Genomic DNA, 142,921 nt, shown 5'->3' on the forward strand with positions numbered 1-142,921 from the left:
ATTTTGAGCTTGTGTAAGTAATATACTTATTTAAATATTTATTTGAAATAATAGTGTAAAGATAAGATGGTTGAGGCAATTAGTACAAACGATCCTGCTTTGTGGGCTGAAAATATGTCTAAAGTAGAACGTGATGCAGTTGTTCTTCAGGGGCCTCCTAAAAATCCTTCATCTTTTCCGAGAGACTCGAACAAGATTAAGGTTCCTGAATCAGTTTTCCACGAAATAACTCGCAATGGGGAAAAAATAAACAGAGATTGGCTTGTTTGGAGTGCAACTTCTAAAATATTTCTTTGCTTTCCGTGCTCACTTTTCGGAAGCAAGCAAGCTTGCGGGGCTGGTAATCAATCGCATCTTCTACGTTGGAATGGTGGCATCAATGGAAACTGGAGAAAGCTATCTGACAAAGTAAAAAGCCACCAAAACAATCCTCGCCATTGAGACTATTACATTAAGTGGAAAACAGCGCTGGAAAGCATGGAAAATCAGTGTGGGGTTGATTCAAGTCTAGATAAATTGGTAAGAAATGAGGCAGCTAGGTGGCGTGAAATTCTGCGGTGCATCTTAGATGTAATTCTCTTCTTAGCATCACGCAACCTTAGCTTTAGAGGTATATTTATGAACGGTAATTGTTATATTTATATTTACATTTTAATTTATCTGCACTCTAATTAAACAGAAAGTCGTGATTTATATGTGTAATTATAATTCTTGTTTTAGGCTCATCAAAAATGATTGGTGATGACGATAATGGCAACTTTCTTGCAACTATAGAGCTACTCGCAAAGCACAACAAGACTCTTCAGTTACACCTTGAAGAAGTTTCTCGCAGCCAACAAGAATCTAAACAAATTGTTGCTCATTATTTGGGTTGGAGTTCTCAAAATGAATTTATCAAAGAGTGTGGAAGAATTGTCCGCGGTGCCAATATTAAAGAGGCTCATATGGCAATTTACTATTCCATTCTTGTCGATGGAACGCCTGACGTCTCTCATACTGAGCAAATTGCCCTTGTTCTCCGCTTTATCTACTATGGTATTGATAAAAGATGGGTAGTTAAGGAGCGTTTTCTTAGGGTCGAAAATCTCGAAAAAAAGAAAGGTGCAGATATTGCCAAGCTAATTATGGACGTCTTGGAGCAAAACGACATCGATCTGAAGAACTGCCGAGGTCAAGGATACGACAATTGTGCCAACATGTCTGGTGTGTACAAAGGAGTACAAGCGATCATTCTTCAAAGAAATTCTCAAGCTTTCTACATGCCATGCAGCGCTCATAAACTTAACCTAGCTGGTGTTCACTCTCTTGAATCTTCTGTAAAAATGAAGAACTATTTTGGCCAGATTCAGTTACTCTACAATCTTTTTAGCCCTAAAAAGATGGAAAATCTTGACCGAGACGAATGGTTTGTCTGTTCATCAAACCTCGCAAACCCGATGGAGTGCACGCATTGAAGCTGTAAAGCCGTTGGTTAAGCGACCCCGAGAAATTCTTCTTTCTTTGCAGAAACTTCGGGATCTTGATTTAACTGGAGATATTTTGAAATACGTAAAATCTTTGGAGAAATGGATTCAGTCATTTGAGTTTATTATCATGACAACCTTCTGGTTCAAAGCACTTCAAGCAATAAACTATGTCAGCGTGTCATTTCAATCAGAAAATATTACTCTAGATGATGAGATGAAACTTATGAGGACTCTTATCGAGGATCTTACTAGATTTGGATCTTCTTGGCCCGAATTAGTTAATGAAGCACATTTGGTTGCCTCCGGTCTAGCAAGCTATGGATTTCAGTCAAAATTAGTTCAAAAAAGGACAAGGAAGAGGAAATCGTTTTACGAAGAAGCAAGTAACGAAGTTCATTTCTACGAAAACGATGAAAAGCAGTTTGACGTGAACGTATTCAACACCGCTCTCAATACTTTAATTCAACAAATGAGAGACAGATTTCAAGCTGCAGAAAAGATGACGAACATTTTCTCGTTCCTATGGCTCTCAGAATCAAATAGTAGGTCGAGTGAAGAAAAAGAAATTAAACAACCTAACGTGGAGGAGAAATGTAAAACTTTGGCGCAAATTTATGTGAGTGATGTAGATGAAGACAAACTTATTTTAGAGGTCCGTCATCTGGATACTCTGAAGCGCGCCAATCTTTTCGGTCCAAAAGAAAATCTCATTTCAATGAAGCTATTAAATGGAATCTATCAGAAAGGTCTAGAGCCTCTCTTCGAATCAATATGCATTTTGTTACGTATTTTTAACACGATTCCCGTTTCCATCGCCGAAGGAGAGCGGTCTTTCAGTAAGCTTGGTCTAGTAAAAACAACATTAAGATCTACAATGAGTCAAGACCGGCTAACTAATCTCCTAGTTATATCTATTGAACACGATCTTGCAAAAAGTCTGTGCTACGACGAGGACTACTATAAAAAGCGGGTTCTGGCTCATTTCCATTTTCTATAGAAAAAATGCCATATCAGGTTCTGGCTCATTGACATTTTTGCGCAGACTCATTGACATTTTTGCGCAGACTCATTGTCATTTTTGTGCATTTTCATAATGAGATGTAATTATGAAAAAAAGGTTGTGAATGACTTAATTTATTCTTTGTAGTAGTTCTTCAAACTATTGTCTACGTCCATTAAGTATTACTGTTGGTCCTCTTTCAATTATTTCATATCATTTTTGTTTTTTAAGAGTTAATTTTTCTTCTAATGTAATTTCAAGTACAGAGGGTCTTCTTATAATAAGTTTAACTTTAATTTTTCCACCAGGTTCAGTGGGTTCTGTTATAATTATTTCAGACGGAGGTCTTTCAATTCTTCGACGTCTTTCAATAATATCATGTTCTTGGTTTCTTTCTCTCTCATCGCGTATTCTGTTTGCTCTCGTTTCATAATTTTCTCGTTGGTTTAAAAGCTCATATTGCCGTTCTATCATTTCATCGTAATAAAAAAAATAACGTAAATCTTCAGGATCGCTTTCTACAATTTCAACATCTTCAGTTACACGGGTTCTTGTAATTATTGTTTCTCGTCGAGAATTCATTATTTTATAACAAGAAAAAATTTATTTAAGTCATTTCAAAAATTTTTTTCATCTGTACATTAGATCCTTTGGATCAATGGAAATTCTTCGATTTTTTAAGCGTAATAATAGACTTGTCCTAGAAGAAGGTAAAAGCTTCCGGATTGGCCGACTTGAGCATCACCAGAGTTGAGCGTGACAACGAGTCTTCTACCAGCTGCGACAGTAGGCATAGAATCTGCTTCTCCGAAATTTCTGTAAAAAGAAATGGTGGTGGTGGAACCGATGGAGGATGTGGATTGATACAACAGCCCAGTCGATTTGTTGTTGAATGAAGTCACATTTGTTCCGTTCCATGATGACAAATAAAAATCTTCCAATCCTGAGGAGGAGAAGAAGCATGTGCTGTCACCGTCATATCCTGGAAAATACGTGTAATTGTTGGTGTTGTATGGAGTCCAAGGAGTGAGAACGGTTCCATTACCTGGAGGTAAATTCCCATCGTACATTCGGACTCTAGATTCCCACCAGTTTCCAGAGGCGCCAATGATGTGCATCCTGATGTATTTCAACGACACACCATTTCCTTTTCCGTTGGTGTTCATCAAAACGTATTCGCTGCCGTAAGTGGTACTCAAATATCGAAACGTTCTGCAGTACAGCTTGTAAAGAGGGATGGTTGCAGGAATGGAAGCAAGAGTGGAAATGAACGGTTGAATCCAATACGTGATGGCAGTAGCATTTCTGTTGACGAGTTGAATGGAGACGTCGTTTCTGAAAGGCATGTCTAATGTGAAATATCCTCCCAAGGAAGTGGTGTTAAACATGTTACATCCCTGCAAAGAATTAGCGTAAAAAGCTCCTCCCAATGGTGAAAAAAGCAAATCAGTGGCAAGTCCTGTTTGATCCACTCCAATTGCTTCCGTTGTTTCTGCATAATTCCCTACATTGATTTCTCCGTCAGTAAAGATTCGAATAAAAACGTTTCCAGGAATATTCGTACCAGAGGAGCTGTATAAAGCCAACCACAATCTTCTCAGCACTCCGGATTTTCCAGAAAACGCAAACACAGGAGAAGTGGTTAGTGCCGCAACCGTCTGAGACTTAAACCCTAAACTGGTAAAACTGGATCCTGGAACGACACTGGTCAAACTCGATTTTTGCAACAACAAGTCTACATAATTCTTTGTTGATCCATCCTGTGAGTTGGTTGGATCAGTCACGTTGATCAATTTGTGTGAATTCAAATCCAAATCTGCTACACCTACAGTTGTTCCACCTGAAGCATGTGTGTCCACATAATTTTTGGTAGCTGAATCCGAAGCTGATGTAGGTTCAGCTAAATTAGTCAATTTGTGCGACGTCATGTTAATGTCGGTGTATGAAATAGTGTTGTAAGAGACTTTGGTGTCTACATACCCTTTTGTCGCTGCGTCTTTTAAAGCGGTGGGGTCGGAAACGTTGATCAACTTGTGTGAGTTCATGTCGATGATCCCTGTGATCGTGCTGGATCCATCTGTTTTAACACATAGACTCGAACTCACATCGACATAATTTTTAGTGGCGGCGTCATGAAGATTAGTTGGTTCGTTCAAATTGATGGCTTTGTGAAAATTTAAATCCAAATCTGCAGTTCCCACTACAGTTCCAGTACCACCTGTCACGTGATTGTCTACGTAATTTTTCGTAGCGGCATCGTGTGCGTTGGTGGGTTCACCCAGGTTGATGATTTTATGAGAGTTGTAATCCAAATCTGCAGTGATGGTGCTCGATCCGTCCGTTTTAATATAAACGTTGCTGGCTGAGTCTGATGCAACACTATCAAAATAAACACTGATTTCGCTTCTGTTGAATTTGTCAATCATTTTTTAATGGGGTAAAAATTTTTTTAGATCTTTTAGATCTGTTGAAAATTCTTCGAATTTTTTAAATGAGTAAAACTTTTAAAAAATCACCAAAGGGTGTTGACAACGTCTTGAAAGCTGTCTCCCTCTTCGCATTTTTTCAAGACGTAAAGACACAAGTGTCCACAATAAGACGTGTTTCCAAATTGTACCCTTTCACTGTTGTAAAAGACAGGACTTTTCAAATAGTCAACGAGCTCGACGAGAGGTGGTTGAGCGTAAGAGTCAAAGCTGAATTTTTTATCACCGTCTTTGAACCAACACACCCAATGAAACCCATCTGTGCTCGAATCCCCTGTGTTAACAATTCCACATTCTTTTTTTCTTGGCTTTTTTGGCAACGCGTCTCTGACAAAAACTCCTCTAAAGTTTTTTATTTTTAGTTTTTTTGCTGCTTCCATCAACTGAATAGTGGATAAAGCCTCGTTTGGTAAAACAATTCCCTCCACATTTATTTTTTTGTTTCTCATTTTTTTATTTTGTTATTTTTTTAAATCTTTCATTTTTGTTACTCGTCTTTATCACTTACCTTTTTGTATCCGCGATTATTCCTCTGCACTCTTCGATCAACCTTTTTGACTTACCTGAAATTTCTTTGTTTTCCTCGATTATCCCTCTGCACTCTGCGATCAACCTTTTTGCCTCTGTCTTTGGTTCTGGTTCTTCCTCTACACCGTGTTCTTCCTCTGTCTCTGTCGATTTTTTTAATTTGTAGTGACCATAAGCCAACGTGTGTATTCCATCTTCCAAAATGACTCTTTTGTCGTCGTTAGAGCTGAGTGCGACTTTGTTGATTTCTTCGGTGTAGACATCGTGATGATGAGATCGTAAGACGTTCATTTTTCTGAGCTGTTCTTCTTTAGTCATTAAGCATTCTTTATAATCTTGATGAGTGATGTGCTTTTCAACAACACATTTCTGAATTCCTTTGCATTTTTTGTGTTCTTCTTTTTCATTAAAGACCTCATAAGAGTAGAGCTTAGGACGAAGCCCAACAAACTCTTTAATTTGCTTACCACCTGTTTCATCCTTAAACTTACCGATGACCTTTTTATTTTTAAACCCAACGTCAAATCCAAAGTTTTGAACGGCAGGATGATCTTTAGGAAAGTCGCTCGTGTCAAACTTGCTTTCAACGTCATCAGCAATGTCTTTGTAAAAGTCTTCCGTTTCTATTTCATAAAAGAGCGAATCAGTATCAGTCATGAGTAATTTCAGCTTATCCCCGTATTTAGGTTTCATGTAGTCGTAGTGATGTTCATACATGAGAGTTTTGCTGATGTCTAGGATGCTCATTCCCAAGAAAACAGGTTTGTCGTAAAAAACAAATGCCTTTTCCATGTGAACCGCGATTAAGTTTTCATCAAAAATGGTGTTTCGTTTATATTTAATTTTTTTAGATAATTTTATAGCTTCTTTTCTCGTGGTAATGAGTCTAACATCAACGCGTTTTAGAATATTCTCCATGGTTTTCCCAAAGACAGAGTTGTTCATGAGTTTGAAAAATTCTTTATCAGATTCGTTTGTAGCTTCTTTTCTCTTATCGGTGTTGAGATCAATGTACTTTTTCATGAAAGGTTCTTCTTCAAAGGTGATACCTCGATGAATTTTTGTAGTGATCAACCCCATTCGTTCATAGAGTTTTAGGTTTTCATGGTGAATGACATATTTTTCTTTGTTGTTTAAATTGGGAACTAACTTTTCCACTTTTCCAACAAGCATTCTTTCAGGAGCTAAAGGGTAATCATTGTGTAAATCGTGAAGACTTTCAGGATAATCTAAATCAACTTCGAGAATGCAAGGCATGGATTTCCAATTTAAAAGTTCATCCTCAGTCATCCATCTAAATCCTCTAACTGGAAGAGGTTTGCTCATAGCATATCCATAAAGATTATTGGCGTCTAAATATTGAAGGAATTTCGAAGGTTCTGAAGGTTTATAATCATCACTCATGTATTTGTTGTTAGCAGTTCCATGTCGATTGGAGATCATGCAGATTCCACCGCGTATTCCTTTTCGAATCATGTTGAGCATATCAATATCGGTTATAAGCTCTATTACAACTTCAGTTTTCTTTAGCATAGCATCCCAAGCCAAACCAGGGGAGGTGTAATACCAAGCAGGATCAAGACTGAAATGTTTCATACAAGTGTCTCTAAAAGTTTCAAAGACATCTGCCAGTATCAACACATCCGACACGTTGTACAAATCGTGATAATCTCTGAACGTTTTGCATTGAAACGTATTCCAAACCTTTTGCGCATGCGCGTATTCTTCGTCGCTTATCCCCTCGTGTCTAAGTTTTGAGAAAAACGCTTCTTTTGGTGGTAATTGCGTTTCTTGAAATTTATCGAATCCGTCCACCCAATCGTAAGGGTACACGCCTTTTTTACAAAGCAAATTAAATTTTTCACCTTCAAAATGTAATGCAAGGCTTTTAAACTGCTCTGGCTTTAAATTTTTAGACAAAGTATCCAAACTGGAGGAAAGGAATTTAAAGCTGTCGATGAACCTCAATTCAATTTTTTTGTTTTTTGGTTTTCCATCTTTTCCAATGTACTCTCCAACTTTGATTTTTTTCGAGAAGCTGATATATTTTTCTTCATTGTTGGGTATACAAGTGATCTTTCCACCTAATTTTTTGATAAACAAATGAGTGTCGTAACTAGACAAATTTTGAAAAACGACCGGGATGAATTTTGGAACTTGAAATTTTTTATTGCAATCATCGTGAGCCGCTCCTCGATATTTTCCAGTAAAATGACAGTGATCGCGTACTTTGTCGTCTTTGAGATTTTTATTGCAAATGTGGCAAACTGTTGCGGATTTGAAATTATTTTCGTCCTCTTTTGTCAAAACCATCTTTTTTTTCTCGATTTTTCCGAAAATTTCTTTTATTTCTTTTTCCAAACTTTCGACAAAAAATTGAGCCACGTCTTGGTTCTCGTTTGACGATTCGGAAATGGATGGTTCAGCATCATAAACGGTTTCATCAAAACATTTGATGTAATAGGAAAAGGAACTTGGAATGTGTCTTTGAAACTTTTTTGTGTAAGACTGGTTTGAGTTGGGAGCGCACGAGCCTATCGGCTTGATAAAGCTTTCAAAGTCAGCATATACGATAAATGGAACCCTCATTGACTTTCCGATGCCTTTAAACTGAAGAGTTGCACCCTTTTTAGGAAGTTCAATTCTCATTGGCGCGTTTTTATAACAATCTTCTCGATGTTTTTGAAGCTTTTCTTCTTGATCATAACATTGAAGACACCTTCTGCAAAAATGTTGTTTTCTTTTACCTTTTGATGCTGAGGAGCCGGCAAATCGACTGAAACTATTAATGAGACAGTAATGTTCTGTGTCTTCGTTTTTAATATACAGCAAATCAACATTATGCTTTCGATCGAGAAAGTCAGATACTTTCAAAGGGTTGGGTTTTTTATTTTCATACTCAAAAACGTTGATGCTAATAGTTGGATTATTTTTTTCAAACTTGACAATATTATGGTAATTCACAGGAAACTCCATTCCTTCCCAATTCAACTCTTTTGACTTTTCAATCAAGTCTTCATCAATTCTTTCGTTGTTTTTATTTTTCAGATTCAACGCTCTGGTAACTGACCATTTAAAGCATTGATTGTCGTTGTTTTTCATGTTGATGATTGCCTTTTTATCTTTTAGATCGTCAGTCAGCTCAATGTAGGATCCACCGCTGAGAGGTGTGTAATCGATAAAGTTTATATCCATTCTTAAAATCTTAGATAGGATGCTATTAGAACCTAAAGCATTGTATTTGACACTACTTTCCAAGACTTTTTCTTCCATCTCACCCATGAGTTCTCTTACATCTGTAGCTGCTCGAATAATTTCCGAGCTGGATGAAAAGCTTGCTTCCCGAGTCACTTCTTCACCAGTCATGATGCTTACAGATTTCATTTCGCACGTTAAAATAATTCTTACTTTTGTATTCCTTTCTCCTTCCATGGTTTGAATGGCAGACTCTCTTACCAAATTAAAAAAGGATGCAATGTCTTGATATTGAGAAGAAGGCTCGTAAGAATATAACCTAACAGTACTACCCAACGCGTGTTCAGTCAACTTGAATTTTATTTTATAAGGCTTTGGCAAGGGTTGTTTATACACTGTTTTTAATACAAGTGATTTGATAGACTGTATCTTTTTATCGATTTGTTCTGCTGATTCGTTTACCTTCTCCTTGACTACTTCAGGAACGTAGGGTTCTATCCAATCTTTAACATCATCAAACTTAGTTTTAACATACGACGCCACACTTTTTGCAGCTGCCTTCAGACTTGAAAAAAATGAAGGTCTCGGTGGAATGACTGGTTTTGGTGTTATGGCAGGTGTTAAATCTAAAACCGGTTCATCAAGGATGTGTTTTTGCAAATGAATTGGTTTTGGAGCAATAGGAGGTTTTACCACAGGTCTTGGTGGAATGATTGCTGGTTTCGGAGCAATAGGAGGTTTTATCACTGCAGAAGGAACAATCCTTACTTTTGTTGGCTTTATTGAAACTTTTGCCGGTTTTATTGAAACTTTTACAGCTGGTCTAACAAACCTCACCACGGTAGCATTAACAGGCAAAGGTCTTGCCTCAGTCGTTCGTCTACGAAGAGAAGCAGGAGCAGAGACAACTCTAGGAGGTTGCAAAGCCATTATAAGTTCCCCCTTTCTCATTTTAGAATACCCTCTTATTTTTTGCCTTTTAGCAATTTCTTTTAATTCTTTCAACGTTTTATTTTCCATTTTTATTATAGCAAGAAATTTATTTAACCCAAAATCATTTTTCTAATATTTTTATTTCTTTTCAATTCTCTGAAAAAAGAATTGAAAAAATTTTTTACATTTCTCACGGACTTTTTCTTTCAAGCTTTTCCGAATTTAAAATTTCAATCTTTATTCCATCTTCCACTTTTCCATTTCGACGTTCTAAATATCTCCATCCATGTCCTGTCTTTTTCATTGCTTTGTAAAGGGATTTGTATTCAACCACTTCCCCGGTTTCCATATTGGTTGTTTTCACAGACACAGGTTTATTTCGAATTGAAGCAAGCCTCTCATATTTTGGATCGATCGGTTTTTTTTCCGTTTTCTCATTTTTCATTTTTATTTCTTTTTTTGGTCGACCCACTGACCTGTGTTCTTTTACACCTTTCAAAAGCGAATCTTTACTTATTAGATTATTATCAATCGCAATCATCATCAAAGGCAACAATTTGTTTGAGGTTAATGTGATTCCATTTTCCATAAGCAAATTTTTCAGATAATTTTTTGTATATCTCATGTTTTATTTTTAAAAAGAAAAAAATTTATTTAAATCATTTTTGTTAAGAATCTCATGACGAACTTTCAAACCTAATAAACAACGTTCATGTTGGTTCCGTCGGAATCGAATTTGATCAATCTGTCTGAAATGATCACTGCAAAAATAACGGTGTTTTCTGGTACTGCTGTTCGAAATTTGAGGTTGACCACCAATTCTGCCGTTTCAGAAACAACTCTTTCTTTTTGCTTGCTAATGTCTACAAAAAACAACGGAAACAAATTTTTATATTCAAGCAGAGACAAACCAGATTGACAAACAAGTTCGTTTGTACCATAATATTTATCGTCAAAAGAGAACGCATCAGAATGAGCCATGGTAATTTTCTTTTCTCCAAAATTCAAATCGTAATTGTAATTTGGATATTTTATTCCATTGACGGTTACGAAAAAATTGCTGACATCACAATGGTTGAAAATGGCTGGATTTATAATTTGACTGGAATTCTTGTTTGTCTGAAGTCCAAGCACGATATATCTCGGAACGCTTTTGTCTGTGATTCTTCCTAGGGTCCAAGTGAATTCTGTTAGACCAGCAGGAATGACCTGTCTTTCGACTCTGTTTGACTTATAAGCTACTCGGACGGAAATTTTACTCGCCATTAATTTCAAGAATTCGGATTTCTTCGAAACATCCAACTCAATTCTAGGCATAAAAAGTCTGAATTTTTTAAGGTCGATCATTCCTGCAGCAACAGTCTCGGCTCTGTAAATGGCGTCGTCGTATTCTTTTTTTGAAAAGGTAATTTTGTGTCTGAATCCATAGACAACTTTGTCGTAAGTTTCGCAAAAACCAAAAATGTGTTTTAATGGTATCTTGAACGAAAATGCACCAATGGATGTCGTGTCTGCAAACAAGTGGTCTCGCCTTACAACAAACCCTGAATTTCCGGTGGCGTTTGAAGTGTCTTTATACCACATTTGCTTCAAACCATCTGCAAGCTGAAAACCAAAAGGGTATTTCAACAATCCAACCATGGTTGTTCCTTGGCCTGGATACATAACCCTTTCCACTTGTTGTCCTCCTAAATCATAGGTGACATCGCTGAACAAATACATGATGGCGTTGTTTATCAGAGCAATGTTGTCTGCTGCTGTGTATGCAGTCCCATCCGCTTTTTTGAGAACCCCTTCAACGAGGATGTAAGCCTCAGACGGAACTGTTTGCACAGATTGACAATCAATTTCAAAAATGATCTCTGCTGAAGAATTTAAATCGAGGTTTGTTGGGTGGTACTCGAAAAAATCAACTTTTTCAATTCCAGTGTCATACTCTGGCATTTCATCAACTCTTAATCTATCGGTGTTTATCATTTTTAAAATGAGAAAAAAAAAATTTATGTCATTTTTGATTTGTTAAAATAATCAAGCAATCAAAAGCCCGCTCCCCATTTTAACGAGATCTTGGATTCTAGCCGCATTCTTTTTCGTCATTTTCTTTTTCACTTGAATGGAAGAACCAAACATTTTTTTATGCAGCTCTTCCATTGGATTAATATACGGATCAGTCTTTGCCGCTTCGTTTACAATCGTGGTGAGTATTTGGTTTGGATTCACTGTTCCTGTCTTGGCGTAAACTTTTTCAAGCGCTTTTTTTCCTTTGTCGATGGCAACGTCTTTAGCAGTGGATATAGCTGAAGAGGCTAATTCTTTTCCAGCTGATTTGGCGGCTGTGATTGCTTCTCTTCCAATTTCGCTTGCTGCTGCTTTTCTCAATAAATGAAGAGACGATCGTGAAGCGTTTGAAGCTGCCATTCTCCTCAAAAAATTTTTAATCGCGTCCATGATTCCTCCACCTCCAACGACGTTCTTTTTAAAATATCTTCTGTTGTTCACAATGAGCATTTTTTTAAAATGAGAAAATATTTTTTTAGATCCGTTTGCGGATCAATGGAATTTCACTTGTGAAATTTTTAAATCCTTTGGATTCATGGAAATTCTTCGAATTTTTAGATCTGTTTTCACGACTCGATGTATTTTTGAATCGCTCTGTATTCTTCTTTATTAATTATATTCTGTCTCAACAGCTCATCGCAAATGGAAACAGCCACATTTCTCGACTCTTTATTTCCAGCATGTCCTGCAGCAATACTCAATTGAAGTTTTTCCACCAACGCATTAGGATCGCTCGGAAGGATAATCAAACCATGACCTTTTTTTTCTTTAAGTTTGTTTTCAATAGGTATGATGAATTTATTGTATTTCTCAACCTCTGTTGCTTTAGGCTTGTTGCGTCTCGCATCCGACTTTACGGCCTCACTCTCTACTAAAATTTTCGAGTAATTAAATTCATCTTCTGCTGTCACGTTTTTTGAAACGTTTGGATTGGTCATCAACTCCCAAAGACCTTTGGTTCCTTCATACCTTTCGCCTCCAACAATCATATCGTTTCCTTCAAACATCACCCCCATTTTTCCAATCGTATATTGACCATCGCTTTTGCTCAATTCAAACTTGTTCTTAAAGCTTCTTTTAAATTCAGCTCTTGCGTCCAGATCAAACAAACTTTTTATGAACTGATCATCCTCAGGAAAAATAGACGACTCTAAAGGCGCTTCTTGCTTGATGCTCTCCTCCTCGTTTTTAACCTCGTTTTTAACCTCGGATTTTATCTTTTTGAACGTCTTCTCATTGCTCTCAATCAGAGGCTTAAAAAACTTGCTCAAATCAGTCTGATAATTTGCATCTGAAATGTTGGTGTTGAGACTCTCATTGTAAAGCTTTTCTCTATTAGCTCTATATTCTCTCAAAATCTCATCTCGCTTTTCAGGATCTTGTATTCTAAAAAAAGACATTTTTAGAATACGGAGAAAAAAACTTAAAACAAAAACTCGATTGCGTTTACGATTTCTTTTTGGATTCTTTAATTTTTTCTTAGATCCTTTGGATTCATGGAAAATCATGATGATTTTTTAAACAGGTTGTTGAATGCTTTTATAGCGTCTTCTCTTCCTTTTTGGATCAACGACTCTTTAGTCAATTCGTCAATGACGCTTTTTGTCTTGGTTCGGATTTCTTCAGTCATAGTTTTGAATTTTTGAAGCTCGCTGAGAATGAGTTCGTACTCGGAATCACTCACAAATCCATCCATGAGAGATTTTGAAATGTGGTCGCTAATCGTATTCAATTTTGACTCGGAAAGAACTTTCAATTTTTCGTGCTTTTCAGCCTTTAGCATCATTTTTTTGTTCTGACGATTTCCGAAAATGGATAAAGCTCCCAATCCAACAGCAACCCCTTCACACGCAATCGAAACTGGGGTGGCAACGACGGTTGACAAAAGTGCAATCCCTGCAACCCCTAAACCAATGCATACCGTTTGCAATCCGTCGTCGGTGAAACGAATTATTTTTGCCGCTCGATGGTATTTTTTACTCAAAGCCATTCGTTTCACTTTTTCATCCTCTATTTCTTTTTGGATCTCACTTATTTTTTGAAGTCGATATAAATGCCCTCCATCTGATGGTGCCGTTGGAAGAACTGGATAAATTTTTTCAGTGTTTTTGTTTATCTCCATCTTTTTAACAAAGACACATTTTTTTTAATTCGAATCGATGTAGTTTATTTTACAAAGCTTTTCACCTTTTTTAACGGTGACTTCCTGGTTGTTATAATTGTGTATGGTTATAAATATTTCATCCACAGACTCGGAAAAAATAGCATCGTTTTTGAAATAATTCAATTGGTTGCTTATTTTATCCATCAAAGTGACGACAGCAATTCCTTTGTCTAATTGTAAACCTACAGACAACGATATCTGCTTGTGAGATACAGGAGGAAATTTAATGTCTTGTTGAGCAAAAATCTCGTACTGTCTGTTGGTGTTGAAATAGGTGGGATAATCCAACTTTTTCTTTGTTACAATAATGTTTTTCATATTTTTTTGTTCCAACTCTTTGATTCTATCCTCTAAATGACTCAGATGGAAATTAAAATGGTGAATCTCTACTGAGGCGCTGTTTTTAAACAACTTGTGTGGGGCATGCATTTTTTAATATGAAAATAAAATGTTTTAAGTCGTTTTATTTTCAGTTTTTTGTGCTTTTTACATTTCCTCGTCAGAATCCATTTCTCCCAAATCCAAGTTTTCACACATCATGATGCTATGAGGTAAAGATGCATTTTTTACGATGATGGCTTCGGACAGTTTAACTTGAATAGACACAATCGAAGGACCGATATACACCCCATCAATTCTAAGTCCTCCAATAGCATAACATCTTTGGTTGATAAAATCATGTCCAGAAGATAAGACCAAATTTTTATTATTACGTTCTCCTTTGACTCCATTTTTTATATCAAGAGCTGTTTTCTTTCTATGAAATGTAGAAGTAATGAATATTTCGTCTTCATTTTTAGATCCTTTAGTTATATACATTTTAGCATAAAACACTGGCGCTGCATCAGCATGGTTAGCTTTATATTTTAAAATACTCAATTCGTCTGAATTAATTTGCTTTCTTCTTCCTCCCTTTTTAAGTTTGGATGACAATTTATCTACTTCACCTCTAATAAACAAAGTAATCTTTTCCATTGTGCTAATAAACTTTTCTTCTTCTTCAGTTTTACCCTTTTTAGCATCAAAGCAAACAAAGGACATGGAATATCCAGTCAATTTTTGTGTTACCGGATCTTTATTTTCACACACACCATACGAAAATAATGTAGGTGTTCGTAATACAAGAGGACCATCTCCAGTTGGATAAGAATATTTTACTGGCACTTTTTGATAGACTACTGGTTTTGTTGCTGCGTAAATTTCTCCAACTGATAATTTGCTCTCATCAAAATTTTCCATTGTAATAAAATTCATTTCTTTTCTATATACAAGATTTTTATTTAACTCAAAAATTTTTTTTCTTGCCATACAAAACGACGCGTCTATTTTTGCAAACTTAACAATTCATTATTATCTACCCATGAGTTGAACGAGTCTGGATATCCCAACCATTTGACTAAAGATCTGTTCTTTTGCTTTCGAATGACTTTTTCAATTCTAAATATGTCTTGATTGGTCTTTTGCATTTCTTGTTCATAAAATGTACCTTTAATTTCTTCACCGTTAGCATCAGCGATTTTATACGTGGGTGGATTCGTATGCTGAACATTTAACACGGTAAAAACCTCTTCAGTCCATCTCGGTGTATACCCCTTTTCAAAATGAGACTTCTTTTTTACGATCCTCACTTGATCACCCATCAAGAATTTTGGTCCTGCTCTTTCTGTTTGCGTATTTCCATTTAGGTTCATCCAAACCCTATATTTATTCTTTTTATCGCTAGCTTCCACTGGAGTCATTTTGATAGAAGAGTGTTTGGTGTGGTTGTAATTTTTCACCATTTCATCTAATACGTCAATGTATTTATGAGTGTTGTTGGCTGAAAAATATTTAAACATTCTCTCTTTCATCGTTCTGTTCCATCGTTCAACAACAGAACTTTTTTCCTCGTTTTCAGTGGAATACAATTGCACTCCCAACGCTTGTACATGCTTGTTATAAAACTCTTTACCTTTGTCCACCCACATCTTTGTACACCTTCTCTCCTCAAATATTTTGCTTAGAGCGTTAGCTACATCAACTCCAGTTTTACTCTTTAACGGAACAATCCATCCATACTTTGAAAACACGTCGATCACCATGAGCAAATATTTTACCCTGTTGTTGAATTTTGAAAACGATTGCATGTCAACCAAATCTGCAGCCCATATTTCATCCATGTCGTTCACAAACACTTTTCTTCTTTTAAAATGATGAATGACTGGTTTATGAAGCTCGTTTGCAAGTTGATCCGTCCATTTCAGGTTCTCCGGTGGTTTTTTTTTGCAGATACACCTAATCCGAATTTAGCTTTGGCTTTGATGATGGGAGTGATCAGTTTTCTTTCGTTTATTTCTCTCTGAGTGGGATTTTGTATAGAGTTCATTTCTTCAAGCATCATTTGATCTGCTAAATTTCTGCTTTGAACGTCGTTTAAATATTTATAAGCTAAATCATGATGGTATGCTGCATTGTCCACTCGATCTACCGGTTTGCTCCACTCTTGATACATGTCTGTGGATGTAAGTCTTTTGTCCAAGTTTGTGCCAGGTCCTGCAAAATTCATTCCTGGAATGTGCATTTCTCCTGGAAATTTTGCCCATGGAAGCTTTATTTTTTTTGAAAAATTGTTAATCGTTTCCACCAAGTCTCCTCCTTTTGCCGTATGCGAAGATGATCCTTTGAGCGTATGCGAAGAAACAAACTTACATTTGGTTGTTCCGCAAACGTTGCAAGACCCTTTAACCATATGCCGGTTGTTTTTTGTGATTTCGTTTCTCAAATGATTCGTTTCTGTTTTCCTTTTACATTTAACACAGTACATTTTATTTAAAAAAAAATATTTTTAAACTAAAAATGGAAGTGTCTGATTTGTCATGGAATATTGGAAAAATCAAAAGAAACAACAACAAGCTTTTACCGAGAAGCATTCGAGGAATCATCGTTGGAAAATCCGGATGTGGAAAAACAACGTTGCTTCTCAATTTATTGCTCAGACCTGGATGGTTGGATTATAACCATTTGCAAGTTTTTGGAAAATCTCTTTTCCAACCCGAGTACAAAATACTAAAAAGTTCGTTCGAAAAAAAATTACCAAAAAAAATAATTCTCGACTTGTTCAAGGTACAAACCGAAATTGAAAAATTGAAACTAGATCCTGAATGTGTTATCAACGATCTTTCAAAAAATTTTTCCGAAACCGAGGGCATGGAGTGTGAATTTTTTGAAACGGCTGACGATGTGCCTAATCCTGAAGATCTTGATTCATCCAAAAACAATTTAATGATCTTTGACGATTTGCAACTTACCAAACAAAACAAATGTGAAAAATATTACATCCGAGGAAGGCACTCTAACGTCGACTGCTTTTACCTCGCTCAAAATTATTTCATGCTCCCAAGACAAACGATCAGAGAAAACACCAATTTTATCTGTCTCTTTCCTCAAGACTTAAAAAACATTAACCACATTTATCAAGACCACGTTTCGAGTGATATGGAAAAAAAAGAGTTTGAAAAGTTTTGCAGACATTGTTGGTCTGAACCTCACGGATTTGCGGTGATTGATTTGTCGTCAAAAAAGGACAATGGAAAATATCGAAGCGGATTTGACACTTTTTATTTTCCAAAAGAAACCATTTAAATATGTCTGAATCCGAAGAATCTAAAATTTCACTTGTGAAATTCCATGAATCCGAAGGATTTAAAAAAAAATGTTACATAATAAAAAAATGTCAGGCATAACCATCGACGTGGACGGAAGTTCCAACGTAATCATAACAGAATTTTTAGACAAAATCGTTTTTGACAAAGGAAAAACTTATGAAATGGCTTTTCTAGGGCTTGAGACGTACAACAGCTTTCCAAACATCATCAGCAAAAACAATTCTTTCCGGTATAGCATGAACAACGGAAGGAATTGGGAAAATGTCACCATTCCAGACGGGAGCTACGACATTAAAGACATCAACAATTATTTACAAAAGGTCGTCTCAAACACAATAAAAAATTATGCGTCTCAAAGCGCTAGCTACGTCACAGCAAATAAAATCAGCTACTCTCCCGATAACATAAAAATCGGACCCAATTTAAACACTTTAAAATCAACCATCACACTTGGAATGAATTATTTGATGGATTTGAATGTGGAAAACAGCATCGCCTCAGTTTTAGGATTTACAAAAAGACAATTGGATCCTAATTCCGAATATGAGTCTGACGATATTGTTAGAATTTCAAGCATCAACACGATCAGAATCCTCAACAACGTCATCGGGTCTGCTTACGTCAACGGATCCCAACTCAATTGCATCTACTCTTTTTATCCAGCTGTTGGTCCTGGTTTTAAAATCATCGAAAGACCAACTCATTTGACTTACCTCCCTATCAAAGTCCCAGAAATTTCCACAATGATCACTCGCGTTGTCGATCAAAATGGAAATTTGGTTGATTTTCGTGGAGAGGAGATTACGATCCGTTATCACATTCGAGAAGTGAAATAAATATTTTTTCTCACATTTAAAAATGAGCAAATATGTTAGTGTTAAATTAAATGTGTCTCAGGGACAGATTGAAAAAATAAAAAAATCAATGATAGCAGGTAAACCTGTGAGCATCCGTATTTCAAAAGATGATTTTAACGGAAACGACGTTTTACTTGTAACACAAAATCAACATCGAAAACTTTTGGACGCTCTCCATCGAGGAGTTGGAGTCACCATTAAAATGAGCAAAACCCAATTGGAACATAACGCAAATGTGAAAGGAGGATTTATTGGAGCTCTTCTACCTTTATTGGGTATGTTGGGTAGTACACTTGCAACAAGAGTAGTTCCAGCTCTTGCCACCGGATTGTTGGCAGGTGTAGGATCTTCTGCAGGTTCTGCTATGGTTGATAAAATTGCAGGAAGAGGTATCGTTTATTTGAAAAAGAATGGAAATGGAATGAAAATGGGAACGCACAGAGGAAACGGATTATTTTTAACACCCTGGCCTAAAGGAGGATCATTCAAAGACGGAGTTTACGTTAAAAGCGGAAGAGGATATGAATCTATCGGAGCTGGTTTGCTTCTCGGACCAAACTCTCCATTCTCAAGCATCCCTTTTTTAAATTTAATTTTGTAAATTATACAGTGAAAAAAACTTTTTTAAAATGACTTAAATAAATTTTTTCTTGTTATAAAAATGAGTATTACAGAACAAGAAGAATTTGAGGAATTCCTTTACAGCGAACTACAGGAAATAAACACTTTTGACCCAGAATTACACAGAATAGCCATACAATTCCACGATGATAATCACAAAAAAAGAATTGATGAAAATTATATTAATAAAATTAAAAAATTAAATACCTTACCCATTCATACCAATACTAAACTCTTACTAAAACATGGATTTGAAGAACAACGGCAAAAACAACATGCACAAAGAATTAGAGAAACGCGAAGAGAAAAATATAAACATCTTTTTCCATACTTGAACTACTACAAAGAATAAATTAAGTCATTCACAACCTTTTTTTCATAATTACATCTCATTATGAAAATGCACAAAAATGACAATGAGTCTGCGCAAAAATGTCAATGAGTCTGCGCAAAAATGTCAATGAGCCAGAACCTGATATGGCATTTTTTCTATAGAAAATGGAAATGAGCCAGAACCCGCTTTTTATAGTAGTACGAGGTCATTACGAATTTTGCTATGAATAAAGCCCGGAGAGTAAACTTCTCTTGAAGCATTAAATATCTATTACATTTAAAACTTACAGTTACTTGCAATATAAATTAAGCCCTCAGAATTCAGTAAAAAAAGATTAGCATTTGGACAGTACTCAAACTTTTTTTTGGATTCGGTTGATATGATAGGGCGCAAGTGAAATTTTGACCCCGGGCGTCATTAAGGATCGCGGCGGGCCTGTATATATGTATTTAAATTAGTAAAAAATATTTATCTGACTTTTTTTATTAATTCATTACTGCACTGTTTTTAAGTTTATTTGTATATGTAAATTCAACAAGTAGGGTTGCCAGATTTCTTCTCTAAAAAAACCGGACACTTTCTCATACATCAGACCCCCCCCCCCCCCCAACATTCTTCGTGAAAATCCATTTTGTTTCATTTGGAGAGCTAAAGATGGAATAATATATATATATATACTAATACTACAATACATTTTATGAGGATATACAAGGAATAATGAGCGGAGGGACCCCCTACTTTTTTCTAAATTTTAATAATAAAATATGAAAAGATATATAGAAACTTTTGTGACGTCACTTCAGCTCGAATTTGATAAAAGTTATCAAAGTTAAAAGTACTTTTACCATTACTTTTATACTGCAATACGATACTAATTTTCAATTTTAGTTTGAAAATCGTAACTTTTTAAAAACAAGCCTTGAAGTAAATTAGTACAGAAAAGTACATTTACTTTTACTTTTACACTACAATACTAATTTTTAATTTCTTTTTTAGTTTTTAATAGTGCTATTATACATCCTAACTGCTTCTAATATATTTTATTTTTTACTTTCATAGTTAAATTTAATGTTAGTCTCGACTGCTTTTAGTAGTTTCTTTTTTTTTTTTAAATTCCAAAAAACTAAAAATTTAACAGTTTTTAATAAATTTTTGTTTGTGTTTATTTTATCATTTACATAAACTTTCAATACTCCAATAAAAATTCTAAAATTTGAACGTTTGAAAATTTAATTCCTTTGCGTTTAATATAATTAAACATAACTAAAAACTTTCACTTATAATAAACAGAATTTATTATTTTTAAAAAATAAAAAATTCTTTATTATTTTTAAAAAATGATAAATTCTGGCTATTTTTTTTTGAAAATAATGCGTAAACAATCAAATGAAGAAAAACAGATTTTCCATAAGTTTGAAAAAACCAGACATTTACAAGTCCGGTATTTATTTTTGTTTTTTACTGGGCAGATTATTGAAATAATGGACTGTCCGGAGGGATAAACATGAATATTCAAAAATGGATTGATATCACAATCTATAACTTTTTCAACAGCTTTTTAGCATTATTCTTTAGATGTCTTACATTAATAATTGGAGAGCCCAGAATCAAGAAATCAATTATTTAATTAATGATGCTCTGCGAAATGATTCTGATGACAATGTACAATTTGTTAAGAATGAAGTTGAATCTCTTCGTTCTGAGTCAGCTAACAGTAGTAATTGATCATTATTTATTATTATTAATAAATATCATTATTATTTTGTTAGGGTGTGACCCTAATATAATAATGATGATAAAATAATAACCGGTTGGTACAGTTAAGGGATCTAAGTTTGTGAATGACTTTGTAAATAAGAGGGTAGACTTTAGAATACATATTAAAATATAAGACTTTTGTTATGTGTTATTAATGTTGTTTTGTTAAGTTATTTGTCATCCTAATAAAAAAATAATTCAATACATCCCTCAAATCATATCAAATCAACAACCATAAAAACTGGGGTTTAAAAATTAGGGTGAATAGTCATAAAAATTCTTTCTTGTTAGTATAATTTAAAATTATTAACAAATTGTATAACAAAAATATCTGTTTTTATACTATTTACAGTAAAACAAGCAACAAGATAAAAAGTAAAACGTAATATCAATAGTATCTTAATGCTTTTCTTTTTGGTTGCTTGTCTTTCAAGAGATGGTGGGATTAAATTAAAAGAAAATATTAACAACATGTTAGAAAGGTAATATTATGATGCTTTTGTGGGGATTGATAGCACTGAGTAAACATTAAATGTGCAACATATAACAAACACAAAAATTTGTCAAAGCTTATTAATGGTAGAATAACTTTAAGTTTATAAAGTTTTATTTGTCTATGCTATTGTAGTTCATGGTGTTAATTTTTTTAACAATTTCTTTTATGCAGGCTAAAAAAATGGCTATTTATGAGTTATTTCAAAGTATATTTTGAGTTTTTGAAAAAATATTTTTTTACCTTGCATCAGCAGAAACATTTTAAAAAAGTCAGTTCTCACTGGTTATCAATTATTTGGAGACCTGAGTGTGCTACTGACATGCATATTTGATAATTAAGAATATTTATTTATCAATATATTTTGATGATGATATGGATACAACCAATAAAATGACTGCAATATCCCCCGTACATCGATGGCCGGCTGAACATATCATATTGGGAAATAGGCTCCCTCCACAACAAAGAACTCAAATATATATACTCTTAAAATTATTTTTTCATCATTTTTAAATTTTTTCTTTCTTTTTATAGTCTGATGTCGCACAAAGTTATGGCTTGTTTTAATATGAAAGAGACTAAACGCAAAAAAAAAAAAAAAAAAGATGTTCAGGATGAACAAAGTTTTGAAAAGTTAAAAGTTTATAAGCTTATCATTGGGCGTCTCCAGAAAGATCCTGATGCAAAAGAGAAAGTTGTTTTTTGCAATGAATGCTTTTACGCCAGAAAATGTGCTATATTTTAATTGTATTTATTATGTTGGTTTAACATTGCTCTACCACATAATGACATCGTCTTTACATCAGTAATCTGACGTCGTTCCGATGTTGGTTTAACATCGCTCAACGTTGAATGACATCGGAATGCTGACGCCACCCGGTGTCTTTTTTTCGACGTCGCTCAACCTTTCCATTTCCAACGTAAATCCGACACCGATCCGACGTCAGCTCCGATATCGATCCGACGTTATTCCGACGTCGCTTTGCCCACTGGGAAAGTAAGCATCGGTATTTTGATTTTCCTTTATTAAGAAATAATAAAATGAAAATGCGAATAAATGACAAACTTCTATAGCAGTCATTTAAAATAAATCGAGTTTAAAACAAATTTTATATTTTGAAAAATTGGTAAGAATCAAGAAAAAAAATTGGGACGCCTCACACATTTTATTTTGTCTTGTTTTGTTTCATTTTGTCTGTTGTTTTATTTTTTCTCAACCATTTTTGACATGAAATTTTTCTGTTTTCAACGCAAAAAGTGTTTTCAATTAACAAACTGCAAAATATTCAGTTTTGTTAGTTATTTAAAACAATTGAATGCAACTGCTTTAAATAACTATTTAATGAGTTTTGGCATGCCGTGAATGAGTTTTGGGCAGGTTTCCCTAAAAACAGAGTCCCGTACCCATCATTTATCAGTGCTTCGATTAGCGTGACTGTGTTGGTTGGCTTATACTCATTTGGTGAATTTCCAAGTCATGAATGAAAAGAAATTGTCTTTATGAAGGGTGTGACAGATTTGACGGTGTGACAGGGACTCCTTCCTTCTAAATATTTCACCACCGTTCGGTAAAGTGTTTTAACATGTGTTGAAGCAACGTTTTACCCAAAATTTTTATTTACTTGTGCTGATTCATTTTGCCATAACCAATATAAAGACGTTTAATGCTATTTACTGACACCACAGAATGAAACTGGTAACCTAACTTGAGCTGATATTACTGTGAGAACTCTTCTTCCTGAAGGCAACGAACATAATATTATTTGTCAAACACAATCTCAAAAACAGATTCCTATTGAAACAAACCTAGAAATATTAATTATCAATAAATAAGAGCGAAGTGTAAAAAATATAATCATAGATGTTCAATATACTGTGGAGTGTCTATGCTGATGAATTGACGGTAAGTAGTAACTGGCAACAAGAAAATTCGTTCAATAGCCTTTATAACTTAGCATTTTAAAGATAGTATGAGCCATGTCAAATATAAGTATCAAAAAAGAGTAACAATAAAATAAAGAGTATGAAGCAGATTTATGTCATTCGACTAAACTTGTTCCAATTAGTAGCAGTTCAATAATGATGGTCCTTCGGCGCATTGGAGACGATTGACACTTTGCTTTATTGACACCAGTAGCTTCTTCATCGGGAAAAAAAAAAACAGAAACCAACAAACCCTTACTTGATGAGATGACGCATGATACAAGAGGTAGAAACCCTGGTTTACCTAAATCACGAAGAATTTAAAATTGCTGTTAAATCACTAAAATCAAATAAAACTCCAACCACCGACGAAAATCCTTTCAGTGAACAATGTTTTTTCTGAAATAAGTAAACCAACTTTTCAATTATTTAATTAATCAATTTAAACTGCTGTAGCACCAAATAAATTAATAATAGAAAAAAGTTCAAATCAATCTTCAAAATTTATGTTCTTTAATTTGGTTTATACTTACTATAGTAAAAAATCATAAAGCTTTTATTTGGCTTTTTCTGATGCAAAATTTTTATAATAAATAAGTTGGTTAAAATTCACTTTTTTTCAACCCTTCCAAAAGTTGTGTAAATACAGTCGAGATGAAAAAAGTAATATTTAGACTGAAAAAGTAAGTCATTAAGAAGATATTGTACTTGAAAACCATACTTTAAAACAACATTTTTAGTCACGTGAAATGAAACTTGTTTATGTGCAGTCTATTCTTTAAGAAGAAGTTTTCTTCATGCGCAAGAGGCAATTGCCTTATTAGGTATTTTGAAAATAAATATGTAAGCAGCAACAATTGTAGGCCTGAATGTTTTTAGTTATGTAAGGTAACTGTTTTTTCCCAGAGAATTGAAGTTTGTATTATTTGTTCTGCTCAAAAAAGTCGTTTTCCAGAAAATAGAAAATATTTTTAAAATTGGAATGAAAAACGTTTTTATGTGCTGTAAAAATTTTTAAAAACTGTCATTTCCAGTAAATTTAAATTTGAATTTCTCTTGTAAATTAAATAGTTGGATTTTTTATATTTTGAGTCTGGGGTGCATAGAACTTTCATCTTTGTATAAGTCATTTTCTCAGCACAGCTCCAAGTAGTATCTCGCAATTTTGTACAAATATGTAACCTTTATGAAAACGCTAAAAATTTACCAAAGCGTTTTTGCTAAAATATGAAATACGATATTATATTTTATTTATTTATGTTTATAATAAATCTAATCTTCCTTGTATTCAATCCCGTGTGGTCTAGTGGCTAGGATCCGGCGCTCTCACCGCCGTGGCCGGGGTTCGATTCCCCGCACGGGAGTACCTATACCATTTTAAAAATTTTGTATCATAAGGCTTTTTAGTTAAAAACGACGATGTATACCAAAGTGACACGTATGACTGTTTTTCGTGGGACTGTTCTTAAATTTATTGTTATCAAAAGCCGATAGAAGGGTTCATGCAGCAACAACCGATAAAAGATTTAAGTGTAAATATTATAATATGTATATTATTACATTTATTGTTAAGTATGTATTGTTAAAGATGAACTTTAATCTCTAATAAAAGTATCTGACTCGTTTACCTCTATTTCCTTGTTTAAACAGTTTGTAAAACCCACGCGGTTTGTTGTCTATTTCAATGTTTAGTCAAAATAAGTGAATAAGTAAAAAAGTATACACTGTAGAATATGAATAAGTGAAGAATTATACACTGTAGAGACCTCTATGTAGTAATTACCTCAAAGCCCTCGGAAACAATGACGTTCGTTCTAATTTCATTTTCGATGTTCGTCAATTTTTAAAGTTTCTTTCACCGATTTGTTATCACAAAATACTTTTAAAAATTTTAATGCTGTCATAATTAGGGAATGTTAATCGTATCTTTTTAAAAGCTGAATTCAGATGTCTTTGAGACATCTCATATCAATCATATGTGAAACATCTGCATATTAGATGTCTTCGAGGCAACTCAAATTAGCAATCTTAAAGACGGCTACCAAATTAACTGTAATAGAATATCGTATCCGCCTAGAATATCGTATCCGCCTAGAATATCGTATCCGCCATTAGAAAATGGAAAACACAGATCCGATTTAGAATTATAGTGTTTAGAAGTGCACGATATTCTATTACATAATACCTTGTAAACGTCTGAATTCAAATGTATTTGAGGCATCTCAAACTAGTCATCTGTGAGACTACTACCTATCAGATGTCTTCGAGATAACTCATACCAGTAGTTTTCAAGATTGCTAATTGGCTGTAAAAAGGTTATCGAACTGTTTCCAACTCTGCCCTCATTGTTGCGTATCCAAAAAAAGAACCTTTCGTTGAAAGGAAAAAGTGAACGTTGGAAATTTGGAAACCAAGAAAGTGTATTTTAAACATAGATCAGATGTTAGATAATCATCTAACGATCGTTATTGCGTGAAACTTTAACAAATGTTATAAACCAAACTAAAAATTTAGTATAATAATAATATTAATATATTCACTCTACTTATAATGCTGTATTGAGCACTCTTACTGAAAATGTTAAGATAATTTCTACAATACTATATATATATATATATATATATATATATATATATATATATATATATATATATATATATATATATATATATTTTAATATATGAACATCAATAAACACGAATTCTCTCAATACTAATTTTTTATTTTATCTAAGAAATTTTCGCTAGATTATTGATACTAGCATCTTCAGCTTTAATTACAAATAATTAATTTAATTAAATTACAAACAAACGGTAACTTCACTTTTTAATGGCTTCTTTAAAGTTCGCTTTAATTGGGCTTCTTTAATATTACATAGGTATAAAAAATATGGCGTCCAGAATTGCGTTTTTACATATTGACCGTCATCTAAATTCATACCTCGATTTTTTGGTCCGCATTTGTTGAATTAAATTTCGATTGCCTCTCGAACTTTTCTTTCAAATTTTTTGGGTTCTACTTTTAACGTCTTTACTTGATCCCATTTTATATTACATGAACATTTAAATTTATGATGCCCAATTGCAGATTGTTCTAATTTTTCTTCAAAAACATTTTTTTGGTGTTGTTTTGTTCTTGTTGCTATTTTCATTTTTGTTTCGCCGATGAATTTTTGTTTACACTCGCATTCTATTAGGTATACTCCGGGATGGCTATTTGATGGTAGTTTTGTTTTGTTGCGTGAAGTTAGCAAAGATTTAAGATTTGCACTGGATTTAAAGACTGCCCTGTAACCTACTTTCCTAAAGATTTTTTGAAGTTTTGGTGATAATATTGGGATCCACGGTAGTGATAGAGCTGGCATAGTTGCTTCGTTGTTAGATAAAACGATTTCATTATTTGAGTGTCGTTTTTTTATAACAATATTTGCAAGGTCTTGTCATTTCTTCTTTACGTATCCATTTTCAGCAAACACATTTATTTGGAAATCGATTTCTTTATTTAAATATTTTTTAGAGCAAATTGATAAAGCTCTATGAATAAATCCTTTAAATATTCCTTCTAAGATTTTTGGCTCGTGGATTGAATTGGGCTTAACCTGAATATTTGTTATTGCTTTTTTTCGGTGTATGTTAAAATCATAATTACCTTTTTGATTATTTGTTATTTGGATGTCTAAAAAATTGTCAATTTATATCCATCAATTCCTCTGGGAGAGGCTACAAAAGTTCTCCTTGATATGTTAGAGCACTTCCCAAATTTAAATAAACTAACAAAACTAAGCGTTTCAGAAATAAAATCACTAATAGACTGTGTTTATATAAATGTTATTTTTTATGGAATGAAGAAATTCACGAACTTGTAGATTCATGTCCAATAGGACTTTCACTCATGGTAGTACTTGCGGAAGGTTTCCTGCAATTTTTTGAAAATAAAGCAATCAACATTGCGCTTCATTCTAATCAACCGTTAGAAATAAAATCGTTTTTCAGGTACGTAGATGAAAGCCTCGCAAGATTTACAAATAAAGATAATGCGATCCGTTTTCAACAAATATTAAACAGTCAACATCATGCCATCAAATACACAATTGAATTGGAAGATGAAAACAAAAGATTAAATTTTTTAGACATTTAAATAACAAATAATCAAAAAGGTAATTATGATTTAAACATACATTGAAAAAAAGCAATAACAAATATTCAGGCTTAGCCCAATTCAAACCACGACAGTAGTAGGGAAATGCCGATTCTTGGCCATTTATCATTTTTGGTATATTTTTTGCGTGCATTGCGGTTCTGGTTCATTTCAGCTATAATGTAACCATGAATATTTTCTTACTACTTTTTTGCTATTATATTATTTTAAAACTTTTTTGTGGGCGTGATACTTACCTTTTTTTTCAGAAGAATTTCCAACAATTAATCAAGTTAAATCTGTTTCCGTAATGTCCGTGTGCGAATTGAGATAAATGAATTTTTTCTTTTTAAAAAAAATGTTTATTGCTAAAAAAAAACATGCCGTCAAATTGAAAGCTCTTTTTGAACTTTTGTTCAATAACATCAAAACGGTGAGTTTCACCATTGACAAGGAGGGAATTCATCTCAAAACATAAAACCACCATAAATCTCATGGTTGAGATTGATCTTTTTGCTCATCAGTTTGATGAATACGTGTTTGATTTTGAAGAGACGTTGCATATCGGCATTCAGAGTTATATTAGCAAGACGTTTAAAACGACGAAAAACAAAAACACGGTCACGTTTTCCATCGTCAATCCTGGCACTTTGATGATCAACGTAAAAACGTCAGACAAATTTGATTCTGGAAGTGGCCACCGAAAGCGTTCAAAAAATATCTTTGTGTAATCAGCACTTTTTCCTTCCGTCTCAAACGTCCATTCCAGTTTCAAGATTCAGCGACATGTGCAAGATGATTAATCCCATTTCTAAATTTAGCGTGACTCGGGAGAAAGGAATGTTGACATTTTCAAGCACAACTCAAGGAACTTTTGCAGAAAGCTTTAAGTTTGGTGAGGAAGATTTGTCAGACAAAATGCGGGTCCATCGCGTGCAGCGGTCGGAGCAGCTGTTTCGAATTTCAAAAATTGTTTCCTTTTCAAGCGTGATTGACGTGTTTGTTGAAAAGGACAAATCGCTGATGATTTCATCAACCGGGGAAATTGGAATGGTGAAAGTGTATATTCTTTGCAAACGTTTGATTGTTTTCAAAAAATTTATCAATGTTCCTGGAAAAAAATTCTAAAGAATTAAATTTAAAAAGGGGATGCTGGAAAAGAGTGAATTGGGAATTGGAAAATTGAAGAAACATCTGTCATACGTGTAACCAACGACATTATCGGCTCGTCTTATTTAGACGGAAAAAACATAAACGACATTTACTCTTTTTATCCACAGGTTGAACCTGGTTACAAAATTGTTGAAAAACCTTTTCACTTGATATACCTCCCAGTCGTTGTAAGCAAAATTTCAAGAATGGAAACGCAAATTGTGGATCAAAATGGAAACTTGATCGATTTTCATGGATCCAAAGGATCTAAACTTCTTTTTAAATTTTTTATTTGACAAGAATAAAAAATTCAAAGAAAATACACTTTTACCGTCCCCATTTCTCCTGTGGACGAAATCATCAACGGTTTGCCCTTTTCTACAAACACATCCAACACGTTTGAAAAAGAAACTATTTTTGAAACTCGATACAGCTGCTCAGATCGATGCACCAAATGGACCTTCACTTCATCCTCAGTTTCTTCTCCAAACTCCATTGAAAATATCAACACCCCTTTCTCTAAAACCACTCTAAATTCCGATGTCGGCTTTATCATCTTACACATATCGCTAAACCTCGAAGCCGAAATTCTTCTCTTTGACCGAAAAGAATAGCGCTCACTCAAATTCACGTTTTGAACGCTTTCCATCGCCACCTTAATATTATACGCAAACTGGTCTAAAGATCTTACAGCGATTTCCAAACTTCCCGCATTCAAAATCGACAAAGTCAAATCGCTACCACTTTTCACCGTTTTAAACACCTTGCTCATATAACTCTGAATGCCCACATGCAACAGCTCCTCAAAATCAAACACGTACTCGTCAAACTGATTTGCAAAAAGTTCCACTTCAAACATTAAATTTATCGTTGTTTTTGTTTTCACGCAAATTCCTTCTTTGCCAATTCTCAAACACACCATCCTCATACTATTGAACAAAAGATCAAACAACGCTTTCATTTCACCTGCATGCTTTGTTCTCGCTAAAAACATTTTTTTAAAGAAGAAAATAAATTTAAACCATTGCGGTAAGAAATTTTTATGACGCGGGAAGAAATATTTTATAACTCCAACACAAAAAGAAAAATTTTATAATTTCAACACGGAAAGAAAACAAATATTATTTCAGCGCACTTTTTTTTTTGAAAAAAGGTAAGTCAACAAAAAAAACGCATCAAAATTATCAACCTTAAGTATGCAAAAAATGCTCATGGCTCAGAACCCGCATTTCTCTACTACTCCCTAACAAAATTAAAACATATGTTATCTTTGTTAAATGTTAGGAATTTAAAAAAAAATCAACAATTGACCAATTTTACCCCGGCGACCAAAGTTACCCCGGTTGACGGTGCCATTTTGAATACTTTTTTAACAGGCAAACTTTTTTAAAGCCTTACGGCGCACAGTGGAAAATTGTAGAGCAACAGCATATCGTAAATGTTTTTTACTAATGTCGCTACTGTCATTATATTTCAATTTTATTTAATAGTTTAATTGTCAATCATTACTATAATGCAGGAATTTCACATAATTTTATGTAAAAATAAAAGATTTGAAGCCATATTGTTTATTACTTTTGCGGATGTTCATTTCAAACCTGTTCGCTTCATCACTTTAAAAGTTAATTTTCTATAAAACGTTCTAGGAATAAGTATAAAGTATTATACATTTTTGAAAAGCTCATGTTATGGAGATTTTAAGAAAATAAAACATTTTTACTTATATGGTTCAGTTTATGAGTAATTATTTGAAGAATAAATAAATGAAAAAAAATAATATTCTTCAAGTTCACTGAGACTTTTGGTAGTTAACCAAGCTTCCCCACGCTTTACATTTAATGTAGTATTGTAGCCTAGGTGTTTATTTAAAACATGTAAAAGAATGAGTTGCAGAAAGGTGCGGTTTCCAAAATTATCGAGAAAAGAGTGATAAAAGTAAAAAAACAGAAAACCGCTTTTTATCGTGGTTTCAAATTTTGTTCATTTATAACAATAGCTTGGTATATGTTTTTTAATTTATTATCAATTTTTTATTGATACCATGGCATTCTTGTATTTTTGCACTCATTTTGTGGTGAATGTACACTGCCAATATATAAAGAGTTGAAACATTTATATCAGTATAACAAGTTCACAGTGGAAATTAAACCGACTCGTTTGACTATTGAATATTACTTAAGTTACTTTTGTGACTTGTTAAAATGACAGCTTTTAAGTGTTTGAAATGTAAATTATTGCTTTCCTATATTGATGGAGGAAAAGCAGTTGAGGCACTGTCAACAATTTTAAAAGAAAATTATCAAGTTTCTGAGGACAACTTGTGTTTCATCATTAGTGATATTTAAAGGCACATTATTCCGTCTTTTAATAAACGATGGATACTGGCGTCACGGAAAAAGGAAGCTTTTTTATCTAAGAACAGTGATTGGTTGGATATTGTGTATCTTTACCTAACTCAGAAGAGGCAATTACCGACTCCACGCCATCTACTTCTATTAAAAAGCGCGGAAGACCGTGCGTGTCTTATGGAGATTCGTCAGAATCCAGCAAAAAAACAAAAAATTCCATGTTACTTAAGGAATATGGATTCGAGCATATCTTTAATACATATCTTCAGGCGTTGCATTCAATAGGAGAAGAAGCAAAAGCAAAACTTGTGGAATTATTAAGGATTGTTGATAAAGACAAAAAAAATTAATATCGAGTTTTATGGAAAACGCAAGCCAGAAAAATATGCTAACTGATGAAGAAGCACTCAGCGTGTTTATTTAGATTTAACAAAAGCACAATTTTGTACATGAGGAAGGTGACAAATGAACGAAACTTTTCCATATTCCCACCATATTGTAAAAATTCAAGAAATTAAACAGACCTGCTATTGCATCTTCTGCAATAGAAATTACGAACACACATGCGAAAATTCTGGAACTGCAAGATTTATTGGATCACACTGTAGCTAGAATTTTGACCATAGATTCCGTGTACAGTATTGAATTCAAGCATTTACTTTCATATAGTAAATGGGGCTGTGATGGTTCCTCTGGCCAAAGCCAATACAAGTAGAAACTTACCCAGTCGGCAAACAGCGTTGAAATAACGTTGAATTAACGTTGAAACCTAACGTTGAATTTACGTTTATGCAACGTTTAGAATGACAGTTTTTTTCAACGTTGATTTATTAACGTTAAATCAACGTTAGATCCAAACGTTAAATCAATCTTCAATTGACTCAATTAATTGTGTCTATTTGACTATTAATCTAACTAAACTTAACTAAAAATAGTCTAACTGTAACTCATAGTCTACAGTTAGACTATTTTTAGTTAAGTTTATTTAGATATATATTAGTAAAGAAAGAGATAACATTTGTTTATGATATATATATTTAAATATTACATATATTTTCATATATTTGAATAAAATCTACACAAATTTCTTTTCGTTACCGCCACCTTTTCGAAATGGAACGTATTTTAGGAAGTCAGACAATATTCCATTAATCAAAGTTTCTGTAGCTCCAACGTATTTAATAGTAGAAGCTGTAAAAAAAAGAAAATATAAAGTAAAAATCAAAAAAGGAATAATTGAAATAATATAATGAATGAAAAAGTTTCACATAACTTTTAAAGATATACATTTAACAATCCTATATAAATTAGGGTTCTTAAAACATATTTTTCCACCTTTGCATTTCATATTCATAGAGGCCATAAAACTGTTTGAAAATATTCTAAATTTTTAAAAGATAATGTAACTGTGAAGTGATTATAAATAAATAATAATTTTTCAAATATTTAAATTGAATTCATTATGAAATAACTTTTTTCTAAAATTATTAAACAAATACTTTTTGTAAAAAGTAATTATGAATGAGATAAGAGCTATCAGTTAATTACCTCAGCATAATTTTGTGTATTCTATCTTTTGAAGATGTTCCACCAATTAATTGTAGCTGATTTACCTACAAAAAACATAAAGTAAATCTAACATTATGGTTTGGGTCAAATATGATATCAAAACATTGAATTATTTCAGATCTCCAAAACAAATTTTAATAAAGTGATCCAGGATTTTTCTAGGACAAATTCCAAATTCCAAATTCCAAGAATTTTCCAGGACAATTTTTTACTTATAAAATTCCAGAATTTTTTAATGTTTCAAAGACCGTTGTCCATTTTAATAATGTTTTTTTAACTAAAGGGTAATGTTCAATAACTAAATAATTATTTAATAAAATACTTATTATAACTCACCTGCGATGAGTGGACTTTTTCATCATCTAATGCTTTATCCACTTCAGTGAAGTCCACTTTTGATGAAATAACCCTTATTTGGCTTACAAATTCACTATTAGAAGCAGGCTCAGTCACTCTGTTTTGATTTTGCATCTCATTTCTTAAATCGGTAAGTAGATGCAATACTCTCTTTTGAAACTCTACAAATTTTATTAAGTTTTACAAAAGAATTTTAGTATTTGAATAGTAAGGAAATTCCTCAGTTTTTAAAACTTTTAAATCTTATATAAATTTTATATTTCTACAAAAAAAATGAATTTAAATAAAAATTTATTTTAAAATATAAAATATCTTAATGCATTCAGACATTGGAAACTTATCAATGTTATCAAATTTCTGTAGTTTATTTCCATTTTTCTAAACTCCATTGTGTGGTAAATTGTTTTTAAGTAATTTCTTTATACAAATTGAACTTAAAACACATAGATTAAAAAAGCTCTTTGTCAACACTTTGTATCACTATCAGTTGAATATTACACTTTATATTATAACTGTATCATTTTTTTTTAAATAACACAATCTTATTTTAAATAAATAAATTTCATGAGACAATAACCTATATCTTGAGGAAACAAAGAAGAACTGATATTCTTCTTGGGAAAACTTTTGGCAAGGTGAGTTTAGGTTCTTTCCATACACATCAACTTTTGGCTCTAAAATTATAAATTGAAAGTAAAATTAAGTTATGCAAACCATTAAAATATATATTTCATAAATACAATGATATAATAACATGTCATTGTATTTATGAAATCATATATACAATGTATATATGATTTCTTAATAAACTTAATGTATGTATGTATGTAAGTATGTATGTATGTATGTATGTATGTATGTATGTATGTATGTATGTATGTATGTATGTATGTATGTATGTATGTATGTATGTGTGTATGTGTGTATGTATGTGTGTATGTGTGTATGTGTGTATGTGTGTATGTGTGTATGTGTGTATGTGTGTATGTGTGTATATGTGTATGTGTGTATGTGTGTATGTGTGTATGTGTGTATGTGTGTATGTGTGTATGTGTGTATGTGTGTATGTGTGTATGTGTGTATGTGTGTATGTGTGTATGTGTGTATGTATGTATGTATGTATGTATGTATGTATGTATGTATGTATGTATGTATGTATGTATGTATGTATGTATGTATGTATGTATGTATGTATGTATGTATGTATGTATGTATGTATGTATGTGTATATACATTTACCTCTAGATTTAATTGATGAACTACTGGAGGTCAGGTGCATTGACACTTTATCCAAATCTTTGATAACTGAACCTATAAAATACAGTTAGTGTTTTATAGTATAAATTATGATAACTCAGGTATTTTTATTTTCAGGTATAAAAACTGAAATTTATATATTTCCAACATATAAACCAATGCCTACTTGGAAAATAATCAGGAAATTCTCTTTCTTTATATTTTCTTTTTCGAAGAAAATCAACATCCTCATTGTCACTTTTTTCTTCTGTGGTTGTGAACTCAAAATTTTCACAATCCTGTTTGCTTTTTGTGGAAATGACAAAGTTACAATAGCTCTTCTTTTTAGCCCATTATTTAAAAAATAATAACTTTAAGAAATAGTTGTAATACCTGAAGAGAATTTAACTTTTATTAATGGAAACTTTTCTGATTCCGTGTCATACTAAAAGATTATTTCACTTACTTTTTGGCCTTTACTTATTTTACTTTAAACACCAACTAACGCATAGTTATTTTAAAACGTTGAAATAAGTTTGAGTTTTTTTATCAACGTTGAAATAACAACGTTTAAATAGTAACGTTATTTTAACGTTGCGATTTGGTTACCCAACGTTGAAACAACGCTTCAACCTAATATCAACGTTGAAACAACGTAAAGATGCTGGCTGGGTTCCAGAGGAATCTGAACTTATTTCTGATGCAAATTTGTTACTAGTTCTTTGGTGCCTATCAAACTAATTGATAAAGTAACTGGCGCAGTTGTTTGGCAAAATCCGGCACCTTCATATGTTCGTTTTTGTCGACCTATATGCATAGAATTTTGCAAAGAGACTTCCAAGAAAACTAAAGCCATTGTAGATGAAGTAAAGAGTAAAAAATAAACTCGTTGCGTGAAATGTGCAAAAACTTGATGGAGATACTCTGCAACTTTTGAAAGTCAACGAACTGATTTCAGGAACTGAAAGTCCCTATGTAGTTATGATATAGTACCTTTAATATACCTACACATTATTTCATAAAAACAACTATTTAAAAATTGTTATTAAGAAACTGTTTTAAATATTTCTATAATAAGTAGGTAAGCACTTTATGTATTTTTCGTCGTTTTTAATAATTTTAAGGTATTTTCATACATTTGTAAAGCATTGTGTTAAAGTGTAAATTAACAAACTGCCAATTTTGAAGTTTTTGATTTTTATTTATTTATTTTTAATATTGTATTACAAAAAATTCTTATAAAAAGTATTTCACAAGAAGCGTCATATACTACTTTACATTTGTGCAAAATTTCAAATCTTTGTTTTTAGTAACAAAAAAGTTATCGGTTTTTTGTCCGAAACACACCTTTATTTTCCACTGTGCGGCGTTAAAAAAGTTGTAACTGTTTTGCGCACGCGCAGATTTCACAGTTAATAAACTTTTTTAACGACAAACTTTTTAACGCAACAACAGAGAAATTCGGAATTCCACATACCTGATAATATCAGGTATATGGAATTCCGAATTTCTCTAATGCATATTATGCAATCGTCTTTAAGGCGTCTTTTAAATGTCTCAGTTTTATCTCGGATGTCTCAAGATATCTGAGACACTAAATGGACGTCTCATAGATGTCTTGGTATCCACTGGGAAGCATTGGCATTTGGATTTTCAGTTTTAACAAAAAATAATGAATAATAATCAATCTCTATGATCAGACTTTTAAGATAAATTGAGTTTTCTCAAATTTAATAAAATAAAAAACTCTTTTTTCTTACATTGGAAAATTCAACTTCTAAAATTGTTCACAACTCAGGTATAAAAATTGTAAAAATTTGTTGGATGGCAGTGCACTTTATTTAAACTCTAATTTTATTTGAATCGAGCCTATGGAAAAATTTATGGTGTATAAAGAAAAAACTAACTATTCCTTTGCCATTCAGTGATGCTCGATGTAATAGTACTTTGGCTCTCAAGTGAACTAAGGCGGGAAACCAGGATTTTTTCAATAAAAACTGTACTTATGCTATAGTTGATATTTTGTTTAAGAGTTAAACAAAATGCCACATATTTGGTACCGTTGGAAAGATTTTTTGATGAATTTCTTGATGCAATTAAAATATATATTTTATAAGGAACCTACGAGATAGGATAGGCGCTAGAAAGTAGCCAATATTTACTACAAAACCTGTCCGCGCACAGAGATTAGCGCTCGTTTTCGGCTAAATTTTGCTTCAGAATATCCGTTGAGCTTTGAGCCATACAATTACATCGTGACAAAGTCTTTTAAATTAACATAGAGCTCGAAAATTAAATAAAAACCATCTTTTTTTTGTTTTACAATAATAAAACTTTGTTTTTTATAGAACAAAAACAAAAGTGATAACGTTTGTCACGTACTTTTTGTGCACAGTTTTCAGTCGTGTTCACTAAAAAGTAATAATAATTTATTAATAAAATATGGTTCGGTTGCGCCAAAGATAAATGTAATAAAAATGAGTCTCGGTTGTATTTTACTCGGTTATATTTCCTCAATATTCTCGGCTGTAGTTTTCGGTAAATTTGTTATATAAATTATCTTACGCGTCATTCGCAACAGAACTGTTTTTTAAAAATTGCTTATATATACAAAAGAAATTATTGACGCCAAATACGGTTTGCATAAGTTATAAAGTTCTCGGTAGCGAAGCTTACCGCGGTATGCATATGTTATTAACGAAACAACCGATCGAATTTAACTAAAGCTTTCGGCTTTTTTTTTGGAAAAAAACTGGTTTCCCGCCTTAGTACACTTGAGCTATAAACACTAGGGTGTCCCAAATTTTCACTTTTTTTTTTAATTTCAATGTGCACGCAGTTTTTTCACATTCTCTTATATCCCCTGATAGTAAATATATATAAAAAAACATTTTAGGAAATCAATTTTAGCTATATGTAAAATTCCAATTTTTGTTAAAAACCTAAATTTTACACATTTTCTTAATAAAAATACAAAAATGTTTAAAAAAAAATGTATTTTAGGAATAACAAACTATATATTTTTTAACTGGGACTTAGAAAGAACCTTTTTAAGCTTCTTTCTATTGTCCCTTGCCACCAGCATTAAATTTTGTTGCATAATGTCAGATTTGTATCCACATACAAAGTCCTGAATAAGGCGTATGTTCCTTTCTGCACAATCGTTAACGCAAGTCAAATTTATAACAAATTTTTTGAATAAATCTAATGACTTCAAGGCTTTTTCCTTCCTCCACAGTTCTACTTCACCATCAGGGACTTCAGCAATTTTCAACAGAAGCTAACTCTCCGGACCTACCAATTCCCAAAGCTCAGTGGACTCTGATATGACGGGTAGCTTAGGTTTTCCAGTTTTGAACTTGTTAGGAACGTCATACTGAACTAATCTGTCCAACATCTTTATCTTCACTTCCTGCTCTACATCTTCATCAGCCAGAGATAGCAGCACTAACTGCTCAGTTAAGTACCAGTTGTGTCTTTGCATACTAGCAACCAATGCTGAAACAAGATTGAGATATTTATCTTTGATGCTAAATGCATTTTTGAAAGCGGCAAGATCATTTGAGGGTGATTTTGCAACCAAATACGACTTTAGAAACCAAGGTGCATACCAGACAGATGTGAAGAATGCCGCTGTCTCTATCATATTTCTTTCCTTTTCGCTCATAATCATGGTGATCTTATCTGTTATTCTCAAGGTAAGAATGTATAAAGCATCAGCCATAAACCTAAAGATTAAAATTTTGTTACCATTAATATTTATCATATTTTTTATTTATAATACTTGCACAAATTTTATAATTTATCTATAAGGTTTTATTTTTTCAATATACTTTACCTGGCTTCATGGCAGGCTCCAGGTTGATGGAAACAAAATCCAGGTACTTCTCCTCCCAAATAGAAAACAAAAAGCTCACATAGTTTCCTGTAATCACTCCTGACAAATGTTTTTGAGGCAAGGGCTTCTTTTCCAAACTCCAGAGCTTTCTTAGCAATTTCATAAAGGGGTGACCCAGTCTGAAGCTGACTCCAATCAAACCTAACTAGATCTAGCATCTTGTCCGCCTCTTTCTTGACTGAATACCAACTTTTCTGGAGTTTGACATACAGCCCTTTTCTTGGGGCCTTCGTCTTCTCTCCAGTCAAAGCCTCCATAAAGTGTGAGCATATGTCTTCTACAGAGAAACCATAAAAGTGGAGTGTTAAGGATGGAGCTAAGGATAACAATAGCTCCAGAGTGTATTCCAGTATTAGATGCCGTAGTGTCGCAGCAAACAGCAAATATTTGATCAACAATGTTGAAGTATTCTAGCAGATTCAAAATTGCTACAGCCTGGTCACTACCTTTGGAACTAGCTGTCTGAACAACACCTAGCAGTATGTCATCTGTGTCATCCATATCAGGGGATGTAACACTCACTTCTTGATAGAATAATATCTTCTAGATTCACACCAGCTTTATTGCAAATAGCAGCTACTATGGAAGTTTGTGGTCGTATACCTACTCTGTATCGGGCAGAAACTGCAGCAGTACAGTCAACCAGATCTTCAGCACTTATACTTATCATTATCTTAGATTTAGTAGAATGACTGAGTCTATTAGGTAAATCTTCATCATGTAAAGAATCTAAACTTGGTTCCGATTCAGATTCATTTTCAGATGAATGCAAAGAAACCTCAAGGTAATTGGATTTTACTGCATTCATTGTGGTTCTACCTTTACCTATTGCCTCCTCCATCCTCTTGAGCCTAATATTTTTATTTTCAACTGAATTTTGTAATACTTCATCAATTTCTTCTGTAATATACATGTTTCGCTCTCCTTTTTGATCTAGATAGAACTGAATATGCTCATCTTTTGCATTCTTAGAACGAAAACGATCCTGATTTACTTTTTGTTCAAAATTTGGTAATGAAATATCAAAGAGTGTGTTACTCTCCTCTAAAAACTCTGTCTGTATCTTAGAGAAGTTGCCTTCACTAGAGTTCCAGTTCAATGATTTGAGATGATACAAATTTATGTACTTATTATGGAGCTTCAGTATCTTATCCCTGACACTGCATCCACTGATGATAAAATCTTGAAACCCTGCTTTCTTCCAAGTGTCTATTACAGCGGAGGCAACACATCTTTGTTCAGAATTCTTGCAGAAACTATCTTTACATATCAGATCCCTGTTCTCATGTTTCTGAGGGCAGGCTACTATCAACTTAGTAGATTGAAATCTTATAGATCTAAAATAAAAATAGACAAGTATTAATCATTATGTTTTTTTTTCTTACGTAATTTTTTTACTCATTGCGTCTCATTTTTAACACTTGTAGGGGAGGGGGTGATATTAGATTAAATCTGTATTGCATAAAATAGACCATTTAAAAATTTTATCATTGTTTTATAGTATATTTATATAACAATAATAACTATTTGTTTTACCTGGGAGATTTTAGAAACTGGATGTATCTAAGAATATTTCCAATGGTTGGCAGCTGGTTTATTGGAAGCCCATTGATTGTGTACTTTAAGAGAAAAAGTAGCCTCCTTGGATTTGTTGACAGGCTGTACTTTCTCTTCTCACTCTTATTTTTTTTGTTTTTTTGAGTACGACCCATTTAAGTTACTAATTTTATTATTACTTAATCCTAAAACAATATTAAAAAAATTTAATTCTAATTTCCCCCTAAAAAAATTACATTTAATGATATAATTTTCAAGTAAATATATGTATATTGAAGATATTCATAACTATTACATAATTATATATGAAAAAATTGGTTCTTATTTCAGTAAAATAAGTTTCTAGTTATTACTATAAGCTGTTAAAATCAAAATAATAAACAAAAACCATTTAAAACAAAACAGTATACAGAAAACACAAAGATTGTTCAAGTAGTCATTATTATCAATATTTTCTGTGAATCAGGCTTCAATGAACCTTCTATAAAAAAATAACAGATGGATTAATTCTTATATAGTCTAAAATCATTGGTTTTCAAATCCTCTAGGGTAAGGGGCATTAAAAATGTAAAATTATTAGGTCCGCATCTAAAATAGTGTTATAAAATGTCAAATTTTATCAAAAATGAAGACATTTAGATTTTACATATAGCTGAAATTGACCTCAAAAAAAAATTTTAGTCATACATATGAACTCAGTAGACAAAACGGAATGGTAAAAACATGCGTGCAAAAAAAATTTTTTTTTTTGGGACACCCTAATAAACAGGTTCTACTATTTTTTTTTTCTAAAATTTATCAAATTAGTGGCTTTGAGTACATGCTGTTAAACAATCAAATGCAATTCTGATTTTTAGGGTCAGCTTTTACTCTAGGGTAACGTTAAGAAGAAAATAAAGGTTAGTTGATCAAAAGAAAAAGCGCCCAACGTGGGGCTCGAACCCACGACCCTGAGATTAAGAGTCTCATGCTCTACCGACTGAGCTAGCCGGGCTTGATTAATGTATAAAAACATTAATTAAAATTAATTTCAGCGCAAATTAAACTGGGTGAAAAAGACTAATAAACCTGTTTTTTGGAAAAGTTCCATTTAAATAAAAAAATAATAAAATTCATATCAGCGACTTACTCGCAAGATAAAAAAAAAATTATATTCAAAAGAAATTCTAAAAAAGTAAAAGAAAATGAAGAGTAAAGCTCGAACTAAAATTCGGTATAGAGCGTTAGTGTGGATGGCGTTAACCTCTTATACCTAAAGAACCATTTATATCTAAAGAATCACTAACAAACAGACATTTCCATTATTCAAGAATTTAGATTTCAAAATAATATTTCTCCAAACGATAATTTCAACATCAGTGTTAAACTTAGAGTTATCAATATATCGATGATCGCAAAAACGTTGGTTTTTAAGAATAGTTTTTAGTAATTGAGTTTTAAAGTTTTTACTTAACGAACTTAAATCTCTGGATATACTTAGATATTATTAATATCATAGAAGCTATCCATAGTTATGTTTAATTACTTAATTTAGGAAAATTAAATACTAAGCCAAATAGTAAAATGCCCTGGAATATTCACCTAATGCCTTGTTATCCACTAAACATAAAATAATGGATGTTTCTAGTTGACCTGAGCCTTCGCTTAGGCCTGCAAGGGGCCCCGACACGTGTCCAGCAGAAAAAAATGGTGCACATTAAAGAGACACAGGACTTGGAAAGTAATATGTTAATTTTTTTAAACACAAAATAAAATCGAATCACTGATAATCATTGACATAGAAACTAACGATGTGGCAAAAAATCATGGCGGAAAAGGTCATTACTACACAATCGTGGTTATGACTTGAGATAATGAATACCAAGGACCTTTAACATCTTCCGTGAGGATTAACTTCATTTCATACGAAATCCTTAATACCAACCCTTAACATCTTCTTTTTTAACCCTTAAAATTTGATAAAAATTCTAAATAAACATATTAAATGTGATAATAATAGTTTTTTGGGTCAAAGAATTCAAATTTGTTAACAAAATAATTTTTACGCGCACCTTTGACGCGTATATTGCGTTCAAATGCGTTCACACACGCGTAAGGTTTGACTGCACGCGTAAAAAATAATTTTAATCAAATTTTAGAATTTTCAAGCCAATAGACATTTCTCTTATTCAATTGCGCAACTAATTTCTCAGCTTGAAAAAGAGGTCAGTAAAGACAAAAATGTAAACAAATAGCGGCAAACTATTTTTTCTGTTTCAAAATTTTGGTAGCTAAAAATATTATTTTTTAGCTGGTCGTTTATTATCTTTAAAGTTTTATATTCTTCAAGCAAGCTTCTGTAACTTTCATGACATACTTCTTTTTTTTTTTTCTATGATTGTTTTTTCGGATGATAAAAGTTTACAATTTTCACAATCTACGTTTTTGGTAGAATCGATTATTGTATGAGTTTCAGTATCAAGATTAGTTGTAAACTCTGGATATTTCGACTTTTTGCATAGTTTTGAATGAAAAAATGCTAGGAACTTCATTCCCTGATTTTAAAATTTTTTTAGGACATCCTGAACTAACTTTTATTTCCTCAGGCCTAAAGTGAAATTCACACACTTTCGCGTGTTTCATTATTTCAAATTTATCAGCACCTCCTTTACGTCTATATTTAAATATTTCGTTACACCAAGCTCTGTAAATATCAAGTTTTTTTTCTTTGTTGGAGAAAGAAAAAAGAGCAATGTTAGTTTTTTCCATAATTTCGAGAAGTTTTAATTTTATAATTTCGAGAGTTTTTATCTGTTTACATTTTTGTCCTTACTGGCCTCTTTTTCAAGCTGAGAAATTAGTTGCGCAATCGAATTAGAGAAATGTCTATACACAACATCTTGGTACGTTACTCTACTTGATATTTGCATGCTTCGGACAGAATTACCATCAGTTATTTCAGCTGCTATTATTGGTATTGCTATACCATCTACATAAACACGGCTTTAGCAATATTAATGCTTACAACTGAAATGAGAGAAAAAAAAATATTTTTAAGATAGTATTTAACTTTTTCCATTAACATATCGTGCAAGAAGGGGATAAATATGTGTCCAAGGGCTAAGTTTTTGATCATTTAATATTGTTTAGCCCAGAGGTCAGTATTCACTTTTAAATCAAAAGCTTGTTATTGTTGTTTTCTCGCAGCGAACACAACGTTTCAGCTCTACATTTTCTTCTCCTTAAAATTCTCTTTACAAAAAGTTTTCCTTCAATTTATACTATACAAAGAATCTCAAATATGCTCATAAAATAAACCGCTTAAACTATATTTACAACATATCAAATAAACTACGTCAATCAAATCCGCCGTAAATAGTTTCTTCACGCAATTCAATTACACTCCTCCTTGATCCTTCGGGATCACATTTAATTCAAAGCAACTCTTGCTTTGCGGAACATCACAACAATTGTTTCTTTTGCGGATCCAAATCTCAAATACCGCTTCTGGCAATCCAACTACAACGCCAGTCGCACCCTCTCGTCAGGCTACTCTGCCAAACACGAGAAACGTTTTAGATCAGCAAAAGAGACATCCATTTGTTCCTCATCTCTCATCTTCTGCTTCGTACACAAATCATGCCACGTAGGCATCCGAAGGAAAAACTCGATAAATAAAGACATCTTCGATTCTCTTCACATCCTTCTTATCTTCTACTCACAAACAATCGAAGACTAAGTATTACTTCGCAACAAAACTGGAAAGAGCACTGTCAACTCAACGCGTTGCTTCTCTGCAACAACTTTGGTTCGCTGCGACCAAATTGCGGCATCGGATATACCATCGTATTTTTCAAAGATGTTCTAATTATTCGAAGATGGCTCCATCATGTGCCCGGTTAGCTTGTTGTTTTCTCGCAGCGAACACAACGTTTCAGCTCTACATTTTCTCTTCTCCTTAAAATTCTCTTTACAAAAAGTTTTCCTTCAATTTATACTATACAAAGAATCTCAAATATGCTCATAAAATAAACCGCTTAAACTATATTTACAACATATCAAATAAACTACGTCAATCAAATCCGCCGTAAATAGTTTCTTCACGCAATTCAATTACAGTTATACACTCATACTTAAAGAAGAGGTTTTATACAAAGTGTCTTCTACTTTTTTGAATTTTCTGAAAAGAATTTTTTTTAAAAAAAATTTACTTCTTGCAGAAACTAAAAATAGAGCAGCGATGTTCAACACCTGCTTCAGCATCAAATTCTTTTATTTTTTCTCTTTTGCTTCGCTCTCCCATTGTTTATGGGGTTTTCCAGAACCAAAAAAAAAAGACAACTTTTACTGATCATGAGATTTTCTTGAAGCCATTGATATTCTTTTTCTATAAATGAATCATAATTTCTACCACATTTTTTTCCTTCACTTTTGAAATAAATGTAAGTAAAGTAGCCTTTACTTCATTTAAGTTCTCTTTGCTAGTTTCTTCAGTTTTATTTGATTTCGTTAAGTAAATTTTTCCATTATCCTAATTTATCCACTCCTAATTCACATTAATTCGGGATAAGATCTAATCTTTTTATTGTTATTGCTTTTAAGATTCGCCAAGTTAATAAAAATCATTAATATATATCAGAAACATTTTTGAGTACTTTATATAATTTTCACTATACACTGTTTAACATTTTATGTTATCATTTCTTTAACAATTATCACATTAAGTTTCTTATAATGTTTAAGTAAATAAATGTTACTTGTATATTACAGAAAATACTGAATTTGTTAAGTAAAGCTATTTCAATTATGTAGTACTTATCGAATAATAAATCATTATTCAAAATTAACAATAAACATTTTAACAAACTTTTAAGTAGCGTATGATGACAAAACTATGTTTCTTGAAAATATATGAAGGGCTCAGCGGAAAAGTTGTCTAAGCCACAATTACTTCATTTTTAGTAAACTGTAAAAGACTTTAAGGATCTTTTTAAAAATAGCAGGAAAAAGTATCAGAAAAATAGTATTTTTTATAAAAATAGTATTTATTAGTAGTACACTAAAAAATTAGGACACTATATTACTGTGTTCTGCAATAACAAAAATGTCAGGCAACTTTGACTCTTCAAAATTTTTAAAATATTTTTAATAGAGTTGGTTAGGCTAAATGGATGTTTTGTTTATGACTTGTTAATGATTCCTTTAAATATATGTAGCATGCACTAATTTATGTCTTCGTCACCAGAATTATCTGTTAGACCCAAATCAGTTGCCTCCTCGTCACCTTTAAGAGCAAGATAATAGGGATGATGGACAGGTGGTATGAACTGTATTAGCTCAAAAAGATCACTTAGCTTTTCTCTTTTGAGTTTTCTACCATTGGGATACATGGGCCCTCTTCTTTGCATTTTTAATAAGGTCTATCCAATGATCTGGAACAAAAATTTGGTCCTTCATTTTTTTGGCTTTTTCAATCATAGCAAAGTCTCGGTCGCAGGAGGAAAAACTATGCCCTGGTACAAAAAATTTCTGTTCAATGGTTTTCAGAAATGGAGGTTTGTATAAAATATATTGTAACGTAAGAGACATTTTTATATAACAATTTTGTCCATCGCAACTATCGCTATACGATATTAAATGGATCACAGTTTCTGGCATGTGTCAAAAAACATGCTCGAGCAAAAATGAACCTATCTCTTGAAAACCTCTGGATGCTTGTTCCTCACTCCAAACATACATAAAACCTGTCTTTACGTTTTCATTGGGGATTCCAAGATTGTAAGTCCACATTTGCCTTTTATAGTAGGCTATTCCTGTACTAAGCACTGGTGTGAGTTTTTTGTAAGTCGAAAACTAATACCCTCTTGTTTGGATTTGTATGGGCATCTAGTGTATCTTCTTTCATTTTCTCATTTGCCTTTTCAGCCATCTCTTGATGAATAATAAGGTCCCTCTTAACAGTGTTCTTTTCTTCACCCTCTGAAAGACACCTAATTTTATTGTTAAATAGATCACATTTTTGACATGTATCTGATTGCGGATGATGAAAATGTAAATTGAATTTTGTATTGAATATGCGTCGAAATACAAAAATTGAAAGTGGGGTGCAATCATTTTCATTTCAATTGCAAACATATTTCTCGTACATCATTGACATTTGTAAAGTTGGAGGTAAATAATTTCTGTACTGGTTGCCTTTTCTGCTATAGTGAGATTGGTACGTTGGAAATAAGCAAATAAATCTTTGAAGATATTCTGTGTCTTCATCACTACATTTATTTTGTGGAGCCGATTTACCTCTGCGATCTTCGATAGGTGTACTATCTGTTTTTTTCCTTGCTAAAATATTTGTTATTGTCCCATCAATTTGAAATAAGTTTTGCAAATCTTTTTAATATTTCCACATTCATCAGTTAGTTTATAGGAACGGCTATTTGCCCTAGGGGATTTATTTGATGTAGTATACGTGTTTTTCTTTTACATCAACAGAACCCATCACAAAGGCGTTTTTTAAATTCCAGTTCATGGTGTAAAAGTTAAAAAAAATTTGATTACGGCGAGCAACTGTTTTTTACTGCTGCACTCTAAATTGCAACCACAATCTTTGTTAATAAAAATCTTTGGTTCAACTACTTTGCCTTTTGATGTAACATTCCCTTCCCTGTTGACCTTTTCTGTTTCAAAATATTTCTTTTGTGTAGTTCTGGAGGGGCAACTCGCTTACGACTATGTCTATGACTATGGGTTTCTCCTTGTACTTCCTGGGAAAAGCTGTCGTCCTCTCCTACTTTTCCAACAAGGTTAACATTTGAATCTGCAATGAAAATGTTAGGTGAAAATTATTTTCTAACAAGAAAACAATTCCTCACAAAACAAACTAAATGGCCCTAGCTAGTCTAATGCTAGGCCTAACACCAATGTAAACAATCAGCTCTAGCCCATATCAATAGGACTAAAAAATTCCTTTTATAAGCCTATTTAGTTTTAGACAAATTGTACATAACATTAACTCCTGTTAGTATAGATATAGGTCTTGCGTTTTCTTCAACATATTGATCCCCAATACTTGAAACTGAAATAAAAAGTGCATCTCAGTTTTGAAAAACTAGAAGAGGAAAACCTGCCTAAACAACATTGAGGCTAGAAACTATATTATTGTATGATAAACTCAATGAAAAATATATCTTGATGCTGAATTAATTATATACATACTTTCGCTAACATCATCCTCTAAAGAAGTGTTGTTATCTGCATCTGAATCATCACAATCACTTTTCATTAGAAACTCTTCCAAATCTGAGCAGTTCATTTTCGCCATGTTGATTGTTGGATAGGCAACTTTTCCACAATTCAAATTTTATTTTTCTGTTAAAGTAAATATGATTATAGGTAGTAGCACTGTATGGATGGGCTTTGGGGTTTGGCACTTTTTCCACAACAAACTACATACTCAATGTACAGTTTGCAGTGATTATCCGGAATATTTCAAAAATGTGGGTTAGACCACTTTTCCGCTGAGCCCTTCATATTTGGTATACTAAAAAAAGTAAAAAAACTCAAATTCAAGAAATACAAATGTTAATGAGTCCATAAAAACCTTGTTTTCCGTTATTTTCATTTGTTTTGATATAATAAACTGCTGTTAAAAAATGGCGGAAAAAAAAGTTTTTATGGATTCACTGACATTTGTATTTCTTTAATAGCTCCCTAAACCGCAGTTGACCGCAGCAATCCCTTTATAATTAACTGAAAAAAAAAATCTCCTTGGTACTCGGTGGAACATTTTTTTAGCTGATATTTAAAACAATAAAGTATGCATATATTCTATATTATTTTAGAAAATTCTTCTAACTCGAACAAAAAAAAATTAGATTGCACTTTTTTTTTTTTTTTTGAATATATTTGAAATATGTAAAGATAAAAGATTATCTTAAAAGTAAAGAAAGACTTTTATTTAAATTAAAAAGTTTCCATTTTTACAAATTAAAAATCTCTCATTTTTCAGATTTCTTTGAAAATAATGTTAAAATTTTTTAACTTCATTTAACCATAAAATATAAAATATAAGTTTTATGAAAAAACTGTTTTTACTTTTTAAATAATCATTGTACACTGCTTCGCACTTAAATAGTGAAAATTAATTTTTCAGTTCGGCAATGATTTCGCAGACAACAGCAGAATTTCAAGCTGGATTTTCGATGTTTGAATAGGATTTAAATTTAAGATTTTTTAAAAAGTTTTTGTAAGTTTTGTGTTTTGAAAACATAAATTTAATAGTAATAAACATCATATCCACCTATATAAACATATGTTTATGTAGGTGGATATGATGTTTCAGGCGCGGATCTAAGGGGTGGCTATTGTGGCAATGGTCAAATAGTTTAAATTTAACAGCAGCCACGTTAGTTTTGGGTTTTTTCGCTTGAGGAATATCCCTAAAAATTTAAATTTGCCTGCCGTAATTTACGAATTTCGGCTATAGAGATTTCTTCCGTGGCCACAACGGTTCTTATTACACTTTCCCGAAGTTTTATTCAATCAAGAAATGTTGTAAAAAAATGTTAAAATATCGATCTTTTATCGAAATTTCAACCGTGAAAATAAAATTTGGCCACACAGTTACAAATTCCTGGATCCGCGCCTGTGTTTTTATTTAAATGAATGTGTATATACATTAAAAATTTGTTTTTAAACTTTTTTTTCACTTAAACGAATGTTTATATACATTACAAATTTGTAAAGTATACACACATTCATTTAAATTAAAAATAGTCAGATTAAACTAAAATATCTAAAACTAAACACAATTTGCATAAAGATTTTTTTTGAGTTTTAATAATAACATTTCATGTTTCAGTAACTTTTACATGTTTTTATTGCTTGTAAATATAAAAAATTACTGAGGTTGTATCAGTAATTTTTTAGTAACTTTCATTTAAAGTGCGCTAGTAAAATGTGAAAGTTTCTGTTAAAGACTATTTGAAAACAGTTAATAATTTTTCTGCTCTTTCTTCCAATCGCTCCCCTACCGCTCCCCTACCGCTCCCCTATTGCTACTTCATTACAAACATCTAGATTACTTTGTTTTATTTTTTTTTTTTATTTAACTACATTGAACACAAACTTTGTAAGTACAAGGTTTTTTCACGGATAAATACAATCCTTTCCTTGAACAGTGGGTTTCGGTTTATTCCAAAACCAATTGTAACCGTTTTCATCTAAAAATTTGAAGACTTCTGTTTTGAATTTCGCTTCAAAATTCTCGGGATCACGAGCTAGTACCCAAACTAAAGCTTTGTATGGAGTAGTGATAACTGAGTACTCGTATAAACCGTTATCTCCAAAAGTAGCTGGACCAACCTTCACGATCAAATCTAGAAACATATTTTAATCAAAATAAAGCTTACAGTTAAATACAAGAAACAAACAGAAAATTTTGAGACTAATCTTAAGCACTTTTTGTCACCAAAAGTAATTTATTATTATTCAAAAGTAATTTATTTAAAAATTCTGTTAGCTTTATTAAAAAAGAATGTCTCATTAACTAATTTACATAATCTTAGTTTCCGGAACATTTATCTTGATCTAAATTATATGTCAAAACAAAAGTATCGGAACTATCGAACTTACAGTTTGCACCCGAAGGATTTGGTGATCCGGGGAAGGTTACATGAAGTGCTCCTGGTTCAAGTGAGTTCACTACATAGGCGGATCCAACAATGTTGCTTGCTGGTCCTGTCGGTGTTTTGATACGACCAGCATTTACCACATTAATCTTGCCGTCAGCTCTAACAGAATCTATAAAAAAAAAATTAGGCCTCATATTTTGCTTTGTGATCAATCTTGAAAATGAAAAAGATCATTTCGGCTAATTTGGGATCTTATCATTAAAAAGTAGCATCAGTTTTTAAATCACATCAAGTTTTTTACTTTATAGACTCCGAAAATCATAATCTGTCCAGGATGCCTATGGACGGATCTGATGAATCAGGCACTTCCTAGGCATCACTCTCAGTGATGAAATGTTTAGTTCGGCTAGTGCTGACTGGATCAATTGTGAAATTTTTTTATTTAAGAAAAAAGAAGTTAGCGCATTATTCTTTAACATCTGAAGAAAATTTTTAGAACATTCCAGTCTGAGAGCTTTTAAAACGTCAGTAACAACTTTATTGTTACTGATCGTTTAAAAGCTCTCAAACTGGAATGTTCTAAAAATCAAAATCATTTAAACACAATTTTCTTTTTAACAACCCTTCTTACTGTTGTTGTCATTCTTCTAATTGACCTGGTGGGGTTCCTGTCAATCTAGCTTTTAATGACACTAATTAGCTTGAGTGTTACAAATGAAAAGTTTCTTCCGAATCCTTGCTTATGTTTTAAATGCCTTTCATCTGTTGAACTATTTTTTACTATGTAAACTTTTCTTCGTAAACTTCCTTCATTATCTGTGGAAAATGACATTTCCGCGTTGAGCGATCTTTTCACGTCAGTAATAGAATTATATCAGGCAATAAAATTATTTTTCGCTAATTTTTGAAAAGCTTTTCATTTTAACGAAGAAAAAAAATCTTAAAGATTTTTTTTTCTGATTCGAAAATTTCAAATCAATTGTCATTTTTTATGACGGAATCAGTGAAATAGGAATACGTCATTGTATAAAGTTTTCGGCAGCCATCTTTAAAATCAGGACCAAGATAGAGCTAAAAATTACTCTAAAACCTCAGTTAACAAAAAGTGTCATCCAGTGTTATATTTTTTTAAAACTAAAATTAAATCCTAACTAATTATATTTTAATGACCTACAATCAGCCGTTGTGCACACAAGGTTTCTCTGGAAAGTCACTCGCTGAAACAAACTGCTGTAAACCTAGAAAAAACGGTTTCAAGTTAAATCTTCTCGTTTGCAAATTGCGACAGTAGAATATCAAGGTTCTGAGTGGGATTTAAAAAAAAAAATGCCATGACAACAGTGATCTTATTTACCATCAAACATTTTACAAAAAACAGGATCGATTTAATATCTCAATTTCTAAAAAATTTACAGAATAACATATTTCTAAGTAGAAAGAAATTGAATTCAAAACAATATACTTACATACTTAGATAAAGTTACAGCATTCCAGAAAAAAGGAGATACCTCGCATACCTTATATTGTTTTGTTTCAAACCCATCAAGATGTTACGCTAAACTGTTATTCCAATAAAACTGTTTAACTTATTTTTCACAAATAAAACATTAAGTTTTTGGTATAAATTTTTCATACCAAAAACTTTTGTAGTTTTAAACGCGTGAAATAATTATGTTTTGATAAAAACTTATGAAAATTCCATTTATCGTTAAAGATACAGAAGATGGCTTGATACAGAAGCTTGTAGATAATGCGTTATATTCTTTGGAAACGGATGATTGAATTTGATTGTTAAAAGAATTCAGATTTTCAATAAATTTTAAATGAGTTTTGTCTAATATTTAACTATAGTAAAAAATCTCAACACATCATACAAAAACTGATTGTTTTTATGAGCTCAAACCGTTGTTGAAATATGCGATTAAAATGATTTCAAAGTTACAACGTCTGGTAGAAAATTTCATATATTGTTATAAAACCTAATTTTAATCATAAAACTCTCATAATCAAAATTATATAACAATATGAATAGTAATTGATAAAGAAAATTTACAATTTAATCTAACTAAAAATTATTGTGGCGATTGTAGGGCGCTTACTTAGAATCTTGCTATTCAAGGGTCGAGAAATATAAATAGTCATTAAAATTACTCAATCAACAAAAGCGTCAATGCCAACGCACGTAATAGAAATAGTTTACCTCGTACCATCTTCCTAAGTATTTATTGAGCTCCAACTCAGTCACGGTTTTCACAGAAGGTAAAATCCTACCATACGCTTGGCATAGAAAGAGCATCACGATAAATGACTTCATCTTAGTTAAGTTAATTCAAATTGAAGAAACTCACGTTAAAGTACCTCATATTAAGTTATATAATTTTATAACTTATTTAAATAGAATAAAGCTGAATACAGTTCAAATTATTTATATATCTTTAATAGCTGTCATCGTTATGTAAATATATTTTTAACGTCTGTATTTACTCACACACCAGGTGAAAATATTTTAGCAAATGAGTGCTGTTTTATGCCGTTCTTCAGTTAAATTTTTTTTTTTTTTTTTTTAACGAAAATTTTTTTTCATTTTAAATTTATACACAGAATTTCTGTGCCACTTTGTACCTAATGTACCTCATATTAAGTTATGTAATTTTATATAACTTATTTAAATACAATAAAGCTGAATACAATTCAGCATTGAGTTCGTGAAACATTCATTAAAATACCAAGTGATGCCGTTACAGTTAAGTAAAAAAAAGAACAACGGATAATTATTTAAATGTTTTTCCTTTAATGACTCAAGCGTCAAACAGAACAAATTCAATTGGTTTAAAAAATACCTAATAAAAATATTAAAGTACTAAAAGTCGGTAAAGCATTGGAATTCAAACTAACATTTTTTATTACTAAGGATTTTTCCTTCTTTTGACAATTCATAATTATGACAATGTATATAATTATAATTATATTCATCGTCATAACAACATCCTGACACAAACGGATGAGATCAGGGGCCAATGCTATAAACAATTCGAAGTTTTTTTCGAGAAAAAAAATCTTTCGTAAAAACGCAATTTTTCATGTACGAAAAAAGGTTCGTAATCTCGAAGAATTTATCGCTGTTTGTATTTTTTTCGGCCATTGCTATAAAGCATAAAACGTATACGTCACTAAAATTCACGAACTTTTTTTTATCCGTAATATATAGTAGTAATATAATAGTAATTTTTATTGTAACTTTTATTTATTAGGCCTACTTAATAAATTTTATTAGTCATTAAGTATGCTGTGCTGTCTATTCTATTTTTATGAATATTTTTACATTCTAGTATTTGGTGTTTAAAAAAACTGTGTAAAATTAAAGTAGAAACATGAATTTAATTTTTTCGGATGAAGACTTAGATTTCGAAGTTGCAAAAAATGAGCTTCGCCACCGATTGCCTCGAGAGGTTGGTGTTTAAAACATTACTTAAAATTACTATATATATATATATATATATATTTAATGATTTTTTATCGAACAAAATCAGAAATCATACTAAATAGGCGCAGAAATTATATTTTTGTTTTGTTTTTCAATATCATTTTAGTTTAATGGTCGCTTTTTTAACGAAGATGTTTCTGACAACGTTTTTCGAGAGCAGTATCGAGTCCCAAGAGCTGTATTAGATTTTTTAGAAACTAGACTTAAAGATGATTTGCAACATTATACTAAGCGAAATAAAAGCATTTCAATACTTTTCCAAATAATGGTATTTCTTCATTTTATTGGCACAAATGTTTTTTTTCATGTTCTCAGAGACTGTCATGGAAACTTTACCAACACAATTTATCGTATTATACAGTGTAGGAGAAGCTATTTTCAATGTTAGTGTATTAAGTTAATAAAACTATTGGAAGTATATATATATATATACATATATATATATATACATATATATATATATATATATATATATATATATATATATATATATATATATATATATATATATATATATATATATATATATAAATTGATATATGCTATACATTACATCATGTTATCATTGTTAATTTTATATACTGTAATATCTATGCTGTTTTTGAATAGAATGATTAAATTGCCATTATTATTACCCTTGTTATATATCATTAGCACTGTTAGTAGTTTACTTTACATTAGTTTATAACTATTTGTATATAAACTTGAATGTAAAATCTTTATTTAGAAATATGATTGATTGATTACATACTTATATTATGTTAATATATACTATATATTACATACTTATACTATAACATTTGTAAATATATATATATATATATTTATATATATATATGCATATATATAAAATATAATGTAGCAATACATATTTTTATTTAAATAGTTTGCTAATTAAAACATACTAAGCTCTCCAAGAAGAACCTCTTTGTTTTCTCTGATTTTTATTGCTAGTAACACCTTAAGTTCTTTAAACAGCATTTTATTTTGTTGTGTATTTGTGTATTACTTTTTTGTGTATTTGTGTATTATATGGCATATTTATCGACTATTTATACTTTTCTTTAGTCAAACACTATGAAAAATTTGTTTAACCAGAATTACTATTGAAAACCTTCATAAATAAGTATGGAATTTTAAATTCATGCATGTATTGTTAACGAAGCACAACAAGGAACTGAATAATCGATTAAATGCAGATTTTAAGTAATTAGTTTATTATGAAGTTACCAAAATCCTTTTAAGCTTTATCTATAAAATATCTGCATAAAAACACAAACAAAGAATGTTCAATGATTTTGAAGCGCTAACGTTGTTCCAACAATGGCCGCCAAAAATCACGAAGAAAATATCTAAAATTGAGATCAAAAATCTATCTGAAGTTTTTTTTCGAAAAAACGCATTTTTTATCTGAAAAGGCGATTCCCTTGTTCGTTTATAGCATTGGATTTAATAGCGAAGTTTTTATCTTAAAAACGGAGTTTTTTGAATGTTTATAGCAATGGACTTTTTTTTTCTTCGCTTTTTACGGTAAAAACTTCGTGTTTTACGGAAAAAACTTCGTTTTTTATGTTTATAGCATTGGCCCCAGAATGGAAAATGGTTTAATAGTGAGAAGGCCAAAAAAGAGTATTTCAAATAAGAAGTAAACAATAAATTTTATTGTTATTTACAAAAACTTTAAAATTAAGTTTACTGCTCTGTCACCCAAACAAATTCTTCTTCGATTTTCTAAAAATATTTTTAGGTAGTTCTTATAATGAAAGTCAAAAACAGTTAGTTTCAAAAACACTTACTTTTTCTAAAATAAAATCGTTTATATCTTAAAGTAGAACGCTTGTAATATGAACGTTTTAACGCTTAAAGAAGCGAACTACAACTTTTTTGAAAAAAGTAACCAGGGGCCAATGCTATAAACATTTCGAAGTTTTTTTCGAGAAAAAAAATCTTTCGTAAAAACGCAATTTTTTAAGTAAATTACTTTTTCGTAAAAAAATGCGTAAACTCGAAGAAAATATCGGTGTTTGTATTTTCTTCGGCCATTGCTATAAAGCATAAAACGTATACGTCACTAAAATTCACGGACTTTTTTTTATCCGTAATACGTCATTGATAGCAATTTTTATTTTAATTTTTATTTAGTTGGCCTACTTAATAAACTTTATTAGTTATAAAGTAGGCTGTGCTGTCTATTCTACTTTTATAAATATTTTTACATTCTAGTATTTGGTGTTTAAAAAAACTGTGTAAAATTAAAATAGGAACATGGATTTAATTTTTTCGGATGAAGACGAAGTTGCAGAAAATGAGCTTCGCCACAGATTGCCTCGAAAGGTTGGTATTTAAAACATTACTTAAAAATACTAAATTTTGATGTTTTTTTAATGATTTTTTATCGAACAAAATTAGAAATACTAAATAGGCGCAGAAATTATATTTTTGTTTTGTTTTTCAATTTCATTATAGTTTAATGGCCGCTTTTTTAACGGAGATGTTTCTGACAACGTTTTTCGAGAGCAGTATCGAGCCCCAAGAGCTTTATTAGATTTTTAGAAACTAGGCTTAAAGATGATTTGCAACATTATACTAAGCGAAATAAAAGCATTTCAGTACGTTTCCAGATAATGGTTTTTTTTCATGTTCTCAGAGACTGTCATGGAATCTCTACCAACACATATAAACATATATATATATATATATATATATATATATATATATATATATATATATATATATATATATATATATATATATATATATATATATATATATATATATATATATATATATATATATATATCGTATTAAACACATGTACATTACATATATATAAAATTGATATACATTACATCATTTTATCATTGTTAATTTTATATATATTGTAATATATCTCTGCTGTTGCTACTGTTTTTGAATATAATGATTAAATTGCCATTATTATCACCCTTGTTATATAACATTAGTACTATTAGTAGTTTAATTCACATTAGTTTATAACTATTTGTGTGTAAACTTGAATGTAAAATCTTTATTTAGAAATATATGATTGATTGATTGATTGATTGATTACATACTTATATTACGTTAATATATACTATATATTACATACTTATACTATAACATTTGTAATATATATATATATATATATATATATATATATATATATATATATATATATATATATATATATATATATATATATATATATATATATATATATATGCATACACCATTAATCATCAAAAATGAAAAAAATGTTCATGTTCTCTGAGACTGTCATGTTATACACAGTGTAGGAGAAGCTATTTTCAATTTTAGTGTATTAAGTTAACAAAACTATTGTAATATATATATATATATATATATATATATATATATATATATATATATATATATATAATTATACCTATTTTTATTTAAATAGTTTGCTAATTAAAACATACTAAGCTTGCCAAGAAGAACCTCTTTATTTTCTCTGATCTTTATTGCTAGTAACATTTTAAGTTCTTTAGACAGCATTTTATTTTGTTGTGTATTTGTGTATTTGTATATTATGGCATATTTTATTTTGTTGTGTATTTGTGTATTATATGGCGTATTTTTATCGACTATTTATACTTTTCTTTACTGAAACACTATGAAAAATTTGTTTAACCAAAATAACTATCGAAAACCTACATAAATAAGCATGGAATGTTAAATTCATGCATGCATTGTTAACGAAACACAACAAGGAACTGAATAATCGATTAAATATAGACTTTAAGTACTTACTTTATTATGGAGTTACCAAAATCCTTTTCAGTTTTATCTATAAAATTATAACATAAAAACACAAACAAAGAATGTTCAATGATTTTGAAGCGCTAACGTTGTTCCAAGAATGGCCGCTAAAAATCATGAAGGAAAAATATATAAAATGGAGATCAAAAATTTATCTGAAGATTTTTTTCGAAAAAATGTATTTTTTTTTTTATCTGAAAAGGCGATTCCCTGGTTTGTTTATAGCATTGGATTTATTAGCGAAGTTTTTATCTTAAAAACGGAATTTTTTGAATGTTTATAGCAATGGACTTTTTTTTTCTTCGCTTTTTACGGTAAAAACTTCGTCTTTTATGTTTATAGCATTGGCCCCTGCTTAAAAGTAACCTCGCCACTTAAAGAATACATTTTCGGAAATCTAGTTTCTTGGTTCTTAGCCTAAAATATGTTTGTCAACTTTTTTGAGGTAAAATCAATTTTTAAAATTTGCCGTTTAAAGTTTAGGCTTTGTGATTTCTTTTATATTTTAAATTAAAAACGGTTTTCTTATTTTTGAGCAAAGTAAATAAACTTTCAGAATGCTTACAACATATTTTAAAAACAAACATTTAATTTGTATTGATCACAACGGTTTGTGAAAAAGCTGTCCGAAGGAATTATCACGGCGATCTTTCGTATATAGATTTTCATAATATCCGTGGAAAATGTAACCTATTTGTAATGTTATATACATGTAACCTATTTATAATGCGAATACAATGCGAATTCACCTTACTTTGTAAACATAAACTTGTGCGCTATACAGTCAGAACGTTGTTCTTTTGTTTTCAAAAAAAAAAAATGTTGTTTTGACAAAATCATGCAAATAAAATACACTTTTAAGATTACCGACGTTCGGGGGCAGATAATCGACGTTCGGGGGCATTTAAAAATATACAGAACGAAGGAATTTTAATTTTTTTTTTTGACAATTAGGAAAAATAGGACTTGTTTTATCAAGAAAAGTAAAAAGAGAAAGGTTTGTTATTTTTGTTATGGAGAATTTACTATTTAAAAAATTAGTCTTTTTTTAGAACTTTTAGCCGAATGCGTCGCAAGATTCCAGGTCTGCAAAATTATTTAACTTTAAAGAAATTAGGGCTGCTAGCTCGAACATGTTCAAGTTCGAACGTTCGAACTTTACGCCAAAATTTTAATGTTCAGGTTCGAACTTTTTTCGCTTAAAAGTTCGAACTTTCAGAAGAAATGCCTAAAAAATTAAAACATTAATTAAAAACAAAACATGGCTACTTTCAAAGACGTTAGCACATCCAGAAGATCTGAGGTTTGGGATTATTTTCAATTTTCCCAAGAACTGCAACAAGCCAAATGTAAAATTTGTAAAGTTTTATTAAAAACTGGCTCAACAACAAGCACTATTACAAGACACTTAAAAACGAAACATAAAATTGACATTATTAAATGTAATACCTTGGCCTCTGAGGCTTTCGAAATTAGTCATGTTCCTAAAATACCAAGAATTGAAAACTTTTTTAGTTCTGGGATTAAAACTTTACCTGAAATCTTGAGCAGATTGACTGCTATTGATGGAATAAGTTTTACAACCATTGCTAATAGTCAAGTTTTGCGATCAGCATTTCGTGCTCAAGGATATAATTTGCCCAAAAGTTATCAAACTGTTCGTGATTTAGTGATGAAATACTTTGAAACAATCAAGAAACAAGTAATTGTTTCATTACAAAAAGTCATTTTAACTAATGGAAAATTTAGCCTAACATTTGACGAGTACACATCAGTTAAAAACAGGAGATACATGAATTTGAATATTCATTATAACGGAGGATTTCAATCTCTTGGAATGTTAAGGGTGCATGGCACAATGCCAGCATCGAAAGCCATTGAACTAATTAATAAAAAACTTAATTCATTTGGTTTAAACTTAGACAAAGATATTGTTGCCTTTGTTACAGATGGAGCCAGTTTGATGAAAAAAATTGGCTATGACACTAAACCAGAACATCAAATATGTTACAATCATGCTATCCATTTATGCGTAATTGATGTGCTTTTTTAAAAAAAAAGTGCTGCACTACCAAACGATAATTTTGACAATGAACCTGTTGATACCATTGAAGTTGGTGATACTATTGAAGTTGGTAATAACAATGAAGTTAGTGAAACCATTGAAGTTGGTGATACTATTGAAGTTGGTGATGCTATTGAAGTTAATGATTCAATTGAAGATGTTAATGAAGATTATGGTGGTGAAAGTGAAGAAGAAGATGAAATTCGATTGATTATGTTGAAACAATTCAAATATCTACTGAAAATTTGGTGCCCTCATTGAAAACTGAATTTCAAGAGCCGGTGGCCAAAATTCGAAAATTGGTACAAATGTTTCGTAGATCACCTGTAAAAAATGATGATGATCTTCAGCCAATTATTGTTAAAGCATTTGGAAAAGAGAAAGCTTTGATTTGTGACTCCAGGACAAGGTGGAGCAGCACAATTGCTATGTTAGAACGGTTTTTGAAAGTCCAAAAAGAAATAAAAATAGCTTTAATTAGCAAAAACACCGATTTTCCTCTTTCTAAGAATGAACTTGATAAAGTTAATAACCTTTGTGTTGCCCTAAAGCCGCTCAAACTAGCTATTGAAGCACTTTCCAAACGTGATGCTGATTTATTGTCTTCTGAAATTATAATTCAATTCATCCGGAAAAAATTGGATGAAGCCAACACGCCAATTAGTCAACTTGTAAAACAGCAATTTGAAAAAAGAATTGTTGAAAGGAGAAACATAAAGTTAATACATCTAATGAAATATTTATCAAACCCAGATGTTTTGAATCAAGTGATCAGTTTGGGAATAAAATAAAAAGAAACTCTATAGCAAATTTTGCTAACAATCTTATTCAAAGATTATTCCAGTCTAGCGAGGAAGAATCTGATGTTGATGGAGAAGTCAATAACAATGATATAACTGATGATATGAAAAGTGCTGACATGAAATTGACTTTAGCTCAAGAACTTAAATGTTTCATTAAAACATCTGATTTTCAAATGACAGTAGACAAAGGTGAACTTGGATCTAACCTCATTAAAAAGGAAATGGCTCTTTTTGAAGCCAGCAAATCAAGACCCAAAAAATTTAGAAATGCTTTTTAATGCTCTTAAAACTATTCCTCCAACATCTGTGGAGGCTGAAAGGGCTTTCTCTAGCCTAGGATTATTTGCTACAAAAATAAGGAGCTCATTACGGGATGATACATTAGATGCATTAACATTTTTAAAACAAACACTTAAAAATACTGAGTGATGTTGTTTATTCTAAAACAGACAAGTTTTTCAAGTTAAATGTAGTGAAAATGAGAAGCGGGTCTCAATAATAAACAGTTTTGTTTTTATAAATAAACAGTTTTATGAATAGATAAATAAACGGTTTTGTTTTTAACTTGTACTCTTTTATTTTGCGTGTTTTAGTACATTAAAAAAAGTTCGAAAATGTTCGAACTTTTTTCCCAAATAGTTCGAACATGTTCAAGTTCGAACTTCTAAAAAAAAGTTCGAATTGGCAGCCCTAAAAGAAATAGCTGCGTGTCTGTATTTTGTTTAAATAAAAAATGAAAAAATTTCTTTCTGTATTTTGTTTCGTTTTATAAAACTAGGTGTTTTTACTGTTTCTTTCTTTAATATGAAGTAAATTTTTGATATCGCCAGAAAATGATCAGACTCAAATCGTAAACGAAGTTTACAAAAATTAAATTATTTTCTATAATTTCAAAGTAAGTGAAGATAAAATAAGGTTATAGTTCTTCGAGCTGTAATAGTATAACTGGAATTAATTAACTAATGGTAATTAATAGTTCTTCTCGTTTAGATGAAAAAGTTATCATAAGATAGTGTAGTGAATATTGGAGTAGGCTGTCTAGAGTCAGGAAATGGTTAGCCAATGTTTGAATGCGTTTTAAAACATAGTGAAGATAAAATTGGTATGTCTTTGTCTGTGAATCCGAGGATCGCGAGTTATGGATTAAAAAACTTCCAAATGCAAACTTTGTGTTTACAGATTATAAGCGAGTTTGTGCTCAGCACTAGCCTAAAGATGCAGAATTAAATAAAGTCAAAGGTGGTAGTTTTGTTCCAGTGCATCCTCCATCAGTCTTTAAAGGTATACTAGTGTCTTGTATTCCAATAGTGTCTAGAAAACGAGATGTCACTGGGTTAATGTGCTATGAAAGAATAGTTTACCTGATGAGTTCGAAAACTTCAAAAAAATGAATGCTATTCAATTTAATTCAATTGTAAAAAATTTGAAGTCAATGATAAATAACTGTGAAGAAAAATTTTATTTTGTTGAAAAAGAAAAAATATATCATTAATATCATATGAACATGGTGGACCAGTACCTAAGTTTTCAATATATGTAACTTTAGAAGATTCTAGAGATATCTATTTTCTTTTTTAAACAAAGGAATTATTAAATATTATTCTCAACTGGAGAATGCTGTCAGTTATGATATTAATAATGAAACAGATTCTAAGCGAGCAAGTTATTTTAGTCACCAAAACCAATTAAATGACAAAATTTTGGATCAGTTCTCAAAGTTTTTTGTGATGAAACAGTTGCAGCATTACATGTAAAAATTCCTGAAGCTAAAGATACTTCACTTTTTATTGAAACAGTTGTCAAGTGATGGCTTATTGTCAACAGTAAAGGTCTAGATATTAGATTAAATGATATTCAAAGAAAGCCTATTACTTCAGTCAATGGCAAATAGATTTCTTAGAGAACTATATTTCTTATTGCAAAAAACTTCTAAAAGATTAGCAAGCTGTGCCAAGTATTTTTTGAATTGCGGTGTATCTTATGTATTGCTAGGACATATGCAATCAGATGCACTAGAAAAACAGTTTAGGAAATATCATCAAGAGTCAGGTGGCATCTGATAACTGTGCAAAATGTTATTCAAAAATTTAGAATCGACAAAACTGGAAAGTTGCTAGATGAGCAAGCAGATTTTACAATATTTCCTCCTGCTCACCACCACTGTGATAATCGTGAACTTGATGTGGATTTTGATATGTCAATATGTGAAAATTGTGAGGTTCAGTTGCCAAATGAATGCAAACAAGGGCTTTTATATATTGCAGGTTTTATTGCTTACAAACTTCCAGAATTACATTCAATTTTAGAAGAAATAGACACCTTTGATATGTTTCAAAAATATGGAATTTTGATTAGTTCTTTAAACAGGGGAAGACTAAGAGAACCTTCTGACAATTTAGTCTACATTGTTATTTATTGTTTTTTTATATTTGAAGTGACACTTGTGAATAAAGTTTCACCACTGCTGTGCAAGAGAGGAATTATTGACATTTTTATTAACTGCAATAGTAAAGTTCAATTGCTTGTTCAAAGTGTTAAAAAAGTTTGCTGCATTTTGGCAAACATTTTTTAAAACAATTACTGTAAAAAACACTCTGAAGATTTTGGGAAGGAATGTTTAATAAAACAAGCAAAACTTTCAACTTCAAAATAAAATAATTTGAATTAAAAAAGTCAAAATAATTTTAATAAAATAAAGTTAACATATTTGTTTGTTTTTATCAAAAAAATTATTATTTGTATCACAAGTGTTAAACAGCTAAAATAAACATATAGTTTATGAAAATGAGATTTAGTAAATTTTAGCTAAACTCTTTAAATTTTTATTGTAATTAACTTATTTATAAATGAAAAAAAGTTCCCACAATATTTTCTTCCGAAATTTAATGAAAATTTGTTTTTGTTCTTCTAAAGCTCTTTATTTGATTTTGAAGCTTGTTTACAAAAGCAAGGATAAAAAAATAATTTTAACCGTAAAAAAGTCGGTCTTCGCTAATTTTACGGAAAATGAGCTGTCGCGGCCTGTTTATGAAAGCCTTGAAATTACGGAATGAAAAATCTTATAAAAATAAGACCGAATGATAAAACACGGACGATCTCGAAAAATTTACTTAATAAGTCAAATAGAAGATCGCCGTGTTTAAAGGTTACGTTCTCAGAGCTTACTCCATATGCAGTGATTCACATTTACAAAATGAGATGACTTTTCTAATTTAAATATTCAATGAAAATGATTACGACAAAAGCCAATTGGTAAGTTTTGCAAATCAAATTACTATAAAACGGTCTAAAATAAAGAACAATAAAATTCAATCTGAATGTGATGCCCTCCATACATACATACATATCATTACTGTGGATACCATCGTTGTCCCCAAAATTAAAGAAAATATTTAGAAAAGTTTCATTTAGAGTAGTTTTTTTAAAATCTAATCCTAATTTAAGATCACTGCTCACGGGTAAAAAAAAAAAAACAAATCTAAATTGCCTCGTAATAGCCAATCTGGAATTTTTTTAATTGAACGTAACTGTTTAAAAAAATACGTCGGCGAAACGTGGTTACACATTAGAACTCGAACTTGACACTATCAAAAAAGCTAAAACGAGGGCAAACATCATCAGTTTGTAATAGCCGTCATAGCAAGTCATGTTCAAAAAAAATTAACTGGGAGAGAACTAAAACTCTTGAAGTAGAGACAAAAAAATTTGATTGGAAGGTCTTTGAGACTGTTGAGATACAGAGGCACCTATGTTCCCTTCTAAAGGGGGGTAATAATCTCGATAATGGCCGATTTGTTAAGACAAAATTTTGGACACCATTTTCACGTTTTTATACAAGGATTTTAAAAGAAAGAAGTCATTCAACTGCTGAAGTCAGTAAACTTTAAACTGTTTTTTCGATTTAAAATAATTTTACGAGCTGATGATGCTGGTAACCTAAATCCAGCGAAAAATTCTTATAATAAATTGTTATTTGTATTTAGAGAACACGTATTATTTGATGTTTTCTTATCAATTATATATATATATATATATATATATATATATATATATATATATATATATATATATATATATATATATATATATATATATATATATTTAATTATAATTATAATTAAAAAACCCTATTTTAGGTAATATATGGCTGATGATTGCCGTTAGGCATGAAACTTAAAGTTCCATAATAAAAGTTTTTTCTTTATCGTTTTTAATCATAATTATAAAACGCTGTGTTTTGAAATTTATATATAATCAAAACAAATTTCCTAAACACCGAGCACTTTTCAACGAACAAGAGCTTTGTATTATTTTAATACAACACTACATCAAACGATATATATATATATATATATATATATATATATATATATATATATATATATATATATATATATATATATATATATATACAAGGACAAAGATGTTTTGAAGCTGTATAATTGCATAGATTACTTAAGTTATGTTTTCCTAAATGTTTCCGAAATAGATTTTTAGTAATCGTAAAGCTACACACGCACAAAGTTTCGACTTCTGTTAAAATATCGACTCCAGTTTACTCTATGTTTTACATAGAAGCGTCTTTTTTCATCGTTAAGAAAAAGTAACTAAAGTCAATAAAATATAAAATCGGAATTGGTTTCGGTAATTTTTTGGCTATTTGTCTGATTTGTTTAGATAAAAAATTATTTTTGTTTTGAAGGCTTTACTTTAATGGTTCACCATTAAATTTCTAACTTTTTCTAAATGTTTCTCAAGAAGCTTATTACTATCGCGTCTACCACATCGAAATATTAAAACATTAAAAAAAAAAAACAAGATTGCTTATTATCTAAGCACAAAAAAAAAAAAAGATAATTTGATAATAATGATGATTAGAAAAAGGGTAGTGAAAAGGCATGTCAATGACCAACATTAAGTTGAAAAAGTCATATTCCAGATCAGTCAAATAACACGAGATGTTACGTTGTTACGATGTTACGTTGTATTTATTGTGTATTTACCAACAACAATAAAACAGTTACAATCTTTGGTTCATTTTCATTTACATTTATTCTTAATGAAGTTCAAAAACATATTTTTTAAAAAGGTGATTAATTAATTAGTACGGCTGCAGCCGTTGCTAATGCAAATATTTCTTCTCCGTGGTATGCCACAGTGAAAAGAAAGTCTGTAAGCTTGTTATATGATGATTGCGTGGCAATATGAGCCCCTTTATCGTACACAGCACTGATAAAAATTTGACAAGTTACTTTATAGGAATCTCCTGTGACATGAACTATTTGGTCTTTTATTGATTCACTTAACGTTCGGCACCAATCACCGACCACTTTTGGTTCATAAATTTTATCGCTGAGGTAAGATATTAATTTTGATTCCAAATTTGCTTTAAAACCACTAAAAAAGTGCTCTATAAGTAGACTATTCTCTTTCCTCTTAACCAAGGCCAAATCAAGACTAGCATAAGATCGGCTAAGTTTTTTTTTTATGTAATTACAATAACTATTTTGATCTAAATTTAAAATAGGGTTTTGAGTAATGACTACTTTATACCTGTTTATTTTGTTAAATGCGGGATCGTCTTGACTGGATTTTCTAACAAATTTTTCGTGATCCAAATATTCTTCTGTTGAATTACAAGGAAATGTTTCTGATGCTTCTTTGTTATTTTTGTTTTGTAACTTAAACAAAAACCACATATCGCCTGGCCACAGTTTTTCTTTGTTTAGATCCAAAGGTAAAGACTTGCATAAACCTTTTTTTTTTAAAGTTAATGAATCAAATTTAGGGGTAATTTTAGGTTCTTTTACTTCTTTAGATACCTTCTTTAGTCCATCATCATGTTGAAGCTGTTCATGGATTGAAGAGCCCGTTTTCTTAGTAAAGGCAGAGTGAACTCTTTTCAAAATTGTTTCAGTATCGGATTGGCTTCTTAAATCATAAATGTGTTTAGTTCTTCTACCATCTGCGTGAAATAAATTTTTATCGGAATAAATTAAAGACATTCCTGGTAACTTCTTAGATAATTGATCATAATCAATATTTTTGTTATTTTCTTTAACAGGTTCTGAGTTACGGACTCGTTTGTTATGTTTAGTAGTCATATATTGCAATGAAAATTTTCGAAGTTGAAAATGAGATCCACGTTGTTTTTTCGGTTTCTCAAAAGTGTTTATAACTACACCGTTTCTTCTATTTTTTAATCTCAAGTTTTCATTTGCATTTAGTTCAAACTCTATCGAAGACGATAATGATGAGGTTTCGGAAAGAGCATCGTTACCTGATAACTGCAGTGATGATTCACACAATTCAATTGATAACTGTGGCAAAGACCCACACAAATCTTTTGATATGATCGTTTCTAAGTTTTGTTTTTTGGTGACGCTAGCACTTCTATTGCGCTTTCTCTCACACTTTTTTGTATTAATACTTTTATCTTTTTTTGATTTTAAAAGATTCCGTTCATAATTTGAAACATGATTATGATCATTCTCTGATATTTCAGGATCAAAATTTAAACAGCTTATTGAACGAGATCTTGGTCTAATTTTAAATTTTTTACTCTCGTAAGTTTCAGCTTGCGAACTTCTTTCAATATCATGCGCTTGATCCAATCTTTGGCTGAACTTCTCAATATCTAGCTTCAATAATTCACTATGAACGCGTGAAGCATTAGCTTTAATAGCAACGGAATATCTATCTGATTCAGCTATTGTCATTCTTTCAAATAATTAGTGAAAAGCAATCATCGCCTATGAAGCAAAAAAATAAATTAAAGTCTTTTTGTATACTTAATTACGAACATTCTGTTTATCATTATTTTCTTTTAACCTAAAAAAATATACATATACATACATATATGTATACATACAAGTATACATACATACATACATACATACATACATACATACATACATACATACATACATACATACATACATACATACATACATACATACATACATACATACATACATACATACATACATACATACATACATACATACATACATACATACATACATACATACATACATACATACATACATACATACATACATACATACATACATACATACATACATACATACATACATACATACATACATACATACATACATACATACATACATACATACATACATACATACATACATACATACATACATACATACATACATACATACATACATACATACATACATACATACATACATACATACATACATACATACATACATACATACATACATACATACATACATACATACATACATACATACATACATACATACATACATACATACATACATACATACATACATACATACGTATATAACAACTACTTTTATTATTGAAGAATTTGTTTTCGATTGGATTATCTAACAAAGTTACTTGCGACGAAAACTTTTCCTATAGTTTGCAACCTTTTTTCGTGATTAAGTACATTTTTCTTTATCTAAAGGAACTTTTCTTTTCAGATTTCCTAACACTTTAAATGATTCCTACCTTTGCGGTACACAAAAGACTTTAGTTAGCCAAAATATTCTAATCGTTAGCCTTAAGATGAAACCGAAATCAAGGGCAACATTCAAATTTGTTAGGGAGGCTGCCTCAATTGGTGAGAAGGGTACACACCTCCTATTCCTTCCTCCCCCATCCCGCCACTCGTAACTATAAAGAATGGTTCATAGCAATCTAGAAAAGTTGATTCTTGTAATAAGAGAAAAGTCGCAGAAATGAAAAGTTAGAGAATTGAACTACTATGAAATCTATAAGTATTTTTTCAAATATTCTTAGATTAATTTTTTAAAATTATTTAGAGCCTTACAATTGGCTTCATAACAAATGATGCAAAGATTCCACTTATTAATTTCTTTATTTGAATATTTATATTTTTAGTGTTATGATATACATCGAAGTTGGTTAAACAGGTTAAGTATGAATGTTAAGGGTTTTTTTTGTTTCAGTATTCTGAATTTATTCTTTTTCCTAATTTAAAATGTCTAAATAATCATCTTGTTATATATACATATGTATATGTATATATATATATATATATATAAAGACTCTTTAAATTTAAATGTGTATATATATATATATATATATATATATACACATTTAAATTTAAAGAGTCTTTAATCAAAACTAAAAGACTTACAAAAAAATTGTCATTTTCTTTTGTCCTTGTTGTTAAAATGCATTTGTTATAAATTTTTTAAACCACGCGTTATCTTTAAGGATGTCGTTATCGTCGTGTTATCATTTAATCTCTAGAGAATGCGTAATCACGTAGATTTTAAGTGAAAAGTTAAATTAAAAGGTTAAAAATAAATTAAAACTGTCTCGAGCATTGCAAAGCTTAATAAATCATATAGGTATCATAAAATGATTTGCTTTGACTGACATTTAAATTCTTTGACAAAATCCCTTCTCACAATCCCAGGCTAAAATGAATAAGCCCCGAAAGCAATGTAGCGAGCCAAGTTGTATTAATAAGCTCCGAAGCTTTGTAGCGAAATCCCTTTAAGGAATCTTTTTCTCAATTATGCAAGTTTAAATTTTTTTTTTGGACTTTTTACCTACGTTAAATATTTTCAGTATAACTCATGAATAATTACGAAAATATATTCTTATCTACTAATCATTATTTTTAATTCAAATAAGGTGAAAAATTAATGGTCGATTATATGAATAATATTCGAAAGGAAGATCTTGAATGGTTTTCGCAGTTTATCTAATAGATAAGAGTAATCTTTTCCATTCAAAGTTAGAACAAATAATTAAAACCAATTATGCAATAAGATTTGAGTCTTGTAGTCGAATGCGTGGTGTCAGGATTCTAAAAATAATCTTCTTGTGTCATGAAAATGTTTACTGGCAAGAATCAGCAGATTTATGGAATTGGAGTCGGGGGACCGGAGAGCCCATTTGTGCTTCTTAAAAAGTTATTCTTAAATAGGTATTCGCAGGGATAACTTTTCCTTTTTAAAATATGTTCTAAATCCAATAGACTATGATGACGTTGTTACTGACATTTATTAATTTGATACTGTGAGCGTTTTTTTCTTGGAACGTCATGATGGCTTTCAATTTTTAACACTCCCTCTTCCCAAAATTTTTTATTCTATTAAATGGATAATGAACATATATATATATATATATATATATATATATATATATATATATATATATATATATATATATATATATATATATATATATATATATAACTCACAACTTGAAAAATGATAAAACACTTTTTTCTAGCTTTAAAAATAATCTGAGAATTGAAGTTTTATATTGGCATCTCAAGGTAATGATATTTTATTACTTTTATTGATTACACATAATCTTTGACATAACTAAATTATGTTGAATTTTATAAATTAAAAATCTTTTGATTTTTTTTTTTTGTTATTATTTTTTAATTGCCAATTGCATTAAGATTAAAACCAAGATACGCGTCAGCCTTTAGAGATTAGCCTGATTATTCAGAAAAACCCAAGCAAGAACGCACACATGCAGAAATGATTCACTGATTTAGGACTTTATAGAAAATGAATTACGCTTAATGTGCGCCATAAATCTATGCTAAAATTGATTTGTGAAAATCGTAGTTCAGTTTAAATTTCAAAAAATTTGAATCCTCCAGTTTTATATTCAACTCGTAGTTAAAGTAAAACCAAAGGTTCAAACTCTTAAGTTGTTTAATGCTTTGGGTTGGCTTCCAACAAATTTGTTGAAGCAGTATTTAGTAACACCGCCATTTTTTTCTCCCTCTGGTTGTTAATATTTTAAGTGTGACTAAACTTTTATCTACAATTAATGCGATATATAATATGTATAGTGATAAGCGCTTTTGACTTCAAAGTCTCTTAACGGCAGAAATTTTTGCAAATTAAGATTAAAGACAACAATAAAGATGTTTTTATTAAAATGGCTTGTGGACATTTATCTCTTATAAGGCATAATAAAGTAAAATAGCTTGTGAACTATGTTTATCTCTTATTTTGTTTATCTCTTACAAGGCATTATAAGGTAAAAGAACTCTAAAGATTGATAATCTTTTACATCACAAAAAACTAAATTGTCTTTTTTTACTTTTTAAAGTTTTTAAAACCTTCTGGTTATCCAAAGTTCAATCATTTCAAAAACTTTTTAACTTTTAAGCCATTTGGTGCCGCGTTTGGTTATAGAATTTATAAGCCATTTGGTGCCGCGTTTGGTCATAGAAGCTTATAAGTTAACTCGCACGTATCAAGTATAGAGTGGTGGTCAGAGAATTAGCGCACATAAGTTATAATTAATTTAATGAGAATTTGAAATAGGTTTTAACGATTTATATTTAATTTTTCTGTAAATATTCAATAAACAACTAAAAAAAACTATATACACGGTGCACAGTGCACAGTGGTCCAGAATTGTCACATTTGAGGCAAAAATCATATCTTCACCATTTTTGAAGCTAAAACGCTAAAATTTTCGGTGAATATTCATTATACCCTGACCCACAAAAGCAGCTATTATAATGTCCCTCGTCATACCTCTGAAGGACACGCCAACGACATGAAACCAAGGACAAACGACACAACGTATAATAAACATGTGACACATATTTCATACTTAATTTTCAATGAACTATTGACTATAAATTAATAGAACATTGAATTGATTTTATTGATTAGTCACCGGCATGTATAATAAGTTTTTGCTCGATTGGATAAATATCATACAAGTGCAGAACACCAAGAACACATAACATAAAACTTACAATTAACACTTATTTTACGGAAGAACTTTTAACTTAATATTCTCTGGAGAACATGTTTCATTTAGTACATAGTGGTAGATTTAGTGTATAGCATAAATAAATTCTAAAATACCACTCCAAGGACACATGACATAACATGTGACATGCTTTTTGTAATTACACCTATATTTTTAGATCTATAAGTTAAATTTTATTTCCATAACACTTTTGACTTCCTGGTCGATTAAACAACGAAATCTTCAAGGAGACTAGACCAAGCACACATGTTTTATAATTACCTAGACATGAATATTCTGTGCATATGGTTGCACAGCAAGAACATACCACAAATTAAAAAGTGTGTGTAATGTTGGTTTTACACCAAGATTATAAATAACAATAGTTTCTTAAATATTTCTATATTTAAAGCATTTTTACTAAACTGAGCTATTTGAAAAAATGTAATTATAAAGGTTTTGAGTTTTTAAAAAATAGCAATTAAACATGTGTCACATCCCTACTGTAAAAAAAAAAGTACATATACCCCTATTTTAAGCATGCAGCTTTTTGCAGATTTCTTCAAATAAAGTAAATAGGACCTATACTATCAATACATCAATTAGATATGAAGAATATAATATTTTTATGAAAATTACAAAAGAAGGTCTAAACATTCTTCTGGAAGAGCAAGCTCCTTCTTTGATTCAGAACTTTGCCTCATAGAAGTGATAAAGGGATCTGATGAGCAGAGCAATCTTCTCATTACATCTTCATTTGTAACTTTTCAAGAATATTTTCTTGTAAAATGTTCTCGAAAGTTTTTAACATCTTTATTTCTACTTTCCTGAGCTTCTTCAGATAAGAGTCCAATTGGAACCGGCTTGTCTCTTACAACCTGATGTGAATGTACAATCATCTTGTGAACTCCAGCAGGCATAGGATACCACTTAAAATGTGTTACATATGTTTTAAATGTATCTTTGCAATATATTTCAAGTTTATCTGGGTCAATTGGGTGCTTAGAGGACAGAACACAAAGGATAATAAAGAATCTTTTAACAAGACCTTTATCAACTCCAAGTATTTCAGCAAAAGTTTCATGGCTTCTAAATGCCCTTCTTGCTGTGTTTCCATCATTGGATGTACCAGAGCCACCACTTCTTGGCACATCAACAACAAGTCCAAGTGCATTTTTAATTTTTACCTGAATTTCTTTTTTTCTGCTTGCAACTATTTGTTTCTTTTCAGGTGTATTTGCATGAAAAATCATTATATCCTGGTCTTCTTCTCTGTCCAATATGTAACAGACATTCAAAACAGCGAATCCAGAGATGGAGAGTGTGGATTCCCAGGTCTAAAGACATCTGATTAGTTTGTCTATTATAAGCAATTTCAAAGTCATTCATTTTTTTAGGCATTAATCCGCAAACATTGCAAACTTGATAAGAATCACTTAATGGAGAATGAAGAGTGGAAACTTTACCATCAATCATAGTACATTCTAACTTGCGCTCAGTTGACATAAAAAAATCATATTCTGCTTTAACAATTTGCTGATTTTTTATAGTGAATTGCATTCAAACAGGGCGACAATATTGGGTTGAGGATGTTTTGGGGTTAGTCCAAAGAATAACATTAGTTTCCTGTATTTTAAGTTGCACAGGTACTGTACATGAAAGAAAAAAAGATTCTTCAACTGGAACTGGGATTCTGTCCTCTTCATCTTCAGTTCTCTGTTTATAAACAGACTGTCCAGCTGAACCATCAAATCCAACTTTATTTATAAGAAGAAGAGTATTGCAAGGCTAAGGTAGTTTTGATTTATCCATGACTTTCCAAATCCTGTTTGCAGTGTGATCCATTATTCCTTGAAGATTCACAGAAGCACTGTAGTCTGAGGTAACAAATCCGGAAACTGGAATGCAATCATTTTTAGCTTTCACAATATAATTGTAGGCAGGGTATAGCATGCAACCTTTATCTAAGGCCTCTTGGCAAATATTTTGATAGTCAGCCCTACTCATTCTACAGTCTAACATTAAAGCTTGAGCTTCTTCTGCTGAGTAGCTTTTAGAGCGTGATATATTGCAGGATCCATCAATTTTACTTTCCATCAAATGTTTCAGAACTTGGGCGTCTTTAATTCGTCTTTCTTTGTTGAGATTAAGAAAAAGGGCATGAAACAGGATTTCATTGGTAACTCCTAATTTTTTAATAATGTCTGACGATCTTCTTTTCTTGGACCTTATTGAGAGATCTTTAAATAATTTTGATGGTGCACCTCGTTGTAAATTGTTTATTATAATTTGCTGTTGAGGTTCATTTACAATAACGATTTATAAATCTTGCTTTTTGTCTACCTATTTGATTCCATTTCTTTTTAAAGTCTTTCATAAACTTTTCAGTTAACCTAATCTGATTGTGCTTGGGATAACATTGAGAAAACAATATACTAATTTCGGTTTGTGCTTCCTTACTAATTAAACTTACATATTTATTCTCATATTTTTCTTTAAACAAGTAATCAAAAATGTCTTTGTTCTTCATATAAAAACTTGGTTTCACCACTTATTAGTTACTTGATTTTTTGTGAATGTTATTTGTTTTGATTGTTTTGTTTATCCGTTTTTTCCGCTTTTATTCTATAGAATATCGTTTTCACGGTTGAAACTAGAAAAAACAATATTTCGAAACATTTGGAGTGAGAGGGGAGCTGCATTTTAGTCTAAATACATCATGTTTGGACTAACCCTACAGGTACAAAAGCAAACAAAAGCAGCCAGAGCTTTTTCTAAATTTTTCTAAACACGCTATTTTTTCGAAAGCAAAAAATTTCAAAGTGGGCAAACTTGGGCGAAAGTTTTCCTGGTCGATCAAAGTTTTATTTTTTAACAATTTATTTAAAAAAGTGTTTAACAAGCGGTAAATTGTGTCTTTTGTAAGCTTTTTTACATTTCTAAATTATTTTATGCTGACCTTCTACATTTCCTAAGAATATTCAAAACAATTTTCATAGCTTTGATATCGGTAGGAGTCAGTATAAATTAAAGTTTGCAGACAGATTTTTGCCCGAAAAAATGGAATTTTCTTCAGTCTTTGAACTTTAAACCCTCCTTAGACAAATTTTTAAAAAAATTACGGACCTTGAAAATTGAAATCTGGTCTTCACATAACATATATAATTCAATTTTAAGTTTTTAATATAAAACAATATATATTTTTTTATTTATGGCATGGTCCTGGACCACTGTGCATTGCTATAAAGCAAAAAACGTATACGTCACTAAAATTCAAGGACATATTTTTTATCCGTAATACGTCATTGATAGCAATTTTTATTTTAATTTTTATTTAGTAGGCCTACTTAATAAACTTTATTAGTTATAAAGTAGGCTTTGCTGTCTATTCTACTTTTATAAATATTTTTACATTCTAGTATTTGGTATTTAAAAAAACTGTGTAATAGGAACATGGATTTAATTTTTTCGGATGAAGACTTAGGGTGGAATGCAAGAACCGAACTTCAAATTTGAAGTCGAACTTCAAACCTTAAGCGCGACTTGAGCGAATGCACAAAGCGAACTTCAACTCAAGTCAGACTTGAAAACCGCTAAAAATAGACCGTTTTCAAGTCTGACTTCAAACCAGACTTGAGAGAGCAAAAATTCCTTCCGAATGCAAGAACCCAACTTGAAATTTCAAGTCAGACTTCAAATCTCAAGTCTGACTTGAACGGAATGCAAGAAGCGAACTTGAACTGAAGTCAGACTTGAAAAACGAGAATTTTTGAATTTTCAAGTCATTTTTTCAAGTCTGCTCCAGACCAATCTTGAAACCAAACTTGAAAAAAAAAACAGACCGCCATTATCATTTTGCTGATGCGTAACAAAACTTTACTATTACTATATAACTTATTACAACCTTTGCAAGTATGAAAATGAGTTTTTAACAAGCAAAAGTAGTTACTTGGGCATATTGACCTAATTAATTTAGAAGGTTACATTGTGAAAGTATATTTTTAAATGAATTCATTACAGAAAACTGAATATTAACATTGCGAAAACGTGTGTCTTTTAAAACATCCTGTAACTCGTATGTAATGATTCAACATGTCATATTTTGATGCCATTAGAAATGTTTATTAGCTTTTTGAAATGTCGAACATCCTAGCATTATAAAAGGCTGTTGATTAAGGCACATTTTTGTGATACAGTATAAAAGTAAATTCCATTTAGTAATAAATAGTTGCAGTTATACAAAGAGGTGATACGTGTAAAAGGAGTAAAAGAGAGTTCATGAGAAGTAGTTACAATTACATGAAGTATTAAAAAAACTTTTTTTTAAATGTTCAAAAATGAATCGGTATGAGCTGAATTTTAGAAGAAGAAGAAGAAAAAATAAGCCAAGTCACATACCAAGGTTTATTATTGACAGAGCTAATCCTTTAGAAGTTTACCACGGTATAGAATTTAAAAGGTGCTACAGATTTTCCAATAAAAACCTTTTTAATATTAGCTAATGACATTATTAACAACAATGTTAACAATCGAGGGTGCCCTCTTTCAACTGTACAACAACTGGCTATTGCATTTCGGTTTTATGCTACTGGTTCATTCCAAGTGAGTAGATATTCAAGAAACGGTATCAGAAAATGGCACCTTCTTATTGTAGATTTTACATTACGTTTTTAAATAACAACATTTTATACCAACAAATGATAATATACTTAAGTAACAATAAATAAACTCTCTTATAGAATAACAGGAGATTTGGAAGAGCTGAAACTCAACTGTTTGTCCAGTGGTTTAGAACATTTCAATTCAAATGGCTAACAAAAGATATCAGTACATAAAGTTTCCAACAGAAGCTGATTCTTTGATAATTCAGCAAAAGTGATTATAAGTTTTCATGGATATCTGATTTTGCTATTTCATACAAACTTCAAACTTTTCTTAGATGAAGAAAATATTTATATTTATCAACCATTATTTAGATTTTACCAAATTCAAAAAATCCCTTTTTTTACCGAAACAAAAAGGGATTTTTTTTTGAATGTTGTTCATGTTTCAGGTGATTCTGGCTATCCTTATAAACAATATTTAATGACACCTTTTTCTAACCCAAAAATGAAAATGAAATCAGATACAATTACAACTTGAGAAGTACACACATGTTGAATGTTGTTGTTGAATATTGTTTTGGTATATCAAAAAAAAACAATACCCTTGTCTTAACATTCCCTTAGGAACAAAACTGCAAAATTCCATAGCTATAATAATATCCTGTTTTGTGCTTCACAACATTGCCCTTCTACAAAATGATTATTGTGGAGGCAATGAAATACAAAATAGCAATGAAGAATGTGGTGCTAAAGCATTCACTAAAGATATTTTTGCAGAAACAAAGCAAAAGTCAAATTTCAGACTTATTTTTTTTAAAAAAAATTTGTGTCTGATAATGGATAAAGGGTCTAATAACAAAAACATTATTTTCAAATATTTATACTACATATTATTTCAAAAGAATTACATTTTATATTTCAAAATAGTATTATATATGAAAAAAACAATTTTAATAAAAAATAAAGTGATAAATTCAAACATTCCAAAAACAATTTGGATCTGATATTGTTAGAAAATAATAATCCTCACATAGAATAATTCTGTTGTGTTGCTTTTTTAAAACTTTGTGAAAATTTTAACTGTGAAAATTTTCACAAAGTTTTGTTTGTATTGTTGCTTTTTCTGGAGAGAGTTTTTTTTTATATCATCTATTTCTATTTGTTTTTGCATTAGTTCTTTATCAAGATCATGAATTTCATTATATTGCTTTTTTGTATTTTTTTTTATTAAGAGATTTTTGTTTAACGTTAAACTTTGTTCTTTTTCATGTGTTAATGAGCAAGATGCTATCAATGGTTTTTAAAAGTTTTCTTTTCTGTTTCTATAAGTGGCCCAATAATTTCAGAAGACCTGTCTCCATATGTGATCTCTATTGACTTACATATGTAAATGGTATACTTACATATGTTAATGGTATATATATGTGTAGGTATATATATATATATATATATATATATATATATATATATATATATATATATATATATATACACACACACACACACACACACACACACACACACACACACACACACACACACACACACACACACACACACACACACACACACACACACACACACACACACACACACATAGTATTATGTAGTATTAGTATTGAGAAAACTAATTTTGTTTAAAGTAATTTTCTCAGTATTTTTTAAAAAAAAACCATTATTTTCATTAAAGTATTAGTAAAAAGATAAATAAAAATACATTGTAGTATAGTATCATCCCCAAAAAGCGTCAAAATAAGATTCTGCATTTTCTAGAACATTTGCATGTATTTTAATTCAAATGGAATCTGTTAAAATGGAGAAATCAAGAGAAATTGTCTTGATCACTTAAGTGGTACATATGACCAACCATTGTTTACCAACAACTTAGGATTTGGAACTGAAAGTGCCAAGATGAATTTGTTTTTCTGATGAAAAATACATAGCAAGAACTTTTTTTTTTTTTTACTGTTATTAACTTTTTATTTAATCGTATACTATACAAATATCATTACACGGAATTTGTTTCAGTAAAAGGTTTTTCCCGTAAAAAAAATCCATTACCGCTATTGGTTGCGAAGTGCATTTTCCGATAAACGCCCTAAATTCAACGCCTCGACTATTTTTCAAGTTCGACTTTCTCAAGCACGAACTTGAAATTTTCAAGTCTCGTTTACGCATTCGCTCAAGTCAATTTTTCAAGTCTGACTTGACAAAGTCGAACTTGAGATTTCAAGTCGAACTTGACTCAAGTTCGGTTCTTGCATTCCACCCTAAGTCGAACTTCAAACCTTAAGGGTGGAATGCAAGAACCGAACTTGAGTCAAGTTCGACTTGAAATCTCAAGTTCGACTTTGTCAAGTCAGACTTGAAAAATTGACTTGAGCGAATGCGTAAACGAGACTTGAAAATTTCAAGTTCGTGCTTGAGAAAGTCGAACTTGAAAAATAGTCGAGGCGTTGAATTTAGGGCGTTTATCGGAAAATGCACTTCGCAACCAATAGCGGTAATGGATTTTTTTTACGGGAAAAACCTTTTACTGAAACAAATTCCGTGTAATGATATTTGTATAGTATACGATTAAATAAAAAGTTAATAACAGTAAAAAAAAAAAAAAGTTCTTGCTATGTATTTTTCATCAGAAAAACAAATTCATCTTGGCACTTTCAGTTCCAAATCCTAAGTTGTTGGTAAACAATGGTTGGTCATATGTACCACTTAAGTGATCAAGACAATTTCTCTTGATTTCTCCATTTTAACAGATTCCATTTGAATTAAAATACATGCAAATGTTCTAGAAAATGCAGAATCTTATTTTGACGCTTTTTGGGGATGATACTATACTACAATGTATTTTTATTTATCTTTTTACTAATACTTTAATGAAAATAATGGTTTTTTTTTAAAAAATACTGAGAAAATTACTTTAAACAAAATTAGTTTTCTCAATACTAATACTACATAATACTATGTGTGTGTGTGTGTGTGTGTGTGTGTGTGTGTGTGTGTGTGTGTGTGTGTGTGTGTGTGTGTGTGTGTGTGTGTGTGTGTGTGTGTGTGTGTGTGTGTGTGTGTATATATATATATATATATATATATATATATATATATATATATATATATATATATATATATATACCTACACATATATATACCATTAACATATGTAAGTATACCATTTACATATGTAAGTCAATAGAGATCACATATGGAGACAGGTCTTCTGAAATTATTGGGCCACTTATAGAAACAGAAAAGAAAACTTTTAAAAACCATTGATAGCATCTTGCTCATTAACACATGAAAAAGAACAAAGTTTAACGTTAAACAAAAATCTCTTAATAAAAAAAAATACAAAAAAGCAATATAATGAAATTCATGATCTTGATAAAGAACTAATGCAAAAACAAATAGAAATAGATGATATAAAAAAAAACTCTCTCCAGAAAAAGCAACAATACAAACAAAACTTTGTGAAAATTTTCACAGTTAAAATTTTCACAAAGTTTTAAAAAAGCAACACAACAGAATTATTCTATGTGAGGATTATTATTTTCTAACAATATCAGATCCAAATTGTTTTTGGAATGTTTGAATTTATCACTTTATTTTTTATTAAAATTGTTTTTTTCATATATAATACTATTTTGAAATATAAAATGTAATTCTTTTGAAATAATATGTAGTATAAATATTTGAAAATAATGTTTTTGTTATTAGACCCTTTATCCATTATCAGACACAAATTTTTTTTAAAAAAAATAAGTCTGAAATTTGACTTTTGCTTTGTTTCTGCAAAAATATCTTTAGTGAATGCTTTAGCACCACATTCTTCATTGCTATTTTGTATTTCATTGCCTCCACAATAATCATTTTGTAGAAGGGCAATGTTGTGAAGCACAAAACAGGATATTATTATAGCTATGGAATTTTGCAGTTTTGTTCCTAAGGGAATGTTAAGACAAGGGTATTGTTTTTTTTTGATATACCAAAACAATATTCAACAACAACATTCAACATGTGTGTACTTCTCAAGTTGTAATTGTATCTGATTTCATTTTCATTTTTGGGTTAGAAAAAGGTGTCATTAAATATTGTTTATAAGGATAGCCAGAATCACCTGAAACATGAACAACATTCAAAAAAAAATCCCTTTTTGTTTCGGTAAAAAAAGGGATTTTTTGAATTTGGTAAAATCTAAATAATGGTTGATAAATATAAATATTTTCTTCATCTAAGAAAAGTTTGAAGTTTGTATGAAATAGCAAAATCAGATATCCATGAAAACTTATAATCACTTTTGCTGAATTATCAAAGAATCAGCTTCTGTTGGAAACTTTATGTACTGATATCTTTTGTTAGCCATTTGAATTGAAATGTTCTAAACCACTGGACAAACAGTTGAGTTTCAGCTCTTCCAAATCTCCTGTTATTCTATAAGAGAGTTTATTTATTGTTACTTAAGTATATTATCATTTGTTGGTATAAAATGTTGTTATTTAAAAACGTAATGTAAAATCTACAATAAGAAGGTGCCATTTTCTGATACCGTTTCTTGAATATCTACTCACTTGGAATGAACCAGTAGCATAAAACCGAAATGCAATAGCCAGTTGTTGTACAGTTGAAAGAGGGCACCCTCGATTGTTAACATTGTTGTTAATAATGTCATTAGCTAATATTAAAAAGGTTTTTATTGGAAAATCTGTAGCACCTTTTAAATTCTATACCGTGGTAAACTTCTAAAGGATTAGCTCTGTCAATAATAAACCTTGGTATGTGACTTGGCTTATTTTTTCTTCTTCTTCTTCTAAAATTCAGCTCATACCGATTCATTTTTGAACATTTAAAAAAAAGTTTTTTTAATACTTCATGTAATTGTAACTACTTCTCATGAACTCTCTTTTACTCCTTTTACACGTATCACCTCTTTGTATAACTGCAACTATTTATTACTAAATGGAATTTACTTTTATACTGTATCACAAAAATGTGCCTTAATCAACAGCCTTTTATAATGCTAGGATGTTCGACATTTCAAAAAGCTAATAAACATTTCTAATGGCATCAAAATATGACATGTTGAATCATTACATACGAGTTACAGGATGTTTTAAAAGACACACGTTTTCGCAATGTTAATATTCAGTTTTCTGTAATGAATTCATTTAAAAATATACTTTCACAATGTAACCTTCTAAATTAATTAGGTCAATATGCCCAAGTAACTACTTTTGCTTGTTAAAAACTCATTTTCATACTTGCAAAGGTTGTAATAAGTTATATAGTAATAGTAAAGTTTTGTTACGCATCAGCAAAATGATAATGGCGGTCTGTTTTTTTTTTCAAGTTTGGTTTCAAGATTGGTCTGGAGCAGACTTGAAAAAATGACTTGAAAATTCAAAAATTCTCGTTTTTCAAGTCTGACTTCAGTTCAAGTTCGCTTCTTGCATTCCGTTCAAGTCAGACTTGAGATTTGAAGTCTGACTTGAAATTTCAAGTTGGGTTCTTGCATTCGGAAGGAATTTTTGCTCTCTCAAGTCTGGTTTGAAGTCAGACTTGAAAACGGTCTATTTTTAGCGGTTTTCAAGTCTGACTTGAGTTGAAGTTCGCTTTGTGCATTCGCTCAAGTCGCACTTTATGTTTGAAGTTCGACTTCAAATTTGAAGTTCGGTTCTTGCATTCCACCCTAAGTCTTCATCCGAAAAAATTAAATCCATGTTCCTATTACACAGTTTTTTTAAATACCAAATACTAGAATGTAAAAATATTTATAAAAGTAGAATAGACAGCAAAGCCTACTTTATAACTAATAAAGTTTATTAAGTAGGCCTACTAAATAAAAATTAAAATAAAAATTGCTATCAATGACGTATTACGGATAAAAAATATGTCCTTGAATTTTAGTGACGTATACGTTTTTTGCTTTATAGCAATGCACAGTGGTCCAGGACCATGCCATAAATAAAAAAATATATATTGTTTTATATTAAAAACTTAAAATTGAATTATATATGTTATGTGAAGACCAGATTTCAATTTTCAAGGTCCGTAATTTTTTTAAAAATTTGTCTAAGGAGGGTTTAAAGTTCAAAGACTGAAGAAAATTCCATTTTTTCGGGCAAAAATCTGTCTGCAAACTTTAATTTATACTGACTCCTACCGATATCAAAGCTATGAAAATTGTTTTGAATATTCTTAGGAAATGTAGAAGGTCAGCATAAAATAATTTAGAAATGTAAAAAAGCTTACAAAAGACACAATTTACCGCTTGTTAAACACTTTTTTAAATAAATTGTTAAAAAATAAAACTTTGATCGACCAGGAAAACTTTCGCCCAAGTTTGCCCACTTTGAAATTTTTTGCTTTCGAAAAAATAGCGTGTTTAGAAAAATTTAGAAAAAGCTCTGGCTGCTTTTGTTTGCTTTTGTACCTGTAGGGTTAGTCCAAACATGATGTATTTAGACTAAAATGCAGCTCCCCTCTCACTCCAAATGTTTCGAAATATTGTTTTTTCTAGTTTCAACCGTGAAAACGATATTCTATAGAATAAAAGCGGAAAAAACGGATAAACAAAACAATCAAAACAAATAACATTCACAAAAAATCAAGTAACTAATAAGTGGTGAAACCAAGTTTTTATATGAAGAACAAAGACATTTTTGATTACTTGTTTAAAGAAAAATATGAGAATAAATATGTAAGTTTAATTAGTAAGGAAGCACAAACCGAAATTAGTATATTGTTTTCTCAATGTTATCCCAAGCACAATCAGATTAGGTTAACTGAAAAGTTTATGAAAGACTTTAAAAAGAAATGGAATCAAATAGGTAGACAAAAAGCAAGATTTATAAATCGTTATTGTAAATGAACCTCAACAGCAAATTATAATAAACAATTTACAACGAGGTGCACCATCAAAATTATTTAAAGATCTCTCAATAAGGTCCAAGAAAAGAAGATCGTCAGACATTATTAAAAAATTAGGAGTTACCAATGAAATCCTGTTTCATGCCCTTTTTCTTAATCTCAACAAAGAAAGACGAATTAAAGACGCCCAAGTTCTGAAACATTTGATGGAAAGTAAAATTGATGGATCCTGCAATATATCACGCTCTAAAAGCTACTCAGCAGAAGAAGCTCAAGCTTTAATGTTAGACTGTAGAATGAGTAGGGCTGACTATCAAAATATTTGCCAAGAGGCCTTAGATAAAGGTTGCATGCTATACCCTGCCTACAATTATATTGTGAAAGCTAAAAATGATTGCATTCCAGTTTCCGGATTTGTTACCTCAGACTACAGTGCTTCTGTGAATCTTCAAGGAATAATGGATCACACTGCAAACAGGATTTGGAAAGTCATGGATAAATCAAAACTACCTTAGCCTTGCAATACTCTTCTTCTTATAAATAAAGTTGGATTTGATGGTTCAGCTGGACAGTCTGTTTATAAACAGAGAACTGAAGATGAAGAGGACAGAATCCCAGTTCCAGTTGAAGAATCTTTTTTTCTTTCATGTACAGTACCTGTGCAACTTAAAATACAGGAAACTAATGTTATTCTTTGGACTAACCCCAAAACATCCTCAACCCAATATTGTCGCCCTGTTTGAATGCAATTCACTATAAAAAATCAGCAAATTGTTAAAGCAGAATATGATTTTTTTATGTCAACTGAGCGCAAGTTAGAATGTACTATGATTGATGGTAAAGTTTCCACTCTTCATTCTCCATTAAGTGATTCTTATCAAGTTTGCAATGTTTGCGGATTAATGCCTAAAAAAATGAATGACTTTGAAATTGCTTATAATAGACAAACTAATCAGATGTCTTTAGACCTGGGAATCCACACTCTCCATCTCTGGATTCGCTGTTTTGAATGTCTGTTACATATTGGACAGAGAAGAAGACCAGGATATAATGATTTTTCATGCAAATACACCTGAAAAGAAACAAATAGTTGCAAGCAGAAAAAAAGAAATTCAGGTAAAAATTAAAAATGCACTTGGACTTGTTGTTGATGTGCCAAGAAGTGGTGGCTCTGGTACATCCAATGATGGAAACACAGCAAGAAGGGCATTTAGAAGCCATGAAACTTTTGCTGAAATACTTGGAGTTGATAAAGGTCTTGTTAAAAGATTCTTTATTATCCTTTGTGTTCTGTCCTCTAAGCACCCAATTGACCCAGATAAACTTGAAATATATTGCAAAGATACATTTAAAACATATGTAACACATTTTAAGTGGTATCCTATGCCTGCTGGAGTTCACAAGATGATTGTACATTCACATCAGGTTGTAAGAGACAAGCCGGTTCCAATTGGACTCTTATCTGAAGAAGCTCAGGAAAGTAGAAATAAAGATGTTAAAAACTTTCGAGAACATTTTACAAGAAAATATTCTTGAAAAGTTACAAATGAAGATGTAATGAGAAGATTGCTCTGCTCATCAGATCCCTTTATCACTTCTATGAGGCAAAGTTCTGAATCAAAGAAGGAGCTTGCTCTTCCAGAAGAATGTTTAGACCTTCTTTTGTAATTTTCATAAAAATATTATATTCTTCATATCTAATTGATGTATTGATAGTATAGGTCCTATTTACTTTATTTGAAGAAATCTGCAAAAAGCTGCATGCTTAAAATAGGGGTATATGTACTTTTTTTTTTACAGTAGGGATGTGACACATGTTTAATTGCTATTTTTTAAAAACTCAAAACCTTTATAATTACATTTTTTCAAATAGCTCAGTTTAGTAAAAATGCTTTAAATATAGAAATATTTAAGAAACTATTGTTATTTATAATCTTGGTGTAAAACCAACATTACACACACTTTTTAATTTGTGGTATGTTCTTGCTGTGCAACCATATGCACAGAATATTCATGTCTAGGTAATTATAAAACATGTGTGCTTGGTCTAGTCTCCTTGAAGATTTCGTTGTTTAATCGACCAGGAAGTCAAAAGTGTTATGGAAATAAAATTTAACTTATAGATCTAAAAATATAGGTGTAATTACAAAAAGCATGTCACATGTTATGTCATGTGTCCTTGGAGTGGTATTTTAGAATTTATTTATGCTATACACTAAATCTACCACTATGTACTAAATGAAACATGTTCTCCAGAGAATATTAAGTTAAAAGTTCTTCCGTAAAATAAGTGTTAATTGTAAGTTTTATGTTATGTGTTCTTGGTGTTCTGCACTTGTATGATATTTATCCAATCGAGCAAAAACTTATTATACATGCCGGTGACTAATCAATAAAATCAATTCAATGTTCTATTAATTTATAGTCAATAGTTCATTGAAAATTAAGTATGAAATATGTGTCACATGTTTATTATACGTTGTGTCGTTTGTCCTTGGTTTCATGTCGTTGGCGTGTCCTTCAGAGGTATGACGAGGGACATTATAATAGCTGCTTTTGTGGGTCAGGGTATAATGAATATTCACCGAAAATTTTAGCGTTTTAGCTTCAAAAATGGTGAAGATATGATTTTTGCCTCAAATGTGACAATTCTGGACCACTGTGCAATGGCCGAAAAAAACAGCGATGAATTCTTCGAGTTTAGGCATTTTTTTACGAAAAGGTAATTTACTTAAAAAATTGCGTTTTTACGAAAGATTTTTTTTCTCGAAAAAAACTTCGATATGCTTATAGCATTGGCCCCAGATAAAAACTCTTTCTCGAAATTATAAAATTAGAAACATAATTTCGTTCCAAAAGATGTCTTATTCCAACTCAAGCATTTTCAGACCAAACGAAGTGAAAAAAGGTGGAAGAGGGATGTATTAGTGTATTCCACTGCACGGAAGTTCGTTTTATAATAACAATATGGAAAAGACTAACATTGCTCTTTTTTCTTTCTCCAACAAAGAAAAAAAACTTGATATTTACAGAGCTTAGTGTAACGAAATATTTAAATATAGACGTAAAGGAGGTGCTGATAAATTTGAAATAATGAAACACACGAAAGTGTGTGAATTTCACTTTAGGCCTGAGGAAATAAAAGTTAGTTCAGGATGTCCTAAGAAAATTTTAAAATCGGGGAATGAAGTTCCTAGCATTTTTTCATTCAAAACTATGCAAAAAGTAACCTTTCTCAACAGTCTTTCAAGTCCGTCTCTGAGGTTGGGTGGTGGGCTGCAATTTTGTGCTTTATGATATTCCAGCAGCTTTTGATAACAATAGATATGGGGTGTTTGAATGCCAGTTTGGTAGAATTTCTACTCCATCGCAGACAAACCAAATCTTCACCACTTTTCCTGTATGTCATGATGCTGAGTCCTGCTGAAAGATTGTACAACCACTCAACTGTATATGCATTTTAACATCTTCAATAAATACACTTATGCAAATAATGAATTGTTTTTCAAGAGGAAGAAAATGTTTTAAGTTTATGATCATCAAAAAAACTTAAAATCTTTATCTTGCCATAGTTAGGCCAGGAAAAGATTAATATATTGGAAGCAAGCGCCGCCTTGTACAATCAGTTTCATTAACCACAAAATTTAAGTACAATGCTAAAAAATCATCCATTTTCAAAACTAATTATAATATTTTCTTTTTCTTTTCAAGATTTATTAATAAGATTCTTTTCTTTTATCGTCAGAGAAAACTTTGACTTTACGACATAGTATTCTCACATTTCCTTGTCGCAAAAATGGTGATTTTCATCTTTATTGACATATTTTATTGTGGAGGAAAACAAGAGCCAACCATGAAAAATAGATGTTGCAAAAAACATAAATAAAAAAATTGAAAATTTATTTTTTTTTAGCTTTTTTTAAACTTCTGAATCTTTAATTTCCAATTCACTGCTTTCTGTTTCAATCTCTGTTAGAGATATTTTTGATTGCTTGAAAATCAAAAGTTTTGCTGTAGATAAGAACTTACGTTTTCTCATTTTCAGCTTTTTCATTTTTCCAAAAAAACAAGGATGACTGGATGACTGATGGTAATTTTGTATGACTTCATGGATGACTATGTCACTGTCGTCTATAACTCTATGATAGAGATAAGATATTTACTCATGAAGACTCTTGTGAGTGAAACATTCGCACATATTTAAAACTTTTTTGCTTCCTTCTCCAGCCTCTCCATTGGTAAGACAAATAGGAAGCAAACAATTTTGCAATGATTTCACGATCGTGCTTTAAAATTTTATTTAGAGTAGGAGTGATTAGATACCATTATTACATTTTTAAACCATAATTTTCAAAAGGAAAAAGTTCGTTTTTTCACAAAATAACTATTTTTTTTTTTGATGAAAGCACTGGTTTGCACCTCTACCCAGCCGGCAAACGACGTTGAAATAACGTTGCCTACTGGGTAGAAACAATTTTTATGAAATTGTACATACTGAATATTATTTTTTATTTTTTTTGAAATCTTGAACTTCCAGAAAAGTAAAAGTTTCACATTAAAGTTGAGCCTTGTTTAAGTACTTAAAAAATTCTAAAAATTCAAAAATTAGTTTTATTTGCTTTAAATATACTTGTTCATAATAGATATTTAAAACTTTTAACAGCTTTTTGTTGGGAATAACTTTTCTCTAAAATTATTAATTCAAAACTTTGTTTTTAAAAGTGCTAAGTTTGCTAAAAAAAAATAGCTTGGCATAAACTGTTAGTTTGTTATTGATTTATTGGAATCTGAAGGCAAATCTAAACGAGTTATAAAATTTGACCTTTTAATCTTCCAAATTATTCATATATATATATATATATATATATATATATATATATATATATATATATATATATATATATATATATATATATATATATATATATATATATATATATATATATATATATCAGTGTTTGGAAGAACGCGTTCCAAAAGGAACGAGTTCCTGGATCTAGTCCCTTTTATGAGGAACGAAGCTTGGAACTGGTTCCTTTTAAAATAATGGAACGAGGAAGGAGAACGAATTCTTTTTTTGAAGGAACGTGAACGAAAAGTAATAGTTCCTTAAAAATTTATAATTTTGCTTTTTGCAATAGTTGTTTTTAAAGTTCAAAAAGAAAATGATTTGTACTTTGATAATCTCCAATCTAAGTTCGGACTCAGTTGGCCACATGTACTAATTTTTGAATTAATTCTGATAGTTTAAAAATTAGTATATGTGACTAACTTAATCCGAACCAAAACCGCGTAAAATAAATAAACATAAAATAAAAGGACTTTTTAATGCAGTTTTATTTCACGTGGTTTTAGTTGGCAAAATGAATCCGATTACTGATACTGTCAGTGATGTTTCAGTTATTGAAAATGTTAGCAATTGCGCATGTAATAATAATACTGAAGTTAGTGGTAAGTTTTTATAAAACATGCTGTTACTTTTTATCTAATTTATAGTGCATTGACTTAAGTTTATTATTTTAAAGTAATATTATTAGCTAACGTCCTTGGCTTAACTAAAGTCACAAGTCTATGCAACAAAATTTCTCATTATGCTTAACACTATTTAATGTTTTCATTTTCTCTTAGATGAACGTTTGCCTTGGAGCGGTTTAGAATCATTTTTTGTATTCAATGGAATAAATGGCAATAATATAAATGCAAAATGTGTTTTGTGTGGCCCTTTAGGAAAAGAAATAAGTACAGCTAAAAATACATCATCTAATCTAAAACGACATATTAAGGTAAATAAGTGTTAGTGTTTCCTACTATTTTAAATTTAATTCAGTTTACTTACTTTGAATTATGTATGAAATAAAATACATACTTAGCATGCATAGTATCGTTCTATGTACCTTATACCAGCGGATGCAAAAAAGAAATTATTGTAAACATTAAGAAACTTGAATAGGTGCATATATTGGTACACATGTAAATTCAATAATTACACCATGTTGAATAAAGAATGTAATTCTTTGAATTTGATGAGGTTTCAAGTTTGATTTACTTATTAATAAAAACTAATAATTTAAAATTTTTCTTTTTTTATTAGAGAATTCACCCATTCAAAATGGTTGCTTTTGAAAAAGCTATAAATGAAGGTAAAAAAAATGCTTTTGTTAAAAAGAAAAAATTAAGTTCATCAGAGAATGTGAAAAAAGGAGTGGTGCAGTCTACTTATGAGAAATATGGAACCGATAAAGGAAATGAGCAATTTAAGTTAAATCAAAAAAGTTTAGATCAACTGGTTGTAAATTTTATTGTTAGTGAAACACAACCCTTAAATATAGTTGATAAACCATCATTTGTGAATTTGGTGAAGTTAGGCCTTCCTAAAGACCTGAAGATTATTTGTAGTAAAACTTTAAAACTACGTATTAATAATCTGTATTTATCAATGATTAAAGATATTACTTCAACACTTGGAGATGTTATGTATGTTGCAACCACAGCTGACTGTTGGAGTAAAGGTAAAAGAGGTTATATTGGGGTGACTTGTCATTGGATAGATCAAAAGACTCTCCGGCGTCATTCAGTATCTTTAGCATGTAGTCGCTTAAAAAGAAGACAAACATATACTGTTCTGGCTAATGTTTTGTATAAGATTCATACAACCTATAAAATACAAAACAAGATAGTTGCTACAACAACAGACAGTGGTTCGAATTTTGTAAAAGCTTTTAAATCATATCCAATTTCAAAAAATTCAGAGAATGAGGAAGATAGCAATGATGATGATGAAGATAATGACAATGACAATTTATGTGATGAGAATATAAATTTATATGAAATTTTGGACAAAAGTAGTCATGAACAAGAAGAGAATGACTTATTTGTTCAGTTACCACAACATTTTAGATGTGCTAGTCATACACTAGACTTAATAGCAAAAAATGATGTTGAGAAAATGGTACAGGTTTCAGAAACTAATTTTAAGAAAATTTATAGGAAAGCAATGGGCAAGTGTTCATCATTATGGAGTAAACAAAATATATCAAATAGAGTTGCTGAAAAAATTCACAATATATTAGAGGTTTATTTAAAAACGCCAAACAAAACAAGATGGAGCTGTACCTATGATAGCTTATTACAAATTAAAAATATTTTTTTAAACTCTAATGGACATAACAAAATGAGCAATATAATGGATTTCTGCAAAATACAAAGATTCACAAATCAAGAAATTCAATTAATTCATGAATACTGTGAAGTAATGACTCCTCTTGCCCAATCTTTAGACTTTTTACAAGAAGAAGAATCAATGTTCATGGGTTATTAGTTGCCGACACTTTATGCTTTGGATAAAAAGTTAATTATTTTGCAACAGAAAAATATGAACTTTTGTGGTCCACTTGTCAACACAGTAAGAACTGCAATTAAAACTCGTTTTAGTTCTATTTGGGAAAAAAAAGAACTAATATTAGCATCTTGTTTAATACCGCGTTTTAAATTATTATGGCTTGATGGTGTCAAACGTTTCACAGCAGAAGCCTGGTTAAAGTCTTTGTTTGAAAATGTGGATCTTAGTTCTACATCTTGTGAAATCGAATCCTCTTCATATATAGCAACAGGTTCATCTAAAGAAGACTTTTTCTGTTTACCAGTTGAAAACAACTTAATTACAAGTTCTGGTATTGAGGAGTTGGAGTTATATTTAAAATCACAGTCAAAAGAGTTAACTGTGTTATTATTATACCCAGCAGTATTGAAAGTTTTTTTAGAACTTAACACACCTCTTCCGTCGAGTGCTCCGGTTGAACGGCTTTTTTCGACAGGGTCTAATGTGATGACTGAAAAAAGACATACATTGTGTGGCTCTCTATTTGAAAAATTAGTTTTATTGAAACAAAATAAAGTTGGTGTCTAAAATTTTCTTTCTCTTTATACTTTTTACTTGTTTTCTAAATCTTTATTTTCCAGTAACAGTTTTATAATGCTCATACTTCCGAGCTGAAATTAGTATATCAATTTTATATGTATAATGTACATGCAGAGGCAGACTAGGCCGGCAGTACACCAGAAATATTAAAACACTTTTTAAAAGTAATGATTAAGCAAAGCACTATAAAAAAGCGCCTGCTTAGCGAAACAATAGATCTCTTATTTTGTATTAAATGTGCTATAAGTAACATCATTTACTATGTAAAAATAAGTTTAAAAAAAGGAACGAAGTAGGAACGAGTTCTATTTTTTGAGGAACGTGTAACAAGTTCCTTTTTTGATTAATGAACGAGGAATCGGAACGAGTTCTTTTTTTACGAAATGAACGGGGAACGGAACGAGATCCTTTTTAAAAGGAACTTTCCAAACACTGATATATATATATATATATATATATATATATATATATATATATATATATATATATATATATATATATATATATATATATATATATATATATAAATGCCTGAATTTTCTCTCAAAAATATTTTTTTTAAAGTTCGCCGTACGAACCGTTGGTTTTGACTTACTTTTGGTTTGGACTCTGAAAACATTAATTATAAGGTCTAGAAACAAAATACGTTAATTTAGTAAACATATAATGGCTGCTGACAATGATCAGGTCTGTTCACAAAAATATGGATCAATTAAAATAATAAAGAATATCGTTAATTTACTATTATTTTTATAATAAAGGATTACACATGCCATTGCAAAATCTTTTTAGATTTGTAAAACCTTGCACATTTTTAGATTTGAAGTCTTATTAAAATGTAGTCAAAAATGTTTTAGCAACATAAAACTACCTTAAAAAAAAGTTTTGTAAAATAATAGTAATAATAACTTGGTTACTATATCAAACATTTTTGCTAACAATTTAAAAAAATAAGTACTAAAATAATAAGTTTTTGTGTGGTTTTGTTATTATAATTTTTTTAAACATAATTTGGCTCCTAAACTTTACATCAAAACTTCAACAGAAAGCTAAGTTAAAACAAATTTCTTTAAGCTTCTTATAAATGTAATTAATTTTGTAATAGGATTTAAAGTTAAATTGAATTTTTTTTCCTAAAGATTTTAACTATAAAAACATTTTTACCCATATAGGATCCTGATGTATTTGAAATTGATGACTTTACAGCTGCATCAGATTGGGAAAGGTAAAAGTGCTGTTTCCCTTTCCCAGATTCCCACATTTGTATCTTTTATATTATAAAAGATCTTTATTTAGAATAAAGCAATATTGTATCCATTTTCTCTTTAAGCAGATGGTAAGTGTTTCTATTATTAAATTTTAAAATTGTTAAGTTTAAGTTAAAATTATCAATAACTGTTTAAAAAAAGTTTTCATTGTAAACATTTGCTTGCTTATTTTTATTTAAAAAAAAAATTGTATGTTTAAAAAAAGATTGTTACTTAGTTCAAAGATGTCCTATTTGGATAAGCTATTTTTGAAGTTTATCTGGATATTGTATTAATGTATTCATTAGGTTAGCACAAGGTTTTTAGCATATTACTATTACCTACTCCCTCAGTTTCTTATATCCAGTTTTGGGAGTGGCTACCAATAAAGTTAAGGATAAAACTATGGTTCAGTACCTCAATAATTATTCTTGATTATTTATCCAAGTTTGTATAGGCTCAGTACTTCAAATGATTTTTGATAAAAACTTCTTACCCTTTTACTAATCTTTTTCAAAATCTATTCTTTTTAAATTCTTTCAATTTTTAATTTTATTCTGTTTAATATGTATCTTTTAAATAAACTGTAAATTTATATTCAGTTTATTTAAAAGATACATATTAAACAGAATTAATACGAAATTCTTTTCTATATTCTAAATTACACAAGATGTAACTTAGAATATAGAAAAATAAAGGAAATAATTTTGAAAAGAAGAAAGGAAAATAAAGTTAAAAGATTTTCTATCTTTAAATATTTTTTCATAACTTACTGTAGAAGTTTACATTGTTTTAAAATCCAAAAGTAAAATAGTAATGATGTAAGTCATTTTATCAAATTTATATACTTATTGGTAAAGTTGCTTAAGTAAGTCCTGTCAACAAACTGACCTGCAAAATTTATCTAAAATTATTCATTTTGCTATAATAAATTTTTTTATTTCAATAATGAATGCTTGATAAATTAAAAAGCAAAATGTTATTGTATTTCTGCATCATGATATGCTTTGATGTTTTTACTTAATGTTTTATTTCAACTTATTTGATCTTTGCATTTAAAAAATTTTTAATTTAAATACCAAAGTGATATACTGATGCAAGTGTGCTAAATAAAGTGTAGAGAAAAATCAAACATATAGAAAAAGATGATTTATTGTTACTATGTAAGAAGGCACAATTCATTAAATGCAAAGAGGAAAAGAAAAAGTAGGAGGGGAAATTTAATGATTTCATAAGAAATGTAACTTGCTAATTTAAGATGAAAGTTATTTTCTTGACACAATTTTTTGTTTACAAATAGCAGGCTGTTAAGTTGTCATTTTTTTCATTTTTTAATTGGTCTATTTTATTTTTTTTTATTTTTTGTCTTTTTTTTTTTTTTTTTTCAATTTTTTCAATTTTTTCAATTTTTTCAATTTTTTCAATTTTGAAAATTAAAAAAAATCAAAAGAAAAAAAATTACATAAAAGATCAATAAAAAAATGAAAAAAATGACAACATTTTTTTTCAGAAAAAAAAAAAAGACAACTTGACCCCTTTTAATATTTTAAAACTTCTCTTATTTGTTTGTTTTTCTTAATACATTAAGATAACATTATTGCATGATTGCATTTAGATTTATCTATAGAATCGAAGAAATTATTGGTCCTCATGGTTGGAAGTTAGATAAAAATCGTAAAAAACAAAAGTTCACTCAAATTCCAGTAAGTACTTCTTCATTAGCATTTCTGGCTTAAACATCTTGACTAGCATATATGCCAAGTAGTTTGATAATTTAAAAGTATTGTTAAAGCAGTTGTGTTCTCAATAATGCTATTGGTTGCGATTAGAAGATTTAAAAGACTGATTTCTTTCTATATATATATATATATATATATATATATATATATATATATATATATATATATATATATATATATATATATATATATATATATATATATATATGAAGACCACACTGGAAAAACGATCAAGCTACATTTTTGCTTTTTTGGGGGTTTTGCCCCTTTTATACTCGGCTGCAGTTTAACTATATAATAATTGACTATATAACTAGAAAACCGATCAAATTACACAGATATTTAGCTTAACAAATAAGTGAGCTATGGTTTTTTGAAGTTTAAAATCTAATTTACTCAAAACAATAAAAATGTAGCTTGATCATTTTTCCAGTGTGGTCTTCATATATATATATTGGTTTGTATATAATTTGAAGCTGATTAAGTATAAAGTTTTGAGCTGATTTTTTAAACTAACTATACAAGGTAATTATAAAGCAAATGGTAATTTAAACCAAAATCTTTTTAAAAAATAAGATTAGTTGAATGATATTTCTAGGTTATTCCATGACAAATAGAGTGAAATGCAGGAAGTTTTCATGGTTCATCAAATGTCAATGTATATATAATTTAGTAAATCACAAAAGAAATTCCAATTTTCTTTCCCATTCTTCTTTTGAAGTTTACTGGAAATTTACTTTTAACTAAAATTTATACTTGAAGTAAATTATTGTTCTAAAGTTACTTACTGGGTAATTATGGCATGAAAACTTATTTTAAATGAAATTTTACCTGATTAAATGGTGATTTACTTAAGGATAAAAACCAAGTTTTATGATGATTACAAGAAAATTTACATTAAATAAATCTGGCTAAGTTTCATTAAATTTAAGATAAGTCCTTTTAATTCTTGGCTAGTAATGCAGCATTAAAGTATTCAAATCACAGGTACCAATGTATGGATTAAAACCTGATGTTTTAGGTTTTAATGCCATAAAATGCTGTAAAACATCTTACATATGAGGTTTCCATGTTTTCTTAGATTTCAAAGTTCCACAGGAGATCTGGTATACATTAGAGATATATGAGAGTAAAAAGCTAAAATTTTAACTAAAATCTAACTTTTGTAATTTATTGATGTAACTTTACAAATTTCATTAAAGCCTGAAGTGATATGAAAGGAGGCTTTGACCAATTTGATATGCATTATTTAAATCCAATTTTAATATTTAAAAGAATAAGCTTTTACTTATTGTAAAAATTTTTTTTTATATATATAATATTTAGAGATTGATTAGTCAAGATGAAGATGATAAACATTTATCTAAGGTATTTATTTGTTAAATCAGAAAATCTGTTGAATAAGTGACGTATTAAAAAAAATTTTTATTTTTTTTGATTTTAAGGAAACAGATCTTCATTCTGTAGATTTAAAGGAGAATTTACAGCTAAATAAACGGCAATTTATATTATGGTATCATAAAAGCCATTGTGAAATGCAGTCCCCTCAAGGTATCAAAAAATATACACTTTATCAAAATATAAAGGCTTTTTTCATAATTTGCAAAAAGCAACAGTCCATCCATTTCTTTGTATCTTCACAATGTATTTTTAACTGTTTAAGCTTTTTAATCAATTGTTGAGCTTTGTTATACTTTTTTATAGTTCTGATGGAGGGTCTTCCACAAGCCCTTGTTGATTCTTTTGATTTAAGCTTTGACTTTTTATCAAGAGGGCATATTTTAAATCGATGGTTAGTGATTTTTCTTTCCTTTTTTAAATTTGAGATGATAATTTGGACATAATATTTAATTAATTTGTAAAAAAAACTGAAATAAGTTAAGAGTTTTGCAATCATCTTTGTTTTAAAGTGGAACCCTTTTGAAAAAACATTTCAGTAAAATTCATTTTGTTAACATATTTAATGGAGATATTACAAGTTGCTACAAAAGTCCTGTAGCAAAAAAAAAAAATTTGGTTAAGTAATGGAGTCACAAAGTATGTTTGTAATGTTAATAAAATTTCTTAGACAGAAACTTCTATTACCAGTTTAAACAAGATCATGATTTAGATAGCTCAGTATTTGAAATCAAAGGAAGTCTTTTAGTTACAGGTTCTACTGCCATAAGGTTTAAATATTAACACTAACACTGGAATCATGGACTTTTAAAAGGCAGCAAGTTTCAAGTATCTGAGCATTGTGATAGAACTGCAAGAAAACTAAAACAAGAGTAAGGCATCCTATCTTCACTGTCAATAAAATTCAGAAAATCTATTACACTAGAAATTTTATTGACCAAAATTTATATAGTAAGCAATCAAATTAATAGCAAAAATTTTAAGAAACCAACCAGTTTACTTAAATGATCCCAGAAATTCAGATGCTGAATTTCTGGGGTCATTTAAGCAAAAAAAGCCATTACTGCTGAATCTTAATGAATTAAATATTGTTTAAAAGCAAAATCACATTTTTTGGTGGCAAAAGTAGTGTGTAGAGGATGAATTCAATGGTTTTCATGCCAAAAAAAAAAAAAAAAAAAAAAACAGGTTTATACATCTGTTAAAAAACATTAAACTTTTAATCTTTTTAGTTAAATAAGAGGTAGCTGAAGTTATTTATCCATCAAATGGATGCACTGATCAGACTTACGTCATATTCAGTTCTCAGATGTGTTCAACTCGAATGTTATTTAAGGGCATAAAAACATCTGATTTACATTTAAAAGTAATTGCACAAATGTTTACTTTTTTATTGTTGTTGATGATTTTTAGCATTTTTCCTACTTTCTATACTTTAACTGCCAGGCTTTTATATATCAAAATCAATTAACCTTATTTTAAGAAGAGTTATTATTCTTAAGATAATAACAGTCAAATTTATCACAATGATCTTCTATCTGTTCATAATATGCTGAATATGCAAAATTTCAACTTCTGGCATCTTCAAATTTACTCCCAAGTTTAATAAAAAACAGCAAATTAAAAAAAAGATTTTGCAACAACTTTATCCTTAAAAGTAACATAACAATATATTTGTGATGCTTTTGTTTCATTGGAAGTTGGTGCCTCTAAATCAGGTAAACTGTTAAATGCTTCAGTCCCATTTTTATCAAACAAATACCCACAGTTTGAATGTTCAATTCCAAATTAAGTTCAGATAAATTTACATTAAGTGAGAGAAATTTTTGTATACTGTTTTTTATATAAAAAAACAGTATACAAAAATTATGAGAAAGTAAATTTAGCTATGAGGAATTATGTGGGGAAATCTACTTCATTTCATCTATTTCCCCAACACACATACTGATTAGGAGGCTATGATAACATCCGACATAATTGAACTATTACAAGCATGTATGGTGGACAAGAGAGTCTTGAGATAACTGTTTAACATGAATTTGTTGTTTAATTGCTTCAATAGAATTGTTATTTATTTGCTTTTTAAATTTAAAATTTCCAAAGATTCTTTAAAAATTGCAGAGTCCTTTTAAAAACATAGATGTACTATGCCCATTATCACATACAAGGATATGTAATAATGGGCATTATGTTTTATTACAACATTCTCAAGCATGTAGAAACCTTCTGAGTTTCTAAAGGTCTAGGAGCAAAGGAGACTTTATTCAAACTTACAACAAAAAGTATCCCTAAAAAATTGGCTCAGCCAATTATTTAGAGAATTTTTTCACTAGTTGAATATAGTCTTAAATTAAAAAAAAAATGTCATTAACCATGGATTGTTATTAGTAGTTTTAAAATGTTTGGTTTATTATTATTATTATTATTATTATTATTATTATTATTATTATTATTATTATTATTATTATTATTATTATTATTATTATTATTCTTATTATTGTTATTATTATTGTTATTATTGTTATTATTATTATTCTTATTATTGTTATTATTATTATTGTTATTATTATTATTATTATTATTTTTATTATTATTATTGTTATTATTATTATTATTATTATTATTATTATTATTATTATTATTATTATTATTATTATTATTATTATTATTACTATTATTATTATTATTATTATTATTATTATTACTATTATTATCATTATTATTATTATTACAATACATTGCTCGATCAAGTTATGTCTAACTGCTCCGTTAGAAAATAATAGCTTAATTTAACAATTGTTATTTAAAAAAAAAATATCAATACAAGTTTTTTAACTTCAACTCATTTAATATTTATCAGTTTCATTTTGTGATTCAGTTTTGGAATAAAGGAATTTATTGTACTACTACCAGGAAGTAATGAAACTCAAATTGAAGGAGAATCTGAAATGAAACTTTTATGGAGTTCTCTTGGAATTGCTTTGTCCAACCTCAACTGGTATATTTAGGTTTTTTTAGTTGTTTTATGGTAAATGCTTTGTAAAAAACTTTACTGGTTTTTTATTTAATTTCGGTTAAGGTTTTTAAGAGCAGAAAGGAAATGTTTACAGAAAAAGCTGTTATTTTTCTTTAAACCAGCTGTAGCTATATTAGGTATTTAAAGAAGAACTTTGAGATGTATTTAGGTTTTTTTTTTAGTCAAATTCCAATATTTATTCAAGTTGGTCCTCGCCAGAGATCTTTATTTTATGGCTTATGTATTGGTGAAGGGTTTCGCTCCTCATATGAAACCATACACTTAAAATATACTCCTCATGAATGCAATCATATTCAAGGAATGATAGAGACTTTCAAATCAAAATTGGTTTGTTTATTGTTTACATTTGCAGTTTTTAAAAATAAAGAAGCTCTTTTGTTGTAGCTATGCTTAGTTTATTACACTCTAATTTATTGCTTAAGATTTTTTTAATATCCACCTTATATTTTATAGTAAACACTTTAACAGTGGCTAAAGTTTTCTTAAATGAATAAATAGTTTAAACTTATTTAGATTTTAGATTTTCAAAAACCCTCACATAAATTACTTCAAAGATGAAGCATTTTTAGTAATTTTTCCTTCCCTTATGAAAAATTTTATATATTGGTCTCTCTTATTTCAATATCCAAGAAGATGCTAGATAAAAACGTATGTTATAATTCAAATATGGTTGTAATGCTATATTTGATTCTCAAATTTATTCTAAAACATTTTTATATCAATACTTAATTTGAATCTTAGAAGATTTTTTATAATAAACTTTTTTTCAATTCATTTATGTAAAACACTTTTTATAAAAATTGCATATATTATTTAACTTTATGTTTGCTAGATTTAATTATAAGTTTTAATTTGATTTAACCAGGGTTGTCCAATTCAGTCTAATATAATGATTTCTGTTCGATTTACCTACATTATAAATGATTGGCCAGAGGAAATGTGGTATCAAGAACTTCCAACCATTGAAAATGAGTTTGAAATGCAAGTTGGAGTCAATTCACTAGAGGAACTTCCATTTGGTCCCCTTCAAGAGCCTATTATGTAATTGTTCCATCTTATAATTTCATAAATTTTTGTGTGATATAGGTAATTTTTTGATATAAAAATACAAAATAATTTGTCAATACTAAAAGAGTGCAACAAAAATTATACTTATTTTAAAAGAATTTTATTTTTTAAAAAGTTACTTGTTTTTAGACAATATATTTTTTGAAATATACATTTTGCAAAAATTAAAAGTTTGCTAAAAAATTATAGTTAAAAAGATTGAAGTCAGCTTCATAAATTTTTTTTTCTGAAAAAATAAGAAGTACAGCTCAACTTTGTAATTCCAATGTTTTCAGCTTCAAATTCTTTATATATCATTTTGATAAACCAAACATTATATCAATTTCTCTTTGAAGGTCAACCTGAATATGTGTAAAAAGTGATTCTTCTTTAATTTCTATTATTTTATATTTAAGTTTTGTTAGTCCATCTGTTGCAAAATGCTTGTATGATGCCTCTCTGATTGCATATCTAAATGAAAGTAAACCACAATACCTATTTTATTTGCCTAATATTGTGGAATACAGCCTAGTTTGACTTCTTGTTTTTAGTTTTTGTGCTGCAGTACTTGTTTATAACTCAAAGTTTTGATTTGAAATATTATTTTAAAGGCTTAACCTGTTTGGATTTGCATTTGGTTCATTATCCTTGTGTTGCAACATTTGATAACGAGAGATATCCATTGGTTGTCTATGCAGTTTCAGATTTTTCCATTCTAACCTGAATAGATTTTTGTAAATATGTTACTACCTGAAGTTTTTTTTGTTTTAAATGAGTTCTGCAATAAATATAGATTGAAGAGTATCTTTATTATATCTAATGAGGTCTAATTTATAACTAATATCTTTCTCATAGCTATCAGATAAATAAGAAATGCATACCTTTTATACAAGTTGTCATCTTCAGCACCCCAACCCCAAAATGAGTTAGAAAATCCATTCACCAAAACAAAATCATCCTTTGAAAACATTTCTACACCACCAAACAAATCTTTGTATGGTAGCCTAAAAAAAAAAGTAAACTTAATTAGAGTTTGGAAAACTGTAATTTATATCAGAACAAATTTGGTGTATAGCTGTTTTGAGGTTCACAAAATATTACTGGTAATTAAATTTATCTACAGCTACGCATAAATGCTGTGGAGAATTCATGCAGCCATAACTAATTTTATCATTTTCTGGAAGCAAATCAACATCATGAAAAACAAAGCAGTCATAAGGAAATATTTTCTGTGCCTCTTGAAATCCAACATTCATTAATTTACCACGGTTAAACAAAGAACTGTCAACCTACAAAAAAATTATGTGCAGTCATATTGTTAAGAAAGAATTAGTTATTGCATTTTTTAAATACTGTCACTAAATATTATTATTTACATTTTTTTAAAATCAGTTTTAAAAAAATAATCATGAAAATCTGTTACTGAAAATTAATTTAGCTGAATAATTCAAAGTATGTTTTGCGATTACTTGTTCTACAACAAAGATTCTGTAATGAAGCTGTTGGTGTTGCAATATTGGATGTAAGTGCCGTAGAAATATTGGCAGATGATCTTCTCTGTTCTTGAATGGCACTATAATTGCTACCTAAAAAGTTTTTTTAAATTAAATGTGAAAATATTTTAGTATGAAATTGTTTACAGCACAAAAAAAAAAAGAAGAAGAATTATTATATAAAGGTTTTTATTTTACATTTCTTGTCTCTTTGCAACTAACAGGTAACCACCAACCACCAATTTTAACTTCAGTTAGTTCATTTTTTATCTCTAACATAGATACGCTTGTTTTGTTCACATGCACCAGTCCTCCTTTATGTTTTTATTTTTTTAAAAAACAATCAAATATTTTTAAAAAACAATCAAGTATTGTTAAAAATCAATCGAATATTGCTAAAAATATATTTTTAGCAATATTATACAATAATATATTGCTAAAACTCCTTTTTTAGGCTCTAATAAACAACTTGTCGTATTCTAAAAAGTTTAGAATAAGTTAGGGTTATTTTATTTCAGTAGAATAATTGACAAGAAAAACTTACTCTGCTCATTATGTTGACAACTTTTGTCTGTTTTACTAGTGCATCTTGCTATGTATGTCACAACTTCTTTGTTAAGAACTGCACTCTGATTCTCATACATGGTACATTTTTCTATCCATTTTTGATTGTCACCATCTTCATTTCTTTTTGAAAGAAGTATGTTTTCTCTTTGCAATTGCAAGAATGTTATTAGGACCAATATACCCAAAACAAGCAAAAAAATTATCATTGTTTTTTTTTTAGTTTTTGAGGAGCAACAATGCATTTTTTTTTTAAATATTTTAAATATTTTGATCAGTGCCTATAAAGTTTAATTATTTTTATGTAAACAGTTTTTACAAGTCTGTTGAATATTTACCATGGTTACCATATGAATTGCTTAAAAATTTCTGGAATGTTTACTCTCTTTTTCAAAAGCTAAAAATGAAACATATTGCTTGTAAAAATAGTTGTACTTTTGTAATGATAATTTATTATTACTAGTGCAAAAGTTTATTGAAATATTTTAAATTTATTAAACCTTTAGATTACAAAAAGTTTTTTTTTATTGTTTAGGGACTTAATGCTTGCAACAACTTGGCCCCAATTATCATCTGATATTATAAATGATGATGCTCACTTCAGGTATAATGTATTGATATGATCTTGTAGCTGTAGTCATCGGAATTCTATTTGCTTTCATTACAATCCTTAGAATCAATTTTTAAATACATTAATCTAACATTTTTTTGTAATTTATAAAAATATGATTCTTTTTAAAAAAAGATTGCATTCCAAATGTATTTGTATTAAATTACATTATGCATTATAGTTATATTTGTTATTATTTTTTATTAATTGTTCTAGTATACATTTTTTATTAAGAATTTTGAATGATTATAAATTGAATGATAATGATTAAAAAAAAAGAAAGAAAAAAAAAAGGGGTGGGGAGGGGAGCTTTATGCTCTTTATAGTAACAACCTCAAACTTCTGGTTGCTTTTGTAAACAAAACTTGTTAAGACATTTTCTTCAACTATAATCTTTAACTACAGATTGGCAGAAAGAAATATGGTGAAATTCTAAGAAAAATTGCAATACAACTTTCTTTCATACATTATGAAAAATGATTTTTAAAAATTTAGCCATCATTAACATTCATGCTAAGTAAAAATCATTTTTTTCATCTTCTTTTAAGTTTAAAGTTTTTATATCTTAATTTAATGCTAAATCATTCACATTTTTTATACTTGAAGCTGCGATCTTGGTGTTACTATGCCACTTCTCTGACCAGAAGTTGTCGTGATGTCTTTGTATAGAGCCAATTAGTATATCTGATAATAAGCACAAAAAGTTTGTTAAAGGTATCACATTTTACACCTCAAACCATTATCAAAAAAAACTTACTGAAGACACATTTAAGATAGAGGGAAAATGTTTTAAATTGGAAATAGATTAATGCAACTTATATTCATAAAATTTATTCATTATCTGCTTGTTATAGATTGTTGAATTATGGGGTAAAGGAATATAATATCCTAAAACTTTTGTTCTATATTATCATAATTATGTACTTTGTTAGACACCAGTAATATATTCAATATTTATTGTTAATTGTATGAAAGCAAACTCAAGTTCATTTAGAGTTACTATTCAATAGTTAAAAAACAGTTTTAGATGTTTTATAAGTTGTTGATATTTAAAAATGATTTTTCTTATATTAGTGACTTAGATCCAATGCAAGCTCCTCATTGGTCATTAAAAGCAAGATTCATTGATTTCTGTCCAACTTTATTATTTGAGCAATTAAAAGCTCTGCTTCACCTTTGTCAGCATTCAGCAGGACAAAGTACTGCTCATATTATAAGAAGTCTTTCTTCTGATCATAAAAATGAAAATGATGGTAACACTTCTTTAGTTTAAGAGACCTATGTCATGATTCAAAATTAATGTTTGTTTATGCTTTTATTCATGCATATTTTTTGCTTAAATAATGTAGTGGTGGGAAGTAGAGCATAAATTTTTGTTAAGCTCTAAATCTTATGAACACCCTCTGATTTGACTTAAGTAAAACTTAAAAATTGACTTATAATAAAACTCAAAATAACTAAAAAGTGTTTTTTATCAGCAGACCAAATAAAGTGTGATTATTTTAAAATCATAAGCAAATATAAAAAAACTATTCTTATCTAAAGTTTCAACATTTTTGTATTGGTTTCCTGCTAAATAATGCCTATAATGTGCTTTATAAGTTGTTGTTATGTGTTTGTATAAAGTTACACATATCAAAATCATTTTATTCTCTGATATATATTCTTTGAATGTCTTATTTTTTGTGGATTTTCCCGATATTTTAATTTTTTTATTTAGTTTTTTTCTGTACTAAATTGTAAAAAACATTTTTTACTCTGCTTTCTTATTGTGACATTTGGAAGATTAAGCTTCACTATTCACTATCAAAGTTGTTTCAACTAGTTGTATCATAATGGAACTTCTTTGATGCTATTCTGGTTTATTTAATTATTCAATACCTGGTTCTTTTTCTTTTTTTCCTGCTTGTTCCTCTTTAAAATCAGAAATTGTTTTTGCATGTGGCAAACCTATTTATAATTGGCATAGTCCTTTTTTGTTCCTGGCTTTTGTTTTCTTTACAGGTTGATGTGATATGCATTGGTGTTGATGAATCACTATTTTCTAAACACAAGCCTATTTCCTTGTTCTTCTATTTCTTAGCAGAAAGGTAAACATCTTTGTAAAAATGTGTACTGCTAAATATGGTTTACTGACTGATAAACCTCTTGCTGTGGAAACATGCTCAAGCAAACAATTTTATTTCTGTTGTGAAGTCACAACTTTTTGAGGTTCTCTTAATGCCATGAATTTGATTTTTTTAATTATCATATGAGATAACTTAGATAACCCTGATCTATTGTTTGTGTATCATTTAACTCAGCTGTAAAAGAATTTGTAGCAACATAAACAATAACATGTTTGTTTCTTTCTGCTTTTCCATTTTTATGATAGCAGCTTTCATTAATTCATATTGTTCATCTATATGCTCATTTAAGTATCCTGCAGAACTTTTCTGATTATTGTAAAGTCCTTATTCAGCGGCATCAATATTCTATTACTATTAATTTATCCACAATTTAATACTAAAATACTTCTGCATAAAAAATAGATAAAAAGTGATATTGTTGTGGTATTTTAAAAAATCAAAACCTGGTTGATTAATTTGAAAACACCAAAACTGTTTTTTAATGGATCTGCTGATCATAATTGTCTAAAAAAATTTATTTTTTTGTTTTACCATCTGAACATTATTTTAAAAGAATTAGAGAGTGTTCAGTCAAAATTAACTTTTTTCTCCTTCCTTCTTTTTCCTCCTCCCTCCTTTTTCCTCCTCCCCTTTTTTTTTCTTCTCCCTATACAAAATGTTTGTATCAGTATTAATTAAAAAATACTATTTTAATTAAATTTAACTGTTATATTTTTTAGCATTAAGGTCAGATGTAAGCCATGTTTTGGATAGACTCACTAAACCTGTTCCTTCATTATCTCCATTATCATCTGCTGTATCTAGAGCTGCAGTAAATGTGATGAAAACCAAAAATATTCATTCACCTTTGCCTGAAGATCTTTTAAATAAGACATTACAGGTAAAGTTTAATGACAGTTGTTGCCTTTTTATAATTATTTGTTTTTTATTATAGAATAAACTTATTTGAATTTAAAGTAATACTGTTTTCAGTTGTGCAAAATTAGTTGTGTAAAATAAAGTATTTTTGTATTAACTTAAAAACAGTGGGAAAAAGGTATGAAATTCTAAACCATAAAAAAAACTATTACAAGTTTAAATACCAAAAAAATAATTGTTTATGTTGAAGAAAAAACTTATAATGTTTGTAAAAATTAAAAATGTAAATGGCAAATTTGACAAAAGAAAAAAAAAAAGTTAAGATATAACCATAATAAGATATAAAGATTAAAAATTGACAACAAAATTTTTTTTTTAAACATTCACACATAACTACTTAATTTTTCAGTTGTTCTGATTGTTTTTTAATGTGTGATTTTTTCTAGTTATGTTAATTGTAAACATTTATCTTTAAGATAAAAGTTTTTTAAAAAAACCAAAACATAATCAGCCTAAAATTGAGCCTTTTGGAATACTACATAGGCATTAAAAAAATTTTTTTTTTAAAAGTTAATCTATTTGATCGAATTATGTTTTATAATAAAACATAATTTGATCAAATGGAGTAACTTAAAAGAAAAATCGCTTCATTTCAGTATAATCTATAATAAAATAGTCATCTCAAATAATCAAAAAGAAAACTCCTTTTAATGTTTTTGAGAGGTTAATAAAAACTTTTTATTTCCTGAATTTCTAGTTTAATAACTGAAATATGTTAATCTTTATGCCATATTATCCTAAATTGACTGCTACAAGTGTTTTAACGTTGTAAAAAATATAAGTAGTGAAGAGGTGTCACAATTAGAAGTTACTGCTATAAAAAGACTTCACTTCTGTTTAAATGATAATCCAAATTCATTTAAGCTGCTGTTTCCAGATGCTTGTTTGATGGAAGAAGAAGCCCATAGGTTGCAAGCTAAGTTGAATGAAGAACAAATAAGTCTGGAATGTGATTCTGTTCGCTCAAAGGTGAAATTATTTTATTCTTTTGATTTTTTATTCTTATCTTAGTTAAGAAGATTTATTTTTAAACAGGTTTTCATGATGCAAAAATGAAGTGATATTTTTTTCTTAGGACAGGTATCGTCATTTAAAAGGAGCACCAGCTGATAGTTTAACTTTGGCACTTGCAAGCAGCATCATGCTTATAAATCATAGCTTTGGAGGTAAAATAATGTCCCTATTTTTTCTTAAATTTATTTTTTGTTGGTTATATTATCATTTTCTTCACTTATCTTCACTGATCTTTAGGATTGCAAGCTGTAGCTCATTTATGGCATGAGTTTGTGCTAGAGTTACGGTTAAGATATGAAAAGAACATTCTCATCCCAAAGTAAAAATTGGTTTACATGTTCTTTAACATTCTATATGTACTGATTGCTTGTTACATTTTTTACAATATTGCAAATAGTTTCTATTACTAAGCTGCTATACATTTCTTAGGTTGGCACAAAATGCACCTAATCTTAACTATTGCCTTATTCATCAAAAGTTACAAGTAATTTCTGTTTTGTAATTAATTCCAATATATAGTATGCTCTGATTTCTAATTTTTGTAATTTGCTCTGATTTCTAATTTTTTTTTCTTCTTTAGATGCTTAATTGTTGCATCATGAAGCATCAGCAGAGAGTGTTATCAGACAAAACTCAAATAAATCCAAATGATTTGTTTGATTTTTCTAACTCACAAAATAAAAACAATCTCCAGCATATCCCTCATAGGCATGCTGTTAGTTACAAAGAGTTTTCTGAAAGTTATTTATCAACTGAAAGCATAAGAAATCCAAAGCAGGATCAATTCTGTCCTAATGTTTTGTCTGAAAATGAGTTTGTAAACAAAGCATTCCCATTGAATCAAAATATTGCATTGTACAAAACAGTTGATGTTAATGAAAGTGATTCAGAAGATGAGTTCTTTGAAGCTGAGGAGAGTTTAAGCAAAGAATCAACCATATCAAAGTTTAATGAAGTAGAAGAAAACTTAAAGAATACAAAATCATATACTTTTCTAAAGCGCGAAGGAGTTTTAAAAGAAACGAGTATGAAGCTACTGGATACAAATGAAACCCTTTGCATACCTATTACACAGGTATTTTAACAAGCAAAAAAGTTTTTCTGAAATCCCTTAAAGAATCTTTTTCACTATTTTAAACTGTTTTCATTATTCATCAATGGCACAAGTAATCAAAAGTTAAATTCCTACTAATAATGATTGAAGATTGTTCATATAAAAGATATGTTTCATACAAATTTTTTAATTTTCTTAAAATTCTGGTCTGGTTGTAGGAGAGTCCGCCATTAACAGAAGATATGCTAACTGAGCAGCAACTAATTATGGAAAAACTTGGTACCTCTGCTGAAGCAACTCAGTCAAGAGTACTCATGCAATGTGCTTCTCTGCTTGCTGATATGGAGGCTTTTAAGGTAGCAATTAAATACTTTTTAACTGTTTTGGTAAAATTGACCAAATGGTTGACAAAATTGAAAACTATTTTATCAAACTAATTTATTAAACAAATTAGCTCTTCATAAAGAGTATTCTTGTTTTTAGGCTGCCAACCCAGGGTGTATTTTACCAGATTTTGTTCGTTGGCATTCACCTAATGATTGGATTCCAGGACCTGAAACTGACGAGGAGAAGGAAGAACTGAAGAAAATATTGAAAGGTTTTTATTTTTTAAATGAGATCTTCATTAAGTTAAAAATCAAATTTTGTATTAAATTTTTTGCCTCTAGAAAGAAAAAATATGCATTATACCTGTGAGTATGACTATGTTACAGAGGTGAATTTTTTAAATCTTGTATTTGACATTTTGCATTTAAACATAATGTTCATAATGTCTTGTGTTCAATATTAAAAGCTGTGTAAAGTACTTATACTTAAAATCTTGTGACAAATTACCTGATATTTTGTATATTAAATTCTGCATGCCATCTTCTATTTGATAAATAAGTATTATGTAACTTATGTGATAAGCTGTAATAAATGAAAAGAACAAAAAATTTAACAAGGAATATTTTGATTTTTTTAGTGTTCAAATAAAGGACATATGAGCTTGCGCATGCGTGTTCCAGGTAATACCTGGCAAGAGGTATGGAACACTGCAAAAGCAGTTCCTGCTAGAAAACAAAGAAGGTTGTTTGATGACACGAAAGAAGCAGAGAAGGTCTAGGTTATTTTTAAAAAATTTGTTTTCAAAGTGTAAAAACTATAAAGTTATAATTACAGGAATTCTTATTCAAATTAATTTTTTAGGTTCTTCATTTCCTTAGCAATCTTACTCCATCTGAAATTGTGCTTCATTTGTTTCCAGTTTTTATTCAAGCTAGCCTCACCAGAATCTGTAAAGAAGGTTTGTTTAATTGAGTGAACAAGTTATCGATATATGTCCTAATTATGATCTGATCGAGTGATTTTTATTATCGATCTTGGGCAACATGTCTGTATATCGTTTTTGTGTTATAGAAGACAGTTCTAACTTACACTTAGAGATAGAGAGTTTATTGAAAAAATCTTCTAAATTGCAAGCACCATCCTTTGAAAAGATCAAATTGATGGAGGTAGTCAACTTTTTTTTTTTAATACTTATTGTATTATTATTATTTTTTAATACTTTTTTCCTGCAGAATTATTATAATATATTGGCTAATGGGTGGTAATTTTACTTACTATTTGTTTTAGATTAATATAGATAAATCTAACAAAAAAGTTTTAAATTGTAAAAAGTTTAAGGAATTTGCTTGAAAATATTTTCTTGCAAATTTTTATATTGTCTCCTTTTTTTACCTTCCTTTTTTTTCTTGTAAATTTGAATTTTAGGACATAGTAAATCATGTTCATTTTGTTGAAATGGCAATTGGAAGAGCAAAATCACTGCGGGCGAAACTTTTTTCGGAAGATATTAAAGCTGATGCAATGGAAAGTTTTTTGAAGAGTGTTTTGAACAAAAGTGAAGTGCCTATCTTAGGAGGTTGTCTCTCTCACATGGGAAAAATCGTTACTAAACTGCTTCGTCATCAGAGGGTAATTTCTGTTCTTTTTGGAGATGTTTTTTGTCCTCTTTAAAATAATAGCAAAGTGTTGATTCATATTCATAGTTGTTTGCATTTAGATAAAATATATCAAATATAAATAAATATATCAAATATGAATAAATATATAAAATAGTTTGTTCGTTTATATTTAGGAGGAGAACGATATAGGAATGTTCTCATCTTCAAAGGAAGCAGTGAGATTTTAATTTTTTTTTTAACGATTCTCCTTTTTTTTTCTTTTTTCTTTTGCCATGTGCTCATGTTCATTTTCAATTTTGATATTTCTAATTATTTTTTTAGCTGTTGTGTAATATTTATCGATACTCTAAATGTTATTTAGGATGGCACTCGACCACAAACGAACCTCTCATCAAAGCATAAAGACATTCCATATCCTTTTGGCAGAGAATATATACTTAGGACAATTGTTCCAAGACCGAGTCGGACCTCTAGATTGTGTCCACAAAGAATGTTCGCTGCAATTACAGCTGATGACTTTCGTATGGCCGGTTGTTTTACACAAGACACAAACTTTATATGAACTTTTAGTACTCACTTGGTTTCACTATTTAAATGAGTTTTGTTCTTGAGAAAAAACTTTTTTAAAAATCCTTTAAGCATTGATATCTTAATATTTAAAGAATAGCAGGTGGTTTTCTCTTGGTTTTTTGTTTTTTTTAGTTACAATAAATGGATAGTAAATTTTAAAGTATTTAGAAAAAGATATACTGGAGAAGCGAAAAATTAGTTTCAATATTGTTATAATTATTTATCATAAATAATTATAATTATCGTAAATAGTTATAATTACTTTTAAATGATTATCTTAAATATAATTATTTATAATTATAATGTTAGATAATATATAAATAATTACTTATCAGTAATTAAAATATGCTGTTTAACTCTTCATACTTATTTTCTTTTTGTGAGTTTTTTAAATGCTTAGATACTAACATTATCTCAGTGTGCGATACCAGGGTGCGCGCAGTATTTAAGAATCAAATCATGGTTTTTGAAAAAATGATTTTTTATTCAGAAAATACTGATCGCATTTGAATAAAACCAACTGTATTTTAAAACTAGATAAATCTTATCAAATAAATCACCTTGCACATCAATGACAGCTTTAACGCGGCCACGGAATCTCGTACAGATATTTATGATTTCTTCCTTTCACAAAGTCTTGAATTCTTTCTTCATCTTGTTGGCCTACTCCTCCTTGGTATTGCATGGGGACTTGTTGGTCTATCTTTCAATTGTGCTTCACACAAAAAAGTCCATAGGATTTAAGTCCGGTGAGTATTTCAAACATCAGGACCAACGTAGTCACAAAAATTCTCACTCAGCATTTTTGCGATTTTCTGTATGCTAGGGTCATAAACATCTGCAGTATCAAATAAGTCTAACCAGTCAAAAGGCCATCAACATCTGCAGCATCAAATAAGTCAAACCAGTCAAAAGGCCATCAACATCTGCAGCATCAAATAAGTCAAAAGATGAAGAGCAAAACTGTTTAAGGTTTATTAGTGATGCTTCTTATTCTTCAGTTTTTCATTCAACTCCAATGACGATACAACGACAAACATCGATTTCTAAATTTTTTGCTATAACAACAAGTAATCAGAAGGTTAAACTGGAATTGCAAGTTGCAAGGTTTTTCTTTTCAACAAATATACCATTCAACTTAGTAGAAAATCTTGAATTTACCAAATTGATTAAAAAATTTGGATACGAGTTACCAAATAGAAAACAGATTTCCCTTAGTTAAGGTGAACGAAGAAGTAATAAATTCAATGAAAAAATGGTCTTGCTGATTATTGTGCTGTTTTGAAAATGGTTGGAGTATGGTCAGTAATGATCCTATCATTGCTGATAGTATCCATAGTTTTTGTGTTGCAACCAATCCTTTTTCCATTACTTCATTTAATTATTTACTAATAGTTTTGATCTCATTATCACACTCCTTGCTTGATAAAGCCTCGTTCAACTGAACAACACTATCACTATTCATATCTGCTGATGTAATTATATCTGCGGAGTTTGGACGCTTTGTTAGGTTTATTATAAATTACAACTACAATTTTCCGATTTCGGCTGCAATATCAGCTGTAATTAAAGTTGTGTCTCGTCGACAAAGTGCTTCCACATTTGTTTTAAGGGCAGTCAAAAGTATTACTAAATCTGATATGGTTTGATATTCATTTTCATTCATAGAGCGTAGATAAAGCATAATTGTTGATCATTTTCAAAAAGTTTCTTTATAACCCTTGCACCATCAGTCGTAATATGATATTATCCTCAAAGTTTACTTTAAAGTGGTGGAGTTATTCTTTTAGAAAAGAAACGCACTTTTTTGCTGGCCAAGACCCTAAAACGCGAATCAAACCTAAATTCCAATAGCTTTTCAACTCATGTACATTCACATTTACATATCTACAGTTTCCGAAAGAAGTCCACTCATCAAGTAATAAGGAAAATTTAGAGCATCTTAATATTTGATCAATTATTTCCTTTATAACTTGCTTTTTAATCTGCTCATAGTAGTCTAACACCATTTTTCTGATAGTATTACGTGATTTTGGGATATTTTCATATCCTCATGCAACTAACCCGGTTCGTATATCAATAGAATTACAAATTATACTAAATGATATACCATCTTTTGCTGCCATACGCGCCAACACTTCAAATAGATTTTCCTCTTTTTTTCGATGTTGTTGAAAAATAGTTTGTGATTTTCGGTTTTTTATTTTGAGGTTCTTCTAAATTTTTCGAATTTGAAGCTCTCGTGGTTAAACTTGGAGCTTGCGATTGCGATGTTACTTTAAGTTTATGTTTAGACAGTAAATGAGAATGTAGACTATTTGTTGAACCACCAGCAATTTTCAATATTTTTTTTGCATTTACTAACTTTGTACACGGCTCTTTCAAATGTTCCTCTTAAGAAATGTCTCCATATAAGATTTGCGGCGTTGAATTCAGCGTAGTTAGTCATGATTTACTAATTTTTTTTAAAATTCTAAAGTTCTTAAATTATTTCAATTTACTCTTCTTAATCAGATCTATATTTCTAACTGAATTTGTTACTTTGAAATCGATTACCATTTTGAATAACTGTAAAAAAAGTTTATTTATTTAATAAATCTTATGTAACATATGTACCAGAAAAATTCTGCGCGGACATTATAAAGGATATTTATCTAACTATTGTATTTCGATATTGAATGTTATGCATATTTTGAAAGTACATATATTAATATTTTTAAATTTCACTTAAGAAAGTTTGTGAAGTTTTGTACGTGAGAACGCACGCACTTTGCGTTTTACACTCGACATCAGCTTTTACACAGTCTTCGGCTGGACTTTCTTGGTAGCTTTCATCCATTTATTTTTGAACTCTTTAATGTTTTTGGCTTCTTTTACATACTGAACCTTAGTTTTCTTTTGACAAGAGCTCAATATCTTTCGATAGGACGTAGTTCGGGACAATTTGATGGATTGTAGTGTTTTTCAACAAAACCTACTTTATGTTCTCTAAGCCAGTTTAAAGTTGTCCCAGAGTAGTGACATGATGCTAAATCGTGCCAAAATAACGGGTTACCCGTGTGTGTTCTTAAAAACGGCAAAAGACGTTTCTTGAGGCATTCTTTTATGTATATTTTGGTGTTAATTGTTCCCGTAGTCACAAAACAAGAGCTTCTTTCACCACATTCACAAATTGCTTGCCTAACTAAGAATTTTTTAGCGAATTTTTGCATTCCAATGCATTTATATTTGGAATTTAGTTTCTTGCGATTAATTGCTCAATAATATTGGTGTCCTGGAAGAGATCGGAAATATGCAGCACAATAAGTTTCATCGTCAATAATCAAACAAGATTTTTTAGCACATAATTTTTTATAGAGCAGCTTTGAACATCGAATTGCGACATTTTCTTGCTTTTCTTTACGACGAGGAACTTTTTTCTTTTTATAAGATTTATAACCACAATTTCTCTTTATTCTTTGTATAGTGGAAGCACTTGTCTTAAATTTATTCTCTAATGTTCGAACAGAAATCTCCGGTCTTCTGTCTAAGGCATCTTTTACCTTTTTACCAAGATCTCGTCTAACAAAACATTTTTTTCTTCCACTTCCTGATTTTCTTATGATTGTACCAGTGTCCTTAAATCGTTTCACAACGCTCTGCACTATTCTCAAAGCAATCTGCAGCTCTTTAGAAATTGTTTTGTTTGATACACCAGGATTTTCAACGAGAAAATGCAAAATTTTTTCTCGCTTAAAGAATATTTTTTAACCTTATGACACTTGCTGGTATATTGTTTTTAGGAAAAAGAATTCTTAATTTGGTTTACTTCGAAGCTTCAATCTTAAAAAACATTTAGCCTTTGGTTACAAGTTAAACTGAATCCACTATTTTAGCACCTGAAGACAAATGAGTTTTGCAACTCTGTCTTCTGTCATCAATAATTTTAAAAAAGATAAATCATCGAATAAACTTTTTTAATACCAATATTAATTCTCTTTTAAGTTATAACTTTCTGACGAGACCTTTATATTATTTTTAGATAGCTCTAACTTAAGGTTATCCCTTCGCACAGAAGGGATAACCTTAAGTCAGAAAAAAGTCAGTGTAAAAGCCTGTAAGTGGGCTGAACTGCTCGTTTAAGTACACACACAAGCCAAACTTACATATAAACATATTTTAAGATAAGTAAATTTGGCATTTACAAATTTTAGCAAAGATATTTTTGTAAATAATCAATAACTTGATGGAACTTAGTGATTTATATACAGTCTTGTCCATTTTAATGGAATCACTGGCATAATTTGGTGTTTAGTAACTAATTTAATGCTTGCATTCATCGCTCTAGGTGTATTTGAAACATTATAGCAATAGTTAAAGAGAAGTTGCTAGATTAGGTGGAGTTACAGTCTATTGTTAGCAAAGTGTTCGAACTGTAGAGAGAAACTGGGACGCCACGAAGAAGAAATGTCTGGCATGGGCTAAGCAATACAGAGAATGGATAAATTTGAGCAAGGTAAGAAAAAAATACCTCTTCTAATTATAATTTTATACCGAAATTTGAGGCTATGACTACAATCATGATTAAATACATAAAGTAATTGTCATACTGTTAACATTATTCATGTCGTTCTTTCAATAACAATTATGTTAAAATGTGTTTCTGAATGGTGATTTTTTTTTTTTTTTTTTTTTTTGAGTTACACTTAAAGTAAGTGGACAGATTTCGTTCGCAGATCGATAGTAGAACACATTCAAATTGAACATATTGAACAACACGTAAAAAATCCCCATAAGAAAATATTTTGGGGTTGTTTTAGCTTTCAGAGTCCTGCAATATTGCATTATGTGGATGGTATGTTGAAATCTGAAAAATGTAATGTCCTTCAACACAAGCTGCAAAAAAAAGTTACAACACAAGCTGGTACCGGAGATGACGAAGATCTTTCCGAAACACCACGGTATTTTCCAAAAAGTATCTCAAAATACATGACAGACAATAATATTAAAACTTTAGAGTGGACAGAAAACTCGCGAGACTTAAATCAAAAATTTGTGTTCTATTATTAAAAGTAGGTTAAGGAGTCGTGATTAAAAAAAACAAAAAAAAAAAAACAAGAACCTGAAAAATCTGTGCCAGAACCTGGCCGCATTTTTTTCCGTTTAGGACTCCTCTAAGATGTGATAGGGAAATACCAACTATTAATCTATTTTAATACTAAGATACAAACGCAGTTTCTCATTTACCTTTCAGATTGGAAAACGACCTTTAAACTTCTTTTAGCTGCTATTATCTACTAAATCATTTACGTTGCACTTCTTATGATTCACCAATCAAAAATCTAAATAATAAGACAAAAAAGTGATCCAGTGTTGAGATGCAAGAGCACCTTCAGGGAATTTATTTATTATAACAAAGAGAACACCATAACTGATCGGTAAAATCTACTCTCAAATATTATTTTCTACTACAAAAAAATGATGACGACGATGAAAATAAAAGAAATAATATTATGAAATTAAGAACCTCGACAATTTTTTGAAAAATCGTTTTAGCAGGAAAAAGATATTTAGAAAACCCAAAACTTTCACCGAACATCAAACAAATAATCCTCTACATACATATGCACGCATTTACATTTATAATTCTGCGTTTACATGATATATATATATCATATAGGCAAAAGTCTTATACAATTAACGAAATAAAAAAAATCATTTACTCACAAAAAACTTCAAAATATTTTTTATAAGAATTTCAAATAAAAACGATCAACAAATAGTTTAGAATTAAATGTTATTTTCGCGAGTGACGTAATGTTATCGACGGTATATTCCAGGTATAAAAAATATCACAGTGAAAAATTACTAACTAGAAATATAAGAGTTACCAAAACATTTTCATATTTTGAATTGCGATTCAAATCAATCAATCTTTAGTTGCACGCCTTTAAAGAACAAGTATTTAAATTCATTTTTTGGCGAATTTTAGGTAGAGGGCATTTTTAACACCGGGTTTCATACAAACCGCTTTTTGAAATGTAACGAACCCACTTGATAACATCGTGATCACTGTAATTTAATTTTGATTCGAAAACTTTAAGATAGCGAACTTTAAGACCAGAGCAAGAAAATGGAACCTAATCAAAACAAAAGGTTTTTTTTTTTACTGTTAGAAGTTTTATGCTTTCATTTTTGGCAAAATTTAAAAGTTAAGACGTGTTAAGGTTTTGTTAAAAGTCTTCGAAAAGTAAAAACACTTTAATAATTATACTTCAAAGTTTAGAGATATGGGCGGTCTCGTCCATTTCTTTGTATCTCTCGTTGGTAGCAATTCTATTTCAGCACTAATTTGTGACTCTTTCATCCCAGCCATCCGCCTAATTCTAGTAAAACAGCAGAAATTACAAATAAAAATGATCGGCAATTCTATATGATACTTAAGAAAACAATAATTAACTAACTTCCAAAGAATGGCGTTTTCGCTGGCTTTATACTTTGCTTTTCCCTTCATGCATATGACTTGAACACCAGCTGTTGATGGAGGAGTGGGAATTCGCACCTTAAAAAATTAAAGCTGATAAAAAAACGTTAAAAGGCCGAGAAATAAAAATTGGGTAGAAAAAAACGTACTTCAATTTTTTGTCCTAAAATTGATGGTTTGTAATGAGATTTAAGGACAACTTTAACTTCCATTTTTGTCCTTCCAACTTCTCGCACCAAAGGGATGACACGAAACGGAAGGCTTATGTCTTTCGTTGTACGATACCTAAATTAATTCTAGATTTTCTGCATTTATTTGCTTACAAGTTTAAAAACACTGAAGTTAAGAATTTATTAAAACTCTTTACCTCATTAATTCATATTCACCATCAGGAGGAATGAAACTTATGCTCCTCTCACTTTCAAATTTGCTAAGCTTAACACACTGAAATACAAAAGCACAATATAAAAATCTGAGAGAGTTCTTTTTACACATAATATGTACATAATATTTAAAGGTTTGATAAATATTATTTTAATATTCATTACAGAAAAGTTAAATGAAATCAAATAAAAATCCTTAAAAAATGAACATTGACTAAAAAAATATTATTGAATAGATATAATTACAATTAAGTGTTAAACTTTTTAAAAAAAAAAAAAAAAGAAAACCTGGTGGAACGTGCAATCATCTATAGCAATACCTTGTTTATTTGTATTCCTGAATTAAAACAAAAAAAAAAAAGAAAAAGAAAAACACTTTAAACAAAGATTGAAACTGAGCAAAGTTTTGTTGTTATGGATTACAACAAGCTGGGTTTTTAGATATATTACATAAATAAGAGTTGCCATATTTTAGTTTTGGTTATCAGCAACGGAAAACATTTTTTTTTAATATGACACAAAACACATTTTTACATTTCAACAATCTCTTTATCAATGACATTAACAATAGATTGAGGTCGTTTAAGCTTCTAATTGTTTAACTTATGAAGCAAATTTTTTTAATTTTTAAACTGAAAAATGTTTAAGGACCAAATAATCTTCTAAGTTATTGTTATTGGTATTAACAGCACAGTCATTCATGACATTTGATGCTTGCAGATTATCAAGAGAAGTTTTATATAAAATAGTGTCTTTCTAGTTTTCAACTTCTTCAAATAGCAACTGTAGAACTTCAGAATGTAAAACCATTAACTGCAAAACTGATTCAACAAGATCTGAAAGGGCTATTAATCAGACTCATGGGCAGGTTTTTAATCAACAGAATCTTCAGACTTCTTCCAATCAATCTGTAAGACATTCTGCTACTGGGACTTTACTGCTTAAGAGAGCAAGAGGAACAATTTCAGATGTTAAATACCAAAAATGCGGATTAAAAACTTTATTGCACTCATTAAAAATATTTTGTTTATGGCTTCGTACCTCAAAAGTAACCAATATAATAGTAAGTCATTCCATGGTGCATCTACTGCTGAATTGCATCTAATCTACTACAAACTGTAGGTTAGAGTGCTGATGTTAACAAAGTCCCTCACCTTTGAGACTTTTACTGTGTTGTGGGATTATAATAACCCTAGGCAGTTTCTAACTTTGAGGCTCAAAAAAATAAATCTTAATTGAGTAGATAAGTTTTGCAAATCATCTGGCTTTGTGCATTGCTTCTGGTCTCTTAAATAGGACTAAGTGTCCAGTTAATTTTTCATCTAGGAACACAATTCATAGCTTTATAAACTTTAGGGTGTTATCTTTTCATCAAATAAATAATTCTGAACTCACAACCTGATTCACTGTTGTCTGCTGAACCACTGTTGCTACTATCACTTTTGCTAAGTGAGACATTTATATTAAAAGTTGTGCAACTTATATTTCCAGTTTTAATTTTTTCATGATGAGTTGTTTCTCTAGCCAACACTTTATCTTGTGAACCAAATGTTGCTTAATAGTCAGACTTCATCAAACATAGAAAGTTCAAAACTCTTGAATTTTTATGAGTTGTTTTGCATTATTGGGACAAACAGAAAATGTCTGGGCTAATAAGTCTTCCATCTTCTTGATCCTACAGATGCTGGCAATAATCTACATATGTTTATAATAACCTTGATTTTTTAATTTTCATCTTGGCGCTTAATAAGCCTTTTTCACATTCCTTATCACTTTATGATTAGTAATGATTGGCATATTTGCCTTTTTGTAAAATATTTTGCAGATTCTTGTCTTGTTTTATTTTTGTGACCAACTTGATTTAAATGATATATAAAACAATGCAATACAACACGACAAGATGTTGGCAGATGTAAGCCAGTAATTTTATAAGCTTCCTCAGTGATTTTGTTTCCAACTCCAAATATTGCTAATAAATACAAGAGTATTTAGTAATATTTTCTTAGCAGATGAACTAGGATTAGCATATGGAGCTTCTGCCTTGGTAAGGAGTAGTAGAAGGCAAAACTATATTCTTTTCAGTGAAGCTTCGTTTGTCCATTTAAGTTCAGTACAAATATTAAGACCCAATACAGTAATAAACATGTTTATAACAAACTTGACAACTGTTACAGTTAGAACCTTGTACAGTACATCTATTTTAATTTTACTATATTATTTTGAAACATTTGTCTAGATGTTTAAAAAACAAAATGGATTTCAAAAACAAAAAAATAAGCTACTTAATAATTAAAATGCTAGATAGGAGAGATAACTGATGATAAATTATTACACTGAGGACATAAAATTAAAAATTTAATTTACTGAATTTAAAACTTTAAATTACTGAATAAACTACAGAAAAAGAAGAAAATCCAAGAAAAATGTCAAAAATATGAAAATTATGATTTTGAGGTGGACACTAAATAAACTCTGAATTTTATAAAAACTGTCAGGACCACTTTTTAAAACCAATAGAATGTTTTAAACATAGAGCCAGTAATTTTCTTTGGAAAGTACATTTAATGCACCCTTATGACTTCATTATCTTTACTGAAAGCAGAGCAATGACTAATAATGAGGCAACACCACACCATAAGGTACATTTCATTAGATGCATGATATATTTGCAGAATAGAGCCAATTATTATACTGTTATTGATTAAAAAAAAATTTTTTTTTTCTTTTCACAAACCCAAAAATTGTTGCCTTTTTACATGTTTAATGAGCACATAAGGGTGTGTAATTACAATTGCTTACTTTTTGTTTGCTGAATCAGAAGATGAATCTAGAAGAGAAGGCTTGCTTTGTTTGTCTACAACTAACTTATCATTCATACCAAACTTGCATTCAGGCATACCAGATAAATAACTTTTTACAACAATACGACCAGAAACATGAGCACTTAAAACTTGACCTAAGTGAAATATATACATTATATAAATATATTACATCTACGATGAACATTTAGTGCTTTTAAAAAATATGTTTGCAAAATCAAAGTAACAAAAAATGTTATTTTAATTTTCCAAATTTTTAAACTTTAAAAAATTTATTATTAGAAAATAAACTTGAACCATAAGTTATTTTATGATAAATAAACAAAAACTCAGCACATGAAAAGAAGTAAAATTGTAAAAAATATATAAAAATTATATAAATACAATATATACAGATAGTTTCTTGTTTTACCTTGTGGTGACATTAGTAAATTGGCAGATTCAAGAACATCCAAAAACAACTCATTTCTACGATACTTAATACCTTCTCTTCTCCATCCTATTTGACCTGTTACTTGACTAGTTATCTGGGCTTGCTCTTCTCTGGTCTAACCAAAAGAAATAATCTTTTAGAGACTGAAAATATTAACCACAAAGCATGTTGTTTGTGTTTTAAAACATATTTGAACTGCATACAGATTTAAATAAGAGTATTTAAAAATAAAAAAGACCTGTGATCGAACCCCTTGCTGTGTTATATAGGTTTTTAAGATTCCAACATCAGTCTTCTGAGGATATCCAAAGTCGCTTATTTCTGATTGGAAAATAGCAAAAGAATAAACTACTTTGGATAAAGTATGTTTGGCTTTGTTTAAATAATATAAATTAACTTAAGAAACCTTTTAACCATATTTAAAGTTAGTAATTTTAATTCATGAATATAAATATTAGGAACATATGTATGGAAAGAAAACAATAGATAACTTGCCATCTAATAACTCATAAATTAAAACAAAATTATTCTTCACATTGTCTTCAGTAACTTTCCCAAAATAATTTGCCATTACTTCAACTGTTTTATATAAAAATTCAAAAACCAAAGCAGCATTACAATTTTGTCTAGTTGCAGCTGCAATCCATACATTTCCACGTTTAATATGGAAGAAACTAGTACCAGCAATATTTGAGACAGGTGAGCGAACTTGACCTCTTGCATGGATAATATTAACTCGAAATGCATCAGAAGCGTTGCGGCTAATAAAGAAATGTATTTTTTTGACTAAAATTTTTTAAATAAAAAATTTTATCACAAAAAATGTGAAAAATTTTTATGATCACAGTTCCCAAAATGTAGCTATATAAATAGTTACTACAACCAGTCTAAGCAAGAACCACTTTTTGAATTATTTCTTTGTAAAAGTGTATGCAAATAGTTAAAAAAAAAAAAAAAAAGACTCAAAAAAAGGCAGTTGTTTTCACTAACACAAATCATACATCTGTGTGACTTCAATAACATTAGTAAAAACAGCTAAAGACAATATCAGGTTAGTGCAGGCTTGGTCGGGAAAGGCGTGCGATCGCACTTTAAATTTGACCACGCATAAAGTATTTATTTGCGACAGCTTGGCCACGGCTCTTAAGATGTTTTGAGAACATTTCAAAATCATTTTCCAAGCCGTGGGCAAGTTGTCGCAACTAAATATTTTATGCGTGGCCAAATTTAAAGTGCGATCGCACGCCTTTCCCGACCAAGCCTGGGTTAGTGTATACTTCATTATTACCCTATAAACATTTTTAAGAAGTAGTAAATTACAATTTTAATAAAACTTCTTTCAACCCAACAAAGTGACTCAACACAAACCAGTACAAAAAAATATTTCCTATGATTATTTATAAGTATAAAATGTGTTTGGTAACATACTTTTTTTAAAAATCTTTATTATAATTAACTATTGAGTGTAAAATATAGTTTTATGTATTCTGATAATATCTCTGTGTCTCATTTAGGGCAACAAAAACATGCTTTTAATCAGATGTCAAATCTTTTTTTAATTGATTTAAATACTTTAATTGAAATTATAGTGTTTAAATCAATTAAAAAAAGCAAGCGCAAAATATAAATTACTTGTTTTTAGAAAAATGCAACATTTAGAACTCAATGAAGCAACTTTTGAAAACCCTAAATGCTTAATTTAATTTATTTCTTTGTAACAAACATAGATCCTTTTGAAAAAAAAACATCTCCTTTTAAAAACATAAGAAAGATTTTGTTTGAAAATGTTTCTTCCAATTCTAACAGCCCTTTTTCTTTGCATAATTTTGCAAAAATCATTGCTTTCTTAATAAGTTTGCACTAGGGGAATAGTTAATAATCCTTTTTCTTAAAAATCTGCCAAACTTTCTTAGCTTGATATTCTGTAACTTTAAAGAGTTTAAATTGATATTTTGTAACTTATTAAAATGCAGTGTAAAAGTCAGTAATTTAATAATGGTCCTTTTTTTTTTTAATGTTGAATCTTTACTTACAACTAAGTTTGTTTTTATCAAATCTTTTGGCTTATATTTAAAGGTCTTCATTATTTTACCAAAAATAACAACAACTTTAATACAATTCTTGTAAATAAAAAAAAAATTACAAGGTTACAGTACAAATTCTAATATGAAACTAAAACTTATCAACCCATAAGATAACTTCTTATTAGTTTACTATATGTAACATTTTTACTGATTAAATAATCAGATACACAATCATGATGAATAGGGCGTCCCAAAAATTATGTTTGAAAAAATATCACATACTCTTTCAAAATGATCTAACATACCAGTTGACTTCGTAATATTAAATGATCCCTCAAAACAATATTCATCTAGTTTTATAAAATATGCTATATTATTTAAAATTTTAACAGAATATAAATAAACAAATATTTAAAGCAAAACTTTAAATATTTGTTTAATTTATATTCTGAAAGTAAAGTCAATGATATTACAAGTGAAGCAGATCAATGTGATTAGAAGAACAAAGTTCTTTTTTGTCTTTTTCAACAACTTGCAACAGAAACTGTTTCTGTTCTTTATCTTTGCAAAATGAATAAAACTCCTCAATCATTGCAACCCCTTGCTCTGCACAATCATTTACACATCTGCAATCACCTTGGCTACTTCAAGGTATGATGGTTGTTCTGGCCAAGTATCAGGACTGACATGCAGGAAGTTGTCATCAATTCCTAGCATACTGAATGATGATGACAGTTATAAGTCCTTGATGCATGCTAGCAATCTCTTGATCAAGTGAGCTCCCCTCTCTGATGTCATGTAATTGACAAGTGTTGCTTTCTAGACTGCTTCAATCTTCTGCAAGAACAAACATAGCGATTCCAGCTCTGGGTTTAAATGCCAAGAATGACAAAGCATCATCTTTAGTCCTGCTTCTTGGATTTGCTTGTCTTCATATGCTTTCAGACACTGTATCAGGAGCATATCATTCAGAGGAGCATCAGCTGCTGTGTTGCATGTAAACCATGACTCTAGATACACAGACACAAAAAACTAATTCAACTGACTGAAAGAGTTGACCTGTTTTCTAGTTAGCCCAATAGCAGTTTCATTTCCTTTCAGAAGAAGTTCCATCTTGAGTGAATAAATGGCTTTAGCCATTCAGCAGGCTCTATGGGAGGCTCCTGGTCTTCTGATTGTCACCTAGAAATTGGTGAATTGTGTAAACTTTTATGTATTTACAACTTTGGTAGTAAAAATCACTGAAACTAGCAGTTTAGCTTACCTCAAAGTTAACTGCAACTGCTAGAGCTGCAAGCTGTAGAAGTTCAAGGTAATCATCTCTGGAATATGAAATTTTCAATTGTTGTGTGATAAAGTGTCTCACCTCAGCTGTGGCTGGTATCTGAGACCGTGCTGTGTCTTTTTTAATCTGATGATTAAGTGTATACCAGACTTCTTTAAGTCTCTTGAACATAAGTATTCGGCACTAGATGAGGGTTCAAAGCATATTGTGAAGACATCAGAGAGCAAGACTTCCATTATGTGGTGTCTACAGCTCAGCCGGAGTGAATTTCTCCCCAACAAGTCTTCTATCAGTGTTGCTGCCCCTGCTTTGCATCTAATGTTGGCCACTGTTGTATCAAAGCACATGCCAGTAACCTCTGAATGTGCATTCCAAGAATGAAGCAATTCATATACAGCCTGACTGGTATCCTTTTCAGTTCATGATGACATTTCCATCAATAAGTGAAGTCAGCAATACTGGCAGATGATCCACTAGATCATTTGAAGTTGCACTACCACACACTTTGATGGAACAAAAGAAGCTTTAATTTGAGCTCTGTTTTTGCATTGATCTTGTCTTACTCTTGTATCATTTCAATGATAAAAAAAGAACAAGACATGGAGAGTCAGCATTACTGATGTCAAACAAATCATCTAGTTTTGCAGTGAAGCTTTCCTGTATAATCTGCTCTTTATTGCTGCTTCTTTTCATGTTTCTCTTGATGTTTAGATGTTCTTCATACAGTATTTAATCTTTTTAACAATGATACACTTCTGTATTGTCAGCAGCCTGCATTTTTGCCAGAACAGTTCCATATTATGGAATAAATGAAGATATTCTTAATCAGACTGATTAACCATGTGTCTGCTGCAAAGAATTCATCTTTCAAAACAAGATAAATAATTAAAATATGCAATAACAAAAAATTATGAAAATAAAACAAACTTTATTATCTAATTAAATATGCTGAGATTTTAAATCAGTTAAAAAAAAAAAAAAAAAAGAAGTGATATCACATTGAAACTAACATGCATTATTTTTTTTTGATAAACACAAAGTATTCTAACTTTAAGAAAAGTTAAAACCCTATCAAAATGCTTACATTCACCATTTTTAAGAAAAAGGATTATTAACTATTTAAATCGTTAAATCATCTCATTACTATTCCAATTATAAACTGGTAGTTAATAGTTATACAAATTTAAATTTATAATACAGATTTTTTCTAAGTTAAATATAAATGTTGTGACAATAAATATTTGAAAACCAAAAAGAGATTAACGCACTATGAAGCGATAGAGACAATCTTTGGGTCAAAATATCATTACAAAAGTCAAAGATGTAGATTATGACATACAATGACATACATTACAGAATTTTAAATATAAGAAAATCTACCAAAAAATTAAAAACTAAAACTTAATAAACCATAAAATTTTGAAAAAACCCTTAAGTTTTTTTTATTAACTAAAGTTTTAAAATGTTTTATGAATTATAAAACAAGAGCAGAACTTTGTAGGATGTAAGTTGCTCAAGATCTGGAAGAGACATTTACAGCAATCTAGAGGTGTTAGAATTCTAAAACTTTCTCCATTCAGAAATACCATAGGTATGCTGATAGACAAGGGAAGTTGAGGTCTTCTCCCCTATCTAACATTAATACTTTCTTCAAGCTTAATACAGTAGCTGTATCTGTTACAGCTAATTAAAACTATTTACAAAATTTTACCTTCAACAAAACTTAGTAAGTTTTTCAAATAAATATAATAATCTCATTTCTACTACACGTTTAGATTTCTGAGGGCCAAGAATTTCAAAATATTTTATTCTTAATGATATTTGTATTTTTTTGTTTATCTGTTTGTATAAATTCCAAAATAAAATTTAAAACAAGAGATACCTTTAGAACCTTTTAACCTTATCTTGCAATAATTTTGTTTCTTTATACTTCTAACTCAGTTTATAATTAAACAACATTAAATAAATTTGCTACCTGACATCATGGCGATATATTCTGGAAATAAGGACTTCTCCTTTGTGATTGTACACAAAAAGAGCACCAATCATTTTGATGTTAAGGTAAGTTTAATTCTAACTGAATATAGTACAACATCCAATGGCTATTAACTAATCTAAAATAAAATATGTATCTGTAATCTATGAACTCGATGAAGATCAGTTTAACAAATTTAAATCTGTAAACAAGTGGCAGTTAATGGCCGCACGCCCTGCCATTTTCAAATTTGTGATTCCGACTCCAGACTTTGGCTCTAAGCCTGGTCGGCAATACTTCACAGACGAAACTCAATAAAACAAGAACCCGTAAAGATTTAGTGTGTAGAACTTTTTACACAACCTTAAGTGTCGCCTGAACTTCATGACATGCAATCCGGAGCACATCTATCTTATCAAAAAGATTTCACTTAACTATTTTTTCTGTCAAATTTTATGTCAAATAAGATGTATGCGTAAATATGTTGTAAAATTAACGGAAAATACCTTCAGGGAAGTTATTTATTTCAGGTAACAAAAACAGCAGTAAAGTGGGTATACGATTTACTAGGCACCGCCGATTCGATTCGTAAAATCCGCAAAAAGCCAATCCGACTTATTTTGCGGATTAAAACAGTCAGTTCGTAAAAATTTTTCGGATTAACAATCCGAAAACTAATTTTCGAACCACTAGCGAATTTTTTTTTTGCGGATTCTCTTTGCTGTTCGGATTATTAATCCGAAAAACTTTTACGAATCAATTTAACTTTAATTCGCTTAGCGAATTATACGAATCGCGTTCCGTTCGCGTCACCATTAAATGGTATGGTTCAAAAAAATTACATTTTTATTATATGCGCGTCCTATAAATAGTGGATTTCTTTTTTATTTTCAATCAGTCCTATTTGGAAATCTTAACCTACAACAATTCGTTCAACAGATCAAGTCTACTATTCTTTACTTACATTTATTACGGTAAGCCATTATTATCTTATTTTGATTTAAAAGTTAAGAATATTTCAAGCTAAATTTTTGCGGTTTTTTTTTTTTTTTTTGTGGATCAAATTCCTTTGCGAATTATTTCGCTTTGCGGATTGCTTCAATTAGTGGATTGGTCCTATAAAATTTATATTGTTATGTTTCTTCTACTTAAATATTAGTAGAAATAAAAATAGAGATAAAAACTAGTTTGAAAAGTTGTTACGTTCATTTCAACAATTAAGGCAAATAACCTTTAAATAATTAGTTCTTTTATTGAAAGCTTTATGCATGCCTCAAAAATATCATTTTTTATTAAGACAAATATAAAGGAAAAACTCAATCTGATTTATTCAATTTTTATGTTATTTCATTTTTTTCTTCTTTTCAGATGCCTAAGCTATCTAATATTTGAGAATTCTTCAACAAGGTGGAGGAAAACAAGGCAAAATATAAGGCCTGTGTCAAGCCAAAAACCGAGGTGTCATTAGAGCTTGCTCACTAATTCAATAAAGATCTAAACAAAAGATTCGAAGGGGAGTTGATGAATATTGAATTCTCTATTGCTCATTTTTTAAATCCTAACAGGAAGAGCATGTGCTTTGTGGATGAGGGGGGAAATTTGAAGTAGTCAAAACTGCAGGAAAGAAAGCTATGAAAGAACTGTCAAGAAAAGAAATTTTGGCCAGCCAAAGCACTCCTTCCCCTTCAATGTTGGATGATGAAGATGATGACGACTTTGATTTCACTGAACAACTGAGGAAGAAAGTGTTTGGTGCAGGTTACATTAATCCTGGAGGTGAAACAAGCACCAAGAAAGCCATTTCTGCTGAAATTGAGGGGTATTTGAATTCAAAACCAGTTCTAGCAAATACAAATGTACTGGAATTCTGGAAACAAAACCAGTATATTTACCCAATAATGTCAAGGCTGGCCAGAAAAAATCTCTGTATACCTGCTGCATCATCAACATCTGAAAGAGTTTTCTCAACAGCAGGGAATATATACAGCTCTAGAAGAACCAATCTTTCAATCTCAAAGGTTGAGATGTTAGTATATATGAAAGAAAACACTAAGCAACTCAGTAAAATTCAAGACATTGTGTGGCCAGGAAATGAATTTGGAAAATGATTAACTTTCAGTGTGATTTTGACTTTTTTTTATTTCTTAACAAGGAAATCATTTCGTTTCATTGTATATTTGAATATTATAAATAAATAAAAATGAATCTTATTTCAAAAGGATTTTTTATTCTGAACCCGTATAAATCCGTAAAAATAATATCGGTTCGGTTTCCAATTCGAAAAAAGTTTTTCGAATTACAATCCGATCCGAAAGTATCGAATCGGATTACAATCCGAAAAAAAAATCCGAAAAAATTTTAACGAATTTTTTTCCGATAAATTATTTTCGGATCAAATCAATCCGTAAGTAATTTGAACCGTTTAGCATAGTTAATTCGGTGCACAATCCGCAAACCGATAAACAGTAACGAATCGGCGGTCTCTACGATTTACCATGGTAAAAGGAAACCGATTTAAACTATTTGTCTTAAATACTCAATGATATATGATTGATGATTTTGTGAGAACAACTTGAATGGATAATTTAAGTTAAAACTACTATTTTAAAAGTTTGACTTCAGTACAATAAGCTAAACTAACGAATGCAAATACGATACTAACAAATAAAAATCATTAAACTAATAATTGAGAAAAAGTTTACTCAAGATGTTATAGTCAAAAAAATACGTCACCAGTATCGATTAATACTAAAGCCACACACCTTATAAAAGAAGTAAATTTCAAAGTTAAAACCTCGTTAAAACCTTGCTAAAATCTCGTTTCAAATTTAAGACCTCGTTAAAGCAGTAGATTCCTGAGGCAATAAAAGGTTTTCAAATATTGCAGCTGCTTAGTGTAGTCGAGACAGTGGTAAAGAATTGTTCAACTCGTCACGCTCGAATATAAATTTATTTATTTTATTTTTAAAAAATGAAAACATATTTTATAAAGAACTAATCGAGTTAAACAACAGTGATAGGTAAAAACAGCAGTAATTACTGCCGCAATAGTTTCATTTTTGCACATGCTACGTAAGCAATACTGACTTTTCAAATATCGCGTTGATTATCACCGTAACAATTTCCCCTACTGTATCATTTTTAAACAACTTCATCTTATTTTTCATCGGCTAACTTGTAAAATCTAAATTTACTCTATAACTTCTAATTATGGTAATTCCCGAATGCATATTATACCTTTACGTTTGTTACTAGCAATTACGTTTGTAATACGTAATAATTACATTAAAACTACGTTATTAATTTATTAGACTTTAAGAAAAAGTGGTAAAAGGTAAAAGACGGAGATAAAAGGTTTGCTAAAAAATGGAGATGAAAGAATCTATAATATCTATAATATAATTACTACAGAAATGCTTAACGTTTAACGTTTAACGTTCAACGTCGTTTCGTCATTAGTTACTAGGCTTTGAATTAGTTACTAGGCTTTGGAAGAGCGCGTTCTACAAATGCGCTCAATTGGAGAAAGATATTTAGAGCGAGTTAAAACTTTTTTCCTTTTGGAATTTAATTATTAGTTTAGATATATTACATAAAGAATCATATGAAGATAAATAATAATCGTTAAGATCATCTTATAATTGAAGTAAGTATATAAAATAGTTATACATTTTTATTAGATAAAGTAGAAAGGATTTAAATTTTAATTAGATAAAGTAGAAAGGATTTAAGTTCTTATTAGATAAAGTAGAAAGGATTTTAATTTTTTAAATCGTTTATATTTTGTTTGTTTTAGTTTTTCTTTTTGCAGTTTTGTTTTTATTATCTTATTTTTTAGAAGGAAAATAGGGGTATGTATGTTATTTAAAGCTATACTAATGCTATTTCCATAAAATGGTCATTACTACAAATTTCTGTGATGCTATTAACTATTTTTGTTCTTTTTTAGAAAATTTAGAAAAGTAAATTAAACTTTTGTGCCAACACAGATATGGCATGTCACATGTTATTGTATGTAAAGGTTAAATTTTGTTATGAGGATTACAGTTCTTATGAAGAAAAAAAAGAAGGTAATGATTATTGTTTGTAAATATATATTTTGTATCTTTTTAAATTTTCTCGCATCATTTTAAAAATTTTTGTTTGCACATGTTTATTGTTTGCATATATGCTTTTTTGATATGTATGTGTATTAGGGTGTCCCAAAAAAAAAAAAAAAATTACCTCTCAAGCTTTTCCCATTCTCTAAGGTCTAAATGGGCTAAAAATACCACAGAAAAATTTTTTGTTCCAGTAAAAGTGATATCTGTAAAATTTCATTTTTCAAAAAAAATGCAATTTTTTGGAAAAAAATCATGTATTTTAGAAACTCTCTTGAAAATATATATTTCCAGTTTAAAAAATTAAATTTTTTTGAGTTGTTTTTTTGTCAGGTCCTTCTTCAGCTTCTTTCTGTTGTCTCTGGCAACCAGCATGAGGTTCTGTTTCATGTTGTCCGACCTGTAGCCTCCAACAAAGTCCTGGATTAGTCGGATATTCCTTTCAGCGCAGTCATTGACACATTTAATCGACTTCAAAAACCTTTTAAATATATCAAATGTCTGACTGGCATCTCCGCTGATCCACTTCTCCACCTCTTCTACAGGGATCTCACATACCTTGAACAAGATCCAGCTCTGGGAACCTACCAGCTCAGTAAGCTCTGTTGATCTGATAATAACCGGTAGCTTCGGTTTCCCCATATGAAACTGGTCAGGGACATCACACTTGACCAACTTCTCCAACATTTTCTTCTTTACCTTGTCGTCAATATCATCGTCAGCTAGGGACAGAATAACTAACTGTTCTGTTAAATACCAAGCATGCCGTTGCATGCTGTAAAGAAGGGCCCGTCCAAGTTTTGGGTAGTGGTCCCTTATGTCAAACGATGACTTAAAGGCAGCCAAGTCATTTGAAGTCAACTTGTCCACCATACAGGATTTTAAGAACCAGGGCCCATAACATACAGAAACAAAGAATGCTGCTGTCTTTACCATCTTCTTCTCTTCCTCATTCATCACCTGGGCTACCTTCTCAGTCATCCTCAGGGTCAGCAGGTATAGAGCATCTGCCATGAACCTTTAGAATAAATTATTATTATTATCAAATATGTAAGAAAAACTTGAAAATGTACTTTCCCCTAAACACAAAAATTATTGATAATATACTATAACTGTACCTGGCTTCATGGCAGGCTCCAGGTTGATAAAAATGAAATCCTGGCACATCTCCACCCAAATAGAAGACAACTAACTCACAAAGTTTCTTGTAGTCCCCCCTGTTAAATGTCTCTATGGTCAGTGCCCTCTTGCCAAACTCCAGGGCCTCCCTTGCAATGTTGTACAAGGATGATCCGACCTGTAGCTCATTCCAATCAAACCTAATGATCTCCTCCATCTTGTCTACCTCCTCCTTGATGTGTGGCCAGGTTTTCTGCAGTCTTACGTAGAGTGCTCTCCTTGGCCCCTTTGTTTTCTCACCAGTAAGAGCCTCCATAAAATGAGAGATGTGTAGCTCCAACATGTGTCGCCTGCATAGAAACCATAGTAAAGGAATGTTGAGGATGTTTGTGAGGATGGTAATGGCCCCAAAATATACTCCAGTGTTGGAAGCAGTGGTGTCACAGCATATGGCAAAGATCTGATCAACAATATCGTAATATTCTAGGAGATTTAAGATCACATCTGCCTGGTCAATTCCCTTGGAGCTTTCAGCTTGAACTACTCCAAGGAGAATGTCATTTGTGTCTTCAATATCAGGAGATGTAACACTGATTGCAATCCTTTCAACAGTAACAGTTATGTTCAGGTTCTCCTCCATCTCTTTGATCTGTTTGCCGTCAAAATGTAGGACAAGCCTCTTTCCCTTCAAGGTTTCCATTATATCTTGTCTTATCTTGTCTCCTAGTAATTAAAATAACTTTATCACCTATATAATTTAATCTTTATTTATCCTAGTTTTACTTGACCTTCATTATTTTCAATAATTTTATATTCTACTATTTACTCTTACCTAGATCTTTAATCTTCTTGAATCTCTTTCGATGAACAGAGCTTCTGGAGATGGGCACATCCTCAAGATTCACGCCTGCTTTATTGCAGATTGCTGCAATGAGTGCGGTTTGAGGTCGAATCCCGACCCTGTATCGAGCAGATACTTCAGACGTACAATCCACCAGATCCTCAGAACTGATACTTATCATTATCTACATAATAAACAGCTATGATATTTCTAATCTAATTGAATTCAGTTTGATTAAGTTTACTCAAAATTTGTACAACCAACTTTACATTTTATTACAATCTTTTATTTACCTTGCCTTTTACTGTAGAATCAGAGTTTTGGAGTAATTCATTGACTGAATCTTCATCTGTGTAAATTACAGCTTCTGACTCGGATGCAGAAGAACCAGCATCAGATTCAAAGGAAGCCTCAAGTTCACTTAGAACTAGTTCCCTTGTTTTTTGTCTTTTTTTCACTTCTGTAATCTTCATATTCTTCATTCTCTGCCACCGATCCTGTCTGTTTTTAACAGCTTTTTCAAATTCTTTGTCTACCTCTGTAGTTATATACATTTTTCTATCTTCTTTTTGATCTAAAAAAAACTGGATGTCCTCTGCCTTGGCCTTCTGGGAATGAAGTCGATCTGATTGGATCTTCTCCTCAAATTTCCCCACAGATATATCGAGGAGTTTGCTGCTCTCCTTAATGAACTCTTCCTGTATCTTAGTGAATCTACCAATGCTCGAATCCCAGTTTAGATCACTCAGATGGATTATTTTGCAATACTTAATGTGGAGCTTCAGAATCTTATCCCTGATTACACATAAAAGAAGTTTATAAATTACATAAATATTGGTTATTTTTTATTATTTGTTTATTTTTTGATTTACTTATTTGTTTATTTACATAATTAAAAATTACTTAATTTTTTTACCTGACAGCAGCTCCAGAAATGATGAGTTCTCCAAAACCAGCCTTGTTCCACACATCCATTACAAGAGAAGTAACACATTTATGGTTGGGATCTTTACAAGATCTACCCTTGCAGATAAGGTCTTTGCCTGGAAAACTTTGAGGACAAGCTACAAAAGGTTTTGTAGATTTAAACTTTAAAGCCTTGGAAGATTTGATAAACTGTATATATCTGAGCACATTTCCAATGCTGGGGAGCTGGTTCGTGGGCAGCTGGTTGATAGGATACTTGAGAAGAAACAGTAGCCTTCTGGGATTAGTCTGTATCTTCCTCTTTTCTCCTTTATTCTTGTCTTTCTTACGATGACGGTCCATTTTAGAAATTACTATTAAATATTAAATTATATAACACACTTTATTTTATCTATTCATTCAATCATTCATTAAACAATTATATTATTCATTGAATCTTTTTTTAATTTTTAGCTATGTGTAAAATACATTATGTAGCATGACAACAAAAGTAAACTTGTATGTAGTACATATCTCTAAAACGTGTCATAGGATCAAATCGCGCGTAATTAAATTTTCCTTTTTAATTGACCACAGACGACTTAAATTGACATTTAATCACACTAATACTAATAATAATATTGTTAAACTAGGGGATCATCATTAAGTTTATTAAAAACAAAATATAACATCAGAAAAATTTCACTACAAATTTATCAAACATTGAAATAATGGACATTTATTTCTAAAAAATCGTAATTTTTAAATTTTACAGATATCACTTTTTGACAAAGGTTTTTTTTTTTCCGTTTATTTTTAGCCTTAGGGTACTTCAGAGAATGGGAAAAACTTGAGAGGTATCCTGGAAAAAAAAAAAAGTGTGTTTCTGGGACACCCTAATGTGTATGTGATAATAAGTGCTTTATAGTTGTTTTATCAATGTGTTTTTATAATAATGTTTTTATAATAATGTAAAGTGTTTTTTTACTGTTTGTGTATGTGTTAATATGTGTTATATAATTGTTTTAAAAATGTGTTTAAATATGTATATAAGGAATATATTTAACCTTATATACATATTTAAACACATTTATCGTGTTTATAGTTGGTACATATGTTTATATTATGTTGTTTCTGTGTTTTCAAAGTGCTGTGACTTGGTAAACATCTACCTGAAAATCAATTATTGTATTTTAGAGAAGAAGCAGAACAAATGGCTTTAGATCGTGCAGCTCAATGTGATACGCACCTTACGGCATGGTTTAAGTTAAATACTGAAAATGAAAGAGCACATTGTTATTCTTATGTAGACATTCCTTATCACTTTATATTTGATGATAAACATTGTAAATGGAAGGTTAGACAAAGGGGTGGTAATAAGGTGATAGTAAGAATGGATAAAGTTAATCCAGCTGGAGAATTGTTTTTTCGTAAACTGTTACTTTTGTAAGCAAAAGGAGCAACATCTTGGGAGGATGTGCGTACTGTTAATGGTATTGTCCTTGAAACGTTTCGTGAAGCATGTGTTTTGAAAGAATTGTTGACACTGAATGGCAGAATACTCTTTCTGAGGCGGTTTTAACAAGTACGCCAAAGCAAATTAGACAGTTGTTTTCAGTTATTTTCACCTTTTGTGAATCTGACAATCCTTTACATCTCTGGAATACATGCAAAGCTTTTATGATGGAAGATTTCATTCACCGCTCAATCCCACTTCTAATAGCTGAACAAGCTACTCTTCATCAAATTGAAAAGATTATTAATCAAAGTGGTAAAATGCTGACTGATTACAATCTGCCTGTTATTGATGAGTTTATTGGCTTAAATCTAGAAAATTTTGATGAAAATGTTCAACAGCTGAAATAGTAGAATTGTGTTTAAAATGTTCTTTGCATTGGCAATGGGTGCGGAAGTTTGCATTAATTGAAAATGTGAGAGTACAAGATGGGGAAGGTGAATTTTCCCAATGGCTACTAAAACTTGGGAATGGAACAATACCTGTCAAAGAGGAGGATCCTTTTAAAGGATGCATTAAAATACCAAATCAGTGCATTATTAGAGAAAATGAATCAGTTGTTGAAAAGATTTTTGGAGATGCTGATCAAAATGATTATTCTAAACGCGTGATTTTAACACCAACTTATGTTGATTCATTATCAATGAAGAAGTGCTTGAATGTCTGCCGGGTGAGGTCAAAATTGATACTGATGACCTTAATGAAAGAAATAATTTTCCTGTTGAGTTTTTGAACAGCTTAACTCCTTCAGGTATGCTACCTCATTGTTAAAAATTGAAAATTGGTTGTGTAATTATGCTACTTAAAAATTTAGATCTCAAAGCTGGGTTATGCTATGTTACTCGAATGAAAGTTTGTGCTCTTCAAAATAATTATATTGATGCAGAGGTTTTGACAGGTGTTTCTGGTGGTAAACGGGTTTTTGATCCTCGAATTCAGTTGGCTCCATCAGATTCTTATTTACCTTTTGTTCTGAAATGTCATCAGTTTCCTGTCAGATTGGCTTATTCAATGACAATTATTGAAAGTCAAGGTCAAACATTTGATAGAGTTGAGGTCTTGTTTCTCTCATGGTCAACTATATGTTACATGTTCAAGAACTAGAGCATTTTATTTTTGTTTTTCAAAATTGATAAACATCTCATTCAAGGTATGATAGGTGAAAAATGTTACACAAATAATGTTATATTTTTTTAAATATTTTAATTTTGTTTTTCATAGTTTTTGATAAATATACCTGTCATTTAATATGTTTATATGTGTTATATGAAACCATATTTGTTTATAGCTGTATATATGTTTAAATTATGTTGTTTCCATGTTTTCAAAGTGGTGTGAGTTGTCATTATATTGAGCAAGATTGATAACCTTGCCAGCCAAGCGGTGTACTTATAGCAGAGGTGTGACTTGGCAACATTTAGTGCCAGGCGGTGTTACTGCTTTAGAGCTAGGTGTTGTCTAGCCTTTTTAAATTATTCTGTAAATACATAATAATGTCTGTTAATGTTTAGCGTAATGTGTATGAGAGAGTATGCAACCTTGATCTTTAAATCTAGGGTGTTTTAATGTCCTAAATTTGAAGTAATTGAATAACTAATATTGAACATAAAAACAGATATACTTTTATGTATTTATATGTTTAGTAAAAAGATAAAGATAGTTAACTTTAGATTGGTTTTCTAATTTTGCCTTTCATATTTTAATTTGGTTTGTTATTTTCACTGGATTTTAGGATCAAGGGTGTAAATATTCTATTGTTATGTGTTATTGCTGTGATGTTTTGTGTTGATAGACTGCTTGGCTTACCTTCACGTTGGTGTCTATTGTTAAAAATGAATAATAGGTAGTTTCATTATTGGAACTTACTGCTTTTATTTATTTACTAAAAGCCAAGACAACATTATGCTAAAAATGCAGTTTATATCTTAATTTGATTTTTTTTTTTATATATATTAGTATTGTTAAACCTTTTGCACTTCGAAACAGATTTTATAGATACATTTTCGAAATATGTTTATAATAACTGCCATGTCAAAATAGATTACTATAAATAGGTAAATCGATTTTCAGTTTTTATGTGGTGTTTTTTTTTTTTCTTAAAGATTTACGATTGACGCATTTATACGATTTATAAAAAAAAACCTTTTATTGTAAATTACCTTTTATTGTAACTTTTTGTCAGTTAAAATGATATAAATATATGCAATTAGTTCAATTTTTTTTTAATTTTCTCTATTTTATGCCTAATAATTTGTTGTACGTAACTTAGGGGATCTTTTTAAACGGGGGGTGAAGATTGTAGTTTTGCGCATTTGTCAAATATCGAGTTACTTAAATTTTGTAAGGTGTTTAACTAATTAATTAGCTTAGTTTGCATTTGCAACACTCTTGAGGAAAGAAATTCTTATATATGTTAAATTCTTATATATATTAAAAAGAAAAAATTCTTATACATGTAAATCATTGTTTTACATTTTATTATTCTGGTAAAAGGTCTCCATCAAAAACTTGATTACTCTTAATAAGAATAACTCTATTCTCCTGACCACCATTTAGGCAAAAACGGGAGAGGGAGGTCCTTTACTAAAAATTATTGAAACAAAAAGGGCATATATAAAAATGGTCAGATTAGTGCCATATATAGTAATGGTCAAATGATCAGTTATTTTTAATAAATTTATTTAGTTGTGTGTATTTAACGTTCTAAAGTCAATTTTTTTTTTTTAAAGAAACATGTATCAAGGGGATACCAAAAAATTATTAACTCGTATAATTTACGTTCGCTTTATAATAATCTTATTAATTAAAGTTCATGTTATAAAAAATATAACAAGAACTTAGCTTTACTTTTTCGTCAATTTAAAGCATGACGAAGTGATATTATTTTGTTTCAGAAAATAAAAACGCATTGTTTTGAACTTAGCAATGCGTAGGAAAATGATTCTGCCTTACACTGATATGACCTATGTCAGTTGTAAATTACTCAATGTTAATTAATTGGTAAATTATTTTACCTCCGCATACTTTTTTTTTTAAATTTTACAGATGGTTTAGTTTTTTCAATTTAAAGGCGTTTTTCTAATTGGGTATTAGTTAAGATTTCGCAACTTTTAATTGTGGAAAACAGCCACACTAAATAACAGACCGACCATAACCCGTATTACGGGTTGCTTTTTGCTAGTTGGTAATGAATTACTTTCCGTTGTCAGGAAATAATGCTTCCTAAAAACTCTTCTTTGTAAAGGTTGATTTGATGCATTAGCCAGACAATCTGTATACAAACAGAAAAAAGAGAGTATATCTGTGGAAGCTAGCTCTCTTATGCCGTCCATACTCAAATGTTCGTTTAAGAACGTGATGAAATTCTGAGGGTCTGTCAGGTTAAATTACTCCAAAAAGAATGAATGGGTTTTCACAGAAGAGTATAACTTTAAGAAATGTAGACTCAGGTCAACTATTGTAAGAATATTTATAATTACTAGTAAATCAGAGGACACCTTAAGGTGGTAGTATACCATTAAAAAAAAATCTTGTATTTCAACTTTTTTTTCAATCTATAATAGTGCATAACATATATAATATGATTAAAATAAAAGTAAAAATTTTAAAATTTAAAAAAATTAATTATGCGCATAATTATTGATAGACAAAAGCCTAAAAATGAATAACTGGCGACAGGGTTTTTTCAGCAACCGTAAATAAATTTGAACTGAAATTTTGGCTTGTGATCCTTTACTTATGCAATTACAACATACACTAAAAGTTTTGGATTTTGAGCAAAAAAAGTCAAAATATATGCATTTTAGTCATATTTGGAAGTTTTGGTGATATTTGAGAACACAAAATCACTCACAAAAGCAGAACACAATTAGCTGTAAACATAATTCTAGTAGAGGTTGCAAATACATGTGTTACAAACAAGTATGCCAAATTTCAGATCAAATCGGTTATCGGTTTGAAAAATATCTCCGTCGCCAGGCTATAAAAGATGATTTTGAGAAAAACTCAATTTAAAAATAAAAACAAAAAAAAATTGTTTAAAACTCCCCACTTCCATAAACTGCACCTTCTAATGTTTCGCTTTGATCACAAAAACCTTTTTGTATAGCTCCTAGTTTCTTGCATCCTTATTTCACTATACTTGTACATTGTTTTTCTGCTTTAGAAATGCGCTTTGAGTCATTTATAAGACAAAAGTTATGTAGATTGCAACCTACTGTTTTAAGCTTATCAATTAACATAATTTACATGTTTTTGTTTCTATTTGAAAGTCAATACATTTACCACTTTAAACTGAAATTGCAGAAACAACTCGATTATTTGAAGTAAAACCACGCTTTTGCCATGAACCATCAAAGCTACACATAATGTCTCTTGATGTTTCACCTGCAGGGATTAATTCATTAGCAGCATTTTTCATGTTCTGGTCAACTAAACTCTGATAAACATCTAACAGTTTATATAAAGTTTTATTGTAGCTTTTTTTGTTCATAGGTGGCTTCATATTCATTATTCAACAAAATTTTTCTGATGATGATAACCTTTTACCCATTTCACGAAAAGCCACAATGACACGTGTGTTAATATCAAATGGTTTTTGTCCACTACATATGCTTTTACTAGGCTCTTATTGTTCAATTAAATTTATTTTACAAAATGTAGCAGATGAAAAAAACTCAGTTTTCCAATTGCAACTGTTACAACATATTTTTAAACCAATACTTAACCCATACTTTTAGGAGGAATCAAACATTAAATAAACATTATCTTCACATAAATTCGGGCATTTCAGTAGCGATATAACGTTTTCTAACAGACTAAAGTTCATAACAAAGTTAAAATCTGTACTTTGAAAATCTTGAAAATCTTTATCAGCAATATTTAACTTTTTTGAAGAAGCAGAATGTGTAGCAGATTTAACAAAAGATAAGGTTTTCGTTTCTGAAGAAGAAATCTTTGTATATCTGTTTCCACGAAATTTTGCTTTTTTATTATTGTATATTCTGTTTGATAATTGTTTTCTCTTTGATTCACCCATATTATTTTTACTTTAAAAAGATAAAAGATATACCATAGCATAAATAATAAAGTTTGAATGCAGCTTGAAACAACAAGCGAATTACGTCAATAAAGCCATCATACTAAACTAATTAGCAAGAAGTCGTTGCAGTCTACAACTTTGCACTTAAAAGAGTTGACAAGGTAAGTATTTCATGGCTTTTTTTATGGTTTAACTTGTTTCTGAAGCGCATAACAACGGAATAAACAAAGCGTTGCTGGGTGGAAAATAAAAAATATTTTATACCGATATATTATAAACAAGTTTTAACATGTGAAGCTTTTTTTATTTAACTAAATCAAATAAAAATTCGAAATCTACGATGATTATATTGGTTAAATTATAAAAGTAAAAAAAAAATTTTTTTTTCACTTTTATTGGTGTACAACCACCTAAATTTATGGACAAGTATCCAACTTTATTAACTCTTTCTTAAACTCCTTAAAATTGACAAAAGTTGTTGCTGAATTAGGATAGAGTAGACTCCTGTCATGAGGAGGTGCTTTGAATTCTGTATGTACATTAGTTAAAGGTTGAAGCTAGAGACAAGGCAGGTTAGAGAAGAAGAAATGAAGACATATCACGAGGTTAGAATTACTTTGTTCTATCTCCAATTTTAAATGTTAAGAGAAAGTTTTCGATTTTTTTTTTAAAGTAAAAATTACTTAAAATTTTAGCTTTAGTTTTTAAAAAAATAATAACTTATGCTTTAAGTAATTTGTTTAAACAAATTATTTAGAAAAAAAATTTTAAAAATAAAGCGTATTTTAAAAGTAATCATTACTTATTACAACTAATAACTCATTTTCTCCCAACTTTTAAAATGGGAGAGAAAACAAAATAATTCTAACCTGACAGTATACTGACGCGGAGAATAGAACGACCAGTTTTTGTAAGTGGTCCGCGTTCAATTTTAGAACGTATAGGAAAAAAAATCTTTTACATATTCGACTGGTTTGTTAATTTTATCAGGGTGATTTTTTCTTGAAAACCTATACTGGGGTTTTGTGATTGTTTAGACTGTTGGTTGCTTATGTTTGTTTGTTTTAAATTGCTTTCGGCGTGTTTGTGTGTGTGTGCGTGCGCAGAACAGGTCTTTATTTAAAGGAAAAAGTGATCTTAAAACTTTTTTAAAAATAAAATACAGTTTAAGTACAACTAGTATACTAAATACGGTTTAAAAAATACAAACTAAATTTCACCTATGTAGTGTAAACAGAAATATGTTAATGGGGAGGGTGAGTGAAAGTTTGTGACATTTAGAGGGGGTTTGCAAAAACGGTATAATTTTTACAAAGAAGATAGGACGGGTGAAAAATGGTTAAAAATTGCATGACACAATATACGAATAACTCCTAATGGTATACTCCTAAGTCGAAACTCATATGTAAAAATCAGCAGTAAATATTATTATTTTTATTATATATGTATATATGTATAAATGTATATATATGAAGACCACACTGGAAAAACGATCAAGCTACATTTTTGCTTTTTTTGGGTTTTTGCCCCTGTTATATTCGGCTGCAGTTTAACTATATAATAATTGACTATATAACTAGAAAACCAATCAAATTACACAGATATTTAGCTTAACAAATAAGTGAGCTATGGTGTGAGCTTTGGTGTTTTAAAGTTTAAAATCTAATTTACTCAAAACAATAAAAATGTAGCTTGATCGTTTTTTCAGTGTGGTCTTCATAAATATATATACATATATATATATATATATATATATATATATATATATATATATATATATATATATATATATATATATATATATATATATATATATATATATACAGGGTGGTGCAAAAAAAAAGCCACACTAGTTTTTTTAATAAAAACAGCAACAAAAAATGAGTAAGACTCGTATAATAAAAGTATTATAGGACAATTTTGATAAAAATGTTTATAACATCATTGTATATTACATATAATAAAAAGAAATTAGGATTTGTAAAGCATTTTTTAGGTTTCAGCTGTTTTAGTACTTAATTGGCCATCCTTTGTTTTTTATGACTTCTGCGCATCTGGAAGGCATACTATCTACAAGTCTTTTTAATAAATCGTTTGGCAAAGCATTCCAACCATCAAGAAGAATTTGGAACAAATCATCTTCATTTGTTGCTCTACGATCTTTCAATTTTCTATCCAATATAGACCAAAGGTTTTCTATTGGATTTAAATCAGGAGACTGTGCTGGCCAAGACATAACTGGTATTAATTTAGATTCTAGATATCTTTTATTCAACCGTGCTGTATGTTTAGGATCGTTATCATGTTGAAAGATGTAGTCACTATTAGGAAAAAGTTCTTTTATACTTGGTCCAAGCTGATTAACTAAGATTTTATGATACATATGCTGGTCCATGATGCCCTTCACCCGGTAAAGTTTTCCAACTTTGTGTGCACTAAAACAACCCCAAACATTAATCTTTCTGTCATGTTTAATTGTTGCCTTGCATGTTTGGGGGTTGAATTTTTCCCCAATTAATTTCCAACAGTGAGATCGACCATTATAAAACAAAACAAAAGGAGACTCGTCGCTCCAAATAACTTTAGCCCATTGTTCACATGTCCAATCTTTGTGCTCAATGCACCACTTTAATCGTTTTTTTCGATTGATTTCACTATCAAAGGGTTTTTTAATTTGCTTTCCAGAAAAAAAACAACCCGATGCTTTTATTCTGCGAGATACTGTCCACTTTGAGATATTAGTAAGGTTCAAATCTAGTTTTATCTCAGAACATGTGATTTTACGATTTTTTTTGACAGCGTTAAGAATGTAGCGATCTTCTTTTTTTGAAGTTTTAGGCTTTCTCCCAGATCCAGCAGACCTTTCAGTTTTACCAGTGTGTTTATACTTCTTTACCAATCTACTAATAGTTGAGTTTTCTCGTTTAAAACGCTTTCCAATGCTTCTATGAGACTCTCCTTGGTCAGCAGCTTCAATAATTCTTCCAATTTCTACATCCGTTAGATGTTTTCTAAAATATTAAATGTGTCCATATTAATCTTTTTCTTAAAGATTTTATTTATGTAAATATTAGTTTATATATAAACATACCTTTTCAGTCCTAAATTTTTCACTGACACATCCAATTTTTTTTGTTTTGCTTGATTATACATTTTATACTTAAAATGAAGAAAAAATATTAGTGTGGCTTTTTTTTTGCACCCCACTGTATATATATATATATATATATATATATATATATATATATATATATATATATATATATATATATATATATATATATAGGGATGGCAAAATCCCGGATATTCTCAATCCCGGGATTTCGGGGTTGAGAAATTTATCCTCTGGATTTGATAAAGGACAGAAACAATCATTTGCAATCATTATATAATTATATTATCAATAAATTAATCATTTTTTATTTTTTAGTTAACTAAAATAGCTTGTTTACTAATGAACCTAAGTAATTTAAATTATAAAACAATACACTAAAAAGATAATACAATGTAAATAAAAAAATAATAATTAAAAGTAATATGAATATAAATGAGTATACAAGAATTTTATTTATTTTTGAAAGTACCACTTTAAATAACTGAAAGCGTCAATCATTTCGTCGTTTAATCGCGTTCGATTTTTTAAGCATAAAAGCCCAGCCGCTGAGATTGCTCGTTCGGACTCCACACTTGCTGGCCGTATAGATAGTATATCGTCATGCTTTTTTAAGGTGATTACCTCTTGTGGTACCACTTTCAAATAACGACATTTTTTTTTTGAATTTCAGAAGTTACACTTTATAGGTTAAAATTATTTACTTAAGTTCTAATTTTTTTTTAAATTTCTAAAGTTCTTAAACTATTTCTTTTTACGTTTCTTTATCAGATCTATAATTCAAACTGAATCTGTTACTGTGAAAACGATTACCATTTTGAATAACTGTAAAAAAGTTTATTTACTTAATAAACTTGTATTTTGAAAACTTCATTAATTTAAACCGTAGTTAAAGAATTTTTTGAATCACGCATACATTTCATGTTGAGAAAATTTAACTTTCAATTTTTCTTAATAAAAATGTTTTCTTCCTGTCATTTTTTATAATTAAAACTATTCGTCTTTTTTGTTATTTATGTTTCATAACTAAATTGATAATATTGTTTCTATAATTTTAAATTTTTTGTTTTATTACTAATTGTTAATTAAAGCTTTTATTAATAAATTCTTATTTTATAAAAAAAGCAGATAGAGCCCTCTAATTCTCGTGCGACGATTTGGAATTAAAATGAAGCCGAAAATTCGAAATTAAACTAATAAAAATATTGGAAAGAGAATAAACAGCTATGTAACAACAATTTTTCCAAAGACTATATTTACTAGACACTTTATGATGTGCGAATAAGTTAATAGCATAATCCCTACTTTATCTTTACTTTTTTTTTATTACATTCATAAAATCCCGGGAAATTTTTGTGAAAAATCCTGGGATTGCCATCCTCTCTCTCTCTCTCTCTCTCTCTCTCTCTCTCTCTCTCTCTCTCTCTCTCTCTCTCTCTCTCTCTCCCTATATATATATATATATATATATATATATATATATATATATATATATATATATATATATATATATATATATATATATATATATAAAATAGGGATTAATAGCATGATCCCTATATATAAAGTAGGGATTATGCTATTAACTTATTCACACATCATAAAGTGTCTAGTAAATATAGTCTTTGGTAAAATTGTTGTTACATAGCTGTTTATTCTCTTTCCAATATTTTATATATATTTCCAATATTTTATTTCCAATATTTTATATATATATATATATATATATATATATATATATATATATATATATATATATATATATACATATAAAAGTATTATATATATAATATCTACTGCTGGTTTTTCTTGTTTTTTATATTACCTTCAATTGAGGTGACTTGTCACTATTTGTGATTTTGTTTCCCTAAAAATTTATTCTTTTATTATTGGGCTCATTTGTTTTAAAAAATTATTGTCTATTTTAGTTTTTTCTGATCTACTAATTGCAATTGAACGAAAAAAAAAAAAGCTACACAAAATCGCAATTAGTGGTCAAAATCACCCCAGTTGACGGTAATTATTACTAAATTTTCTCAGATATTTAACTCAAAGGTATTCTTTTAATACTACAATATCATAAAATAGTAATACGCAATCAAATCTTATCCAAAAAAAAAAATTCTCTTCTAACATCTTTAGAACTCATAATCAAAGTGTTAACTCTAAACAAATGTAAAAGGGGTCAAGTTTCCAATTGGTTAATTATTTACGTCAGAGAAGATTGGGGTCAACAAACAGGGCGAACGCTATCTTTAGTTTTTCTGAGGGAAAGGCTGTCAAACCTATCTGACATATCTCATACTGTTTATCATATATAATGACAAATTGACAAGCGCTCGTCGCATATTGATAGATTAATATTAAAAACGCCAGTCCTATATACTTGAAGTCAATATAGTATTTTTCTCTAAAAATGGTAAATATAATTTTAAGATAAATTTCTTACTTAGTAATATAAATTTTTTTAAAAAACAAATTACAATGTATATATATTCGAAATATTGGTAAATATATTC

General features: G+C 30.0%; 11 protein-coding genes, 1 long non-coding RNA gene, 2 other non-coding genes and 6 pseudogenes across 36 annotated transcripts in view; 8 read left to right on the forward strand and 12 right to left on the reverse strand.

The window, feature by feature from the left end:
• Positions 1–2,463, forward strand: part of LOC149883863 (zinc finger MYM-type protein 1-like) — a 2,636-nt pseudogene extending 173 nt beyond the window's left edge. The window contains exons 2-3 of the transcript XR_016455918.1: positions 55–610; positions 721–2,463. The product of XR_016455918.1 is annotated as a zinc finger MYM-type protein 1-like (transcript). The remainder of the gene's footprint in view (positions 1–54; positions 611–720) is intronic.
• Positions 2,464–21,470: 19,007 nt separating this feature from the next.
• LOC149883864 (uncharacterized) lies at positions 21,471–23,841 on the reverse strand. 2 transcript variants are annotated; one of them, XR_016455866.1, is made up of 3 exons: positions 23,723–23,841; positions 22,945–23,278; positions 21,471–22,561 (listed from the first exon to the last, which is right to left on the reverse strand). It is a non-coding gene; the product is annotated as an uncharacterized LOC149883864 (long non-coding RNA). The 2 variants fall into 2 exon arrangements; XR_016455867.1 differs by lacking the exon at positions 21,471–22,561 and having other exon boundaries at positions 22,944–23,278.
• Positions 23,842–24,755: 914 nt separating this feature from the next.
• Positions 24,756–24,827, forward strand: Trnae-cuc (transfer RNA glutamic acid (anticodon CUC)). The gene has a single exon. It is a non-coding gene; the product is annotated as a tRNA-Glu (tRNA).
• A 7,523-nt stretch (positions 24,828–32,350) lies between these two features.
• On the reverse strand, positions 32,351–35,118 carry LOC149883865 (uncharacterized; annotated as a pseudogene). The gene is made up of 8 exons (XR_016455919.1): positions 34,978–35,118; positions 34,656–34,707; positions 34,266–34,337; positions 33,631–33,700; positions 33,344–33,459; positions 33,006–33,187; positions 32,649–32,713; positions 32,351–32,482 (listed from the first exon to the last, which is right to left on the reverse strand). The product of XR_016455919.1 is annotated as an uncharacterized LOC149883865 (transcript).
• A 2,289-nt stretch (positions 35,119–37,407) lies between these two features.
• Positions 37,408–38,661, reverse strand: LOC149883866 (uncharacterized; annotated as a pseudogene). Its single transcript, XR_016455715.1, has 2 exons — positions 38,101–38,661; positions 37,408–37,990 (listed from the first exon to the last, which is right to left on the reverse strand). The product of XR_016455715.1 is annotated as an uncharacterized LOC149883866 (transcript).
• LOC145180442 (uncharacterized) lies at positions 38,101–39,901 on the reverse strand. Its single transcript, XM_090098037.1, has 2 exons — positions 39,697–39,901; positions 38,101–39,497 (listed from the first exon to the last, which is right to left on the reverse strand). The coding sequence occupies exons 1-2, from the start codon at positions 39,870–39,872 to the stop codon at positions 38,663–38,665; spliced, it is 1,011 nt and encodes a 336-aa protein (XP_089954163.1). The 5' UTR covers positions 39,873–39,901; the 3' UTR covers positions 38,101–38,662.
• A 737-nt stretch (positions 39,902–40,638) lies between these two features.
• On the reverse strand, positions 40,639–40,711 carry Trnak-cuu (transfer RNA lysine (anticodon CUU)). Its single transcript has one exon. It is a non-coding gene; the product is annotated as a tRNA-Lys (tRNA).
• A 4,735-nt stretch (positions 40,712–45,446) lies between these two features.
• Positions 45,447–47,209, reverse strand: LOC145186437 (uncharacterized; annotated as a pseudogene).
• Positions 47,210–48,768: 1,559 nt separating this feature from the next.
• On the reverse strand, positions 48,769–51,803 carry LOC145185783 (uncharacterized). 4 transcript variants are annotated; one of them, XM_090098472.1, is made up of 4 exons: positions 51,526–51,803; positions 50,500–50,563; positions 49,327–49,494; positions 48,769–49,070 (listed from the first exon to the last, which is right to left on the reverse strand). In XM_090098472.1, the coding sequence occupies exons 1-4, from the start codon at positions 51,637–51,639 to the stop codon at positions 48,841–48,843; spliced, it is 576 nt and encodes a 191-aa protein (XP_089954598.1). In that variant the 5' UTR covers positions 51,640–51,803; the 3' UTR covers positions 48,769–48,840. The 4 variants fall into 4 exon arrangements, with proteins under 4 accessions (XP_089954598.1, XP_089954601.1, XP_089954600.1 ...); XM_090098475.1 differs by lacking the exon at positions 51,526–51,803 and having other exon boundaries at positions 49,327–49,832; positions 50,130–50,563; XM_090098474.1 differs by lacking the exon at positions 51,526–51,803 and having other exon boundaries at positions 49,327–49,832; positions 49,948–50,563.
• Positions 51,804–52,484: 681 nt separating this feature from the next.
• Positions 52,485–53,206, forward strand: LOC149883867 (uncharacterized). Its single transcript, XM_090098476.1, has 2 exons — positions 52,485–52,774; positions 52,916–53,206. Exons 1-2 carry the CDS (start codon positions 52,697–52,699, stop codon positions 53,195–53,197), a joined length of 360 nt encoding a protein of 119 aa, XP_089954602.1. The 5' UTR covers positions 52,485–52,696; the 3' UTR covers positions 53,198–53,206.
• A 4,491-nt stretch (positions 53,207–57,697) lies between these two features.
• LOC149883868 (uncharacterized) lies at positions 57,698–60,024 on the forward strand. 2 transcript variants are annotated; one of them, XM_090096772.1, is made up of 2 exons: positions 57,698–58,709; positions 58,761–60,024. In XM_090096772.1, exon 1 carries the CDS (start codon positions 57,854–57,856, stop codon positions 58,643–58,645), a length of 792 nt encoding a protein of 263 aa, XP_089952898.1. In that variant the 5' UTR covers positions 57,698–57,853; the 3' UTR covers positions 58,646–58,709; positions 58,761–60,024. The 2 variants fall into 2 exon arrangements, with proteins under 2 accessions (XP_089952898.1, XP_089952897.1); XM_090096771.1 differs by having other exon boundaries at positions 57,705–58,967; positions 59,711–60,024.
• A 4,397-nt stretch (positions 60,025–64,421) lies between these two features.
• Positions 64,422–67,909, reverse strand: LOC145185819 (uncharacterized). Of its 2 annotated transcripts, XM_090099153.1 has the most exons (3): positions 67,622–67,909; positions 66,970–67,134; positions 64,422–66,212 (listed from the first exon to the last, which is right to left on the reverse strand). In XM_090099153.1, exon 3 carries the CDS (start codon positions 66,177–66,179, stop codon positions 64,554–64,556), a length of 1,626 nt encoding a protein of 541 aa, XP_089955279.1. In that variant the 5' UTR covers positions 66,180–66,212; positions 66,970–67,134; positions 67,622–67,909; the 3' UTR covers positions 64,422–64,553. The 2 variants fall into 2 exon arrangements, with proteins under 2 accessions (XP_089955279.1, XP_089955277.1); XM_090099151.1 differs by lacking the exon at positions 66,970–67,134 and having other exon boundaries at positions 67,622–67,906.
• A 407-nt stretch (positions 67,910–68,316) lies between these two features.
• On the forward strand, positions 68,317–108,479 carry LOC145185486 (rab3 GTPase-activating protein catalytic subunit-like). 6 transcript variants are annotated; one of them, XM_090099171.1, is made up of 27 exons: positions 68,317–68,422; positions 68,731–68,776; positions 90,792–90,844; positions 92,482–92,569; positions 93,932–93,973; positions 94,051–94,156; positions 94,310–94,397; positions 96,882–97,001; positions 97,202–97,367; positions 97,906–98,081; positions 100,680–100,748; positions 101,829–102,007; positions 103,603–103,763; positions 104,666–104,770; positions 104,877–104,967; positions 105,053–105,134; positions 105,245–105,299; positions 105,396–105,890; positions 106,088–106,225; positions 106,353–106,467; positions 106,538–106,584; positions 106,834–106,968; positions 107,058–107,154; positions 107,268–107,362; positions 107,622–107,825; positions 107,989–108,030; positions 108,177–108,479. In XM_090099171.1, exons 1-27 carry the CDS (start codon positions 68,325–68,327, stop codon positions 108,375–108,377), a joined length of 3,294 nt encoding a protein of 1,097 aa, XP_089955297.1. In that variant the 5' UTR covers positions 68,317–68,324; the 3' UTR covers positions 108,378–108,479. The 6 variants fall into 6 exon arrangements, with proteins under 6 accessions (XP_089955297.1, XP_089955298.1, XP_089955299.1 ...); XM_090099172.1 differs by lacking the exons at positions 68,317–68,422; positions 68,731–68,776 and adding an exon at positions 90,155–90,306; XM_090099173.1 differs by lacking the exons at positions 68,317–68,422; positions 68,731–68,776; positions 90,792–90,844; ... (2 more) ...; positions 94,051–94,156; positions 101,829–102,007.
• LOC149883869 (uncharacterized) lies at positions 87,026–89,609 on the forward strand (annotated as a pseudogene). Its single transcript, XR_016456044.1, has 3 exons — positions 87,026–87,152; positions 87,330–87,484; positions 87,793–89,609. The product of XR_016456044.1 is annotated as an uncharacterized LOC149883869 (transcript).
• Positions 98,315–100,449, reverse strand: LOC145185489 (beta-1,4-N-acetylgalactosaminyltransferase bre-4-like). Its single transcript, XM_090099177.1, has 7 exons — positions 100,125–100,449; positions 99,779–99,894; positions 99,557–99,673; positions 99,189–99,376; positions 98,969–99,091; positions 98,706–98,807; positions 98,315–98,558 (listed from the first exon to the last, which is right to left on the reverse strand). The coding sequence occupies exons 1-7, from the start codon at positions 100,387–100,389 to the stop codon at positions 98,402–98,404; spliced, it is 1,068 nt and encodes a 355-aa protein (XP_089955303.1). The 5' UTR covers positions 100,390–100,449; the 3' UTR covers positions 98,315–98,401.
• A 5,317-nt stretch (positions 108,480–113,796) lies between the features above and the next one.
• LOC145185286 (AP-2 complex subunit mu-like) lies at positions 113,797–124,033 on the reverse strand. Its single transcript, XM_080061157.2, has 11 exons — positions 123,768–124,033; positions 118,979–119,244; positions 118,722–118,804; positions 118,463–118,598; positions 118,031–118,187; positions 115,520–115,568; positions 115,216–115,292; positions 114,998–115,133; positions 114,829–114,926; positions 114,639–114,750; positions 113,797–114,504 (listed from the first exon to the last, which is right to left on the reverse strand). The coding sequence occupies exons 1-11, from the start codon at positions 123,839–123,841 to the stop codon at positions 114,370–114,372; spliced, it is 1,323 nt and encodes a 440-aa protein (XP_079917283.1). The 5' UTR covers positions 123,842–124,033; the 3' UTR covers positions 113,797–114,369.
• Positions 124,034–127,271: 3,238 nt separating this feature from the next.
• Positions 127,272–133,578, forward strand: LOC149883870 (uncharacterized). Of its 7 annotated transcripts, XR_016455783.1 has the most exons (7): positions 127,272–127,413; positions 127,717–127,837; positions 128,201–129,678; positions 129,823–130,664; positions 130,751–131,298; positions 131,554–131,636; positions 131,931–133,578. XR_016455783.1 is itself a non-coding variant. In XM_090098274.1 (4 exons), the coding sequence occupies exon 4, from the start codon at positions 132,255–132,257 to the stop codon at positions 132,597–132,599; it is 345 nt and encodes a 114-aa protein (XP_089954400.1). In that variant the 5' UTR covers positions 127,272–127,413; positions 127,717–127,837; positions 131,554–131,636; positions 131,931–132,254; the 3' UTR covers positions 132,600–133,578. The 7 variants fall into 6 exon arrangements, 4 of the variants coding, with proteins under 4 accessions (XP_089954400.1, XP_089954399.1, XP_089954398.1 ...); XR_016455781.1 differs by lacking the exons at positions 128,201–129,678; positions 129,823–130,664; positions 130,751–131,298; positions 131,554–131,636 and having other exon boundaries at positions 131,931–132,919; positions 133,064–133,578; XM_090098274.1 differs by lacking the exons at positions 128,201–129,678; positions 129,823–130,664; positions 130,751–131,298.
• Positions 127,914–131,256, reverse strand: LOC149883871 (uncharacterized). Of its 2 annotated transcripts, none has more exons than XM_090098271.1 (5): positions 130,744–131,256; positions 130,126–130,622; positions 129,819–130,011; positions 128,986–129,709; positions 127,914–128,885 (listed from the first exon to the last, which is right to left on the reverse strand). In XM_090098271.1, exons 3-5 carry the CDS (start codon positions 130,006–130,008, stop codon positions 128,171–128,173), a joined length of 1,629 nt encoding a protein of 542 aa, XP_089954397.1. In that variant the 5' UTR covers positions 130,009–130,011; positions 130,126–130,622; positions 130,744–131,256; the 3' UTR covers positions 127,914–128,170. The 2 variants fall into 2 exon arrangements, with proteins under 2 accessions (XP_089954397.1, XP_089954396.1); XM_090098270.1 differs by having other exon boundaries at positions 130,121–130,622; positions 130,744–131,147.
• A 2,199-nt stretch (positions 133,579–135,777) lies between the features above and the next one.
• On the reverse strand, positions 135,778–137,544 carry LOC149883872 (uncharacterized; annotated as a pseudogene).
• A 5,065-nt stretch (positions 137,545–142,609) lies between these two features.
• Positions 142,610–142,921, forward strand: part of LOC145185510 (F-actin-capping protein subunit beta-like) — a 10,951-nt gene continuing 10,639 nt past the window's right edge. Inside the window, exon 1 of the mRNA XM_090097748.1 lies at positions 142,610–142,821. Coding sequence (XP_089953874.1) covers positions 142,819–142,821 — 3 coding nt within the window. The 5' untranslated portion in view covers positions 142,610–142,818. The remainder of the gene's footprint in view (positions 142,822–142,921) is intronic.

This window comes from Hydra viridissima, unplaced genomic scaffold (assembly GCF_058129835.1).
Source record: "Hydra viridissima isolate aposymbiotic clone 2 unplaced genomic scaffold, HvirCarnegie_v1 scaffold_9, whole genome shotgun sequence".
Lineage (NCBI taxonomy): Eukaryota > Metazoa > Cnidaria > Hydrozoa > Anthoathecata > Hydridae > Hydra > Hydra viridissima.

What these genes read in the sequence shown, in the direction of transcription:
- LOC145185286 (XM_080061157.2), bottom strand. Translation starts at nt 123,841, where the DNA reads ATGATTGGTGCTCTTTTTGTGTACAATCACAAAGGAGAAGTCCTTATT. An exon ending in AGCAAGGGGTTCGATCACAG is followed by an intron (nt 118,599 to 118,721) that starts GTCTTTTTTATT and finishes TCTTTTGGTTAG; the next exon opens with ACCAGAGAAGAGCAAGCCCA. An exon ending in ATGATTGCACGTTCCACCAG is followed by an intron (nt 115,293 to 115,519) that starts GTTTTCTTTTTT and finishes TTTGTATTTCAG; the next exon opens with TGTGTTAAGCTTAGCAAATT.
- LOC145180442 (XM_090098037.1), bottom strand. Translation starts at nt 39,872, where the DNA reads ATGGGTCGTACTCAAAAAAACAAAAAAAATAAGAGTGAGAAGAGAAAG. An exon ending in CAGTTTCTAAAATCTCCCAG is followed by an intron (nt 39,498 to 39,696) that starts GTAAAACAAATA and finishes TTTTTATTTTAG; the next exon opens with ATCTATAAGATTTCAATCTA.
- LOC149883870 (XM_090098274.1), top strand. Translation starts at nt 132,255, where the DNA reads ATGTGTTTTGAAAGAATTGTTGACACTGAATGGCAGAATACTCTTTCT.
- LOC145185783 (XM_090098472.1), bottom strand. Translation starts at nt 51,639, where the DNA reads ATGAAGTCATTTATCGTGATGCTCTTTCTATGCCAAGCGTATGGTAGG. An exon ending in TGTGTGCACAACGGCTGATT is followed by an intron (nt 49,495 to 50,499) that starts GTAGGTCATTAA and finishes TTTTTTTTATAG; the next exon opens with ATTCTGTTAGAGCTGACGGC. An exon ending in AAATCCTTCGGGTGCAAACT is followed by an intron (nt 49,071 to 49,326) that starts GTAAGTTCGATA and finishes ATATGTTTCTAG; the next exon opens with ATTTGATCGTGAAGGTTGGT.
- LOC149883868 (XM_090096772.1), top strand. Translation starts at nt 57,854, where the DNA reads ATGGCTACTTTCAAAGACGTTAGCACATCCAGAAGATCTGAGGTTTGG.
- LOC145185486 (XM_090099171.1), top strand. Translation starts at nt 68,325, where the DNA reads ATGAAAATGTTTACTGGCAAGAATCAGCAGATTTATGGAATTGGAGTC. An exon ending in AAAAGTTCACTCAAATTCCA is followed by an intron (nt 92,570 to 93,931) that starts GTAAGTACTTCT and finishes TATAATATTTAG; the next exon opens with AGATTGATTAGTCAAGATGA. An exon ending in AGACTTTCAAATCAAAATTG is followed by an intron (nt 97,368 to 97,905) that starts GTTTGTTTATTG and finishes TGATTTAACCAG; the next exon opens with GGTTGTCCAATTCAGTCTAA.
- LOC149883867 (XM_090098476.1), top strand. Translation starts at nt 52,697, where the DNA reads ATGAATTTAATTTTTTCGGATGAAGACTTAGATTTCGAAGTTGCAAAA. An exon ending in GCCACCGATTGCCTCGAGAG is followed by an intron (nt 52,775 to 52,915) that starts GTTGGTGTTTAA and finishes ATATCATTTTAG; the next exon opens with TTTAATGGTCGCTTTTTTAA.
- LOC149883871 (XM_090098270.1), bottom strand. Translation starts at nt 131,096, where the DNA reads ATGGACCGTCATCGTAAGAAAGACAAGAATAAAGGAGAAAAGAGGAAG. An exon ending in ATTTCTGGAGCTGCTGTCAG is followed by an intron (nt 130,623 to 130,743) that starts GTAAAAAAATTA and finishes ATGTGTAATCAG; the next exon opens with GGATAAGATTCTGAAGCTCC. An exon ending in GGAGCCTGCCATGAAGCCAG is followed by an intron (nt 128,886 to 128,985) that starts GTACAGTTATAG and finishes TTTATTCTAAAG; the next exon opens with GTTCATGGCAGATGCTCTAT.
- LOC145185489 (XM_090099177.1), bottom strand. Translation starts at nt 100,389, where the DNA reads ATGCATTGTTGCTCCTCAAAAACTAAAAAAAAAACAATGATAATTTTT. An exon ending in TTGTCAACATAATGAGCAGA is followed by an intron (nt 99,895 to 100,124) that starts GTAAGTTTTTCT and finishes AAAAACATAAAG; the next exon opens with GAGGACTGGTGCATGTGAAC. An exon ending in CCAAATGCAAATCCAAACAG is followed by an intron (nt 98,559 to 98,705) that starts GTTAAGCCTTTA and finishes ACTTTCATTTAG; the next exon opens with ATATGCAATCAGAGAGGCAT.
- LOC145185819 (XM_090099153.1), bottom strand. Translation starts at nt 66,179, where the DNA reads ATGACAATAGCTGAATCAGATAGATATTCCGTTGCTATTAAAGCTAAT.